Below are 140,352 nucleotides of genomic sequence, written 5' to 3'. Positions count from 1 at the left end.
ATAAACGCTGTGCACGAGGCACAGCTCATCAGGGAGAGAGCTATAATGCCATTCACCCTAATAGATCTCTGCTAGGGTGAATGGGACAAGGGATCAAAAGATCTCAGGTTCTAACCCCCTAAGGGGTCATTGTTTAAAAAAGAAAATATTAAAAGTTTATATTACCCCCCCTTTCACCAATTTAACATATAAAAATATATAAACAATAAAAAAAATATCAAGTAACGCTGCATCCAAAAAGTCTGAACTATTAAAATATTTGTAAAAATTTCCTGTGCTCTGAATTCTGTAACGGAAAAAAATAAAAAACACACAATTCGCTGTTTTTTAGTCACCTTTTACTACCCTAAAAAAATAACCATTATCAAAAGGTCATACGTGAAAATGATACCAATAAAAGTATAAGTGTAACACTGCGCGCTATCGATAGATCAGTTGAATGTATTAGAATGTACAAAATATAGTTAAAATAAACAAATAGCTGGCAATCTGCAGAGTCATTTATCGTTCAGACATGTAATACCACAGGCGCGCTACAAAATGTCCAGGTCCTACCTTAAACGCACGTGTACGTGTGGAGGTGCAATGTTCTGCAGCGATCCTCTTCTTGTATTTCTCTGTAATAGCGCAGAAGGGGAAGCGGATCCAAGGGGAGAGGATGGCCAGCATAGACTAGTATTATAGTTATGTTACAATAGGTATTGGGAATATAGCCCCGGCCGGTGGCAAAAAAGTATTCCCGTTACCTGTGGGTTAATGCTCACGTCTGAGCAAGTGACGTATTGAAAGAGGACAAGATTATAGGCAACCTTATACCAACAAGACCATCCTTCATATATAAAAGAGCAACCAATATAGGCAACAAGATTGCCTCAACTAGCAAAGGAGCAGGTATATTAGGCAAAAAGAGGAATATCCAGAGTAATCTCCCACAGGGCTTCTTCCCGTGTAAAAAATGTGCCCCATGTAAAAATACAGCAAAAAATACAGTGAAAACACAATACATAAATAACTATGAGGGTAGTTTTGAACAGGAGATAAGGGGACACAGCTCCTGCAACACAGAAGGGGTTATTTATGCGATCAAATGCCCCTGTAATAAGTTATACATTGGACGCACAAAAAGAAAATTAAAAAAACGGATAAGTGAACATATCAATAATATAAGAAAAAAATCAATAGAACACCCCCTTTCTAGACACTTCACTGAGTTGCATGGAGGAAAAATAGAAGGCATGTCTTTTTTGGGCATAGAGAAGATAGAAATGGATGCCCGGGGTGGAGACTATATTAAAAAGCAATCAAAGAAAGAAACAGAATGGATATTCAATTTAGATACAATGTTGCCGAAGGGCCTTAACTCAGAGATCGAGCTATTTGGTTTTGATTAGTAACAACTGTTATGAGGAGGAGGGGAAAAGGCACAGCATGCATTATAAATAATGAGAACATACGTAGAGGGTGTAACGTTCCCTGATGAAGAGTACCGCCCGTACTCGAAACGCGTAGGAAGTTTGACTCCCACTACTACCCGTAGCTCAGTTTGCGGGTACGTCACTTGCTCAGACGTGAGCATTAACCCACAGGTAACGGGAATACTTTTTTGCCACCGGCCGGGGCTATATTCCCAATACCTATTGTAACATAACTATAATACTAGTCTATGCTGGCCATCCTCTCCCCTTGGATCCGCTTCCCCTTCTGCGCTATTACAGAGAAATACAAGAAGAGGATCGCTGCAGAACATTGCACCTCCACACGTACACGTGCGTTTAAGGTAGGACCTGGACATTTTGTAGCGCGCCTGTGGTATTACATGTCTGAACGATAAATGACTCTGCAGATTGCCAGCTATTTGTTTATTTTAACTATATTTTGTACATTCTAATACATTCAACTGATCTATCGATAGCGCGCAGTGTTACACTTATACTTTTATATACACATTTGGGACCCGTGCAGCTAGCCTGCACAACATCCTCCATAGCAAGTACGGGACTGCTATTACACTGCTGCGCTCTTATATGGTGTAGCGCCAGTTGATTATTATTTCATGATACCAATAAAAACTACAGTTCGTCCGGCAATCATGGGTGAGAGAGTGCAGTACAAGTATCAGCCACCACCTGCTGGTTGAGGTTCTGCTGGATGTCCCACTGCAGGCGGCTGAAGGGGGTTGTCCAAGTTCAGAGCTGAACCCGGACATACCCTTATTTTCACTCAGGCAGCCCCCCTTAGGCTAGCATCGGAGCATCTCATGCTCCGATGCGCTCCCTTGCCCTGCGCTAAATCGCGCAGGGCACAGGCTCTTTTGTTTATCATAACACACTGCCGGGCGGAAACTTCCACCTGGCAGTGTGTTCGGTGACGTCACCAGCTCTGATAGGCGGCCTTTAGCGCTGCCCTAGCCGTTTTACTGCTGCTAAATCCGGCCCATCAGTGCCGGTGACGTCACCGGGCTTCCTGGCAGCCCCATGGAGAGCCCCGAAAAAATGCCTTTGCCCTGCACAATTTAGCGCAGGGCAAAGGAGAGCATTGGAGCATGAACTGGGGGGCTGCCGGGGTGAAAATGAAGGTATGTCCGGGTTCAGCTCTGAACCCGGACAACCCCTTTAACATGCTGCTTATGGAGCTTGTGCTGCTCCTGCTGCCCCCTCCCCTGTCATGTTAGTGGAGCATGAGTGCAGAGGGTCCTGAAGATGGGCAATGGTGCTCATAGGCGGCAACCAACCGACTACACAGCATGTCTCTATAGTAGTCCATTTTTGCATCGCTCTGAGAAGGTCTAAAAAAATGCCCCCTTTTTTTAATAGTAGCTAGGGTCTAACAATGCGGATAGCCAGTAGTGATCCCTCTGCCGGCTGTCACTACGCAAACATCACACCATGCATCTTGCCATTTGTATGAGGGACTTTCCGCCTCCATCTCCACTGCATAGTGCCGCGGTCTGTCTGCATCATCTGCGTCGTCTTCTCCTCTCCCTTGGGTACATAAACCACCAAGTTGTGTACAGAATTCCTGGGTGTTATGTCCTCCTCCTCTGCCAGTTCATCCTCAGGGCCCAGGTGGCCATGGGATGTAGGTGCCACGTCTTCTGTCCCCTCACCAGTCAGATTTGTCAGCATCCCCTCCAGGACGTGAAGGAGTGGAAGGACAATGTCCATCCTGTAGTTCTGCCGACTGACAAATTAAGTGGCCTCCTCAAAGGGCCTGAGGAAACGGCAGGTGTCACACATGAGCACACATTGTCAGGACATTGTCAGCACTTAAGCGCGCACTATGACCTGGCATCAGGAGGACAGTGCAACGCGGAGTAGAAGATGAAGGAGCTGTGGAGCGGCCCCCTACAAGAGAGGTAAGTATTTTATTTCACTGGCGCTGGGGACATGGCTAGGAGGGGCAGCTAGTGGCACTGGGGAGGCAAGCTGGTGGCACTGGGGGACAGCTGATGGCACTGGGGGACAGCCGATAACACTTGGGGGAAAGCTGGTGGCACGGGGGGGCAAGCCGGGGGCACTGTGGGGGCAGCTGGTGGAATGGAGGGGCAGCTGATGGCACGGGGGGGGGGGGGGGCTGATGAGTTTTTATAGAGAAAAACGTTCTTTTATTTAGTTTTTTGATATTCGAGTACTCTTTTAATCGTTGGATTAATCAATAGAATACTCGATTACAGAACTAGTGGATAGCTGATCCCTACAGCTGGCCTTATGCTCCTGGCCTTAATTAGTCAGCTGAAGGAGGGCCTGTTTTGCAGGGTAGGAGTGGTAAGTACACGCACAATTTCCTGGACATTTTTAACAGCTCTTCCAGTTTGGAAAACTTGAGGAACCGGGTGACGAGATTGAAGAGGTGCGCCGTTCGTGGCCCAGCCCTCAGTGACGTAGCACAGGCAAAATATTCTTCCCGTTATCAGAAACTATGGCTCCTATGTCCAGTTGGCGAGGAGACAGCCAGGATTGGATTTCTTGGTTGATGCAGAGCAGTTCCTCCCCGGTGTGGCTCCGTTCACCAAGGCTGACCAGGTGCAGAACAGCGTGACAACGCCTAGCTTTGCATAGGTGATATGCCAGAGGACCACTGTGAACTGTGCCTAGAGGGAGGGTGAAGGATGAGGCGGACATTGGAGCAGGACTCACAGATTGAGAACGTGGAGGAGGAAGTGGCATCACCTGGCCAAGTGGCTGGTGTGGCTGTGCAGGAACCACATTCACCCAGTGGGCAGTAAAGGACATGTATTGTCCATGACCGTAGTTACAGCTCCACACGTCAGCACTGCCGTGCACTTTGGCAGACACCGACAGGCTCAAGGACTGGCCACCCTTCTGTTCTACATGTGTGTGCAGGGCTGGTACTGCCTTTTTGGGGAAAGAAATGACGGCTTGGGACTCTCCACCTCGGCTCGGCACAAGCCATCAGTTCTCTGAAAGGTGCAGAGTCCACCACTTGGCAAGGAAGGGACTGCAGCACCAGCAACTTGGCCAGGAGCACGTTCAGCTTCTGCGGCCTTGGATGCGTGCACTCATACTACTGTCTCTTGGAAATCGCTTAGGTGATCGATTGTTGACGAAACGAGTGGCGAGGAGGAGTAGCATCAGGACCAGCAGAACATGGGAATGATGGACAGCACCCTTGAGCTGAGGTGGTGGAGCCTTGACTGCAGGAGAAGGGGTGCGGGCTGTTGGGTGATGCCTCAGGTTGTACCACTACATTAGCGCCACGTTTTTCCCAGGCCACTTTATGGTGACACTCCATGTGTTGACGCAGAGCTGTGGTTCCATGGCCACACTTCACCATCTGCCCACATATCCTGCATACCGCCACGCTACAGTCACTAGCTACTAGCGATTTGCCTCCATTCTCATTGAGATGGGAATAGCCCTTTAGGTGACCCAAAGGCCCCGTGCTGTTGTCCATAGGCTTGGGCCCTGCTCTTTCTGTACAGTCATCGCCAATGAATGCAACTCCCGAAACGTATCCATAGGCCTCCCCTGACCCGATGGAACCCAGTAGACTGACCTTGTGGCCTCCAGGATCCGGATGCAGGGGCACAGCGGGGTCTTGGGGTACGTTCACACTCAGTTTTTGAGGCAGATTTTCCTGCATGGTTTTTTTCAGCCAAAGTCAGAAGTGGATATGAAAGGAATCGGAAATATAAAGTAAGGAGTTATACTTCTGGCGTAAAAACCTGCAAATCTGCCTCCAGTCCACGCAGGTGGGGAAGGGGGGTCCTGCAGCTGCATGGCACAAATGGTCCAGGTACCTAAGCAAAGAAACACTATGGGGGCAGGGGTGCACCGAGCCTTTCTGCTGCCTGAGGCGAAAACTGAAACGGGGCCCCCCCACTTCCCCCAATGTCAATGTCTTAACCTAACCCCTTCCCTCCAGCTGTACTGGTAAAGACATACTGAGCTACAGAACATACAGGGTCCCACAGTGCCCCCTACCTCCCACATCCAGGGACATCTCCTCTGATGTAGACTCTTTCCTCATCTTCTCCATTCACACCAGACCGCCATGATTATTTCTGTCAGCCATCTCTTGTCTGTGCAGAGTTTGACAACTACTTTTCCATCCTCCTCCCCAGCTTCTAAACGCCCCATCCTGCTGCCACCTCTAATACTGTGCCCCCAGTACTATACTGCATAAACAGATAACCCCCCTGATAGTACACACAGTGCCCCAAAAATAACCGTGCCCAGAAAATAGCTTCCCTGAAACTTATAGTGCCGTAAACATAGTGTCCCCCAATTATAATTGTGCTAAGCTGGTACTGTGCCAGGTGCCCCCCCAATGTAACCGTCCTCCCAAAAGTCCCACCAATAGTAATAATTCTCTGCCAGAGTGCACTGTGTATTAACAGTGCACCCAGTAGTAATAATTCTCTGCCAGAGTGCAGTGTGTGGTAACAGTCCACCCAGTAGTAATACTTTCCCTCATTCTTCCCCCAGTAGTAATAATTCCCTTTATAATGTTTGCCAGTACAATAAATGCTCTCCTATGAGGTGTGCCAGTACAATGAATGCTCTCCTATGAGGTGTGCCAGTACAATAAATGCTCTCCTATGAGGTGTGCCAGTACAATAAATGCTCTCCTATGAGGTGTGCCAGTACAATAAATGCTCTCCTATGAGGTGTGCCAGTACAATGAATGCTCTCCTATGAGGTGTGCCAGTACAATAAATGCTCTCCTATGAGGTGTGCCAGTACAATAAATGCTCTCCTATGAGGTGTGCCAGTACAATAAATGCTCTCCTATGAGGTGTGCCAGTACAATAAATGCTCTCCTATGAGGTGTGCCAGTACAATAAATGCTCTCCTATGAGGTGTGCCAGTACAATAAATGCTCTCCTATGAGGTGTGCCAGTACAATAAATGCTCTCCTATGACGTGTGCCAGTACAATAAATGCTCTCCTATGACGTGTGCCAGTACAAAAAACCCTTTTGGTGCCATGTGTAGAAGAAATGTCCCCATAGTGGCCACCTTAGAATATGTGCCAGTACAAAAATGCTCCCTTATAACGTGTGTCAGTACAAAAAACTACCCCGTTTTAGTGCCCCAGTGCAACCAATGTCCCCATAGTGGCCCCATTATACTGCCCCTTTTTGCAGCCGCAATGTCCCCATAGTGCTTTCTCCAATTACACAATAATGCCCCCACCGCATTGTGGCCAAACCGAATGCTGCCCAAAAAAAATGATGACCTCACATACTTACCTCCATTCTGCTGCCAGCGCTGACCTCTTCTCGTCGGTGCGGCCCGGCAGTGTGATGACGATGACACCGGCCTCTGACAGGTTACAGGAACTAGGACTAGAGCCCGCTAGAGGAAAGGGTGGGCCAGGGAGACCTCGCTCCTGTGCCCCGCTGCATTTCCACAATGAAAGCTTCATTGCCCGAGGCCCGTCCGCTGCCCTCTCTAGGTTCTGCCTGAGGCGATCGCCTTCCCTGGCCTCATTGGTGGTGCGCCCCTGTATGGGGGTCATTCTCTGACTCCAAACGGGCCGAAAAAAGGCACGAGTCCCCTTTATGCGACTTTTTAACACGCAGCATTTTAATGCCATCTTTGTAGGACCCCGGCATATTCACTTACATTTATGCCCGCTTTAGGCAGACGGTCTGCGGTAGAGGCGGCGTATGTCATACATTATGCACATCCTCTGGCAGTGTACGTGACCCCCTATGGGGCGGCACACTACTCCACCTGTAAACACTGGAGGCACGGAGCTTTCTGAATCACAATCCCAGAGGGGGACGTGTGGCCTATAACCTCCTCACCGCGATGAGGGGCTTTACGTAAGGAGACCCCCGAATAGTACCGCCCATATTGACATGGTGGAGCTGAAGACGATCAGACTCTCCTGGGCCTACGGCATTTAGGGTCCGGCTGTACCACGCGCTAATTAACCACTTAGTGACCACACATGAGCTGGTGGGAGCGTGATTTCCTGGACTGGATGCTTCTCAGATGATAGAGCCACACAGCTCTATAAGGTTACGTTCAGACAGGATTTGAAGAAGCTGCTGCGCTGTGGGTTTTCAGGCTCCTCCTGCTGTGACCTGCACCTTCTCGGAGTGGGTGAAAAATTGGGCAAAAACTCTCCCTCGCATGAACTACGTTGTGGCCTCCCATCGAAAACAGTGGGAGGTGGTTTAAGACTTTAGGGAACAGATACTGGCTTTGTTCCGGCTTTATCCCATCAATGCTGAGCAGCAAATGGAGATCCTCTTAGCTCAGTTAGAAGGGGCCGCCCGCAGGGAAGTAATGTCATGGCCCCATTCTGAGAAAAATAGCCTGGAACAGATCTTTGAACGGTTGGGCACCACATTTGAAGCCAGAACGGTGTCATAAGTTAAAATGCGTTTCTTCAGCAGAAAGCAGCAGCCTGGAGAGTCGCTCCGTGATTTTTCCCTGTCCTTACAGGAGACGCTGAGAGCTGTAGTCCAAGTGGATCCTAAAGAAGCTGAGGACCAGGACCGGACTCTTAGAGAGCAATTCATTGCAGGCATAAGTACTGAACATTTAAAGGGCCAGCTACGGATGTTGTCAGCTCAACACCCTCACTGTACATTCTTGGATTTTAAAGAATTGTCCATCAGCATACTGGGCCAGAACCCTGCTCCAGGGCCAGCAACCTTCCCTGAACCCCAGGCTTATCAGCCAAAGACTGTTAATGTGGGGTCTGCAGGAGTCGGTCAAGCCACCCAAGCTCCAGTCACGGATGTAGTGGCAGCATTAATGGAGCAGGTGAACCATCTTACTCTAAGCTTAGAGAAGGTGTGCAAGAAAATAGAGGAGTGGGAGAGACCGTTATTACTAGAAGATAAGGATCCCCTTCCTCCCAGGCTCCCACCTGCATATGGAGATGTATATCCAAAAGAGCCTGATGGGCGACCGAAGTACCGGCCCAGAAGCAGGAAGCAGCCTGTCTGCCACCACTGCAAGAAATATGGACATACTGAATCAATGTGCTGGCAGTTACAACGGGCAACCCCTGAGGCGGAGGACCGCCCCTCGGGAGGTAGAACAGTAGGTCCAAAGGATCCAAGCTGGATGCCTAAGTATGTAGGATCCCGTCCGAAAATTAATATATGTATCAACGGGATACCCTTTGAAGCCCTGTTGGACACTGGGTCACAGGTCACCACCATTCAACGGCCTGCCTTTGACAAGTTCTGGGATCCAAGTCTCCTCACCCAGCCACCAGAGTCCTGGCTAGATATCATCGCTAGCAACGGTAAGCCCGTGAAAGTGCATGGGTATTGGGAACCTACTCTTCAGGTGGGAGAAGCCACCCTGCCACAGCAAGGCGTGATCGTGGTACAAGCCGGAGATAAAGGAGGACACCCTGTGATCTTAGGGACTAATGTTCTTAAAAATTGTTACTCCGAAGTGCTTGAAGCATTGAACCAAACCATATCATCCGCCTCACCTGCTTCCAGAAGAGTTATTCAGAAAACTATTAGCGTGCTGTGTGCTCAACAAAGGTTCGCCAACAAGAAAGGAGAAATTTGCACTGTCCGGATCCGGGATAACCGGCCGGTGATTTTGCCTCCAAATTCCCAGATCATACTGTGGTGCCGTGCTGTATTAGGGATCCAGGGCCAGGACTATCAAGCCCTAGTGGAACCTATTCCTATTAAGGATCATGCTTTCGTACGGACAGCCAAGAGCATGGTGACCGTGTCTCAAGGTAAAGTGCCTGTTCGTTTAATTAACTTTGGTGATCATCCCGTTACTCTCCTTAAGCATTGCCCCGTTGCTCAGCTTTTCCAAGTGTCTTTCCAGGATGTGATCCGTCTGCCTGCCACGGAGGCGTTCCAGACCACACAGAGCAGCAGCGCCCCAACGGCATCCTGGTGGGAAGAACTACATGTGGGGAACGAATCCACCCCAAAGGAGCAAATAGAGGGGGTCCTGAAGCTGGTGAAGGAGCATCACCAGGCTTTCAGCAAACACTCCACAGACTATGGAGAGGTCAGTGTGATCAAACATACCATACCCACTGGCTCTCACCCTCCTATTAAGGAGAGGCACAGACCCATACCACCTACTACCTATCAGTCTGTGAAAGAGATGATACAAGAGATGAAAGACTCTAATATAATCCGGGACAGCCATAGTCCCTGGGCTGCGCCCCTAGTACTTGTTCGAAAAAAGATGGCGGCATAAGGTTCTGCGTGGATTACAGGAAAATTAATCAAATCACCCACAAAGATGCATATCCATTGCCACGCATTGAGGAGTCCTTGACTGCCCTGGGGTCATCAGCCTATTTCTCCACCTTGGACTTAACCAGCGGGTACTGGCAGGTACCCATGGCCCCAGAAGATCGAGAAAAGACTGCTTTCACTACACCTATGGGCCTGTTTGAATTTAATTATATGCCATTTGGACTGTGTAATGCTCCAGAAACGTTCCAGAGGCTGATGGAACGTTGTTTAGGCCATAGGAATTTTGAGACGGTGTTATTATACCTGGATGACGTCATTATATACTCCAAGACGTATGAGGACCATCTAAAGCACCTGGGTGAGGTGTTTCAAGTTCTTTCTAAATATGGCCTCAAAATCAAGCCATCCAAGTGCCACCTGCTGAAACCAGCCGTCAGATATCTCGGGCACATTGTCAGTGCCGAAGGAGTACAGCCTGACCCTGACAAACTTGCTGCTGTCCGTAACTGGCCTACTCCTACGACCGTGAAGGAGGTGAGAAGCTTTCTCAGTTTTGCAGGGTACTATAGGCGATTCATCCCGCATTTTGCACAAATTGCGGATCCCATCCAGGAACTCTTGAGGGGGCATCCAAAAAAGAGCCCAAAGACTCCTATTCCTGTTGAATGGAGTGAAGAGCGGGAGATTGCCTTCCAACTCCTAAAGAAGAAGTTGACTGAACCCCCTGTTCTGGGTTACCCAGATTATCAGAAGCCATTCCACCTCTACACAGATGCCAGTAAAAGAGGCCTGGGGGCCGTGTTGGCTCAAGTGCAAGATAACAAAGAAAGAGTGATTGCCTACGCCAGCCGATCCCTGAAGGGAGCTGAGAAGAACGACCAGAATTACAGTTCTTTCAAGCTGGAGTTTCTTGCCTTAGTGTGGGCTGTGACTGAAAAGTTTAAGGACTATCTCGCTGCCACACCGTTTGTTGCCTTCACAGATAATAATCCCCTGGCGCATCTGAATACAGCCAAATTAGGGGCACTGGAGCAAAGATGGGCCTCCTGCCTGGCCAACTATGATTTTACTGTGAAGTACCGGGCAGGCCGCTCCAATGAGAACGCTGATGCTCTGTCACGACTCCCCACTACAGAAGCCCCAGATGAACCGAAAGATGCCTGGGAAGAGGTGGAGATGCCAGCGTTCTATAATAAATTTACCCAGCAGGATAATATACGTACTGAAGATTCCCCTGCTGCTGATCCTTCCTCATCAGATGGTCCTGAGTCCAGAGGCGATCAAGAAAGATGGATTAAACTCCAGTCCGAAAGTAGAGTCCTCGGTGAACTGCTCGACTTCCTTACTAGTGGAAAAGTCCCTGAGAGGATCTGCAGGAAGAGTGCAGACCCAGAGCTAGTGAGACTGTGGAGACATCGCCATCAATTATTCCTTCAAAAGGGCCTGTTGCTCAGAAGGAGTCTGGATCCAGTGTCCTATGATAGAGTGTATCAAATTCTCCTGCCACGTCGGGATGCCAGCCTGGTGCTGGATATGTACCACAACCAGTCCGGACACTTCGGTGTGCAAAAGACTGAGGCCACCATTCGCAGAAGATTCTATTGGATCGGGATGAGAGAAGATATCGAGAAATGGTGCCGAGAATGCACTGCCTGTGCTGTGGGGCGAACTGAACGCCATGACCAGAGGGCGCCTCTCCATCCCATCGTAAGTAAGGCTCCTTTAGAACTTGTTGCCATTGATCATGTAAAGTTAGAGCCGAGTCGCTCAGGGTATACATATGCCATGACTATAATTGATCACTTCACTAAGTTTGTCGTAGCAGTGCCTGTGAAAGACCTGACAGCAAAGACCACAGCGGAGGCGTTCTGGAAGCATTTCCTGCTGCCCTACGGTTGCCCAGAAAGGATCCTCACCGATCAAGGGTCCGCATTTGAGTCACAGCTGTTCCATGAGATGTGCCTGCTACACAACTGCCAGAAGGTCCGGACCACCGCCTATCATCCGCAAGGTAACGGACTCTGTGAGAAAATGAATAAGACTCTCATTGAAATGCTGAGAGCAGTACCCCCTGAGACGAGGGGTGATTGGCCTACTTTGTTGCCGCAGCTTATGTACACTTACAACAACACCATCCACTGTTCCACCGGTTACACCCCGTTCTATTTGATGTTCGGCCGACAAGGGAGATTGCCTGCGGACCACTCCCTAGGGGTACAAGTGCCGGATGAGATCAACCCACTGCCCAAGACTGACTGGGTAGTGGAGCACCAAAGGCGTCTTCTTAATGCTAAGGAGATTGTCCAGGAACGGATGGAGATTGTCCGAGAAAGGCAGCAGAAAGACTTTGACCAGACTGCCCATGCGGGACCCCTGGCTCTGGGAGACAAGGTATGGTTGAAAAACAACCATCGGACCAGCAAGTTGGACAGCAAATGGGAAAGGATTCCCTACCTTATCACTGCCATACCTAATGCTGCGGCCCACATTTACCAGATCTCCAGGGAAGGAAGGAGTCCCCAAGTTGTTCACAGGAACCGCCTCAAGCCCTGTATAGAAGGAGAACCAGCGGCGGAGGAGATGGAACCGGAACCTACTGAGGAGGAGTTGCCGGCTCCACCTATGGACCCTATGCAGGCTGTGGAGAACTTAATCCATGATAAAGAGCCGCTCCACTGGGCCCTCACGCCTTGGTTGAATTTATTGGTTCCTGCTCCTGTTCCTGTTAGCCCTCAGCCTCCTGAAGAAGCTCCAGAGGCAATGGGCTCCTCTGACATTCCTGAAGCCAGGCAGGAAGAATCCCTGCCAGTAAGGAGGTCTACCCGTTCTACCAGGGGGCATCGTCCTGTGAGGTTTGTGGACTACATTATGGGACCAGGTAGCTCCTCACGGGAAACCCCTGTTTAACCATTACAAGCCTGGGTACGGACTCATGTTGTTCTTTGAGCCTCCAAGGACTTATGTTTACCTACATTTTATATGGACTATCCTGGTTTATTGATACGCTGTGCCAGGTCAGCGCCCCTGTTCCCTCACATTATCCTGAGAGAAGAGAACGACGCCCCTTGTCACCACTCCTTCCAGTGATCCATATTGCCCACTGTTGTGTTGTTAAATGTGGTGAATATTGCATATGTATGTTCTCTGCTATCTTTCAGGTTGCCGCTTCCAGATGGGCGGACCCTCCATGTTGCGCCGAGGACGGGCAACGTTATAGCGTGGGGGTATGTAGTGTCCCACTAGGTAAAGGTGGGCACTGCACAGGTTAATGTGTTGCATTGCATTAAATGTCATGTGCTTGTTTTTCCCTGTATTATCTGGGTGTCAGGCCTGTCAGGGTGTAGTTTAGCCTCCCAGACGTTAGAGGGAGCTAGAGAGCCCTAGTTACATATAGGAAGGCCCAGACAGGGAAGTGTTAGTTCATTCCAGGGGACTAGAGGAGTCACCTCGTCCACCTGAAGCTCCTGAGGCTAGGATCAGCTCAGTAGAGATACCCCAGTGGCAGGAACCAACCTCCTGGGAGAAAGCTACAGTTATCCACCTGATAGGAGGAGGCGTCCCAGGGTAAGCGAAGTGACCCTGATGGGCAGAGAACCTTTAGGAATCATAGCAAGCAGTATATTACTTGAGGAAGAAAGTAACCAAGGATAAAAGCCACCCTTTTAGGCATCCGGGCCTTGGGAGATATAAAGCCAGAGCAGGAGTTCTATAAAGGACAGTGTACAGTGATTCTGGGAAAAGTACAACCTGCTGCTGAGTGCTTGTGGAATTTACCCTCAGTGTAACTTGCATGACTATTGCCTGCCATATTTGTGAATAAGCCCCTTTTGTGGAACTGTAATACAGAGACTATACTACTCCCTGCTGTACAAAGTTGGATTGTTCAGTAAAGTTGTGTTTTGGTTCACTATATACTTGTGTACCTTCATCATTCCAACCACCAACCGGCGTGCCACCGGCCAAAGGCACTGGCGTCACGAATTACCACAGGGACCTTGCCCCAGGCACACAAAATACCTGTAACATCCAGGGCACCTCAACTACCATCAGGCCTGGTCCCTATCTACAGAGCGTGCCCCAGAGGAACTGTGTCTACCTCTCCTTCACTGCCACGCGCCTGCCCAGGGTTCTGCAAATATAGTGAGTAACCTCGATTGCCCATAACTGTGACCTCACTTCGCCATACCCTGCAGGTCTGGCGTGTTGCATTACCAGTTTACCTTCGATGTTATTCTTTGCTCTAATCCTAGTGTTTGATGAAGGTCACATATGCGTTCAGTAAAATCTCATAAACACACGGAGTACCCCGTACCTACAGCACTGCTGCAGTGTTACTATTATAAAGGAGGAAACCCTCACATCAAAGATGGTCCACAATGCAGAGACCTCGGATATAACTTTGCAAAGGATGCATTCGGTGGATTACAAGAACATGGCGCCCAGGGGTCCCCCTGCACTTACTGGTATGTCTGGGCGCCACTCCGTTCGCCCGGTGTCTCAGCTCCGTCTGTTGTATTGAACTGATTTTTTGTATTAGGCGTGTCCCTTGCTGCAGCGCTGGCCAATCGCAGCGCACAGCTCATAGCCAGGCTATGAGCTGTGCGCTGCAATTGGCCAGCGCTTTTGCAAGGGACACGCCTAATACAAAAAATCAGTCCAGTGCATCAGATGGAGCTGAGACACCGGAGCCTATACCGGGCGAACGGAGCGGTGCCCAGACATACTAGTAAGTGCAGGGGGACCCCTGGGCGCCGCTCTGCCCATTGATATAGTTCGTTTTTAGTTTGTAAACTAGTGAAAGGTCCTCTTTAAGCTCTGAACTCCATGTTGGAAAACTAGTCTAAGACCGAATCCAGAGTTATTTGATTACTGGAATCTTGTACCATGAAAATAGTGTTTGAGGGGTCAGACAATGGGCCAGTGTCTCAGGCCTCCTCCTCTCCATGCAGATAACAACCAGGAGTGGACCCCAACCTGAAGCCTTCAGTGGGGTGCATCACTTTCTTCTCCACTGGAAGCTGCTGACCCTCACATGGTCTTCTGGCTGACATTAGATACCTGCAGTCTTCCAAAGACTTGTGTCCCGAGTAAAGGGGCCGAAGACTTGTGTCCCGAGTAAAGGGGCCAAAGACTTGTGTCCCGAGTAAAGGGGCCGAAGACTTGTGTCCCGAGTAAAGGGGCCGAAGACCTGTGTCCCGAGTAAAGGGGCCGAAGACCTGTGTCCCGAGTAAAGGGGCCGAAGACCTGTGTCCCGAGTAAAGGGGCCGAAGACCTGTGTCCCGAGTACAGGGGCCGAAGACCTGTGTCCCGAGTACAGGGGCCGAAGACCTGTGTCCCGATTACAGGGGCCAAAGACCTGTGTCCCGAGTACAGGGGCCGAAGACTTGTGTCCCGAGTAAAGGGGCCGAAGACTTGTGTCCCGAGTACAGGGGCCGAAGACTTGTGTCCCGAGTACAGGGGCCAAAGACTTGTGTCCCGAGTACAGGGGCCAAAGACTTGTGTCCCGAGTACAGGGGCCAAAGACTTGTGTCCCGAGTACAGGGGCCGAAGACTTGTGTCCCGAGTACAGGGGCCGAAGACTTGTGTCCCGATTACAGGGGCCGAAGACTTGTGTCCCGAGTACAGGGGCCGAAGACTTGTGTCCCGAGTACAGGGGCCGAAGACTTGTGTCCCGAGTAAAGGGGCCGAAGACCTGTGTCCCGAGTAAAGGGGCCGAAGACCTGTGTCCCGAGTAAAGGGGCCGAAGACCTGTGTCCCGAGTAAAGGGGCCGAAGACCTGTGTCCCGAGTACAGGGGCCGAAGACCTGTGTCCCGAGTACAGGGGCCGAAGACCTGTGTCCCGAGTACAGGGGCCGAAGACCTGTGTCCCGAGTACAGGGGCCGAAGACCTGTGTCCCGAGTACAGGGGCCGAAGACCTGTGTCCCGAGTACAGGGGCCGAAGACCTGTGTCCCGAGTACAGGGGCCGAAGACTTGTGTCCCGAGTACAGGGGCCAAAGACTTGTGTCCCGAGTACAGGGGCCGAAGACTTGTGTCCCGAGTACAGGGGCCGAAGACTTGTGTCCCGAGTACAGGGGCCGAAGACCTGTGTCCCAAGTAATGTGGGACTGAGGGCAGGATTTGTAGCACAAGGTGACAACATAAGAAATGAGAAAAACATGAAAGGGTCTGAAGACTTTCTGAATGCACTGTATATCCAGGGCCCAACACGTATCCACCCGCTGAGACAGGAGCAGCGACAAACCACACAAAGTACAGACGGCCTTTACTTATCGGTCGAATTCTCCTAATGAGTCGTCATAACCACAATGAAACACACAGCAAAGCAGGAAGACATTGAAGGTGCAATCAAGACATCAGCCTGAGCTAGTCCTTAGGAGTATGTTGTGTTTTGGGGGGTTTCTGTTTCCCATGTGAACAGGGTGAGAGCACTGGCAGGGCATAATAAGGAAATGAATGGTATGAATATCCTCATCTTAACCCATCATGGCCCCACTCTTGGTTCTATCCTCACAGTGTCATCACCATTAGACTATGAGAGGCTCTGTCCCAAACACAAGTCAGAAGGATCATCCACCCAAGTGTGATGTCTTACAGGAGTTGGTGTCTGGGTTTTCCCAAAAAGTTTTACTTCCATATTGATAGTGGTACAGATGCAATAAAGTGATGGAGAATTAGAACACACATCTAGATGAACCATGACAGCATCCATATTGTCTATCAGACACATGTCCAGATGAACCATGACAGCCTCCATATTGTCTATCAGACACATGTCCAGGTGAACCATGACAGCCTCCATATTGTCTATAAGACACATGTCCAGATGAACCAATTGCAGCCGACATATTGTCTATCAGACATACCTTCTCTGGATTGATAAATTAGTGGTGAAGGATTATAATTGCCCAGTGTCTAGTCCATGAGTTGGTGGCTCCTCCATCCCACTAGTCTTTAATCCTATATTCATAGGTTAGGATTGTAAAATTAGAAAACCTTCCAATCAGTGATGGAAAAATCTTGACATCTGTTTTCTGAAAACCCAATTTTTCATATAATTTTTGCGCAGGAACTTGTATCATTGACGTCTCCATAGTCAACACTTTGAAGCCACGCGTACAAGTGAAATCTATGACCTTCTGGCACAGAGCCTTGGCGATTCCTTGGTGCCTCTTGTCCTTAGCCACTGACAGCCACCTCAACACCATAACTTCAGTAGAGCGGGGCACTGGCTGGACGCCCACCATGCCGATGACCCTGCCGTTAGACTCTACCACCCAGAAACAAGAGTTGTTACTTGCCAGGTAGGACTCCTCAATGTCCAGTAAGTCTTCTCTCTGACACTTGTCCACATACTGATGATACTCGTTGTTCAACAGGCGCCGTCCTGCAGTGAACAGAATGGCCAGGCTGACTAGAGAAAGTAAGTAGGACCTAGATATTAAGAGCAGGGTGATGAAAGATATGAAAAGGATAAACTGGGCGCGGGGAAGCTTCAGCAGGTAGGCACAGGTAGCCGGGATGTGCTCCAGCGTGCCTTCTGCAAACAGCATACGGACAGCATTGTAGTCCCGGTTCTTGTAGACCCGTATGGTGTAGTCTGCCATGGTCTTTCAGCTCTGCACATGGAAGGACCTGCAAAGACAGGAGACTGGCATAAGTACATCATATATGCACATTTACTGATTAATGAAAACATGCACTACTTATGTATGAGGAGGAGAAGAATTCTGACCATGGACATAAAGAGGACAAACATGTAAAACCCTGACAGCGTTAAGATGCAGCAGAAATTACTACTCTGACCACCTTATGTACGGAAGGAGGGGGAGAAGAAGAAGAAAGGGAGAGAACAAAAAGAAGAAAACAAAATGAAAGAAGAAAGCAAAGGGAAAAGAAAGACGTTATAATGAGGAGAGATGTAGGAGCAAGAAGAACAAAAAGGCAACAAGAAGATAGGAAAGAGAGGAAGAAGAAAGAAAGCAGAAAGGAAAAAAAACAACAAAAAGGAATAAGAAAGAAGGAACAAATAAAAAGGAAGATAGAAAAATAAGAATAAAGAAGACAGGCATCTGACATTAATAGTAAGGTCTATAATAAAATAAATAAATAAATCCTACTCACCTCATCCGAAGAGCCGATCGTCGCCATCTTGATTGAAGATCCAGCGCAAAATCTCATAGCGTGTGATGATCTCATCATGTCGGCCGGCCTGGGGACATCAAACAAGATTTTGTGCTGGATCTTCAAGACAGCGGCGGGTGGCTCTTCGCACTCAGGCCTCATGCACACGACCGTTGTGTGCATCCGTGGCCGTTGTGCCGTTTTCCGTTTTTTTTCACGGACCCATTGACTTTCAATGGGTCCGTGGAAAAATCGGAAAATGCACCGTTTGGCAGCCGCATCCGTGAGCCGTGTTTCCTGGCCGTGAAAAAAATATGACCTGTCCTATTTTTTTCACGGCCAACGGTTCACGGGCCCATTCAAGTCAATGGGTCCGTGAAAGAACACGGATGCACACAAGATTGGCATCCGTGTCCGTGATCCGTGGCCGTAGGTTGCTTTCATACAGACGGATCCGAAGATCCGTCTGCATAAAAGCTTTTTCTGATCTAAGTTTTCACTTCGTGAAAACTCATTTCCGACAGTATATTCTAACACAGAAGCGTTCCCATGGTGATGGGGACGCTTCTAGTTAGAATACACTGCAAACTTTGTACAAGACTGCCCCCTGCTGCCTGGCAGCACCCGATCTCTTACAGGGGGATATGATAGTACAATTAACCCCATCATATCCCCCTGTAAGAGATCAGGGCTGCCAGGCAGCTGGGGGCAGACCCCCCCCCCCTCCCCAGTTTGAATATCATTGTGCGGCCCCCCCCCCCTGTTGTTAACTCGTTGGTGGCCAGTGTGCGCACCCCCCTCCCTCCCTCCCTCTATTGTTTTAATACATTGGGGCCAGTGTGCGCGCGCCCACCCAACCCCCCCTCCCTCCCTCTATTGTTTTAATACATTGGGGCCAGTGATGGTATAACAGAACTCCAGACTTTACATTGAAAGTCAATGGGGACGGATCCGTTTGAAATGGCACCATATTGTGTCAACATCAAACGGATCCGTCCCCATTGACTTGCATTGTAATTCAGGACGGATCCGTTTGGCTCCGCACGGCCAGGCGGACACCAAAATGACTTTTTTTTCATGTCCGTGGATCCTCCAAAAATCAAGGAAGACCCACGGACGGAAAAACGGTCACGGATCACGGACCAACGGAACCCCGTTTTGCGGACCGTGAAAAAAAACGTCCGTGTGCATGAGGCCTCAAGCGGATGAGGCGAGTATGTTTTTTTTTTTTTTTTTTACCCCATTTAGGCAAATTAGGATCGAAGTCCACTTCGGACACTTCGATTCGCTCAACCCTAGTCATAAGCAGAAGAAAGTTGAAGATGACAATAATTGAAAAAGAGGATGACAATTAAAGAAGAAGAAAGCAGTAGCGTAGGGGGGAGGGAGGGGGTTGCCAATTAATGGGGGCACCAGGCATTTCAAGAAGGGCCATGGGAGCCTATGGCTCCCGTCCCCTCCGTTCTGCCTCATAGGCTTCAGGCCCGAAGCCTATAAGGCAGTAGAATGGCGCAGGAGATCACGATTACCTCACCGTGACCTCGCAAGATAAAGTGATGACTTGGCACAGGAGGGCACGGTGATGTGTTCCTGACCGCCTGCACCGGGGCACCACAAGCGGTGAGGGAGAGAGGTGAGTAACTACCCTAAGGCAGGCCATACTGGGGGCACTGAGGAGGTGGGGGGCATTATCAGTATAAACAGTAGAAAAAACAAAGTAGGCAGTTATATTATATATTATGCAGAGGGGCCACATTATATATTATGCAGAGGGGCCACATTATATATTATGCAGAGGGGCCACATTATTCAGAGGTGGCCATTATATATTATAATTATACAGAGGGGCAATTAATAATTGCCCCTCTTTATAATTATAATATATAAAGGTCCCTCTATAATATTAGGATATATAATGGCCCCCAGCGCACGTGAGCGACAAAATGCGCCATCTGGTGTCTAGGTGGTCTTATGCCATAGAGCGTCTATTGTGAAACATGTGACAGACACACTGTTATCCAATAAGAAGACACGATACTAACATGTGGAGGTGAGCGAGGAATATGAGCGGCTAAAGAGGATGGATCACTCAGGAGTGCGGGTCACCATCTACAGCGGGGGGAGAAAGGCAGATGGGGGGAGAAGGGTAAGAGGAGGGTAAGAAAGGAAGATGGGCTAAGAAAGGACGAGGGGAGGGGGTAAGAATGGAATAAGGGGGATGGGGGTAAAAAAAAAAAAGGGGAGAAGAGAATGGGTAAGAAAGAAAAAGGGGGAGGAGGGTAAGAATAGAAGACGGGGCAGGGGAATAAGAAAGGGAGATGGGGGGAGATAAGAAAGCAAGATGGCGGGTACGAAAGGAAGATGGTGGGGAGAAGAGGTGTAAGAACTTAGGAAGGGGAGGTAAGAAAGGAAGAGGTAGGCAGGGGGTAAGAAAAGAAGAAGGGTGGAGGGGCTAAAAAAGGAAGACGGTGGGGAGTCGAGGGGTAAGAAAGGAAGAGGGGGAGTGTTGCCATTTCTTTACTTAAGAGACAGGATAGCCGGATTAAGTTGCTTCTGAACTTATCTTGTGGATTACAGCAGATCTCTGATGGAGGACAAAATTTACACAGACACCATGCTTTTGTTTCCTCAGGAACACACACTGCTTCTTACTGTGCAGCCTCTTTTCTCTTTTTTTTTTCTTTGTGTGTGCAACTTTATTTAAACACTTTCTGGTTAACAAACAGACAACATATTCATATGACTGTAGATCGATAGATAAGCTGTATAAGGGCATATAAACAAAATGTCATATATCTTAACACCCCCACTTGCTCTTATACTGCTTATGAGAAATAGTTTGGTACAGTTACATCATTTTACTATCTATATTCCAAAAATATAACTAACAAATCTATCAAGCTTAAACTTTGTTATTGGTTTAGTCATAACATCAGCTACCATTTTATCCGTAGAACAATACTCAAGATCTATCTTGCCTTCACTCAGAACAGATCTAAGGAAATGAAATTTAATGTCAATATGTTTGCATCTCTGATGGTAAACTGGGTTCTTTGCGAGAGCTATCGCACTCTGATTGTCTTCAAAGATCTTTACTGGCTCATACTGACATTCACTGTCCAATTCTCTTAGCAATTGTGCAAGATATAGACTCTCCTGTGTGGTTGCGGCTAATGCCATATATTCAGCTTCACAGGAAGATAGTGCTATTGTTGGTTGTTTCTTTGACTTCCAAGAAATCAGAGGTCCATTTTCAGTCAGGCTGAAACAATATCCTGTTGTGCTTCTCCTATCAATCTGGTCTGAGGCCCAACTGGCATCACTATACGCCTCTAGTTTTAATTTCTCTTTACATTTTCTGTAGCATAGTTCAAAATTGACAGTTCCTTTCAAGTATCTCAGTACGTGTTTGGCAGTGATCATGTGTTGTACACTTGGTTGTGAAAAATGTTGTGACAGTTTGCTTATAGTCCAACTCAAATCCGGTCTTGTACACGTAGCCACATAAATCAAACTGCCTACTATCTCCCGATAGCTTTTTACATCTGCAAGTTCGCTTTTGTCGTCGAAATCTAATTTTTGTTCACAGGGAGTGGATCTCGGTTTACAATCTGACATACCAAATCTTTCTATTATTTTCAAAATGTATCTCTTCTGATTCATCTTCACCGTTTCACTAGTCTGTCTAAAATCAATGCCCAAAAAATAGTTCAGTTTCCCAAGATCCTTCATTTTGAATTTTGTCGCAAGTGTTAACTTCACATCATTGAGTAGTTTTTCATTGCTTGCAGCAATGATCAGATCATCAACCCATATTAGTAATATTGCTTGTTCATTGCCTTTCTGTTTGACATATACACAATGGTCTACAGAATTTTGTATAAATGCATTTGAACATAGATAATCATGTAGCATCTTGTTCCAGTTTCTTCCCGATTGCTTAAGACCATACAGTGACTTTTTTAGTTTGAGAACTAGCTTTTTATTTGTGTCATCTTTGATCTCAAAACCTTCTGGTTGGTCTATATATATATCACAATCAATTGGGGCATGCAAGTAAGCTGTCTTCACATCCATTTGATGCAAAATTAAATCATATTGTGCTGCCATTTGCATCAAAATGCGTAATGAAGTAAAATTTGCAGTTGGAGAAAAAGTTTCCATGTAGTCAGTTCCCTTTACTTGACTATAACCTTTTGCCACAAACCTGGCTTTGTACGTTTCAGTTCCATTTGCATTGCTTTTTATCACATATACCCATCTAACCCCCACTGAATTTTTACCTTCTGGTAATGTGGTCAATGTGAAGGTATCATTCTCCTTTAGTGATTCCATCTCTTCTTTCATTGCATCTAACCAACTTTGTGACTGGGGTGTTTCCATGGCTTCTCTGAAGGTCTGGGGTACATCATGTGCTCTATAGCAGTAATCTATATTCATCAGTACCTGATCATCACGAACAGATTCTAGTACATAGTCATTTAAATACTGAGGAGTTTTTCTATTTCTTGTAGGGTATCTTGTACCCTGGTCATCATCTTTGTCCTCTGCAATCTCCACTAAAGAATCTGGGGTCTCTTTAGTCATTGGACTCGATACAGGAATTACACTCCTTTCCTCATAGTCATCATCATTATTGTCCAACAGCTCAGTCTGAGTTTGTTTCTCGATTACATCCTTTTCAATGAATTTGACTAGTCTGTGCCTGAAGACTTTGCCAGTTTCAGGGTAATACACCAGGTAAGAGGGACTATTTTTGTCATATCCTACAAAAATTCCTTTTGTGCATTTTGGATCCAGCTTTTTCTTATCATGTTTGTATGCAAAACATTCTGACCCAAAAATCTTCATTTTTGAAAAGTCTGGTTTCTTCCCTGTCAGTATGTTGTACGGCGTTTGCTTCAAACGACTGTTAAAGCATCGATTTCGAATCATAGCTGCTGTCATCACTGCATATGTCCATAACTCTTTTGGTACTTTGCTCTCTATTAGCATACATCTTGCCATCTCTATCAGTGTTCTCCAGTTTCTTTCAGCCGTTCCATTTTGATGCGGTGAGTAAGGTGCTGAAGTCTCATGTCTTATGCTCCTCTTTATGAGTAGTGACTGGAAGTCATTCGATGTGAATTCGGTACCATTGTCAGACCTCATTCTCTTGATTGTCCCATAGGGGGCAGTATCAGCGATAAACTTCTCTGTGGCTAGAACTGTGTCACTCTTGTTCTTCAGAAAGTATACAAACACTGCACCAGAATAATCATCAGTGAATGCTATGATGTATTTGAATCCGTCCTTTGCAACTGGCTGTATAGGACCTGTTAAATCTGTGTGTACTAGTTCAAGTGGGTATTTTGCACGGGTGTCAGACTCTCTGTTTCTACTCTGAGCAAATTTCCCTTGGGTACAAATCTCACACTTCAGGTTGGACTTATCAACCTTACCTTGGATCTTCATTCCATCTACTAGATTCTGTAGTTTCAAGATATCATCGTAATTACAATGACCAAGGAATTTTATGCCATATCTGAATATCATAACAACCGTAACAACTGTCTTCACATCCCTTATAGGTGTCCAAATAGAAAAGCCTGTTGTATTTCTTTTGAGCCAGAATACTGTCATCTTGTCGGAATTCAACAGACGCCCCATTCCTTGTTGCTGCTTCAACTGAGAAAATGTCTTGTGGATATGTGGGGATAAATAATGCGTTTTGTAGCAATGTTCTCATTTGTTTTCCCTTACTGTCCATTAGGTACACTTCTGCGTCGCCTCTCTTGAGTGCTACACCGGAAGTTCTTTTCCCATCTGCCAACTCCATGTAGTGTTTCTCTGGCTTAAATGAGGTGTCAAATCTTTTAAATTTCTTAATGTCTGTAATAATATGCGATGTTGCTCCTGTATCTACCATCAGGCTTTTTGTTACGGGATTGCTTAACTGGTCTTCGCTTATTTTAAAAGCAAATGTTTGTTCTGTATCATCAACTACATGCTTTACATTGTCTCGTGCTTTTCGTCTGCACAATGTCTCACTGTGAGTGGAGCTCTTGCAATAACTACACCATTGTGTCTTCCTTTTATTCACTCTGCTTGGACATGCATTGGCTTTGTGACCTTTCTGATTACAACTGTAGCAGATAATGATGTCTTTCCCCTTTGTTGGTATAACAGGGGTGCCGACCTTCATAACATTGTCAGTGCTTGTGCTGCTACGATATTTTTCAGTGTCCTCAAAAATCCTTAACTGGGTTTTAAAGTCAGTAAAAGTCATATCTTCTTTACCTTGTGTTATATGGATTGCAAATGGTTTGAATGATTCAGGCAGGCCTTTAAGAATCATAGCAACTAATAGTCCATCACTGAGGGTCTCTCCTGCATTTCTCAGTGCTGTAATAGCTGTTTCTGTGCGTATGATATAGTCTGTGACACTCTTCACATTCAGATTTCTGAAGAGATGTTAGTTCTGTGTATAAGTTTATGATACGTGGCTTACCTTGGCCAGCATAATGATCTCTCAGGATTTTCAGCGCTTTTCTTCCATTATCAGTTGCTTCTCTCATTATAAGAGATAGACTTTATCATCTAGGAATTGTATTAGTTCAGCATAAGCTTCTTCATTCTTACTCCTATCTTGCATAGGGTCTACTCCATCTGCTGGTTCACGCAGGATGGTTTCTTTAAGGTTCATCAAGCGTAGATGGCCTAGGAATTTTGTCTCCCACAGCTCATAATTCTTCTCATCTCCATCGAAAAGTAGCCTGCTTCCATCGGCTTGTTCCCTTCTCTCCTGGGCCCATAACCTGTTGCCATTTCTTTACTTAAGAGACAGGATAACCGGATTAAGTTGCTTCTGAACTTATCTTGTGGATTACAGCAGATCTCTGATGGAGGACAAATTTACACAGACACCATGCTTTTGTTTCCTCAGGAACACACACTGCTTCTTACTGTGCAGCCTCTTTTCTCTTTTTTTTTTCTTGTGTGTGCAACTTTATTTAAACACTTTCTGGTTAACAAACAGACAACATATTCATATGACTGTAGATCGATAGATAAGCTGTATAAGGGCATATAAACAAAATGTCATATATCTTAACAGGGAGTGTAAGAATGTAAGAAGGGGGGGGGGAGTAAGAAAGGGAGATGGGGAGGGGAGCAGGGGGTAAGAAAGAGGGAGGGGTAAAAAAGAAGAGGGGGTAAGAAGGTTATATGGGGGGTGAGGAGGGGTAAGAAAGAAAGAAGTGGTTGAGGGGGGTAAGGAAGGAAGAGGTAAGGAGAAGGACAAGAACAGAAGACGGGCAGGGGGTTAGAAAGGGAGATGGAGGGGAGAAAGGGTAAGAAAGGGAGAGGAGGGGTCAGTAAGGAAGAGATGGGGAGAGAATAAGAATAGAAGAAGAAGGGGAAGGGGGTTAGAAAGGGACATGGAGAGGAGGAGTAAGGAAGGAAGAGGGGGGAGGTAAGAATAAAAGAGGGGTAAAATGGGATACGGAGGGAGAGGAGGGTTAAGAAAAGATGAGGGGAGGGATAAGAAAGGGATATGGTGGAAAGGAGGGGTAAGAAAGGGAATATGGGGGAGAGGGGGGTAAGAAGGGGATATGGGGGGAGAGGAGGGGTAAGAAGAGATATGGAGGGAGGGGTAAGAAGGGGATATTGGGGAGACGAGGGGTAAGCAAGGGATATGGGGGGGAGAGGAGGGGTAAGAAGAGATATGGAGGAGGGGTAAGAAGGGGATATTGGGGAGACGAGGGGTAAGCAAGGGATATGTGGGGGAGAGGAGGGGTAAGAAGGGGATATGGAGGAGAGGAGGGGTAAGAAGGGGATGTGGAGGGGAGAGGCGGGGTAAGAAGGGGATGTGGAGGAGAGGAGGGGTAAGAAGGGGATGTGGAGGGGAGAGGAGGGGTAAGAAGGGGATATGGAGGGGGAGAGGAGGGGTAAGAAGGGGATATGGGGGAGAGGAGGGGTAAGAAGGGGATGTGGAGGGGAGAGGAGGGGTAAGAAGGGGATATGGAGGGGGAGAGGAGGGGTAAGAAGGGATATGGAGGGGGAGAGGAGGGGTAAGAAGGGGATATGGAGGGGGAGAGGAGGGGTAAGAAGGGGATATGGGGGGAGAGGAGGGGTAAGAAGGGGATATGGAGGGGAGAGGAGGGGTAAGAAGGGGATATGGGGAAAGAGGAGGGGTAAGAAGGGGATATGGAGGGGAGAGGAGGGGTAAGAAGGGGATATGGAGGGGGAGAGGGATAATAAAAGGAAGAAGGTGGGAGGAGGGTAAGTAAAGAAGACGGGGTGTGGAGGGTGTCGGGTAAGAAGCAGGCGAGGAGGAGGCATTACTGTTGGAGAGCTGCAGTCAGATAGAACGTCCTTAGATAACTGCTGAAGAACTGGAATATCAGGAATGTCCGCTCTGAGAGTCAGATGTCACAGTACATAATGAGAGTAGTCCTCCTGTACATACTGACATTACATACAGCACATCATTAGCAGGACTACTACCATCATCTGCAGATGATCAAGTACACTGCACATCACCGAGGAGATCATTTGCATATGATGGGAGTATTCCTGCTACACATGGAGAAACTGATGATGTCATACACAGCACATCTCATGTGAGATCATCTGCAGAGAGGAAAGATACATTGTATAATAATAAGAGTAACGATGTAACCGACCTGAGCTCCCTGTCCGCCATGATGGGCTCTACCCAGGATGCTGTGTGCCCTCCACCCACAATGCACTGCTCCATCAGCCGCCCCCTCCCCTCACCCAACAGCTGCTGTACGACCGAGGGAGGGGAGAAATCCACATCTATATATGTACACGAGCCCCTCATACACTACACATCTATATATGTACATGAGCCCCTCATACACTACACATCTATATATATACACGAGCCCCTCATACACTACACATCTATATATGTACACGAGCCCCTCATACACGACACATCTATATATGTACACGAGCCCCTCATACACTACACATCTAATATGTACACGAGCCCCTCATACACTACACATCTATATATGTACATGAGCCCCTCATACACTACACATCTATATATGTACACGAGCCCCTCATACACTACACATCTATATATGTACACGAGCCCCTCATACACTACACATCTATATATGTACACGAGCCCCTCATACACTACACATCTATATATGTACATGAGCCCCTCATACACTACACATCTATATATGTACATGAGCCCCTCATACACTACACATCTATATATATACATGAGCCCCTCATACACTACACATCTATATATGTACATGAGCCCCTCATACACTACACATCTATATATATACATGAGCCCCTCATACACTACACATCTATATATGTACACGAGCCCCTCATACACTACACATCTATATATGTACACGAGCCCCTCATATACTACACATCTATATATGTACATGAGCCCCTCATACACTACACATCTATATATGTACATGAGCCCCTCATACACTACACATCTATATATGTACACGAGCCCCTCATACACGACACATCTATATATGTACATGAGCCCCTCATACACTACACATCTATATATGTACATGAGCCCCTCATACACTACACATCTATATATGTACATGAGCCCCTCATACACTCCACATCTATATATGTACATGAGCCCCTCATACACTACACATCTATATATGTACATGAGCCCCTCATACACTACACATCTATATATGTACACGAGCCCCTCATACACGACACATCTATATATGTACATGAGCCCCTCATACACTACACATCTATATATGTACATGAGCCCCTCATACACTACACATCTATATATGTACATGAGCCCCTCATACACTACACATCTATATATGTACATGAGCCCCTCATACACTACACATCTATATATATACACGAGCCCCTCATACACGACACATCTATATATGTACATGAGCCCCTCATACACTACACATCTATATATGTACATGAGCCCCTCATACACTACACATCTATATATGTACATGAGCCCCTCATACACTCCACATCTATATATGTACATGAGCTCCTCATACACTACACATCTATATATGCACATGAGCCCCTCATACACTACACATCTATATATGTACATGAGCCCCTCATACACTACACATCTATATATGTACACGAGCCCCTCATACACTACACATCTATATATGTACATGAGCCCCTCATACACTACACATCTATATATGTACACGAGCCTCTCATACACTACACATCTATATATGTACATGAGCCCCTCATACACTACACATCTATATATGTACATGAGCCTCTCATACACTACACATCTATATATGTACATGAGCCTCTCATACACTACACATCTATATATGTACACGAGCCTCTCATACACTACACATCTATATATGTACACGAGCCTCTCATACACTACACATCTATATATGTACATGAGCCCCTCATACACTACACATCTATATATGTACATGAGCCCCTCATACACTACACATCTATATATGTACACGAGCCCCTCATACACTACACATCTATATATGTACATGAGCCCCTCATACACGACACATCTATATATGTACACGAGCCCCTCATACACTACACATCTATATATGTACATGAGCCCCTCATACACTACACATCTATATATATACACGAGCCCCTCATACACTACACATCTATATATGTACACGAGCCCCTCATACACGACACATCTATATATGTACATGAGCCCCTCATACACTACACATCTATATATGTACATGAGCCCCTCATACACTACACATCTATATATGTACATGAGCCCCTCATACACTCCACATCTATATATGTACATGAGCTCCTCATACACTACACATCTATATATGTACATGAGCCCCTCATACACTACACATCTATATATGTACACGAGCCCCCATACACTACACATCTATATATGTACATGAGCTCCTCATACACTCCACATCTATATATGTACACGAGCCCCTCATACACTACACATCTATATATGTACACGAGCCCCTCATACACTACACATCTATATATGTACACGAGCCCCTCATACACTACACATCTATATATGTACATGAGCCCCTCATACACTACACATCTATATATGTACACGAGCCCCTCATACACTACACATCTATATATGTACACGAGCCCCTCATACACTACACATCTATATATATACATGAGCCCCTCATACACTACACATCTATATATGTACATGAGCCCCTCATACACTACACATCTATATATGTACATGAGCCCCTCATACACTACACATCTATATATGTACATGAGCCCCTCATACACTACACATCTATATATGTACACGAGCCCCTCATACACTACACATCTATATATGTACATGAGCCCCTCATACACTACACATCTATATATGTACATGAGCCCCTCATACACTACACATCTATATATACACTGTGGGGTTTCGCTCCGGTAGATAAGATTAGCGGATGCAGTACAGAGGCAACAACAAGTTCTTTGGATCAAACAGTTCAGTGTTTTATTCACACTTTAGGAAAGGGACAAAACAAGCAGCCATAATCAAACATAAAGTCACCTTGCGGTGTTGGTGGTAATTCACACCATGCGGCAATTCTGCCTCAAGGAGTCCTTGCTGTTAGCAGCACCAACCTGTTTTTACGCCAAACAGGTAGCAAGCCTTCATCCAGACACAAGGACCCAGATCCCAGCACAGAGACATGGCTTCTGAGCCCAGCTGCCTATTTAAGGACAGCCAGGTGCTGTCAAAACCCGGACCAGCCCTTAAAATCTGATCCGTTATTCAACCTCACCTGGCTGTAAATCAGCCCAGCAGCACATGCTGGGAGGAAAATACCTGTTTTCCCAGACGAAACCTCTCACTGTGTAACTATATATATATATATATATATATATATATATATATATACTACATCCAGGAGTACAGAGAATGACCCCCTCATATACTACATTCAAGTGTGTATGTGCAGCATTCTTGTGCACTTTTGCCTCGCCTATCCCACAGGCGATCATGATTAGGAGGTACATATAGCTATGCGTGCTCCCACAGGAGACCTTGATTAGGTGGTACATATAGCTGTGCAGGCTCCCACAGGCGACCTTGATTAGGTGGTACATATAGCTGTGCAGGCTCCCACAGGTGACCATGATTAGGTGGTACATATAGCTGTGCAGGCTCCCACAGGCGACCTTGATTAGGTGGTACATATAGCTGTGCAGGCTCCCACAGGCGACCATGATTAGGTGGTACATATAGCTGTGCCGGCTCCCACAGGCAACCTTGATTAGGTGGTACATATAGCTGTGCCGGCTCCCACAGGCGACCTTGATTAGGTGGTACATATAGCTGTGCGGGCTCCCACAGGAGACCTTGATTAGGTGGTACATATAGCTGTGCAGGCTCCCACAGGAGACCTTGATTAGGTGGTACATATAGCTGTGCAGGCTCCCACAGGAGACCTTGATTAGGTGGTACATATAGCTGTGCAGGCTCCCACAGGCGACCTTGATTAGGTGGTACATATAGCTGTGCGGGCTCCCACAGGAGACCTTGATTAGGTGGTACATATAGCTGTGCAGGCTCCCACAGGCGACCTTGATTAGGTGGTACATATAGCTGTGCAGGCTCCCACAGGCGACCTTGATAAGGTGGTACATATAGCTGTGCGAGCTCCCACAGGTGACCATGATTAGGTGGTACATATATCTGTGCGTGCTCCCACAGGTGACCATGATTAGGTGGTACATATAGCTGTGCGTGCTCCCACAGGCGACCATGATTAGGTGGTACATATATCTGTGCGTGCTCCCACAGGTGACCATGATTAGGTGGTACATATAGCTGTGCGGGCTCCCACAGGCGACCATGATTTAGTGGTACTGTGACACATTAAAGGGAGTTGTATGGGGAGGCAGATATTCTCCTCCCAGTATGTGCTGATGGACTGATTAGCGGCCAGGTGGAGTCAAACACCGAACTGGACTCATGTGCCGGTCAGGGTTTTGACAACACCTAGCTGCCTTTAAAAGACAGCTGTGCTCAGCAGCAGGGGATCTCTGTGTTGGGATCTGAGGCTTGTGCCAGGTTGGAGGGCTAAGACCCGTGTGAGGTGAAACAGGCTGCCTAAAGCCTGATCATGGACTCTTTGAGGAAGAACCACCAGCAGGGTGTGAACTAACATCAAAACCACAAGGTGACTTTTTGTTTATGAACTTGCCACAAGTGTGAAAAAACACTGAAGTGTTTGATTTAAGAACTGGTTGGTGCCTCTATACTGCGTCCGCTTATCCTGTCTACCAGAGCGAATCCCCACAGTTGGTGGAGGATGCGGTCATACGCAGTGAGGCTGGTGTAAAAGCCAAAATATTCTTTATTTCTTTTCCCCTCTGGGCATGGATGAATGTCCTGGATTAAACCAGCTAAATTTCAACCCATGTTACTCAGCAAAATGGAAGCTGTAATGAAGTCCCTCTCGGAGGCTAACCTGCAACAGTGGGAGGCTAATAAGCAGCAGCAAGAAACAAACCAGCTGCTGCTGAAACACGTGACGGCTCTACAAACGGCAAGAGCATCCCCGAGCATTCACGATGCCCAGAAAGCGATTCGTACGGCAATCCCCAAGATGGCACCCACGAATGACATTGAAACCTACCTGGCGGTATTCGAGAAAGTGACCGTGAGGGAGAATCTACCCCGGGACCAGTGGGCTGAGGTTGTCGCTCCGTTCCTGGCATCCGAGTCCAAGAAGGTGTATTTCGACTTACCGGACGAGCAAGCGACCAATTTACCAGAAAGTCAAGGGTGAGATCCTGGCGAGGCTGGGGGTGAATGTGTTGGTCTAGGCCTAGCGGGTACATCAGTGGGAGTTTAACCCGGCTGAGCCCGCGAGATCCCAGTATTATGCTTTATTTCACCTTTTGCAAAAAGGGTCTACAACCGGACGTACTGAGTCCACTGCTATGCTGGACCGTATTGTAGCTGATATGTTCTGGAGGGCGATGCCATGCCCTCTCCAGCATTGGATTTGCCAGGCGTCTCCTGTTAATTCCCTTGAGATGGTGGACCTGGTTGAACGATATGAGACTACCAGGAAACTAAAGGGGGGCTCTTTTGGCAAGGGGGCAGTTAAACCCCCGACAATCCCTACCCCAGACCCGGAGACTGGAGCTGAAAAATCCAGCCCGGGAGGTAGCCACTGCGGACCTGGCTACGGTGATCTGTTGGCGTTGTCATGAGCCTGGTGACGTAATGGCCGACTGTCCCCATATGGTTGAGCCCATGGTCACTAACTATGGCTAACGTTGGTCGCTATATGCCAGGAAGCTGTGTGCAACAGGTACCAGTGAGTCTCTAGATAATAATCACCTGTGCATGGAAGGGTAGAGGGATAGTTGGAAGTGGGAGACATTCCAGCGGTGGCTCTGATGGACTCGAGGAGTCTGGTGACCCTGGTAAGGGCTACCCTGGGGCAACATGCTGAGTTTACCGGCTGGAAAGTCGAGGTAATGTGCATACATGGTGACTTAAAAGACTACCTGACTGTTCTGGTGTCTTTAACCATGGTTTCCGGCAGGAGAATTCATAAAGTGGCAGTCGCCACAAAACTACACTATGAACTAATAATAGGAAGAGACTTCCTGGGCTTCCTGGAACTGTGGTCACCTATGAGACTTACCGGTCCCCAAGAGTCAGGGATATCCCCAGTGGATTGGCCTTGCCCAGGTGGAAGGCCAGAACCCTGGGAACCAGAGGCCAAAGGGCCAGCGGTAGGGGTGACTGCCACTTTGGTGGATGATGGGGGAACAACACCGCTGAATGTGATGGTAGGGTAGGTGGAGGACTTGCCGCCAGGCCCTCGATTGGCAGACTTGAATGTCTCCGGTGGTAATTTGGGTACAGCACAACACCGGGACCCGACATTATCCCGAGCCTGGTAAAATGTGTTAATGATTGATGGAGAACCACAACAACCAGGGGCCGAATCGATATTTCCACGTTTTGTGGTTCTCCATAATTTGTTGTATCGGGTCAACCCACTACGGGGTGAGAATGTTGAACAGTTGGTGGTGCCCAAGGCTTATCGCAAACTGGTACTAGATCTAGCCCACCAACATGTTCTCGGGGGTCATCTGGGATTGCAGAAAACACAGGACCGTATACTACAGTGGTTTTACTGTTTACAGAGGTGGTAGAGTTTTGTAAGTCTTGCCCGACCTGCCAGATAACTAGGCCCCAGCCACATTTTCGTAGTCCCTTAGTACCTCTCCTGATGATCGAGGTCCCTTTTGAAAGAATCGCTATGGATCTCATATGACCAGTACCAAAGTCCGCTAGAGGGCACCAACACATTTTAGTCATTCTAGACTACGCCACCCGGTACCCGGAAGCGGTGCCACTACAGCATACATCAGCCAAACTCGTAGCTAAAGAGTTAATGAAGATGTTTTCCCACGTAGGACTACCCAAAGAGGTTTTGACGGACCAAAGGACATGTTCATGTCCACTCCAAAGGTCATGAGGTAACTGTGCAAATTGCTGCACATAAAACAGTTACGGACGTCCGTTTACCATTCACAAGTGGATGGCCTGGTAGAAAGGTTTAACCAAACTTAACTAACCAAAAATACGTTAAAAAGAGTGGTGTCCAAAGATGAAAGGGGCTGGGGCCTCCTTCTGCCCTATCTCATGTTCGCAGTGCGAGAGGTACCCCAGGCCTCTACTGGGTTCTCTCCCTTCAAACTGCTATATGGCAGACACCCTCGAGGTCTCTTGGACGTGGCCAAAAAGGCGTGGGAACAACAGCCCACTCTGTATAAAAGTGTTATTGAATACGTCACCCAGATGCAGAAATGGATAGAGACAGTATTGCCTCTGGTTCGGGAACATATGGAGGCGGCGCAGCAAAACCAGAGTCGAATCTATAACCGGCAGGCTCGAGTCCGGAGCTTTAACCCAGGTGATCGGGTCTTGTTTCTGGTACCGACAGTGGACAGTAAGTTCCTGGCTAGGTGGCAGAGGCCCTAAGAGCTGGAGATGTAAATTACAATGTACACCCTGCCAGGGCGGCGAAAGCCGGAGCAGGTCTACCATGTTAATCTACTAAAACCTTGGAAGGATAGGGAGACCTGCGCTGAGGACAGTCCGTGATCGGTTAGTCTAGGGGAAGATGTTTTGGCCCCGCAGGGGAAGCCGTTGCCACAATAAGGATTGCTGACAGCCTCTCCTCTAAACAGACTCAGGAAGCCAGGGAGTTCGTTATGTGGTACATATAGCTGTGCGGGCTCCCACAGACGACCATGATTAGGTGGTACATATAGCTGTGCAGGCTCCCACAGACGACCATGATTAGGTGGTACATATAGCTTTGCATGCTCCCACAAGCGACCATGATTAGGTGGTACATATAGCTGTGCGTGCTCCCACAGGCGACCATGATTAGGTGGTACATATAGCTGTGCCGGCTCCCACCGGTGACCATGATTAGGTGGTACATATAGCTGTGCTTGCTCCCACAGGTGACCATGATTAGGTGGTACATATAGTTGTGCGTGCTCCTACAGGCGACCATGATTAGGTGGTACATATAGCTGTGCATGTTGCTCCCACAGGCAACCATGATTATGTGGTACATATAGCTGTGCAGGCTCCCACAAGCGACCATGATTAGGTGGTACATATAGCTGTACCGGCTCCCACCGGCAACCATGATTATGTGGTACATATAGCTGTGCGGGCTCCCACAGGTGACCATGATTAGGTGGTACATACAGCTGTGCGGGCTCCCACCGGTGATCATGATTAGGTGGTACATATAGCTGTGCGGGCTCCCACAGGCGACCATGATTAGGTGGTACATATAGCTGTGCCGGCTCTCACCGGTGACCATGATTAGGTGGTACATATAGCTGTGCCGGCTCCCACCGGTGACCATGATTAGGTGGTACATATAGCTGTGCCGGCTCCCACCGGTGACCTTGATTAGGTGGTACATATAGCTGTGCCGGCTCCCACAGGTGATCATGATTAGGTGGTACATATAGCTGTGCCGGCTCTCACCGGTGACCATGATTAGGTGGTACATATAGCTGTGCCGGCTCCCACCGGTGACCATGATTAGGTGGTACATATAGCTGTGCGTGCTCTCACCGGTGACCATGATTAGGTGGTACATATAGCTGTGCCGGCTCTCACCGGTGACCATGATTAGGTGGTACATATAGCTGTGCCGGCTCTCACCGGTGACCATGATTAGGTGGTACATATAGCTGTGCCGGCTCCCACCGGTGACCATGATTAGGTGGTACATATAGCTGTGTGGCTCCTCCTCCATCAGTTGCTTGGTGCACACAGAGGTGTCCAGGAGCAGCACACTATATGTGAAGGGTCTGCTCTCCTAAATGTAGATGCCCAATGGCATAGATAGATAGGTTTAGAGTAGGACCTGCCTTGGCGCTGGTAGGTGGGCACAGATGTGTTTTGATCAGACTATATTGGCTGAGAGTCTCGGATTTTATCATATCAGTGTGTTAGTGCATTATTATCTGTGTTTTTTTTATCTCAACCACGACAATACATTCACAAGCTGCCAAGCCGTGTTTGATTTCTTAAGACACGTTACCCTGCAAGTCGTAACATGACTCCATTCACTTCCACTGTGTTGGGAGGTGATTTTGGGTCAAAGAACAGGAGTCACAGCCAAGATCTTTGTGTATTTCCAACGTGAACAAGGAGGCACATGTAGAAGACCAGATGTGATAGCTGCTCCACTGCGTTCTCAAGGTCCTGGGTTAGGAGATCCCTCTAGAAATAAGTTGCAGCTGGGTTCTTCTGCCTTCACTGTTAGAAATTTCTACTGACAAACTGTATATAGAGAGATCTATTGTCCCTTCAACCACAAAGGCTCAAGGTGGACTTGTATCTCAATAGAGAAAAATGCAGACATCTCAGACATCTTTTGTCCAGGAAAGAAAGGAACTAGCTGATGTTTTCTCTGCTCGTCTGCACCCAGGGCCGGCTCCAGGTTCCTGTGGGACCTTGGGCGATAAATCTCAATGGCCCCCACACACAGTATAATGACCCCCAGTGGCCCCCACATTGGCTGTTATACTGTATGGAGGGGGCACTGGGGGTCATTTTACTGTGTAAGGGGGCCTCACTAGCTAGAACTGACTGGGCCCCACATCAAATTTTTGTACAACACCCCCCCCCCCCCCCCCCAGTGGGTTCACATCACGTTTTTCTCTCCGTTTGATGTCTCCTAGGGGCACACAACTTTTTCTGGTTAGGGGCCACATTGTCAGCCTGAACCAATTCCAAGGGCCAAAAATAAAACTTAAAGGGTTATTACCAACCGAAACACTATATTTATGGAATATTGCACATACAGTATATATACTAAATGTCTAGTTACACTTCTAGTACTCCCATCTAATGTGAGAGTACATGTAAGTTACATGTGAGCAGCCACAAGACATATATGTCTGTTACCAGAAGGTTGGGGCTGCACAGAATGGTACCGAGGGCCGCATGTGGCCCCTGGGCGGCAGGTTGTGCACCCCTGATGTATACAAATGTTTAGCACACCACGTTTTTGTATCCTGCAGATTCCAGTAAAAAAACACATACGTTAACATATGTTTTTTTACTGTGGGACTGTATGGCCAACGTCCACTGTATAGCATCAGTCTGAGGCATCTGTTAATGTATACATTTTTTGTATGCAAAAATGTGATGTGAACCCGGCCTTAGGGCTCTTTCACACGAGCGGGTGCCGTGCGTGGAATCCGCTGCATGAAAAACAGCCACAAAATCACGGTAACAACTTTATCTCACTGTGATTTTGTAGTAAAAAGGTCACAGAGAGGTACAGAGCATTATCAGTCATGTTACCGCTCCGTGTCCCTGCTGTCCGGAGTGGGGCTTGGCTGTCTTTCACGCAGTGGATTCCACGCCCTTAGTATCAGAATAAGCACTAGTACACAGCGGGACAGAAGGAAGGACCGCCATGTACTGACAGAGCGCAGCCTGGTCCTGGTGGTCGGCAATCTGCAACTTTTCCCCGCTTATGGCCATACAGTGACCAGATAAAACCGCCATACAGTGACAGGATAACACCACCATACAGTGACTGGATAACACCACCATACAGTGACTGGATAACACCACCATACAGTGACTGGATAACACCGCCATACAGTGACTGGATAACACCGCCATACAGTGACTGGATAACACCGCCATACAGTGACTGGATAACACCACCATACAGTGACTGGATAACACCACCATACAGTGACCAGATAACACCACCATACAGTGACTGGATAACACCACTATACAGTGACTGGATAACACCTCCATACAGTGACTGGATAACACCTCCATACAGTGACCAGATAAAACTGCCATACAGTGACCGGATAACACCTCCATACAGTGACTGGATAATACCACCATACAGTGACTGGATAACACCGCCATACAGTGACTGGATAACACCGCCATACAGTGACTGGATAACACCACCATACAGTGACTGGATAACACCACCATACAGTGACCAGATAACACCACCATACAGTGACTGGATAACACCACTATACAGTGACTGGATAACACCTCCATACAGTGACTGGATAACACCGCCATACAGTGACCAGATAAAACTGCCATACAGTGACCGGATAACACCTCCATACAGTGACTGGATAATACCACCATACAGTGACTGGATAACACCGCCATACAGTGACTGGATAACACCGCCATACAGTGACTGGATAACACCGCCATACAGTGACTGGATAACACCGCCATACAGTGACCGGATAACACCGCCATACAGTGACCGGATAAAACTGCCATACAGTGACCGGATAACACCTCCATGCAGTGACCGGATAATACCACCATACAGTGACCAGATAACACCACCATACAGTGACTGGATAACACCACTATACAGTGACTGGATAACACCTCCATACAGTGACTGGATAACACCGCCATACAGTGACCAGATAAAACTGCCATACAGTGACCGGATAACACCTCCATACAGTGACTGGATAACACCACCATACAGTGACTGGATAATACCACCATACAGTGACCGGATAAAACTGCCATACAGTGACTGGATAACCCCACCATACAGTGACTGGATAATACCACCATACAGTGACTGGATAACCCCACCATACAGTGACTGGATAATACCACCATACAGTGACTGGATAACACCACCATACAGTGACTGGATAACACCACCATACAGTGACTGGATAACACCTCCATACAGTGACAGGATAACACCGCCATACAGTGACCAGATAAAACTGCCATACAGTGACCGGATAACACCTCCATACAGTGACTGGATAATACCACCATACAGTGACTCGATAATACCACCATACAGTGACTGGCTAATACCACCATACAGTGACTGGATAACACCACCATACAGTGACTGGATAACACCACCATACAGTGACTGGATAACACCACCATAAAGTGACCGGATAACACCACCATACAGTGACAGGATAGCACCTCCATACAGTGACCGGATAACACCTCCATACAGTGACTGGATAATACCACCATACAGTGACTGGATAACACAACCATACAGTGACTGGATAACACCACCATACAGTGTCTGGATAACACCACCATAAAGTGACCGGATAACACCACCATACAGTGACCGGATAACACCTCCATACAGTGACCAGAAAACACCTCCATACAGTGACCAGATAATACCACCATACAGTGACTGGATAACACAACCATACAGTGACTGGATAACACCTCCATACAGTGACTGGATAACACCGCCATACAGTGACCAGATAAAACTGCCATACAGTGACCGGATAACACCTCCATACAGTGACTGGATAATACCACCATACAGTGACTGGATAATACCACCATACAGTGACTGGATAATACCACCATACAGTGACTGGATAACACCACCATACAGTGACTGGATAACACCTCCATACAGTGACCGGATAACACCTCCATACAGTGACCGGATAACACCTCCATACAGTGACCGGATAATACCACCATACAGTGACTGGATAACACAACCATACAGTGACTGGATAACACCACCATACAGTGTCTGGATAACACCACCATAAAGTGACCGGATAACACCACCATACAGTGACCGGATAACACCTCCATACAGTGACCGGATAACACCTCCATACAGTGACCGGATAACACCTCCATACAGTGACCGGATAACACCTCCATACAGTGACTGGATAACACCTCCATACAGTGACCGGATAACACCTCCATACAGTGACCGGATAACACCTCCATACAGTGACCGGATAACACCTCCATACAGTGACTGGATAATACCACCATACAGTGACTGGATAACACCACCATAAAGTGACCGGATAACACCACCATACAGTGACTGGATAACACCTCCATACAGTGACCAGATAAAACTGCCATACAGTGACCGGATAACACCTCCATACAGTGGCCGGATAACACCTCCATACAGTGGCCGGATAACACCTCCATACAGTGAATGGATAACACCTCCATTCAGTGACTGAATAACACCGCCATACAGTGACTGGAGAACACCTCCATACAGTGACCGGATAACACCTCCATACAGTGACTGGATAATACCACCATACAGTGACTGGATAACACCTCCATACAGTGGCCGGATAACGCCGCCATACAGTGGCCGGATAACACCTCCATACAGTGGCCGGATAACACCTCCATACAGTGGCCGGATAACACCTCCATACAGTGAATGGATAACACTGCCATACAGTGACTGAATAACACCGCCATACAGTGACTGGAGAACACCTCCATACAGTGGCCGGATAACACCTCCATACAGTGAATGGATAACACCTCCATACAGTGACTGGAGAACACCTCCATATAGTGACTGGATAACAGTATGGTGTGAGGGGCACAGTGTGGGGGGCACACTCACATGACCCTGGGACGTTAGAAGGTCTTTATAGTGAATGTGGTTCAGATGCCACCTTAATGAGAGACAGAGGAGTGAGACAGGGGCCCGGGGCCCAGGATGGACAGGAGGGGTGGTCACAGCAAGTAGGTGGAAGGGGCTCTGAGGGGGATTCATACAAAAAGTAGTGTCAGGAGGTCTGTGCAGGGCAGCAATAGGAGATAGGAGGGTAGGACAGGAGCTCTGGACACATGAGGGAGGAAAGGAGACAGCAGGGGCCCCATGAGGATGAGATAGGACAGGATATGGAGGGGGGGCAGGTGTCATTAGGGTGACCACTGGCTTCACCCAAGAAAGCCACACACCCACAAACTGATACACCACGCCCACTTCTGTGAAGGCAAGCCCCCGCCTCCATGAAGCCACAACCCCCCCCCCCCCCCCATCACTATCGGGGAAAAAACTGAGAGCCATGCCTGTGAGCTCTAGTGACTGACTGGGGGTGAGAGAAGCCTCAGTCAGTTGCTGCAGCTCACACTCAGACATCGCAGTGCTGCGGTCTGAGCCTGAGCTACTGAATGGGTGGACATCCCTGTGTCCGTCCAGGCTCTGCGCTGGACGGAGGACAGGGAGCCAAAAAAAGGACTGTCCAGCCTGAAACCGGACGTCTGGCAACCCTAGGTGTCATGGAGGCAAACTGCTTAATGAGGCAGTAAAACAACTAAATAGCATGAAGCTGCTGGTCTACTACAGCATCCGGCAGCAGCTCCATGAGTTCCCTGACATCCCCCTCCTGTCCCACAGGGAAGAGACAGTCACAGTGCAGACTGACTCACAGTCCTCACACTGCTGCTCCAGCCCTGCGGTCTCTCTCCTCCTCAGGCAGCACTTCCTGTGTAGAGGGGGCGTGTCTTCTCTGCTGGAGTGAAGAGGGGGCGTGTCTGAAGCTGGTAAGGTAAGGTGCTGCTCTGATGGAGTGTAGAGGGGGCGTGTCTTTTCTGCTGGAGTGAATAGGGGCGTGTCTTCTCTGCTGGAGTGAAGAGGGGGCATGTCTTCTCTGCTGGAGTGAAGAGGGGGTGTGTCTTCTCTGCTGGAGTAAAGAGGGGGTGAGTCTTCTCTGCTGGAGTGAAGAGGGGGCGTGTCTTCTCTGCTGGAGTGAATAAGGGGCGTGTCTGAAGCTGGTAAGGTAAGGTGCTGCTCTTATGGAGTGTAGAGGGGGCGTGTCTTTTCTGCTGGAGTGAATATGGGGCGTGTCTTCTCTGCTGGAGTGAAGAGGGGGCATGTCTTCTCTGCTGGAGTGAAGAGGGGGTGTGTCTTCTCTGCTGGAGTAAAGAGGGTGTGTGTCTTCTCTGCTGGAGTGAAGAGGGGGCGTGTCTTCTCTGCTGGAGTGAAGAGGGGGTGTGTCTTCTCTGCTGGAGTGAAGAGGGGGCGTGTCTTCTCTGCTGGAGTAAAGAGGGGGCATGTCTTCTCTGCTGGGCTGAAGAAGGGGCGTGTCTTCTCTGCTGGGCTGAAGAGGGGCGTGTCTTCTCTGCTGGAGTGAAGAGGGGGCATCTTCTCTGCTGGAGTGAAGAGGGGGCGTGTCTTCTCTACTGGAGTGAAGAGGGGCGTGTCTTCTCTGCTGGGCTGAAGAAGGGGCGTGTCTCAAGCTCCACAGCACGGAAGTTTGTAAGGGGGACAGCAGGAGCCGGACTCTGCATGCTGCTAAAAAAGGCTTTCATGTGAATTAGGTCACTTGGTGAATGTTATCAGAAGTACACTTTACAATGGATGATTTATGGATTGGGGAACATTGCATATTGCGTTTGGCACAGCTCATGATTTACTAGACACACTTCTCCGCATTACCAAACGCTGGAACCTAGTCTATAATAAGCTGTTAAGGGGCATTTATACAGTATCTTGCAATGAGCAGCATATTGTCAGGAAGGAAGCGTTCCTTCCCGACAGTCTGCTGCTCGTTCAGTGGAGGAGAACACTCCATTTACATGCAGCGATCTCCTCCACTGTATGAGGACGAGGGATTGCTAATGTAATCGTTAGTTCTCATGGAGCAGCGTTGTTTCCGGGCAGCAGATCATGCGGTCTAAACAGAAATGATGATTGATGCACGAACTACAGGATAACCCGATGAATGAGGGTTTCTCTCGTTCATCGGGTGATCAACAGCACCTTTGCACGGGCAGATTGTTGGGAACAAGCGTTCCCGTATAAATCCACTTTTAGGTAAAGCCATTTGTTGCATTTTTTTCTCCAGAATATTATCTGCAACAGGAAAGGTGTGGAGAATTATGGATCATGGAAAGGAGTTGGAAGCAAACAAGCACCAAGTTCTCCTGTCCCAAGTGGTGAGAGGAGTGATAGAGTCAACTAACACCAGCATGGGGCTTCATGTTATGGAGGAACTTCATCTCTAAGTTTGACCCTGTTCCAACCAAAGCCTAAATTCTTAGTGCATTTTTGGAGATAGTCTTTAATAGTAAAACCACTTAATTGGAGAAGATCTGAGCTTTACCAGAACTGTAGTCCAAACATGTAGAAACTATTGGGCCCCAAGTACTGAATGTCTACGAGAGACCACTGGGTAAGTAGAACTTTCTCCAACGCTATATACATTAAGGCCTCTGTTGATCATCTATAATGGGGTCATCCAGGATTTTAATGTTGATGGCCTATGTATTCATATCAGCATCATTAATGAGGTGGTGATTAGCTGAGGTGGTAATTATTGACATGACATCATCACTGCAGCACAGAACATGGTGGCAAAGGATTTAACAGGCCAGTAATGGTTCCTTTATTGATTTATACAATTACATTTCCTTAGTAACCCTTTATGTTGACCCTGGGCAACACCTTTGAGGACCTCGAGTTACATAAGAAGATTAGTCTATTAATATCTTGAGATCATGTAAACAGTCCCCTTGTGGACATTCTCTTTCCTGAACCCTACTGATTATATAACTATGATGCCTACAGATCAAGGGTGGACATACCAAAAATGAAGGACAACTCAAAACTCCATTGCATGACTCACATAGGAAACCAGAAACAATGCCAAAAGTGACATAATCAAAGAGGATCATCTACTGGAGGGGATATCATATCTGTAACCAACCCAAGGCATGCCGACGAGGTTTAGTACTGGGTTGTATGGAGCTAGGTCTGCACTCTTGAAGCCCATCTTCTCATAGAGTCGCCTGCCATCAACCTGTATGGCCGTGGTGGTTAGGATCACCGCATGACGCCCACTCTTCTGTGCAAAGTCAATCACTGTACTGCATAATAATTTGGCGAGCCCTTTGCCTCTGTGGGCACGAGATACGTTCATCCTCTTTAGCTCCACGCTCCTCTCCTGAGGGGTAATGTATGGGATAGCGGCCACCATGCCCACAACTTCTCCTTCTAGCTCCACCACCCAGAAGCAATAACCTTCCCTCTCTAGATAATATTTACTAATGTTCTTCAAATCTCCGGCCAGACCATGCCTAAGATGATAAAGGAAAAACTCTCTACCGGGGAGCCATAACATGAGCAACAGAATGAACCCAACCAAGATGGAGAACAGGATGGATCCATTAGTGACCAGTGGAAGAACGAGTCCCACCAAGAGTAGAAGTGAGTTGTGAGGTTGCCTTAAGGCGTTGTAGAAAGCTGGAGAGATGTGTTCATGACAACCGGATGTGAAGATCTCATGGACCGTACGATGGTCAGATTCCTTGTACAAACGCACTTTGTAGGAGGACATATTGACTCCCTGAAGAAGCAAAAATGAAACGAGGCAAAATATATTAAGACACATGCAAAAATTCTAGGTTCTTATAGTAATATGCCAAAAATATTATGTTTAAAAAAAAAAAAAAAATTATATTTTTAGTACATGATTATGGGGACGGCCATGTTTGCTGAGATTATATTGATAGCATTCAGAGACTTGCTTTACAGGAGCCGCATGGATCATAGAAATGTTTGGTGACTCATTGACTTCTATAGGGGAGTGTTGTGGGCATGCTCTGTGATCTGTGCAGTTGACATTGTGCAGGGAAGAGGAGGAGATAAGTTGTAACTATTACCTGTAGACTTCTATGGGACAGTGTTGTAGGTATACTCTGTGATCTTTACAGAGGTAATTCTGTAGGGAAGGGGAGTAGATAGACTTTGACATCAGCTATAGTAAATGGTATACCTTTGCTATACAGAGGGGATATTTATTATTGTAATCCCACCTGTGATGATAATGAGATGACTGCTGAGAAGAGATCTCTACAGAACAGGTAGTGTCAGCCTATTATTAGGCATAGTGGTCGTTGTGCAGAGAAGAAGAGGATGTAACATAAATTATATCGAATGGTTGATCGTGTGTTATCTATAAAGAGGTATTACCTGTCATTGTAGTTGTTCCTGAGATGATAATGAGATGACTGCTGAGAAGTGATTGCTACAGAATAGGGAATGTCAGCTTATTATAAGACTCAGTGTAAAATTGTAAGATCTCAGAATTTTATTTATTAATAAATCACAATTTCATCATTTCAAAATTCATAAAAAGTACGGCTATATTTAAAGGGGTGTTTTGGGATCAGACTATTGATAGCCTATCCTCCGTACCCTGCACTACCACTAGAAATGAGATGATACAGAGGTGTAGATGGACCCGTGCAAACAATGAAAAGGCCTCAACACTTGCACTAACCCTGCACCACCTTCAAGCAGCTGGGGAGCCCGAAGTCGGACCCCCAACGACCTGATATTGATGGTACATTCTGATCCCGGAGAACCCCTTTAACATAAAACTGTAACTTTTTCCATGTGAATAGAATTGGGTTGATACTCTAAGTTGATACAACTTAACCCTTTTAGGACTGGGGGTCTTTTAATCATATCCAGAACACTGGTCCGGGGGCTGTCATCAGATCCGATGTAGTAACCGGACCGCAGGCTATTAATTACAACTAGAAGGAATAACCCCACCATCCCTGGCAGCTCTGTAGATTGGTGCATGCCTTCAGTCTTGCATTACCCTCCTGTCCTTCCCAAACACCCCGGAGCCTCCAGTGTCAGTGTAGTTGGCCCCTCAGCTTCTGGACCCACCACTATACCTACCCTGGACCTTCTCCTACCAACATCCTAGGGGCCACATACTGTGTACTCAGCCCAGAGACCCTCTTACCCCAACTTCAAGATCACAACGAGGTCTGGTCCGCTCAGCCACCGGGGTACATATGGTGTATAGACATGACAGACCTGCTACTGCTGGTGTTCAGCTCTCGTCTGTAGACTCGGGGAGAGGACGACAAATCATACTGCCATGAGTGATATAATCATTAACCACGAAGGGTCCTGTCCTGTATTAAGTAATAATAAGGTCACATACCAGCCGAGTCCTATGGCTGCACACTAATGGTTAATGCTGATGGATGCAGGAGAGGCGTTAAAAATTGTGAGGGATACCACCCCTCGTGCCCGCTTGACGTCAACTACATTGAGCTCACGAGATACGGTATGGTCACTGGTAACCAAGGCGTGACGTTACACCCACCTGGAGGAGCAGGTAAGGTCAGCTTGGTACAGTGTTCACAGACTCCTCCTGTCCACACGGGCACAGAGAGGCAACAAGCTGAGGGAGCATTTTCACTGCCGCAGTGAAACGGCGCGTCCTCAGCCCAGGAAGACTGCCACCAGTTCATTGTTTGATATAAGTCTGGTCCGCTAACGGGATTATATAAGTTAGGAAACCGACCCTCAGTAGCTTATAACTAGGCCAAAACACGGACATGGGGATTCGTGATCGAGATACCAGACAGCAGAAGACTAAATTATATATTTAATCGCCATTAGGGCACACTAGAAATAACACTATACACACAAGGAATATATCCAATGGTGTGGGGTTTCAAATATCGGTGGTATGGTACAAACAGGATTACACAGAGTACAAGTCAGTTTACCAGATGGATAAGTGCTTTTGGGTTGTGATGAGTTCTTAGCTATATTCACATGGAGGGCAGTGATGTCAGCAGGTTGCAGGTCCCTCTAAACACATGGCACGATGTGACCCTCCTTCAAAGAAAAACACGCCCGCTTGCTGGCACAAGCCTTTTAAACTGTAGCCGGCCCCTCCTCTTCCTGCCTCTAGGAAGGGTCCACCCCCCTCTTTTGGGCTGGCAGCAAATGACCCACAAAACCCTTTAGTGTTCATAGCTCCTGACCAGAAGGCCACAAGGAGATGGTTCTGGGACCAACGGACCCAACTGGGTTCCGGCTACAAGTGAAGTCCAAGCATTGTACCGTTATTTGGTTTCTGTGGGAAGATGTGTATATATCCCTTCCCTGGCATCCCACCACCAAACTATGACCATCGTGGCCACAGGGACACAAATATGTATCCGGTTTGTGGCTGTGATGGCCGGGCAATTCATAATTCCTTATGAACCGCCGGCTCCAATATCGCTGAAAATTTTAAATAAACTGGGGACTGGCCTAGACCCCCTGCAGAGAGGTCTTTCCTGTTCCATTAGCTGGGTTCCTGGCTGGCTGAACAGAGGTGAGAAATTGTAAACAAAGGTGGCCTGCAAAAAGTTATTTGCCAGGTGGCTGGGCTTTGAAACAGGGCCCTCCCTGTGGAGCTCACTACCTCTGCTACCTCTCAGCAGATGGTTGGTGTGGGAACATGGCTGACAGTAAATAATAATCCATATTGCTCACAACAATTATAATTAAATTGGTTTTCCAGGAGCCATCTTACTACACGTAACATGCCAGTAGAAGAAGGTTTGTAATATGCTTACTGTTCTGCGCTTCATGGAGCAGCCACTCAGGAACCCAGTCTTTCATTAGTACATGCGCAGATGAGGTGGAGTCGCGAGTTTCAAAAATATTTAAAAACAATACATAAAGTTATGGATCTGAGCATATGGCAACACAGAAATAAATAAAAAAAGATGTATTCTGGAGCAGCCTGCTCAGAGCTCTGGCTGTATTCAGGAGCAGCCTGCTCAGAGCTCTGGATGTATTCAAGAGCAGCCTGCTCAGACCTCTGGCTGTATTCAGGAGCACTCCGCCTAGAGCTCCGGCTGTATTCAGTAGTGGCCCACCTACAGCTCTGGCTGTATTCAGAAGCGGCTCACCCAGAGCTCTGGCTGTATTTAGGAATGACTCTTCTGGACCTCTGGCTGTATTCAGGAGTGGTCTGTGTGAAGCTCGGGCTGTATTCAGGAGCGGCCTACCCAGAGCTCCGGCTGTATTCTGAAGTGGTCTGCCCAGAGTTCTGGCTGTATTCAGGAGCGGCCCACCCGGAGCTCTGGCTGTATTCAGGAGTGGCTCACCCGGAGCTCTGGCTATATTCAGGAGTGGGCCACCAGGCTGTATTCAGGAGTTGCCCACCTGGAGCTCCCTCTGTGTTCAGGAGTGGCCCACCCAGAGCTCTGGCTGCATTCAGGAGTTGCCCACCCAGAGCTCTGGCTGCATTCAGGAGTTGCCCACCCAGAGCTCTGGCTGCATTCAGGAGTTGCCCACCCAGAGCTTTGGCTGTATTCAGGAGTGTCCCACCCAGAGCTCTGGCTGTATTCAGGAGCAGTCTGCTCAAAGCTCTGGCTGTATTCAGGAGTGTCCCACCCAGAGCTCTGGCTGTATTCAGGAGCAGTCTTCTTGGAGCTCTGGCTGTATTCAGGAGCGGCCTAATCAGAGCTCTGGATGTATTCAGGAGCAGCCTGCTCAGAGCTCTGGCTGTATTCAGGAGCAGCCTGCTCAGAGCTCTGGATGTATTCAGGAGCAGCCTGCTCTGAGCTCTGGCTGTATTCAGGAGCAGCCTGCTTGGAGCTCTGGCTGTAATCAGTAGTGTCCCTCCCGGAGCTCTGGCTGTATTCAGGAGCAGCCTGCTCAGAGCTCTAGATGTATTCAGGAGCAGCCCACCCAGGGCTCTGGCTGTATTTAGGAGTGTCCCACCCAGAGCTCTGGCTGTATTCAGGAGTGTCCCACCCAGAGCTCTGGCTGTATTCAGGAGCAGCCTGCTCAGAGCTCTGACTGTATTCTGGAGCAGCCTGCTCAGAGCTTTGGCTGTATTCAGGAGCAGCCTGCTCAGAGCTTTGGCTGTATTCAGGAGCAGCTTGCTCAGAGCTCTGGCTGTACTCAGGAGCAGCCTGCTCAGAGCTCTGGCTGTATTCAGGAGCAGCCTGCTCAGAGCTCTGGCTGTACTCAGGAGCAGCCTGCTCAGAGCTCTGGCTGTATTCAGGAGCGGCCTGCTCAGAGCTCTGGCTGTATTCAGGAGGAGCCTGCTTAGACCTCTGGCTGTACTCAGGAGCAGCCTGCTCAGAGCTCTGGCTGTATTCAGGAGCAGCCTGCTCAGAGCTCTGGCTGTACTCAGGAGCAGCCTGCTCAGAGCTCTGGCTGTATTCAGGAGCAGCCTGCTCAGGGCTCTGGCTGTATTCAGGAGCAGCCTGCTCAGAGCTCTAGATGTATTCAGGAGCAGCCCCCCCAGGGCTCTGGCTGTATTCAGGAGTGTCCCACCCAGAGCTCTGGCTGTATTCAGGAGTGTCCCACCCAGAGCTCTGGCTGTATTCAGGAGCAGCCTGCTCAGAGCTCTGGCTGTACTCAGGAGCAGCCTGCTCAGAGCTCTGGCTGTATTCAGGAGCAGCCTGCTCAGAGCTCTGGCTGTATTCAGGAGCGGCCTGCTCAGAGCTCTGGCTGTATTCAGGAGCGGCCTGCTCAGACCTCTGGCTGTACTCAGGAGCAGCCTGCTCAGAGCTCTGGCTGTATTCAGCAGCAGTCTGCTCAGGACTCTGGCTGTATTCAGGAGCAGCCTGCTCAGAGCTCTGGATGTACTCAGGAGCAGCCTGCTCAGAGCTCTGGATGTACACAGGAGCGGCCTGCTCAGGGCTCTGGCTGTATTCAGGAGCAGCCTGCTCAGAGCTCTGGCTGTATTCAGGAGCAGCCTGCTCAGAGCTCTGGCTGTATTCAGGAGCAGCCTGCTCAGAGCTCTGGCTGTATTCAGGAGCAGCCTGCTCAGAGCTCTGGCTGTATTCAGGAGCAGCCTGCTCAGAGCTCTGGCTGTATTCAGGAGCAGCCTGCTCAGAGCTCTGGCTGTATTCAGCAGCAGTCTGCTCAGGGCTCTGGCTGTATTCAGGAGCAGCCTGCTCAGACCTCTGGCTGTGCTCAGGAGCAGCCTGCTCAGAGCTCTGGCTGTATTCAGCAGCAGTCTGCTCAGGGCTCTGCCTGTATTCAGGAGCAGCCTGCTCAGAGCTCTGGATGTACTCAGGAGCAGCCTGCTCAGAGCTCTGGATGTATTCAGGAGCGGCCTGCTCAGGGCTCTGGCTGTATTCAGGAGCAGCCTGCTCAGACCTCTGGCTGTATTCAGGAGCAGCCTGCTCAGAGCTCTGGCTGCATTCAGGAGCAGCCTGCTCAGAGCTCTGGCTGTACTCAGGAGCGGCTGTCCAGATGTCACGGAAGGTGTTACAGAAAACTAGAAGACACAAATGAAGATCCGACTGACTTGATCCAAAACTAAGGAACCAAAGGATAAGCCCTGTAACAGCCCTAGCTCTCTCCCTTACTGCTCAGCCTATGCAAAAATCTCTATGATAGAAAATTGCATACCCTCGTTCCTCGACAGTATGACACCTGAACACCCTATAATAGTGAGGGGACACGACCACCGGCTCCCTACACTTAATAGGAGGGAGTCAGGGTCACCTAGGATCAAGCAAACCGGAAAACACAAATAAATGAACAGACTTATCTGTAGAAGCATCAGTTGTAGCATCCAGCATGCACACACTCCAGGAAGTTGTATAAACCTCAAAGTGAAGCCGTATGGGAGGGCATTTAAAGGGATGCAATCAGTGCAACTAGATGACAGCTGAAAGAGGGAAACGAGATGACAAAATGAAAGCAAAACAAAAGAACCTCATGCATGAAGCATGAGGTTCTGAAGAACGTCTGTCAGAGCTTCTCAGATGTCTGGCGGTGACACCAGAGCCCTGTTTGACTGGCAGAATGCCAGCATTTATGCACATCCCTGTAGTGAATAGGGCCCTGTGGTGCCCACCTGTGCTGGATACTTTAAAACGTTTAGACTGCTGGGTAATAATGAAAGGTTAGAAGACCAATCAGTGATGTAATGATAATGAAATGTAATAAATGTATCTGATCAGCTAGTAAGTCTGTGTGTAATAGACAAGAACTTTCAAACAAAATAGATCAGAATGAACTAATGATCTAGATTTCCCATCACTGCTCTGCGGAGGTTCTGTTATGGTAGGTCGGGCTTGCTCCTAGCGTTGCAGTTGTGGGTCTAGCAGCAGCTTTAGATATCACAGGAACAGCCTATCATTGCCTGTTTGTGTTGATAATGTATAATTCCAGCATGCCCCTGAGGAGCCGGACCAGAGGATGGTAGTGGTAGTGGCTCTGGCTGCAGAAAGTCAACCATGGTGGCTTTCCTCACACCATGGGGGCCAGTTTCGCCTAGGGAGGTGGCCCATTTGCTTTCCTCTGGGCCACCTCTGGTGTTAGGGCTCATGTCTGATGGTAGTTGAAATGTGCTTGGTGTCAACGTTTGTATGGGTGCAAGGCAGGCTATGTATGTTATGCAATGGTAGGCGTAACCAGGCCAGAGTTAACAGAATAAACGTCTCTCTCTCTGTAAGATGAGGGTTGTAGTAATTCGAACAGCCTCAGAAGACAGTTCTGCAAATAATATGGTACAGATCTACCACCGATGGTTTTGTATGGATGTAAACAAGCATGGGAGTTAAAGTAGTCTTTACATTCTATCTTCTCAAAGACTCGTTCAGCAGAATCTATAGCTGGTAATAGTACTTTTGCAATAATGCTTGGTAATTGCTACTGCGGTATCCAGGTTTTAAGATAGGACTATAGGACTGTCCAAGTGTGAAGGGTGCCTTAGCAGTATTCCCCTCACTGCAGTAAAGTCTGTTAGCCTTAGACAACAAAATACCTTACTGACTCCTGAGCTCATTCCTGTGGCTCCTTTGACCTTCTTATCCTTTCTCTCTTTCCTTCTTGAGTATTGTAGACATGGTGAGGTCTTTCTGTTAGTAGATAATCTTCAGAGAAGGTGATTCTCTGTAACTTTACGCTGGGTTCAGACTTGAGCGTTCTGAAACGAGCGCTCTGTATGCGCGATTGTACGGGCGTTTACAATCGCGCATACAGAGACTGGCGTTCACACATTGACGCGCGTTCCCGAATTTCTATGTGCGGGAACGCGCGACAAACGCCCAAAAAAAAGCTCAAGCACTTGTTTGAGCGTCGGGCGTTTTATAGCGCGATCGTACGCGCTGTAAAACGCCCAGGTGAGAACCATTCCCATAGGGAATCATTGGTTCTTGCCTGTTGTGCGTTTTACAGCGCGTAGGAACGCGCTGTAAAACGCTCAGGTGTGAACCCAGCGTTAGTCTGATCCTGTGAGGATTGAAGGACATGAAGTTGCTCCCTCACTCAGCTAACTCTAAACTAGAACCATCTAGGATCCAGGATACACACCCAAGCTTACCGTAGGGGCTGTGCCAGAGTTGATTAACTCGGTCACTTCCATATGTTACCATACTGGGTATACAAGCATAAAATTACATTAAATAACATAACAAGCATTAAACAGCAAACACCCCCCCTTCATCACCATCACCGTCTCTGGGGTACTGCAGAATGCCTGGCGCCCCTGTGCTTTGTTGTTAGATGTGCAGGACAGCTACTAAATTCAGGGATGAAATGTAGTGGAGTGATGGGCCCCAGGCAGTGGCCCAGATTGCCCTCATTATAATCTGCCCCTGGCTCCAATATTTGAAAGTGTGAGAGGACCAGAGTAAAGTGACAACAACTGGTCAGATGGATCCACAACGAGGTGAGCGTGCACCCCATTATGGTGCAATCACAGCAGAACCAAAAGACCAAAGCCAGGAGTGCTCATAGCAGGTACCCCAAAAACCATGAACTTACAATCTTGTTGCAGAACGTGGGGTGGTCGTATGGAGAACGTGGAGTGGGCGTATGGAGAACGTGTGGAGGTCCTGTGGCTCAGTGCGTTTCAGCATTTAAGGAGTTGCAAGACATGAACGCTCTCATAAACTCCGGAGGGACCCAGTCGTGCTGTACTTGTGGCCGGCCGTGCTGTACCTGGGGCCCAGTCGTGCTGTACTTGTGGCCGGCCGTGCTGTACCTGGGGCCCAGTCGTGCTGTACTTGTGGCCGGCCGTGCTGTACCTGGGGCCCAGTCGTGCTGTACTTGTGGCCAGCCGTGCTGTACCTGGGGCCTGGCCGTGCTGTACCTGGGGCCCTGCCATGCTGTACCTGGGGCCCTGCCATGCTGTACCTGGGGCCCGGCTGTGCTGTACCTGGGGCCCCAGGTACATGGTGTACTCACTCATATCCCCCTAAGGGGACGTGCACACAATAGATGAAAAAAATTTTTTTTTTACATGTGTTTTTGGGGTGTATACTTCAATGCACAATTGCATTTGTGTTATTTTTTGCCGCACAGACGCACACGGAGTGGACAGTGCATTTCTATGCCGCTTCCCATGCATTACCATGAGATTCGGTGAGACCGGGCATGCTACTTCTCATTACTGGTGCTGTACGAACCAGGCCGGGAAAAAAACAAGTGCTGCTTAAGTCGGTATTCACACGACCATATGTGTTTTAACTTCTTCAAAATGCAGGTCCACAAAAAATACGGATAACATCTGTCCGTGTTGGCGTATCCATTGTATCAATACCTATCCGCAAAACAAGAACAAATATAGGACATGTTCTATCTTTTTTCCGGGGCTCTAAAACGGACATATGGAGGCGGACAAACAGAGCTGTTCAATAGATTTCAGCTCTGAAGTAATAGAAAAGTGAGTGCAGCTCTAAAGTAAAATGCAGGATGTAATTCAGGATCAGTAGAGGATTAGTGTTGGGCGCGAACATTCGAATCGCGAATATTGCCACTTCGAGAATTCACGAAGATTTAGAATATAGTGCTATATATTCGTATTCTTGAATATTCTAGATTTTTTTTTCATCAGTACCCGCCCTTCTTGCTTGTGGGCCAATGAGAAGACTGCAATGTCTTTGCCTGAGCTTAGCACCATCCCCAGCAACCAATAGGAAAGCTGCCCCTCCCCTTATATATAAGAACCTCCCCAGCCGCCCTTGCCTGCAGTATCTGAGATAGAGCAGTGACATTGCTGAGCTCTCTGCTTTCCTGGGTCATTACATTAGATAGTTAGTTATAAGGGTCCATTCACACGTCCGTAATGTATTGCGGATCTGCAAATTACGGATCCGCAATACACCCGGCTGGCAACCCCCATAGAACTGCCTATTCTTGTCTGCGGACAAGAGTTCGGCTCCTCGCTCCGGAAATGCGGATGCAGAGAGCACATTCATAGAGAATAAATGGGTCCGCACCCATTCCCGATATTGCGGAACGGATGCGGACCTATTTGTGGACGCGTGAATGGACCCTTAAGCTATTGTAATGTTCTGCCGTGCCAACCATTTTCTCCAGTCTCAGGAAACTTCTAGCAGCCTGAAAAATGCAGCAAAAGTGACCCACGCCTGTTTTGCGCGCTCAATACACGCATAATACTTGCTGATTTTCGCAATTAAGAAAATAATCTTCTCGAATTCGCAAATTTATTATTAATATTTGCCCAAATATTAGCGAAATATCGCAAATTCGAATATTGCCCCTGCCGCTCATTACTATACAGCAGGGGTGGCCAACCTTACAGACACAAAGACCCCCCAAAAAAACAAATGATTACCAGGAGCCACAAGCTATACATTTACACACGAGTCACCGTATTTTTCGCCCTATAAGATGCACCTAGGTTTTAACAAAGAAAAATAAGAGATAAAAAGATTTTTTTTATCTGATCTGAGGTCTGATAAAAATATATTTTTTATCAGAGCTCAGATCAGACTCCAAAATCAGATCCCCAATCCTCATCTGAACTAAAGTAAGATCCCCAAACCTCATCAGACCTCCAAATCAGAGCCCCAATGCTCGGATCAGACCACACAAATCAGACTCCCAGTATCAGACCCTCAGTGCTCAGATCCCCCCCCCCCCAATGCTCAGATCTCCCCACTAATGCTCAGATCCCCCCCATGCTCAGATCTGCCCCACATGCTCAAATCAGGACACCCCCCCATGCTCAGGTCAGAACCTCCCATGCTTAGATCAGACCCCCATGCTCAGATCAGACCCCCATGCTCGGATCAGAACCCCCATGCTCAGATCAGACCCCCCATGCTCAGATCAGGACCACCCCCTGTGCTCAGATCAGGACCACCCCCTGTGCTCAGATCAGGACACCCCCCCATGCTCAGGTCAGAACCTCCCATGCTTAGATCAGACCCCCATGCTCAGATCAGAACCCCCATGCTCAGATCAGAACCCCCATGCTCAGATCAGGACCACCCCCTGTGCTCAGATCAGACCCCCATTGCCCAGCTCAGGACACCCCCCTCCCCCCCCCATGCTCAGATCAGAACCTCCCATGCTTAGATCAAACCCTTGTTAGCATATCAAAGGCAGGAAGGGCACATTGTAAAAGCAGTTGGACAACATTATCTTGGCCAAAAGATTGGGGAGATATTTGGGTGGTCCCAGGGTGTAGTCCATGATGGGGGCTGGGACACAGGGACATATAGGTGACACTTGGGAGTCGGGCTCTCTCTCTTCCTGCCAGCCCCTTGGACCAACAACACTTCAGGAACAATCTAAGTATATGTCTGGTTATACAGTATGTATATAAGTATAATATCCCAGGAGACTTTATATGTGTGCATATAGATAGTTGCAGTCGGCGATTGTATTACCAGTAGATTATATATATGCTATTTGTGCATGAGTCTCTATATGTACATGTACTAATGGTCCGGTACTGGATGTGAGTTGGCTAGTAGATCCAGTAGACGGTACAATGGTGGACTCTGAATATACAGTATACACATACACATTATTAGCCTCATTGCTTCGCATCCAGGGAGGGCAGGAACGGAGGCGGCTGTGTGTGGGGGTCTCCTCTGTGTTATTTGTAGTGTCTGTATCTTTATGTATAATGTCCATTGCTTTGTCATCTCTATGTTATCAGTAGACTATTTTTATATATAAGTATCTGCGAGGGTAGTATGTTACTCCTGTGGTATATGAAGGACTGGAAGAGGTGTAATAATACACGGAACAAGCGGGTTATATAGGAAGCAAAGACAACAGTCTAGTAATAGAATAGAAGGGGCGGGATACGGAGATCGACATAAATCTCCAATCTCCGATAAGCAAAACCTCCCTTCATCACATCTCCTACTCCCACTCTTCTCCATTCACCCCGTTCAACATTGGACATTCTTTTGTTCTTCTGAAAGTCAATTGAGTGGGTGAGGATCATCTCTAGGGGTTGGCCTACTGCAGACAGAGCAATAGAGGAAGGTTCTCGCTGCAGCATCTGCATCTCATTCAGGACTGGTTACTTTGGCAAAATACTGAATATTACTTTCAGAGTAATTTCACTGTAACCATGCACTGATCAAATATGGTTCCTATATAACTGCAGTGCCTCCACTACAGTGCTAAATATTATGACCACAATAGAGCTATATGGTCCTAAATAGTATAGGTGCTGGCAGAAATATGCAAAATTCTGATGAGCTATCATTGGGGAACTATAGATCTGCATGTGGTAGGAGGTACAGGATGGGGAAAGCTACTAGGACATTCTTGGCCAACATTTTTGGATGAAGCCTACCTATTCTTCTTCAATCAAGAAGCAGATGTTTCCCTTCAGTCCAGATTATTGTCCCTATCTCCCACACGCATCCTTGAATCCCTTTAAAAATAACATACTTCATGGACAACACAAAGTCTGAAGGTTTCAGATTTATTTTAATGCTGGGTGAATAGGATTAGTGATATCGGAGCCTCGTTGAATTTGAGACTTCTTAAAAATATATATTTTCACCTGGGAACAGGCAGGTCGTACCGGTAGAGCAGGACCCTGAAGCAGAGGAGTCTTCCTAAAAGTGTTGGGGTAAAGAAGCTTCTCGTTCTTTTGAAACCCATCTTCTCATACATCTTCCAGGCATCAACTTGAGGATATGAGGTCTCCAAGACCACCGCCTCACAGCCTCTCTTCCGGGCATAGTCAATAACTGTCCTGCACAAGACCTTAGCAATTCCCTTGCCTCGGTATTTTCTAGGAACTGACAACCTCTTGAGTTCCACTTGTCTCTCTCCTCCAGGATTTGGTGAGGGCATAGCAGCTACCATCCCTGCTATCTCTCCTGATGACTCTACTACCCAGAAGCAGTAACCGTCTCGCTGGAGATAATATTTTTGTATATCCAACAAGTCGTCTTTTAGACAGTAGCTGGCATAGACCGTGTAGATGAGCTTATGGATGCAAAATAAGAGCCCTATATCAATGATCACAGCTAGAACGGACATCAGGAATGACCCAGTGATCCAGAAGAGAAGAAGGAACATTAGTAGCAAAAAGATCCAGATACGTGGGAGACGGAGCGAAATTTGGAAAGCTTTGGTGGAATGTTCTTTCATGCCATTAGCAAAGATCTCTCGAACCCTCTCATAGTCCGAGTCCTTGTAAAGCCTGATCTGGTAGTCAGACATGTTTGCCTGCAAAAGGAAGGGAACCATGAGTTAGGACGCTGGTTTTGGATGATACGGAGGACAGAAATTATGTTCTTGTAAATGTCTACAGTGAAATCTCCTTTAGGACGGAGAATATTTTGGTTACACCCCATGAATTCCCAGTTCATTATATACAGAGTACTAGGGACTTGGCTTTAACTTAAAGGGGTATTCCAATCTCAGACAATGGGGGCATATCATAAGGATATGCCCCCATTGTGTGATAGGTGCGAGTTCCACTGCTGGGGCCATCACCTACGCAGAGAACGGAGCCTCAAAAGTTCTGGAGGGAGCACTGCGCATGGGCAGCCATCCTCCCTTCATTTCTATGGGGCCGCCAAAAATAGCCCAGCACTGGCCCTGCTATTTCCGTATGCCCCATACAAATGAATGGGAGCGGTGGCCACGCAAACAGGACCACCACCTTCCCAGCTCCGTTCTCGGTGGGACCCGCACCTATCAGACAATGGGGACATATCCTAGCGATGTGCCCCCACTGTATCAGATGGGAACACCCCTTTAATTGTGGTCGCTCTTCATTTGCATTCAGGGATCGATCATACTTTTAGGATATATCTGTGGAGCAAAATTTTTCAACACAACATATAATTTTGAGAACATTAACCCTTAGAAGACCTTGTGATTTTCTGTTTTGGCGTTTTTGTTTTTCCCTCCCCTCCTTTCCAGAAGCCCTAACTTTTTTTATTTTTCCATTCACATAGCCTTAATGAGGGCTTATTTTTTGTGCGACAAGTTGTATTTTCTAAATGGTACCATTTAATATTGCAAATGATGTGGTGGGGAGCTGGAAAAAAAAAATCCAAATGGGTTGGAATTGGGAACAAAAAAACTGAATTCTGCCCCAGTTTCATCGGTTTTTAATTTAAGGCTTTCCCTATGCAGTAAAATTGACCTGTTACCAGTTAATCTCCAGGTCAATACGGTTACAGCGATACCACGTGTTTAGTTTTTCTTGCATTTTAATACTGAAAAAAATAAAATAAATCAGATTTATTTATTTCCATCGCAATATTTTGACCTCTATAACTTTTTTGTGGTTCTATGTACTGAGATGTACGAGGGCTCCTTCTCTGTGGGGCAACTTGTACTTTTCAGTGATACCATTTTTAAATGTTAGTGACTTTTTGATCACTTTTTCTCAGATTTTTGGGAATTGGCCATTTTGGGAATTGGCCATTTTTTTTTCTATTGCGCCATTTGCTGTAGGGAATAAATATTGTTATATTTTAATAGTACAGGCATTTTTGCACGCAGCATGCCCATGATGAGTATTTTTTTTTTTTATTGATTACGTATTTTGATTTTGGGGAAAGAGGGGTGATTTGAACTCTAATAAATTTATATACATACAGTACAGACCAAAAGTTTGGACACACCTTCTCAATTAAATAGTTTTCTTTATTTTCATGACTATGAAGGCATCAAACCTTTGAACTAACACATGTGGAATTATATACATAACAAAAAAGTGTGAAACAACTGAAAATATGTCATATTCTAGGTTCTTCAAAGTAGCCACCTTTTGCTTTGATTACTGCTTTGCACACTCTTGGCATTCTCTTGATGAGCTTCAAGAGGTAGTCACCTGAAATGGTCTTCCAACAGTCTTGAAGGAGTTCCCAGAGATGCTTAGCACTTGTCGGCCCTTTTGCCTTCACTCTGCAGTCCAGCTCACCCCAAACCATCTCGATTGGGTTCAGGTCCGGTGACTGTGGAGGCCAGGTCATCTGGCGCAGCACCCCATCACTGTCCTTCATGGTCAAATAGCCCTTACTTTCAAAGTTTTCCCAATTTTTCGTACTGACTGACCTTTATTTCTTAAAGTAATGATGGCCACTTGTTTTTATTTACTTAGCTGCTTTTTTCTTGCCATAATACAAATTCTAACAGTCTATTCAGTAGGACTATCAGCTGTGTATCCACCTGACTTCTCCACAACGCAACTGATGGTCCCAACCCCATTTATAAGGCAAGAAATCCCACTTATTAAACCTGACAGGGCACACCTGTGAAGTGAAAACAATTTCAGGCGACTACCTCTTGAAGCTCATCAAGAGAATGCCAAGAGTGTGCAAAGCAGTAATCAAAGCAAAAGGTGGCTACTTTGAAGAACCTAGAATATGACATATTTTCAGTTGTTTCACACTTGTTTGTTATGTATATAATTCCACATGTGTTAATTCATAGTTTTGATGCCTTCAGTGTGAATCTACAATTTTCATAGTCGTGAAAATAAAGAAAACTCTTTGAATGAGAAGGTGTGTCCAAACTTTTGGTCTGTACTAATATATTTACTAGCAGAAGGACGCGGCTTCGCTCGGGTATATTTCATCTATTTCATTTCTGTGTTTCTGTGTTGTTAAAAGATATCGACAGTATCCCCTATAACAATTACTTCTACAGCACCCTGCCCATTTACAGTGACCCCCCCAAGGTGCCCCACCTCCTTAAAATGGGACCTCCACTGAGGCCACCCCCCTAACTTTGAACTTGACTGCTGATTGCCCCTTTAAAAGTGGGTTCCACAGTATCCCGATCCCTTAAAGGGGTTGTCCGAGTTATGAAAAAAAAAATAATATATAGCACTGAAAATCTGATGGGCAGCAATATATAACTAAGCTAAGCAAGTTTTATGCAAAAAAAATATCAATTTCCTAATTTCCCTGGTTCTTTTCTGGCCCTTTGTGTACATGCAATAAAAACAATCTGTGCCCTCCCCCTGCACTGCTAAGGGAGTGAATACAAGAGCTGCCCTGAGTGACATGTCTGCCTGCTGGGAGTATCTGCAGCATGTTGTATGTGTAGGACTACAAGTCCCAGCTGTACAATGACACTGGTAAGGGAGTGGATACAAGAGCTTCCCTGAGTGACCTGTCTGCCTGCTGGGAGACTCTGCAGCATGTTGTATGTGTAGGACTACAAGTCCCAGCTGTATAATGACACTGCTAAGGGAGTGGATACAGGAGCTGCCCTGAGTGACATGTCTGCCTGCTGGGAGACTCTGCAGCATGTTGTATGTGTAGGACTACAAGTCCCAGCTGTATAATGACACTGCTAAGGGAGTGGATACAAGAGCTGCCCTGAGTGACATGTCAGCCTGCTGGGAGACTCAGCAGCATGGTGTATGTGTAGGACTACAAGTCCCAGCTGTATAATGAACACTGCTAAGGGAGTGGATACAAGGGCTGCCCTGAGTGACATGTCTGCCTGCTGGGAGACTCTGCAGCATGTTGTATGTGTAGGACTACAAGTCCCAGCTGTATAATGACACTGCTAAGGGAGTGGATACAAGAGCTGCCCTGAGTGACATGTCATGCCTGCTGGGAGACTCTGCAGCATGTTGTATGTGTAGGACTACAAGTCCCAGCTGTATAATGACACTGCTAAGGGAGTGGATACAAGAGCTGCCCTGAGTGACATGTCTGCCTGCTGGGAGACTCTGCAGCATGTTGTATGTGTAGGACTACAAGTCCCAGCTGTATAATGACACTGCTAAGGGAGTGGATACAAGAGCTGCCCTGAGTGACATGTCTGCCTGCTGGGAGACTCTGCAGCATGTTGTATGTGTAGGACTACAAGTCCCAGCTGTATAATGACACTGCTAAGGGAGTGAATACAAGATGCTGCCCTGAGTGACATGTCTGCCTGCTGGGAGACTCTGCAGCATGTTGTATGTGTAGGACTACAAGTCCCAGCTGTATAATGACACTGCTAAGGGAGTGGATACAAGAGCTGCCCTGAGTGACATGTCTGCCTGCTAGGAGACTCTGCAGCATGTTGTATGTGTAGGACTACAAGTCCCAGCTGTATAATGACACTGCTAAGGGAGTGGATACAAGAGCTGCCCTGAGTGACATGTCTGCCTGCTGGGAGACTCTGCAGCATGTTGTATGTGTAGGACTACAAGTCCCAGCTGTATAATGACACTGCTAAGGGAGTGATACAAGAGCTGCCCTGAGTGACATGTCTGCCTGCTAGGAGACTCTGCAGCATGTTGTATGTGTAGGACTACAAGTCCCAGCTGTATAATGACACTGCTAAGGGAGTGGATACAAGAGCTGCCCTGAGTGACATGTCTGCCTGCTGGGAGACTCTGCAGCATGTTGTATGTGTAGGACTACAAGTCCCAGCTGTATAATGACACTGCTAAGGGAGTGGATACAAGAGCTGCCCTGAGTGACATGTCTGCCTGCTGGGAGACTCTGCAGCATGTTGTATGTGTAGGACTACAAGTCCCAGCTGTATAATGACACTGCTAAGGGAGTGGATACAAGAGCTGCCCTGAGTGACATGTCTGCCTGCTGGGAGACTCTGCAGCATGTTGTATGTGTAGGACTACAAGTCCCAGCTGTATAATGACACTGCTAAGGGAGTGGATACAAGAGCTGCCCTGAGTGACATGTCTGCCTGCTGGGAGACTCTGCAGCATGTTGTATGTGTAGGACTACAAGTCCCAGCTGTATAATGACACTGCTAAGGGAGTGATACAAGAGCTGCCCTGAGTGACATGTCTGCCTGCTGGGAGACTCTGCAGCATGTTGTATGTGTAGGACTACAAGTCCCAGCTGTATAATGACACTGCTAAGGGAGTGGATACAAGAGCTGCCCTGAGTGACATGTCTGCCTGCTGGGAGACTCTGCAGCATGTTGTATGTGTAGGACTACAAGTCCCAGCTGTATAATGACACTGCTAAGGGAGTGGATACAAGAGCTGCCCTGAGTGACATGTCTGCCTGCTGGGAGACTCTGCAGCATGTTGTATGTGTAGGACTACAAGTCCCAGCTGTATAATGACACTGCTAAGGGAGTGGATACAAGAGCTGCCCTGAGTGACATGTCTGCCTGCTGGGAGACTCTGCAGCATGTTGTATGTGTAGGACTACAAGTCCCAGCTGTATAATGACACTGCTAAGGGAGTGGATACAAGAGCTGCCCTGAGTGACATGTCTGCCTGCTGGGAGACTCTGCAGCATGTTGTATGTGTAGGACTACAAGTCCCAGCTGTATAATGACACTGCTAAGGGAGTGGATACAAGAGCTGCCCTGAGTGACATGTCTGCCTGCTGGGAGACTCTGCAGCATGTTGTATGTGTAGGACTACAAGTCCCAGCTGTATAATGACACTGCTAAGGGAGTGGATACAAGAGCTGCCCTGAGTGACATGTCTGCCTGCTGGGAGACTCTGCAGCATGTTGTATGTGTAGGACTACAAGTCCCAGCTGTATAATGACACTGCTAAGGGAGTGGATACAAGAGCTGCCCTGAGTGACATGTCTGCCTGCTGGGAGACTCTGCAGCATGTTGTATGTGTAGGACTACAAGTCCCAGCTGTATAATGACACTGCTAAGGGAGTGGATACAAGAGCTGCCCTGAGTGACATGTCTGCCTGCTGGGAGACTCTGCAGCATGTTGTATGTGTAGGACTACAAGTCCCAGCTGTATAATGACACTGCTAAGGGAGTGGATACAAGAGCTGCCCTGAGTGACATGTCTGCCTGCTGGGAGACTCTGCAGCATGTTGTATGTGTAGGACTACAAGTCCCAGCTGTATAATGACACTGCTAAGGGAGTGGATACAAGAGCTGCCCTGAGTGACATGTCTGCCTGCTGGGAGACTCTGCAGCATGTTGTATGTGTAGGACTACAAGTCCCAGCTGTATAATGACACTGCTAAGGGAGTGGATACAAGAGCTGCCCTGAGTGACATGTCTGCCTGCTGGGAGACTCTGCAGCATGTTGTATGTGTAGGACTACAAGTCCCAGCTGTATAATGACACTGCTAAGGGAGTGGATACAAGAGCTGCCCTGAGTGACATGTCTGCCTGCTGGGAGACTCTGCAGCATGTTGTATGTGTAGGACTACAAGTCCCAGCTGTATAATGACACTGCTAAGGGAGTGGATACAAGAGCTGCCCTGAGTGACATGTCTGCCTGCTGGGAGACTCTGCAGCATGTTGTATGTGTAGGACTACAAGTCCCAGCTGTATAATGACACTGCTAAGGGAGTGAATACAAGAGCTGCCCTGAGTGACATGTCTGCCTGCTGGGAGACTCTGCAGCGTGTTGTATGTGTAGGACTACAAGTCCCAGCTGTATAATGACACTGCTAAGGGAGTGGATACAAGAGCTGCCCTGAGTGACATGTCTGCCTGCTGGGAGACTCTGCAGCATGTTGTATGTGTAGGACTACAAGTCCCAGCTGTATAATGACACTGCTAAGGGAGTGGATACAAGAGCTGCCCTGAGTGACATGTCTGCCTGCTGGGAGACTCTGCAGCATGTTGTATGTGTAGGACTACAAGTCCCAGCTGTATAATGACACTGCTAAGGGAGTGGATACAAGAGCTGCCCTGAGTGACATGTCTGCCTGCTGGGAGACTCTGCAGCATGTTGTATGTGTAGGACTACAAGTCCCAGCTGTATAATGACACTGCTAAGGGAGTGATACAAGAGCTGCCCTGAGTGACATGTCTGCCTGCTGGGAGACTCTGCAGCATGTTGTATGTGTAGGACTACAAGTCCCAGCTGTATAATGACACTGCTAAGGGAGTGGATACAAGAGCTGCCCTGAGTGACATGTCTGCCTGCTGGGAGACTCTGCAGCATGTTGTATGTGTAGGACTACAAGTCCCAGCTGTATAATGACACTGCTAAGGGAGTGGATACAAGAGCTGCCCTGAGTGACATGTCTGCCTGCTGGGAGACTCTGCAGCATGTTGTATGTGTAGGACTACAAGTCCCAGCTGTATAATGACACTGCTAAGGGAGTGAATACAAGAGCTGCCCTGAGTGACATGTCTGCCTGCTGGGAGACTCTGCAGCATGTTGTATGTGTAGGACTACAAGTCCCAGCTGTATAATGACACTGCTAAGGGAGTGAATACAAGAGCTGCCCTGAGTGACATGTCTGCCTGCTGGGAGACTCTGCAGCGTGTTGTATGTGTAGGACTACAAGTCCCAGCTGTATAATGACACTGCTAAGGGAGTGAATACAAGAGCTGCCCTGAGTGACATGTCTGCCTGCTGGGAGACTCTGCAGCAGTGTTGTATGTGTAGGACTACAAGTCCCAGCTGTATAATGACACTGCTAAGGGAGTGGATACAAGAGCTGCCCTGAGTGACATGTCTGCCTGCTGGGAGACTCTGCAGCATGTTGTATGTGTAGGACTACAAGTCCCAGCTGTATAATGACACTGCTAAGGGAGTGGATACAAGAGCTGCCCTGAGTGACATGTCTGCCTGCTGGGAGACTCTGCAGCATGTTGTATGTGTAGGACTACAAGTCCCAGCTGTACAATGACACTGCTAAGGGAGTGGATACAAGAGCTGCCCTGAGTGACATGTCTGCCTGCTGGGAGACTCTGCAGCATGTTGTATGTGTAGGACTACAAGTCCCAGCTGTATAATGACACTGCTAAGGGAGTGGATACAAGAGCTGCCCTGAGTGACATGTCCTGCCTGCTGGGAGACTCTGCAGCATGTTGTATGTGTAGGACTACAAGTCCCAGCTGTATAATGACACTGCTAAGGGAGTGGATACAAGAGCTACCCTGAGTGACATGTCTGCCTGCTGGGAGACTCTGCAGCGTGTTGTATGTGTAGGACTACAAGTCCCAGCTGTATAATGACACTCCTAAGGGAGTGGATACAAGTGCTGCCCTGAGTGACATGTCTGCCTGCTGGGAGACTCTGCAGCATGTTGTATGTGTAGGACTACAAGTCCCAGCTGTATAATGACACTGCTAATACACACCACTCTTTAAGTTTAACCCCCATTGGTTTTCAATGATCTCAGATAAAGACAGTATAATTGAAGAATTAAAAATCTATTTTAGGGAGAATAATCACTCCGCGAGTAGGTTAATCGTTTGGGACACTGCTAAAGCATACTTGAGAGGATTGCTTTTTAACAAGGTGAACTATTGGTAAAAAAAACATTAGGGAAAGGGGGGCCGTACCGGAAAAAAAAGCTCAAGAAGCAGCAATGACATGTGTAAAACATCCTACTGAACATAATAGGAAAATATGGGAGGAAGAACAGGAAAAGTTAAAGCTTTATCAAATGGAGAGAAGCAGGAAAGAACTACTTTTCCAAGGGATTCGGTTAGCCTCAGAGGGAGAAAAAGTTGGTAAAGTTCTGGCAAGTATAGTGAGAAATCAAAGAGGGAAATCCTGAATAGGGGCGATTAAAGATAAAATGGGCACAATAATTAATACACCAGAAGGAATTAAAGAAGTGTTTCTGGAATATTTCCAGGAGTTTTATAAGTCCAAGGCACAATACTCAATACAAGAACTAGAGGTATACTTAGACCAGATTCCCCTTAGGGAGATATCCCAGGCCCAAAAAGAATTTTTAGAAAAAGAAATATCGATGGTGGAAATAAATGAGGTTTTGGGGCAGGTAAAATCTGAAAAAGCACCAGGATGCGATCGGCTTCCCTTTGAAATATACAAAACTTTTTCCCAGGTGCTAGTACCCGAACTAAAAACAACATTGGACGAGGCTAAAAAAATAGGGGATCTACCAGACTCTATGAAAGAGGCAATTATTACATTAATTCCAAAAAAGGGTAAAGAACAATTAGACCCCGGGTCATACAGGCCAATATCTCTCTTAAACACGGATGTTAAAGTTTTGGCCGATAGGTTATTAAAAGTGGTTAAAGGTGTAATAAATGAAGATCAAACTGGTTTTATACCCGGTAGAACGATATATTCAAATATAAGAAGGTTGTTTCTAAATATTGAAGCCAACAGATTAGATGCGGGGGAGAAAGCGGTACTTTCACTGGACGCCCAAAAGGCATTTGACTGTATTGAATGGGAATATTTATGGATAGTACTAAAAAGGGTTGGTATAGGGGAGGGATTTATAAGGTGGCTACAGTTAATATATCATAACCCTAGGGCCAGAGTGATGGTGGACGGGAGCTTGTCCCTGCCCCTTGCCCTATATCGGGGCACTAGGCAGGGATGCCCTCTCTCTCCACTATTATTCGCTATTGCGATTGAACCATTGGCATGTATAATAAGGAGTAATAGGGAGATTAAAGGTTTTCACTATGAGGGTGGGGAGGAAAAATTATTAATGTACGCGGATGACATTCTGTTATTTATGCACAATACTGGGGATCAGTTCAATAGAGTTATAGATATAATAGATAAGTTTGGCTTTTTTTCAGGATTAAATATTAATTGGGGGAAATCATATATGTTGATGTTGGGAGATGCACAACCACAGGGGGGTCTAAAGGTGCAGGTGCTTGGTAAACAGGAGAACTTTAAATATTTAGGGATACAAATTTCTGGAAATGTTGAAGAATATGAAAAATTGAATGTACTCCCCCTTTTAAAAGAACTTAGGGCCAAAGTACATATCTGGCGAAGACTACCGATGTCAATTAGTGATGAGCGGCAGGTGCCATATTCGATTTCGACGAAATTCGCGAATATTTGATAGAATATTCGTTTTATATTCGTCGAAATCGAATATTCGTCATTATTCTTGTTATCGCGATTAATATGCGATTTAAATAATCGAATTGCGATTTTAACTTAGCACTGCTATATTCTATATTCGTTACTTCTAGCCTAATATGGAATATAGCAGTGCTAAGTTAAAATCGAAATTCGATTATTATAACTTGAATTAATCGAATTGCGATTTCAACTTGGACCTGGTTTACTATGGTTGGCTTGGTAGAATTAGCGAATATGACGAATGTATTCGTCATATTCCACAAAACGAAGACAACAAAGTATTCTCCATCTTCGTTTTAGCTACCTATTTATCAACTTCGCTAATTCTAGCAATCATATAGGAAAGTTTACTATAGAGACAGCTAAGTTTAATTCGCTATGCGATTATATGACTGCTTTTAAAAAAATAAAAAATAGAATAATTATAATACCTGATAATTATTATAATTATTCTATTTATAAAAAAAAAGCAAAGTAATATAATCGCATAGCGAATTAAACTTAGCTGTCTCTATAGTAAACTTTCCTATATGATTGCTAGAATTCGCAAAGTTGACGAATAGGTAGCTAAAACGAAGATGGAGAATACTTTGTTGTCTTCGTTTTGTGGAATATGACGAATACATTCGTCATATTCGCTAATTCTACCAAGCCAACCATAGTAAACCAGGTCCAAGTTGAAATCGCAATTCGATTAATTCAAGTTATAATAATCGAATTTCGATTTCAGCTTAGCACTGCTATATTCCATATTAGGCTAGAAGTAACGAATATGGAATATAGCAGTGCTAAGTTAAAATCGAAATTCTATTATTATAACTTGAAAAAAATCGAATTGCGATTTCAACGTAATTCTCAAATCCGACAGTACATTCTAGTATATGGAGACGTTCCCATGGTGATGGGGACGCTCCATGAGCACGGAAGTCGGCAGAAGCGGCAACGGACACTGACTGGAGCAGCCAGGAAGCCAGGAATCCAAAGGACAGGTAAGAACAACTTTAGGGAAGTGGGAAAGAAAAAAATATAACAATAAAAAAATAAATAAAAAAAAATATCGAATTTATATCACTATATTCGAAATATTCACGAATTAGCGAAGTGCCTATATTCGCGAAAAAAATTTGATATTCGAATATTCGCGCTCAACACTAATGTCAATACAGGGTCGTGTAAATTTAATAAAAATGGTTTTCCTCCCTAAAATTCTTTATGTCCTTCAAAATGCCCCAGTTAGGTTGCCGCAGGGTACTTTTAGATTACTTGATAGCTTAATGGGAGATTTCCTTTGGAAAGGTATGACCCCCAGAATAAAGAGAGAGACACTCCAGCTCCCAGTGAGAGAAGGCGGATTAGCAGTTTTTATTATTTAATTACACAATATGGCCATATAAAAGGTAGTTTAGATGGTTTAGTGGGTAGGCAGGTACTGAATAGATTTGGGTGGAAAGAAGAATGGAATCACTTAGAGGTGTTGGAATCAGGTACACTTGGTAGAAATAATACTGGAAATAGAGTGTTAAATCAATTGGAATACGTATGGGTGGAAATAAAAAAAATATTAGAGATTAAAGGGTTTTTATTTTACACCTATTTGGAAAAATACCTATCTTAAGGAGTTGCAAGGGATTAAGGCGTATATAGATTGGGGTGAAATACTTAAACCAGATATTTGAACAGGGTAAATTAAAAGATTTCAACACAATGGTTAGAGAGTTTGGAATACCGCAAAAGGATATGTATAAATATTTTCAGCTTAGGAATGCATTGCGTACAGTTAGGCAAGAGGATAAATATAAGTTGGAAACATCTGATACTAACGTGGGTGAAAGAGGAGGAGCAACGGCTAAAAGATATAGGGTACTGATGAAGGGAAAAAAGAAACGGGTTATAATACCTGCTAGGAAAAAATGGGAAAATGAACTCCAATTTTTTACAGAAGAAAAATGGAACGATGCCTTAAAAAGCTACGCGGGAGTCTCTGATAGGGGTTTACATAAGATCTCACAATTTTTCGTAGTTCAAAGGCTCCATCGATCACCACGGATATCGAAAAGAATGGGTGTTAGAGTTTCGGATAATTGTACAAAATGCGGGGGAGAGAATGCTGATTTAATACACTGTTTTTGGAGATGCCCAAGACTGTTCAGGTACTGGACAGAAATAACGGACACTGTATACTCAATTTTGAAGGTTCAAATATCAGAAGATCCCGTGACTTGTATCTTGGGGGCAACCAAACATCTGAGGCTATATAGAGACATATGAATGGTTTTGAGTAAGGTACTATTTCAAGCTAGACTCCTTATACTTAAAGGGTTTCTACCACTTAGGCGTCACATATTTAGCTGTCAGACACTAGCGATCCGCTAGTGTCTGCTCTGGCCAACCATCCTAATATAATTGCTTTTGGGGCGGTGGTTTGGCTAAAAAAACTACTTTTATTAATATGCTAATGAGCCTCTAGGTGCTATGGGGGCGTCATTAGCACCTAGAGGCTCCGTCTACCTTCAGAAACTGCCGCCGCCCAGCGTGTCCCTCCAGCCCGCCCATCTCCTCCTGAATGCGATCCTCCTTGTGAGCGCCTGTATTCTGCGCATGCGCAGTGAATGTCTGACAGCTTCCCTGCTCAGACATCTCCACTGCGCCTGTTCCTCGGAGCACTATGGCGTCATCGCGCAGGCACAGTGGAGATGTCTGAGCAAGGAAGCGGTCAGACATTCACTGCGCATGCGCAGAATACAGGCGCTCACAAGGAGGATCGCATTCAGGAGGAGATGGGCTTGCTGGAGGGACGCGCTGGGCGGCGGCAGTTTCTGAAGGTAGACGGAGCCTCTAGGTGCTAATGACGCCCCCATAGCACCTAGAGGCTCATTAGCATATTAATAAAAGTAGTTTTTTTAGCCAAACCACCGCCCCAAAAGCAATTATATTAGGATGGTTGGCCAGAGCAGACACTAGCGGATCGCTAGTGTCTGACAGCCAAATATGTGATACCTACCGTAAGTGGTAGAAACCCTTTAAGAAATGGGTAGGGGCGGACCCTCCAACAGCGGGACAGTGGAGAAAAGCAGTGGACAACCTGATTAAAGAAGAACGAACGATGGACGGCCATGGTAGAAAAGTAAAAAGTGTCGATGAAATATGGAAGAACTGGTTACTTTAGGGCTGGATAGATAGATAAAAATTTTATTTATTTTTTACTACGCACTTCCCCCCCCCCCCCCCCTCTCCCCATAAGGGTGGTAGGTGGGTGGGTAAATGGGGAATAAAGATATCTGTTTATGTATAAGAAAAACTGGTATGTTTTGGATATACTAAAAATGTAATTTTTTAATATGGAAATTTTTTCTATTCTGTTGAGATGATGGAAATAAAGAGATATTCAATAAAAAAAAAAAAAAAAAAAAAAACAATTTTCTGCTAAGTTATTGTTACAAAAAAAAAAAAACTGGTAAAAACTGTTAAAGTTTTTGCAACATCCCTAGTATGAAATATCACAAAAGAGTATTCGGTATTCCTGTAATCATAATTCGCTGTGCAATATAGTGAACATATTATTTATGATGATTTTTTTCCTTTCACTTCAGTAATATACTATTTACGTCGTTTTTGTCTGTGAAGAACATAGCCCCTCCAGCAGAGCAGGTCTGTAGTGGATTGGTAACTCTTCTGGAGTTCAAACCCTGATGCAGACCTGGTAAATCATTTCTTTAGTAAAGGTCCTAGTGCTGGTTGAGGGTCACAGCATCATTAGTATCTACTGCATTGAAGTGAATACCGAGGCTGCAGGCCCTGCTTGGATCTGTGATGTTCCAGCTAGGAGGGGAAGAAGAGGCAGAGAGAAAACCTCACTGAACAGAGGGCAGTTTAGCACTTATCACCACTTTCTAACGTCTAGTGAATGGTCATAGTCCTCAGTGGTGCATATGGTTGACTTTTTTCCACACTTGAGCGGCCAGACACACTGAACTTCAGCGACACAGTACCTCAGTGTATCAGATTGATTTCTGAGCCAGTCTCTTGTTTGTGGCTAGTCCTCCATCAACCGATTGCATAGCGAGTTAGGTAGTTGTTCTTCCTGTTATTTTAATAATATACTTAATAAAGGTGATTTTATTTTTCCTACAACGTTCCTTCATCAAGTGATTAAAAAGAAGAGGCAGAGACCTGGTGTTAAAGACACTCCCCATGAGCCTTGGGTTGGGATGTATACACGGAGTGCATGTCAAAATGTGCAATTATGCTTGAGTTGTCAAATGCAGTAGGGTTGACTGGTAATGTTATTTATTGTCATGCCCTGCTCTGACTATGTGCGGAGGTCAGCCAGAATAGCAGCACGATTTTTTTCTTTTCTTTTCTTAATATTATTTTTTTTAAAGAATTAAAAAAATATATATATATACACAGGAGCTTCCCCCTACCTTCTTGTGCAATGCTCTCTCTAGTCTGTCAGCTCCTGGGCCCAGAATTGTCACTGCTGAGGCTAGCCAGTCTGTGCAGCTGAAGGGGTTAAGAATCCTAGGAGAGAGCAGACAGCCCAGCAGTGAAGGGGGGCGTGGCCAGCACAGTGACGTCTCGTTTACAGGCTTGTAAACAAACTTTATCAGAGCAGGGAGAGAAGCTGACAGTTAAGAGGTGAACGGACTCTACATACCTGGTTCCCACCGTGAAGTATGGAGGAGGAGGTGTGATGGTGTGGGGGTGCTTTGCTGGTGACACTGTTGGGGATTTATTCAAAATTGAATGCATACTGAACCAGCATGGCTACCACAGCATCTGCCAGCGGCATGCTATTCCATCCGGTTTGCGTTTAGTTGGACCATCATTTATTTTTCAACAGGACAATGACCCCAAACACACCTCCAGGCTGTGTAAGGGCTATTTGACCATGAAGGAGAGTGATGGGGTGCTGCACCAGATGACCTGGCCTCCACAGTCACCGGACCTGAACCCGATCGAGATGGTTTGGGGTGAGCTGGACCGCAGAGTGAAGGCAAAAGGGCCAACAAGTGCTAAGCATCTCTGGGAACTCCTTCAAGACTGTTGGAAGACCATTTCAGGTGACTACCTCTTGAAGCTCATCAAGAGAATGCCAAGAGTGTGCAAAGCAGCAATCAAAGCAAAAGGTGGCTACTTTGAAGAACCTAGAATATGACATATTTTCAGTTGTTTCACACTTTTTTGTTATGTATATAATTCCACATGTGTTAGTTCATAGTTTTGATGCCTTCAGTGTGAATCTACAATTGTCATAGTCATGAAAATAAAGAAAACTCTTTGAATGAGAAGGTGTGTCCAAACTTTTGGTCTGTACTGTATATACATATATACACACACATACATACATACACATATACATACACATATACACACATACATACACACATACATACACATATACATACACATACACATATACATACACATATACACACATACATACACATATACACACATACATACATACACATATACACACACATATACACACATACATACACACATACATACACATATACACACATACATACACATATACATACATACACACATACATACACACATACATACATACATACACACATATACATACACATATACATACATACATATATACATACATACACACACATATACATACATACACACATACATACATACACACATACATACACACATATACATACATACATACACATATACATACATACACACATACATACAGATATACATACACATATACACATACATACATACACACATACATACACACATACATACACACATACACACATACATACACACATACACATATACACACATACATACATACACACATACACACACAGATACATACACATACATACATACATACACACATATACATACATACACACATACATACACACATACATACACATACATACATACATACACACATACATACATACACACATACATACATACACACATACTTACATACACACATACACATATACATACACACATACATACATACACACATAGATACATTCAGCTTTATATATTAGATGTAGTAGAGATAACACTCATGCTTTATGAGACGTGTTATCTAAACTAAATGCGTTAAGCAAACACCTTCATTTTCTTTTCTTTTCAATGGCTTTTGTTTCAAGATAACGCGATGAGTTAAGAAATTTGAGTTAAGAGTTTGAGTGTTAGCCCTGCTACATCTGTATGTATGTATATATGTATATATATATATATATATCCACTATATTCTGTACTGGCTATATAGTATATACCAATAGAGTGCTGCAAGGTGTTATACTGTAGGGTACTATATACTGTTAGGTGTTATACTGTACCACCAGGGACATTACAGGTACCACTATACCACCAGGGACATTACAGGTACCACTATACCACCAGGGACATTATAATTACCACTTTACCACCATTATAAATACCACCGTACCACTAGGGGCATTATAAATACCACTGCACCACCAGGGACATTATAGATACCATTGCACAATCAGGGACATTATAAATACCACTGCACCACCAATGACATTATAGATACCATTGCACAATCAGGGACATTATAGACCCACTGAACCACCGGAGGCATAATAAATATCACTGCACTAAAAGAGATATTATAGATACCACTGCACAACCAGGGGCATTATAGGTACCGCTCTTCCACCAGGGACATCATAGATTACACTGCACTATCAGGCATATTATAGATACCACTGTACTACCAGGGGCATCATAGATACCACTGTAACCCAAGGGGCATTATAGATACCACTGCACCACCAGGAACATTATAGATACAATTGCACCACCAGGGACATTATAGATACCACTGCACCACCAGGGACATTATATATACCACTGTAATACCAGGGACATTATAAATACCACTGTAACACCAGGGACATTATAGATACCACTTTAACACCAGGGACATTATAGATACCACTGCACCACCACAGACATTATAGATCCCACTGCACCACTAGGGGCATTATAGATACCACTTTTACACCAGGGACATTATAGATACCACTGCACCACCAGGGACATTATAGATACCACTTTAACACCAGGGACATTATAGATACTACTGCACCACCAGGGACATTATAGTGGGTCACTGGAAAGGCAGCCTAACATGAAGTCAGCCATGTGTGCCAGAGTCCCAACAGGCAAGACTTTGCTGTCGTCATCAGGAGGATGACTCCCAATCTCCTCTTCCTCCTCTTATGCCCATCCACTCAGAACAGATGGAATTAATCTTCCATGGGTACTACCCTCTGTAGCGGAGGCAACAGTCTCCTCCTCCTCTTCATCATCCAGTTCGCGCTGAGAAGACGAGCTGAGGGTGGTCTGGCTATCACCCTCTGTAATGTCTTCCCCCATTCCCACCTCTTCCACATGTAAAGCGTCGCCTTCATTGTGAGCAGCGAGCGTTTGAGTAGACACAGAGGGGGGATGGTTACGCTGATAATTGCGTTATCGCCGATCACCGTCTGTGTTGATTCCTCAAAGTTTCTTAAAACCTCACAGAGGTCAGACATCCATGCCCACTCCTCGATTGTGAAGAGCGGAAGCTGACTGGAATGGCGACGACCATGTTGCATCTGGTATTCCACTACTCCCCTCTGCTCCTCACAAAGCCTGGCCAACATGTGGAACGTGGAGTTCCAGCGCTCACGTCACACAACAGTCGGTGAGATGGCAATTGTAAGCGCTGCTGCAGCGTTGCCAGACCGGCTGAAGTTGATGATGACTTGCGGAAATGTGCACACACGCGGCGCACCTTCACCAGTAGCTCAGGCAAATTGGGGTAGGTTTTTAGAAACCGCTGAACCACAAGGTTAAATAGATGGGCTAGGCATGGGATGTGTCTGAGCTTGCCGAGCTCCAAAGCCTCCACCAAGTTACGGCCATTATTAGACACAACTATGCCAGGTTCTAGGTTGAGTGGCGAGAGCCACAGATCAGTCTGGTCCCTTATCCCTTGCCACAGCTCTGCGGCGGTGTGCTGTCTGTCACCTAAGCATATCAGCTTCGGCATGGCCTGTTGCCGCTTCCCCTCTGCAGTGCTACACTGTTTCCAGCTACCGGCTGATGGCTGACTGGTGCTACACGCGGAAAATTCGAAGAAGGCAGAGGAGGAGAAGTGGGGGTTGGAGGCACTAACGTAGGTGCTGGCGGAAACCCTGATGGAATTGGGGCCCACAATCCTTGGCGTCAGTAGCACCTGTGCCTTCCCAGGGTACGACTCTCTCCCAGCCTCCACAACGTTCACCCAGTGAGCAGTCAGGGAAACGTAGCGTACCTGGCCGAATGCACTTGTCCATGTGTCCGTGGTAAGGTGGACCTTCCCAGTAACTGCGTTGGTCAGGGCACGTGTAATGTTACAGGACACATGTTGGTGTAAGGCAGGGACGGCACACTGTGAGAAATATTGGCGGCTGGGAATGCGTAACGAGGGACGGCTACTGACATCAGGCTGCGGAAGGCCTCAGTGTCCACAAGCCTAAATGGCAACATTTCCAGGACCAGTAACTTGGAAAGCTGCGCATTTAGTGCCATGGCCTGTGGGTGGGTGGCTGGGTATTTGCACTTGCATTCAAATGCCTGGGGTAATGACATTTGGACGCTGCGCTGGGACACAGAAGTGGATGTGGTCGCTGATGGTGCTTGTGAAGGTCCAGGTGCAGGGCGGGAGGCATCCGGGCCTGCGTCTTGGACAGGGGATTGGCCAGCACGTAACATCGGGGAAGAGGAGGCAGTGGTGTGACCCTCAGACACTGATTGTGGACCCAGGCGTTCGGCCCACCTATTAGGGTGCTTAGGCTACTTTCACACTAGCGTTCGGGGCTCCGCTTGTGAGTTCCGTTTGAAGGTTCTCACAAGCGGCCCGAACGCATCCGTCCAGCACTAATGCATTCTGAGTAGATGCGGATCCGCTCAGAATGCATCAGTCTGGCTCCGTTTGGCCTCCGCTCCGCTCAGCAGGCGGACACCCGAAAGCTGCTTGCAGCGTTCGGGTGTCCGTCTGGCCGTGCGGAGCCAAACGGATCCGTCCAGACTTTCAATGTAAGTCAATAGGGACGGATCCGTTTGAAGTTGACACAATATGGTGCAATTGCAAACGGATCGGTCCCCCATTGACTTTCAATGTAAAGTCTGGACGGATCCGTCTGACTAACTTTCAGACTTAGAATTTTTTCTGTAATATAATGCAGACGGATCCGTTCTGAACGGATCCCATCGTCTGCATTATAGGAGCGGATCCGTCTGTGCAGATACCAGACGGATCCGCTCTGAACGCAAGTGTGAAAGTAGCCTTAGATGACATGTGGCGGATCATGCTGGTGGTGGTGAGGTTGCTAGTGTTCATGCTCCGGCTCATTTTGGTGTGGCACAGGTTGCAAACTACAAATTTTTTGTTGTTCGCACTTTCCTCAAAAAAGCACCATACTGCCGAACACCTACCCCTTGGCAATGGAGATTTACGCAAGGGGGTGCTCCATGGAACAGTTGCGGGCCTGTTTGGTGTGGCCCACCTTCTCCCTTTTGCCACCCCACTGCCTCTTCCAGCCTGTTGCGGTGCTGCAGATCACTCCCCCTATGTACTGCAGTCCTCGCTCGGCTTGCCACCTTCCCAGGTTGGGTCAGTGACCTCAACGTCCAGCACTTCCTCACTCTGATCATTCTCCTGATTTGTTGACCTAACCACAACCTCAGTGATTGACAACGATAAGACCACCTCTTGACACAGTAATTGTGGTTGACTCATTGGCAACTGTGTCTCATCATCATGCACCTCATTAAACAGTAATTGCAGTTCCCCACCATCATCTTCTTGTGACTCTGGATGCTGAAGAGGTTGGGAATCAGGGCACAAGTTCTCATGTCCCTCTTGGTGAGAGAGCCAAATCAAATAATGGCGATGAAAAGAGCTCTTTGGAATATCTCAGTGTGGGATCACTTGTTTGCCAAGACTCTCCATGGTGGGAGGAAGGAGGATCAGGGTGAGGATTGTGTTGAGCAGACTCTTGGCTACTGAGACTGGACTTTGTGGAAGACAGGGTGGTGCTTAACCGACTGGAAGCATTATCTGCTGCAATCTGACCGACCACCTGCTCGCACTGGTCTCACTTCGAGAGTGGTGTCCTGCGCCGCCCTGCAAACTGGGACATGAAGCTAGGTATCGTGGATGAGTGTGTTTCTTGTGCTCTGGCAGCAGCCACAGTTTCACCGCGCCCAGGGCCACGGCCTTTGCATGCACCATCAGCATCACAGCCACGTCCCCGTCCCTTACTGCTCGCCTTCTTCATATTAAATGTTATGTTATAAGGGACCGTTTATAGGAAAAGTGTGGATAAATCAGGGTGGATAAAAATCAATGATTTAAAAAAAAAAAAATTTTATTGGATTTTATTTTATTTAAATCAGATTTTTTTTTTATATAAAAATGCTTTTTGAGGAGAATATATTACCATCCAAAGGTTATTCTATCATGAAATAAAGATTCGTTTTTTAATTATGTAGAATAAGGCTGTGCGTGGACTCCCATATTGTTGAATGGATTAGGCAGTGGTTGAGGGACAGACAACAGAGGGTTGTAGTGTCATGGTCTTACCTCCTTGCTGTTCCCTTCGTTTGACATGTGCTGGCGGCCATCTTGGTTTCTGGGTTTTCTTGTAGCCTCCCACCCTGCGGCTCCTCCTTCCCACTGGGAGGAGCTGGATGCCTAGCTCATATATATAGGAGGTCTGTGGCTTCAGTTCCTTGCTTGGTCCTCCTGTGTTCACATGCTTCTAAGACTGCTGCTGCTTCTGGTTCCTGATCCTGGGCTCGTCTGACTACCCCGTTGGTTCCTGATTCCGGCTTCGTCTGACTACCCCGTTGGTTCCTGATTCCGGCTTCGTCTGACTACCCCGTTGGTTCCTGTTCCTGGCTTCGTCTGACTACCCTTCTGGTTCCTGACCTCTGTCTCCGCAAGACCCTGCTTCGGTTTAGCCATCCGTTCGGACTTTGCTACGGCTTACTCTTCAATAAAACCTTCTTATTTTCCACTTATCTCTTGTTGTACGTCTGGTTCATGGTTCCATGACATTAGGACCAAGCCATGAATTCTGACGGTACAGGGCCACCCTCGCTACCTACGCTGGTTGCCAGACTTGATCAGCAGGATCACCTGTTGGGTCGGTTCGCTGTGGCGTTGCAAACCCTGCTTGAACGCACGGCTCATTTAGCTTCCGTTGCCGATGGGTCGGTTGTCGCTCCTGGGCCCGCTCCCACTGCCGCTCCGGTTGTTGCGCCAGAGTCTACCCTGACACCTGTTGCTGCGCCTGTGGTGTTTCAGGGTATGACCGGTTCTGCCCCCCTTCCACAGCGCTTTGGGGGAGAGCCAACTCAGTGCCGAGGTTTCCTTAACCAGGTGGGCATTTACTTCGAGTTGCTGCCACATGCCTTTCCTACTGAGAGATCAAGGGTGGGCTTCTTGATCTCGCTGCTCTCGGACAAGGCCTTGGCCTGGGCCAGCCCTTTATGGGAGAACAACAATCCGGTGGTTGCCGAGTTTTCCGGTTTTGTTGCTTCTCTTCGGAAGGTATTCGATGTGCCGGCTCGTGCTGCCTCTGCTGCGAAGCTCCTTATGTCCATCAGACAGGGTTCACGATCCGTAGCTGAATACGCCATTGAGTTTCGTACCCTGGCAGCAGAGGTGGGCTGGAATAATGAGGCTCTGGTCGCTGCTTTCTCTCATGGTCTCTCGGATGCCTTGAAGGATGAGGTTGCAGCTAAGGACCTACCAGTGGAGCTCGAGTCTCTTATTTCTTTCCTGATTTTGATTGACACCAGACTCAGGGAGAGACCTTCCTTTAAGGAGAGCCTGCGGAGGTCTCCTAACAGATTGGCGCCTACGTTTGCTGTCCCACCCGTGCCTCCCTCTCCTCCCACGCCTCCTGGGGATGACTTGTCTGGGGGTGAACCCATGCAGCGGGGGTTTGCTCGCCTGTCTGAGGGGGAGAGGGTACTCCGGAGACGCGAGGGCCGATGCATGTACTGTGGTCTCGGTGGGCATTTTCGGTTGGCATGTCCGAACCGTCCGGGAGAACGCTCGCACCTGAGGTCCTGTCGGGGGCAGATCTTGGGTGGAGTCTCCTCGTCCCCGGTTTCCCGTGTTGACAAACCACTGATCACGGTTGTCCTCTCCTGGGTCGGGGGCTCGGTGACGACCCAGGCGTTGGTGGACTCTGGTGCTGGTGGTTTGTTCATTGATAGAGTGTTCGTTGCCGCCAATTCCATTCCTCTGCAGCCTCGAGGTTCCCCACTGGCTCTTGAGGCGATAGACGGCAGACCCCTTCTGCCGCCACACGTGACTCATGAGACCCTTCCAGTGGGGATGGCCATTGGTGCCGTTCACAGAGAGTCGGTCTGTCTCCAGGTTATTTCGTCTCCACACTACTCGGTGGTCTTGGGGTACCCCTGGCTCCAGAAGCATAATCCGACTTTCGATTGGAGATCGGTCGAGATCCTCTCGTGGTCACCGCAGTGTGGGGCTAGTTGCATCCATGGGCCTGTCAAGTTGCTGTGTACTTCCTCGGACTCTCTGTTGCCTCCTGAATACGAAGAGTACCGGGATGTATTCGATAAGGTGCGCGCGGTTGCCCTACCTCCGCACCGCCCATACGATTGTGCCATAGAGTTACAATCCGGTGCCGTTCCTCCTCGTGGCAAAGTCTATCCACTGTCGGTAGCGGAGAATGAGGCCATGGAGGAGTACGTGAGGGAGGCGCTTTCACGCGGACACATTCGCAAATCCTCGTCCCCGGCAGGCGCTGGATTTTTCTTTGTGAAAAAGAAGGGCGGCGAGTTGAGGCCTTGCATCGATTACAGGGGTCTCAATCGCATCACGATCAAGAACGCTTACCCGATACCCTTGATTTCCGAGCTGTTCGATCGCCTCAAAGGGGCCACGGTCTTTACCAAACTCGACCTGAGGGCGGCATATAACCTGGTAAGGATCAAGGCGGGCGATGAGTGGAAGACCGCGTTTAATACCAGGACCGGTCATTATGAATCCTTGGTTATGCCCTTTGGGTTGTGCAATGCGCCCGCAGTCTTCCAGGAATTCATCAACGATGTTTTCCGTGACCTGTTGCAGCAGTGTGTGGTGGTCTATTTGGATGACATCTTGGTATATTCTGCATCCATGGAGGCCCACATTCTGGATGTCAGACGAGTGTTGCAACGCTTACGAGAGAACAAGCTGTTCGGTAAGCTTGAGAAATGCGAATTTCACCGATCCCAGGTAACCTTCTTAGGTTACATAATTTCCGCTGAGGGGTTCTCCATGGATCCTGAGAAGGTTTCGGCTGTCTTACAGTGGCCCCAGCCCAGTGGGCTTCGTGCCCTGCAGCGCTTTTTGGGCTTCGCCAATTATTATCGGAAGTTCATCAGGGACTTTTCCATGCTAGCCAAGCCTCTCACGGATCTGACCAGGAAGGGCAGTAATCCTCAGGTCTGGCCGCTCGAGGCCATCCGAGCTTTTGAGGCTCTAAAGTCCGCCTTTGTGTCGGCTCCGATTCTGTCGCATCCCAACCCTGGGTTGCCTTTTGTCCTCGAGGTGGACGCGTCTGAGACGGGAGTAGGCGCCCTCCTGTCTCAGCGTAGAACACCAGAGGGTCCCCTGCTTCCTTGTGGGTTTTACTCCCGGAAACTGTCTTCCGCGGAGTGCAACTATCAGATTGGTGACAGGGAGTTATTGGCCATCGTGCAGGCCCTTAAAGAATGGAGGCACTTGCTCGAGGGCTCGGTGGTTCCGGTTCTCATCCTGACGGACCACAAGAATCTGACCTACCTCTCTGAGGCCAAGAGATTGACACCACGTCAGGCCAGATGGGCTCTGTTCTTGTCACGTTTTAATTACGTGGTCTCCTACCTACCCGGCTCCAAGAACATCAGAGCGGATGCCTTATCACGGCAGTACTCCGAGCTGTCCGGGGAGGAGTCGATTCCGACTACGGTCATACCCCCGAATCAGATCCTGGCCGCTATTCGCACCAGCCTGACTTCTCCTCTGGGTGAGCAGATTTTGGCGGCTCAATCTGGTGCTCCCTCTGGGAGACCCAACGGCAGATGTTTTGTGCCTGAGGAGTTGCGCACTCGGTTGTTGCGAACCTACCATAACTCCAAGGCCGCGGGGCACCCTGGAAAGAATCAGCTGTCCTGGGCGGTTTCACGTCTGTTCTGGTGGCCTTCTCTACGTTCCGACATCGCCGCATATGTAGCGGCATGCTCCGTTTGTGCCCAGAGTAAGTCCCCTCGGCACCTTCCGTTGGGCCTTTTGCAACCCATAGCCACCGGGGAGCGTCCATGGTCACACCTGGGGATGGATTTCATTGTGGACCTCCCTGCATCCCGAGGCCATACGGTCATTCTCATGATTGTGGATCGGTTTTCCAAAATGTGCCACTGTGTTCCTCTCAAGAAGTTACCCTCTGCACAAGAGTTGGCCTCGATTTTTGCCAGGGAGGTCTTCCGGTTGCATGGTTTGCCCAAGGAGATTGTGTCGGATCGGGGGAGTCAGTTTGTGTCCAGGTTCTGGCGCGCCTTTTGCTCCCAGTTGGGGATTCATCTCTCTTTCTCCTCGGCCTACCACCCTCAGTCCAATGGGGCCGCAGAACGATCCAATCAGGCCTTGGAGCAATTCCTTCGTTGCTATGTCTCCGATCACCAAGACAATTGGGTTGACCTCCTGCCTTGGGCTGAGTTTGCCAGGAACACGGCGGTGAACTCTTCCTCTGGGACGTCTCCCTTCATGGCCAATTATGGGTTCCAACCTGCCGTGTTACCGGAGGTATTCTCTCCCCAGGATATTCCGGCTGTGGAGGATCACCTTTCCGTCCTACGTGCTTCTTGGGTACAGATCCAGAGGTCCCTTGAGGTCTCTGCGCAGCGCCAGAAACTCCAGGCTGATCGCAGACGAGCGCCCGCTCCTTCCTACCAGGTCGGAGACCGCGTATGGTTGTCAACCCGCAACCTCAACCTTCGAGTGCCCACTCCCAAGCTGGCGCCTCGCTTTGTTGGTCCCTTCCGAGTGCTTCGCAGGGTAAACCCGGTAGCCTATGCCCTTGCGCTTCCTCCTGGCATGCGGATCTCCAACGTGTTTCATGTCTCCCTGTTGAAGCCACTGGTGTGTAATCGTTTCACTTCCTCGATTCCTCGGCCTCGTCCGGTCCAAGTGGGCAATCGTGAGGAGTATGAGGTGAGCAATATCCTGGACTCACGCCTGGTCCGCGGCCGGGTGCAGTTTTTGGTCCATTGGCGTGGTTATGGTCCAGAGGAGCGTTCCTGGGTTCCCTCCGCAGATGTCCATGCTCCTGTCTTGCTCCGAGCCTTCCACGCACGCTTCCCTCAGAAACCGTTCCTTACTCCGCGGAGGAGGGGCCCTTGAGGGGGAGGTACTGTCATGGTCTTACCTCCTTGCTGTTCCCTTCGTTTGACATGTGCTGGCGGCCATCTTGGTTTCTGGGTTTTCTTGTAGCCTCCCACCCTGCGGCTCCTCCTTCCCACTGGGAGGAGCTGGATGCCTAGCTCATATATATAGGAGGTCTGTGGCTTCAGTTCCTTGCTTGGTCCTCCTGTGTTCACATGCTTCCAAGACTGCTGCTGCTTCTGGTTCCTGATCCTGGCCTCGTCTGACTACCCCGTTGGTTCCTGATTCCGGCTTCGTCTGACTACCCCGTTGGTTCCTGATTCCGGCTTCGTCTGACTACCCCGTTGGTTCCTGTTCCTGGCTTCGTCTGACTACCCTTCTGGTTCCTGACCTCTGTCTCCGCAAGACCCTGCTTCGGTTTAGCCATCCGTTCGGACTTTGCTACGGCTTACTCTTCAATAAAACCTTCTTATTTTCCACTTATCTCTTGTTGTACGTCTGGTTCATGGTTCCATGACATGTAGTCAATGGAGTATATTCAGACCATGGTCTTGTTACCAGTGGGGGACCTCAGGGATCTGTTCTGGGACCCATATTGTTTAATATCTTTATCAGCGAAATTGCAGAAGGCCTCGATGGTAAGGTGTGTCTTTTTGCTGATGACACAAAGATTTGTAACAGGGTTGATGTTCCTGGAGGGATACACCAAATGGAAAAGGATTTAGGAAAACTAGAGGAACGGTCAAAAATCTGGCAACTAAAATGTAATGTTGATAAGTGCAAGATAATGCACCTGGGGCGTAAAAACCCAAGGGCAGAATATACAATCAGTGATACAGTCCTAACCTCAGTATCTGAGGAAAGGGATTTAGGGATCATTATTTCAGAAGACTTGAAGGTAGGCAGACCATGTCATAGAGCAGCAGGAGATGCTAGCAGAATGCTGGGGTGTATAGGGAGAGGCATTACCAGTAGACAGAGGGGGGCGCTCATGCCGCTCTACAGAGCACTAGTGAGACCTCATCTGGAGTATTGTGCTCAGTACTGGAGACCATATCTCCAGAAGGATACTGATACTTTGGAGAGAGTTCAGAGAAGAGCTACTAAACTAGTCCATGGATTGCAGGATAAAACTTACCAGGAAAGGTTAAAGGACCCTAACATGTAGAGCTTGGAAGAAAGACGAGACAGAGGGGAGATGAGAGGAACTGCTAAATACATAAAGGGAATCAACAAGGTAAAAGAGGAGAGAAGATTTACAAGAAGAAAAACTGCTACAAGAGGACATAGTATTAAATTAGAGGGGCAAAGGTTTAAAAGTAATATCAGGAAGTATTACTTTACTGAGAGAGTAGTGGATGCATGGAATAGCCTTCCTGCAGAAGTGGTAGCTGCAAATACAGTGGAGGAGGTTAAGCATGCATGGGATAGGCATAAGGCCATCCTTCATATAAGATAGGGCCGGGGGCTATCCATAGTATTCAGTATATTGGGCAGACTAGATGGGCCAAATGGTTCTTATCTGCCGACACATTCTAGGTTTCTATATGTGTAATTTTTTTAGTAAATACATTCCATGAATCCATTCACAATGTCCGGCTCTTCCAGAGGTTTATGTAAGATTATTGGGCAGTTTCTCTGCCTACAAGATATTATCACAGATGCTTGGTTTACTTTTGCAGTTCTCAAAACTGAATTTGACTCAGCAGAGATCACAGGCCTCTTCTTCACAGCAAAAATGTCTACAAACCTATGAATGCAGAATCAACCTAATCAAACTAATATGAAAAGTTGCTATTCTAAGAATCTCCATCTACTTGCATATTATAATTAGTCTTTATGTAGAAAACTATGATTTAAATCAAGCCTTATTGACTAGTGATTTAAATCAAATCCGCCCTGGGATAAATGATAGAAAAAATATATTTGTTGTCAGTAATATTCTTCATATCTCTGCCCCGACACACAGAAGGTATTGGACAGATGTAACAAGTCACTGCAGACACCCTCTATAGAAAGAGTATTGTAAAGTGTTGAAAAAAAATATATAAAAATCGCTGGATATATTATATTGCTGCCACCACACACAATAGTCCTTAAAAGTACTTTAAGGTCTTTGAAACGTTATTCAGTGGAATATATTGCGATCCCAATCTCCCTACACTCTCTGTCCCTTCCTAACAGCAGCTCTCCCTGACTCGCAATGAGCCGAACCCGTGTCATCGGGTGCTATATAGCATCCGATTATACTTTCCGGCCAGCCAATCACTGTAATGCCAGTAGTCAACATGGCTACAGGCATTACAGTGAGGGCAGTACTTACCTACACGTTTATTGGCTGCATAGCAGCCAAGAGATGTGCGGCGAGGAGACTTGAGAATGGCACTCGAGCACATGCGGTTCTCGGCCGAGTATCGCCATGTGCCGAGCATAGCAATGCCCAAGCCGAACCGGTATTCGGCCGAGCATGCTCGTTTAACACTACACTGCACCACCACCGACATTATAGATACCATTGTAACACCAGGGACATTATAGATACCATTGTAACACCAGGGACATTATAGATACCATTGTAACACCAGGGGAATTATAGATACAACTGAACCACCAGGGACATTATAGATACCACTGAACCACCAGGGACATTATAGATAGCACTGAACCACCAGGGACATTATAGTTACCACTGAACCACCAGGGACATTTTAGATACCACAGAACCACCAGGGACATTATAGATACCACTGAACCACCAGGGACATTTTAGATACCACAGAACCACCAGGGACATTTTAGATACCACTGTACCACCAGGGGCATTATAGATACCACTGTACCACCAGAGACATTATAGATACCACTGTACCACCAGGGACATTATGGATATCACTGGATTCCAGGGTACCAAGAATATTAAGGAGACCTCAGGGTCACCATATTCAGTGTACTCTGGCTTCAGTGCCATCCTCATGACATCTACACAATGGGACAAATATTCCTGGATGAAGAATTCTATGAAACCCTCCAAGGACACCCATCAGTTGACATCATTTTATTAACATAATATCAATCATGAGATACAGGCTGAGGTGACAGAGGAACCGACCAATGTGAGGCAGAGAATACAGACCGGGGGCTTCCTACTCCTGGACCACCATTATGCTGGGATGTCATATTGATAGACAAGGAACCTGAAGTCAAGGAATCTACCGAGGACACCTTGAGGGTGAAAGCTGTGCGTCTGCCTGAAGCCGAGCTTCTCGTACATTATGGTGGCGTTCCTCTGTGGTAACGTGGTGCTCAGGACCACGGCCTCGCAGCCTCTCTTCCGGGCAAAGTCAATGAGCGTCCTGCATAGCACTTTGCCGATCCCTTTGCCTCGGTGATGTTTGGCCACCGAGAGTCGTTTTAGTTCCAGATGTTTTTCTCCTCCGGGGTCAGAAGAAGGGAGAGCAGCCACCGTCCCTATGACCTCACCCCCCGTGGACTCTGCCACCCAGAAGCAGTAACCGTCCCGCTGCAGGTAATATTTATTAATGTCCAACATGTCGTCAGAGAGGACGTAATCTATGTAGGACGTGTACATGTTTCGGGAACAGAACCATAACGCCACCACGGCTGTGGTAACCAGAAGGACGGACATAGTAACTGACACAAGGTTTAGCGCAGGAAGGGTTAACACAACCAATACCGGAAGCCAGAATTGTGGCTGGCACATTGCATGGCGAAAAGCTATGTTGGCGTGCTCTACAAGTCCCTGGGCAAACATGTCCCTCGCCACATCGCAGTCGGAGTCCTTATAGAGTCGGAGAACGTAGTCAGACATGTCTCTGCAAGAAAGAGGAAAGTGTAACCAAGCAAAGGAAATGCATCGTTAACGGGAAGGTTCAGGTCTATGTGGGTAAAGCTTCGCCAGAAACATTCCGTAGTAGATGTCTCAATGGCTTGTGTCTATCCAGAACCCATCCTGACCTCATATTCTTCACAGCTGAGGGTCTGTTACAAGTGTATCTAGTCTAAGCCATTACCTGTGAGGACACCAGCCCAGATTAGCACCGCTGCTTTCTTTCCAATGTTCCCAAAGTCACAATGATCGTTGGTTCTTTGCTGATTGGGGGGGCGCTGTCCACAGCGTGAGGGGTATGAACACTGCTGAACCTCCTCGATAAAATGCAGACTGGTGACAATACGTAGCTAATTATTCACAAGAATATGGCAGGAGATTAATATTTCACCTACTAAGTACAAAAGCCAAAGTAATAAAAAACAGCTCCTGACTTTTTCACAGATTCACACCTATTTGGAAAATAAAAAAAACAGCTGCTCATATTAAGAGCTCTGACAGTAAAGATTCAACTCCTGAGATAACTATTTCATGGATACCCAGTAAAGAACCAGTTCCTGAGGTGACCATTCCACACACTCACAGCTCTTACAGTAAAGAACCAGCTCCTGAGATGCCTATGCAAAAGACTCACAGCTCTTACAGGAATGAACCAGCTCCGGAGGTGACTGCTCCACACACTCACAGCTCTTACAGTAAAGAACCAGCTCCTGAGTTGACTATTCCATAAACTTACAGCTCTTACAGTAAAGAACCAGCTCCTGAGATGACTGCTCCACAGACTTACAGCTCTTACAGTAAAGAACCAGCTCCTGAGGTGACTGTTCCACAGACACACAGCTCTTACAGTAAAGAACCAGCTCCTGAGGTGACTATGCCACAGACTCACAGCTCTTACAGTAAAGAACTGGCTCCGGAGGTCACAATTCCACAGATACACAGCTCTTACAGTAAAGAACAAGCTCCTGAGCTGGCTATTCCACAGACTCACAGCTCTTACAGTAAAGAACAAGCTCCTGAGCTGGCTATTCCACAGATACACAGCTCTTACAGTAAAGAACCAACTCCTAAAGGTGACTATTCCACAGACTCACAGCTCTTACAGTAAAGAACCAGCTCCTAAAGGTGACTATTCCACAGACATACAGCTCTTACAGTAAAGAACCTGCTCCTGAGGTGACTGCTCCACAGACTCACAGCTCTTACAGTAAAGAACCAGTTCCTGAGGTGACTGTTCCACAGACTCACAGCTCTTACAGTAAAGAACTGGCTCCGGAGGTCACAATTCTGACAATTCCACAGATACACAGCTCTTACAGTAAAGAACAAGCTCCTGAGCTGGCTATTCCACAGATACACAGCTCTTACAGTAAAGAACCAGCTCCTAAAGGTGACTATTCCACAGACTCATAGCTCTTACAGTAAAGAACCAGCTCCAGAGGTGACTATTTCACAGACTCACAGCTCTTACAGTAAAGAACCAGCTCCGGAGGTGACAATTCCACAGATACACAGCTCTTACAGTAAAGAACAAGCTCCTGAGCTGGCTATTCCACAGATACACAGCTCTTACAGTAAAGAACCAACTCCTAAAGGTGACTATTCCACAGACATACAGCTCTTACAGTAAAGAACCTGCTCCTGAGGTGACTGCTCCACAGACTCACAGCTCTTACAGTAAAGAACCAGTTCCTGAGGTGACTGTTCCACAGACTCACAGCTCTTACAGTAAAGAACCAGCTCCTGAGGTGACTATTTCACAGACTCACAGCTTTTACAGTAAAGAACTGGCGCCGGAGGTGACAATTCCACAGATACACAGCTCTTACAGTAAAGAACAAGCTCCTGAGCTGGCTATTCCACAGATACACAGCTCTTACAGTAAAGAACCAGCTCCTAAAGGTGACTATTCCACAGACTCACAGCTCTTACAGTAAATAACCAGCTCCTGAGGTGACTGCTCCACAGACTCAAAGCTCTTACAGTAAAGAACTAGTTCCTGAGGTCACTATTCAACAGACTCACAGCTCTTACAGTAAAGAACCAGTTCCAGAGGTGACCATGCCACAGACTCACAGCTCTTACAGTAAAGAACCAGCTCCTGAGTTGACTATTCAACAGAATCACAGCTCTTACAGTAAATAACCAGCTCCTGAGTTGACTATTCAACAGAATCACAGCTCTTACAGTAAATAACCAGCTCCTGAGTTGACTATTCCATAGACTCACAGCTCTTACAGTAAAGAACCAGCTCCTGAGTTGACTATTCCATAGACTCACAGCTCTTACAGTAAAGAACCAGCTCCTGAGTTGACTATTTCACAGACTCACAGCTCTTACAGTAAAGAACCAGCTCCTGAGGTGACAATTCCACAGATACACAGCTCTTACAGTAAAGAACCAGCTCCTGAGGTGACTATTTCACAGACTCACAGCTCTTACAGTAAAGAACCAGCTCCTGAGGTGACAATTCCACAGATACACAGCTCTTACAGTAAAGAACCAGCTCCTAAAGGTGACTATTCCACAGACCGCTGCTTTCTTTCCAATGTTCCCGAAGTCACAATGATCGTTGGTTCTTTGCTGATTGGGGGGGCGCTGTCCACAGCGTGAGGGGTATGAACACTGCTGAACCTCCTCGATAAAATGCAGACTGGTGACAATACGTAGCTAATTATTCACAAGAATATGGCAGGAGATTAATATTTCACCTACTAAGTACAAAAGCCAAAGTAATAAAAAACAGCTCCTGACTTTTTCACAGATTCACACCTATTTGGAAAATAAAAAAAACAGCTGCTCATATTAAGAGCTCTGACAGTAAAGATTCAACTCCTGAGATAACTATTTCATGGATACCCAGTAAAGAACCAGTTCCTGAGGTGACCATTCCACACACTCACAGCTCTTACAGTAAAGAACCAGCTCCTGAGATGCCTATGCAAAAGACTCACAGCTCTTACAGGAATGAACCAGCTCCGGAGGTGACTGCTCCACACACTCACAGCTCTTACAGTAAAGAACCAGCTCCTGAGTTGACTATTCCATAAACTTACAGCTCTTACAGTAAAGAACCAGCTCCTGAGCTGGCTATTCCACAGATACACAGCTCTTACAGTAAAGAACAAGCTCCTGAGCTGGCTATTCCACAGATACACAGCTCTTACAGTAAAGAACCAGCTCCTGAGGTGACTATTTCACAGACACACAGCTCTTACAGTAAAGAACCAGCTGCTGAGTTGACTATGCCACAGACTCACAGCTCTTACAGTAAAGAACCAGCTCCTGAGATGACTGCTCCACAGACTTACAGCTCTTACAGTAAAGAACCAGCTCCTGAGGTGACTGTTCCACAGACACACAGCTCTTACAGTAAAGAACCAGCTCCTGAGGTGACTATGCCACAGACTCACAGCTCTTACAGTAAAGAACTGGCTCCGGAGGTCACAATTCCACAGATACACAGCTCTTACAGTAAAGAACAAGCTCCTGAGCTGGCTATTCCACAGACTCACAGCTCTTACAGTAAAGAACAAGCTCCTGAGCTGGCTATTCCACAGATACACAGCTCTTACAGTAAAGAACCAACTCCTAAAGGTGACTATTCCACAGACTCACAGCTCTTACAGTAAAGAACCAGCTCCTAAAGGTGACTATTCCACAGACATACAGCTCTTACAGTAAAGAACCTGCTCCTGAGGTGACTGCTCCACAGACTCACAGCTCTTACAGTAAAGAACCAGTTCCTGAGGTGACTGTTCCACAGACTCACAGCTCTTACAGTAAAGAACTGGCTCCGGAGGTCACAATTCTGACAATTCCACAGATACACAGCTCTTACAGTAAAGAACAAGCTCCTGAGCTGGCTATTCCACAGATACACAGCTCTTACAGTAAAGAACCAGCTCCTAAAGGTGACTATTCCACAGACTCATAGCTCTTACAGTAAAGAACCAGCTCCAGAGGTGACTATTTCACAGACTCACAGCTCTTACAGTAAAGAACCAGCTCCGGAGGTGACAATTCCACAGATACACAGCTCTTACAGTAAAGAACAAGCTCCTGAGCTGGCTATTCCACAGATACACAGCTCTTACAGTAAAGAACCAACTCCTAAAGGTGACTATTCCACAGACATACAGCTCTTACAGTAAAGAACCTGCTCCTGAGGTGACTGCTCCACAGACTCACAGCTCTTACAGTAAAGAACCAGTTCCTGAGGTGACTGTTCCACAGACTCACAGCTCTTACAGTAAAGAACCAGCTCCTGAGGTGACTATTTCACAGACTCACAGCTTTTACAGTAAAGAACTGGCGCCGGAGGTGACAATTCCACAGATACACAGCTCTTACAGTAAAGAACAAGCTCCTGAGCTGGCTATTCCACAGATACACAGCTCTTACAGTAAAGAACCAGCTCCTAAAGGTGACTATTCCACAGACTCACAGCTCTTACAGTAAATAACCAGCTCCTGAGGTGACTGCTCCACAGACTCAAAGCTCTTACAGTAAAGAACTAGTTCCTGAGGTCACTATTCAACAGACTCACAGCTCTTACAGTAAAGAACCAGTTCCAGAGGTGACCATGCCACAGACTCACAGCTCTTACAGTAAAGAACCAGCTCCTGAGTTGACTATTCAACAGAATCACAGCTCTTACAGTAAATAACCAGCTCCTGAGTTGACTATTCAACAGAATCACAGCTCTTACAGTAAATAACCAGCTCCTGAGTTGACTATTCCATAGACTCACAGCTCTTACAGTAAAGAACCAGCTCCTGAGTTGACTATTCCATAGACTCACAGCTCTTACAGTAAAGAACCAGCTCCTGAGTTGACTATTTCACAGACTCACAGCTCTTACAGTAAAGAACCAGCTCCTGAGGTGACAATTCCACAGATACACAGCTCTTACAGTAAAGAACCAGCTCCTGAGGTGACTATTTCACAGACTCACAGCTCTTACAGTAAAGAACCAGCTCCTGAGGTGACAATTCCACAGATACACAGCTCTTACAGTAAAGAACCAGCTCCTAAAGGTGACTATTCCACAGACCGCTGCTTTCTTTCCAATGTTCCCGAAGTCACAATGATCGTTGGTTCTTTGCTGATTGGGGGGGCGCTGTCCACAGCGTGAGGGGTATGAACACTGCTGAACCTCCTCGATAAAATGCAGACTGGTGACAATACGTAGCTAATTATTCACAAGAATATGGCAGGAGATTAATATTTCACCTACTAAGTACAAAAGCCAAAGTAATAAAAAACAGCTCCTGACTTTTTCACAGATTCACACCTATTTGGAAAATAAAAAAAACAGCTGCTCATATTAAGAGCTCTGACAGTAAAGATTCAACTCCTGAGATAACTATTTCATGGATACCCAGTAAAGAACCAGTTCCTGAGGTGACCATTCCACACACTCACAGCTCTTACAGTAAAGAACCAGCTCCTGAGATGCCTATGCAAAAGACTCACAGCTCTTACAGGAATGAACCAGCTCCGGAGGTGACTGCTCCACACACTCACAGCTCTTACAGTAAAGAACCAGCTCCTGAGTTGACTATTCCATAAACTTACAGCTCTTACAGTAAAGAACCAGCTCCTGAGCTGGCTATTCCACAGATACACAGCTCTTACAGTAAAGAACAAGCTCCTGAGCTGGCTATTCCACAGATACACAGCTCTTACAGTAAAGAACCAGCTCCTGAGGTGACTATTTCACAGACACACAGCTCTTACAGTAAAGAACTGGCTCCGGAGGTCACAATTCCACAGATACACAGCTCTTACAGTAAAGATCAAGCTCCTGAGCTGGCTATAACACAGACTCACAGCTCTTACAGTAAAGAACCAGCTCCTGAGGTGACTATTTCACAGACTCACAGCTCTTACAGTAAAGAACTGGCGCCGGAGGTGACAATTCCACAGATACACAGCTCTTACAGTAAAGAACAAGCTCCTGAGCTGGCTATTCCACAGATACACAGCTCTTACAGTAAAGAACCAGCTCCTAAAGGTGACTATTCCACAGACACACAGCTCTTACAGTAAATAACCAGCTCCTGAGGTGACTGCTCCACAGACTCAAAGCTCTTACAGTAAAGAACTAGTTCCTGAGGTCACTATTCAACAGACTCACAGCTCTTACAGTAAAGAACCAGTTCCTGAGGTGACCATGCCACAGACTCACAGCTCTTACAGTAAAGAACCAGCTGCTGAGTTGACTATGCCAAAGACTCACAGCTCTTACAGTAAAGAACCAGTTCCTGAGGTGACCATGCCACAGACTTACAGCTCTTACAGTAAAGAACCAGCTCCTGAGTTGACTATTCAACAGAATCACAGCTCTTACAGTAAATAACCAGCTCCTGAGTTGACTATTCCACAGAATCACAGCTCTTACAGTAAATAACCAGCTACTGAGTTGACTATTCCATAGACTCACAGCTCTTACAGTAAAGAACCAGCTCCGGAGGTGACTGCTCCACACACTCACTGCTCTTACAGTAAAGAACCAGCTCCAAAGGTGACTATTTCACAGACTCACAGCTCTTACGGTAAAGAACCAGTTCCTAAGTTGACTATTTCACAGACTCACAGCTCTTACAGTAAAGAACCAGCTCCTGAGGTGACTATTCCACAGACTCACAGCTCTTACAGTAAAGAACCAGCTCCGGAGGTGACAATTCCACAGATACACAGCTCTTACAGTAAAGAACAAGCTCCTGAGCTGGCTATTCCACAGATACACAGCTCTTACAGTAAAGAAACCAGCTCCTGAGGTGACTATTTCACAGACTCACAGCTCTTACAGTAAAGAACCAGCTCCGGAGGTGACAATTCCACAGATACACAGCTCTTACAGTAAAGAACCAGCTCCTGAGCTGGCTATTCCACAGATACACAGCTCTTACAGTAAAGAACCAACTCCTAAAGGTGACTATTCCACAGACATACAGCTCTTACCGTAAAGAACCAGCTCCTGAGGTGACTGCTCCACAGACTCACAGCTCTTACAGTAAAGAACCAGTTCCTGAGGTGACTGTTCCACAGACTCACAGCTCTTACAGTAAAGAACCAGCTCCTGAGGTGACTATTTCACAGACTCACAGCTCTTACAGTAAAGAACTGGCGCCGGAGGTGACAATTCCACAGATACACAGCTCTTACAGTAAAGAACCAGCTCCTGAGTTGACTATGCCAAAGACACACAGCTCTTACAGTAAAGAACCAGCTCCTGAGTTGACTATTCCACAGAATCACAGCTCTTACAGTAAATAACCAGCTCCTGAGTTGACTATTCCACAGACTCACAGCTCTTACAGTAAAGAACCAGCTCCTGAGGTGACTATTTCACAGACTCACAGCTCTTACAGTAAAGAACTGGCGCCGGAGGTGACAATTCCACAGATACACAGCTCTTACAGTAAAGAACAAGCTCCTGAGCTGGCTATTCCACAGATACACAGCTCTTACAGTAAAGAACCAGCTCCTAAAGGTGACTATTCCACAGACACACAGCTCTTACAGTAAATAACCAGCTCCTGAGGTGACTGCTCCACAGACTCAAAGCTCTTACAGTAAAGAACTAGTTCCTGAGGTCACTATTCAACAGATTCACAGCTCTTACAGTAAAGAACCAGCTCCTGAGTTGACTATTCAACAGAATCACAGCTCTTACAGTAAATAACCAGCTCCTGAGCTGGCTATTCCACAGATACACAGCTCTTACAGTAAAGAACCAACTCCTAAAGGTGACTATTTCACAGACATACAGCTCTTACAGTAAAGAACCAGCTCCTGAGGTGACTGTTCCACAGACTCACAGCTCTTACAGTAAAGAACCAGCTCCTGAGGTGACTATTCAACAGAATCACAGCTCTTACAGTAAATAACCAGCTCCTGAGTTGACTATTCCACAGAATCACAGCTCTTACAGTAAATAACCAGCTCCTGAGTTGACTATTCCATAGACTCACAGCTCTTACAGTAAAGAACCAGCTCCGGAGGTGACTGCTCCACACACTCACAGCTCTTACAGTAAAGAACCAGCTCCAAAGGTGACTATTTCACAGACTCAAAGCTCTTACGGTAAAGAACCAGTTCCTAAGTTGACTATTTCACAGACTCACAGCTCTTACAGTAAAGAACCAGCTCCCGAGGTGACAATTCCACAGATACACAGCTCTTACAGTAAAGAACAAGCTCCTGAGCTGGCTATTCCACAGATACACAGCTCTTACAGTAAAGAACCAGCTCCTGAGTTGACTATGCCAAAGACACACCGCTCTTACAGTAAAGAACCAGCTCCGGAGTTGACTATTCCACAGACTCACAGCTCTTACAGTAAAGAACCAGCTTCAAAGGTGACTATTTCACAGACTCACAGCTCTTACAGTAAAGAACCAGTTCCTAAGTTGACTATTTCACAGACTCACAGCTCTTACAGTAAAGAACCAGCTCCTGAGGTGACTATTCCACAGACTCACAGCTCTTACAGTAAAGAACCAGCTCCGGAGGTGACAATTCTACAGATACACAGCTCTTATAGTAAAAAGAAGCTCCTGAGCTGGCTATTCCACAGATACACAGCTCTTACAGTAAAGAACCAGCTCCTGAGGTGACTATTCCACAGACTCACAGCTCTTACAGTAAAGAACCAGTTCCTGAGGTGACTGTTCCACAGACTTACAGCTCTTACAGTAAAGAATTAGCTCCTGAGGTGACTATTCTACAGATTCACAGCTCTTACAGTAAAGAATTAGCTCCTGAGGTGACTATTCTACAGATTCACAGCTCTTACAGTAAAGAATTAGCTCCTAAGGTGACTACTCCACAGACACACAGCTCTTACAGTAAAGAACCAGCTCCTGAGATGACTGCTCCACAGACTCACAGCTCTTACTGTAAAGAATCAGTTCCTGAGGTGACTATTCCACAGACTCACAGCTCTTACAGTAAAGACCCAGCTCCTGAGATGACTATTCCACAGACTCACAGCTCTTACAGTAAAGAACCAGCTCCTGGGTTGACTATTCCACAGACTTACAGCTCTTACAGTAAAGAACCAGCTCTTGAGATGACTATGCCACAGACTCACAGCTCTTACAGTAAAGAACCAGCTCTTGAGATGACTATGCCACAGACTCACAGCTCTTACAGTAGAGAACCAGCTCTTGAGATGACTATGCCACAGACTCACAGCTCTTACAGTAAAGAACCAGCTCCTGAGGTGACTGCTCCACAGACTCACAGCTCTTACAGTAGAGAACCAGCTCCTGAGGTGACTGCTCCACAGACTCACAGCTCTTACAGTAAAGAACCAGCTCCTGAGGTGACTGCTCCACAGACTCACAGCTCTTACAGTAGAGAACCAGCTCTTGAGATGACTATGCCACAGATTCACAGCTCTTACAGTAGAGAACCAGCTCCTGAGGTGACTGCTCCACAGATTCTCAGCTTTTACAGTAAAGAACCAGCTCCTGAGTTTACTGTTCCAGAATCATGGGAGATTTCTGGTCCTGCCTTTACTGCCCCCTGCTGGGCGGTACTGACTACTGCACAATGAAGACTATAGCAGTCACTCGATGGTTAACCATTGCTCCTCTGTGCAGCTCCTTCTCAGGCTGATAGTTAACCCCTTGTGGGCTCGGCTGTAAGCCTTGAGGTCTGGGGGTCTGTCTATAGGGGGGTCCCTGTCCTGTATCCTCCTAGAAGTAGTACGTACCCTGGGAGTTGTACTAGTCAGTGAGGCTCTTCCTCTTCCTCTGTGCATGGACTGCAGGCGGGGACTCTGCTTGCCTGGAAGTAATCTGCAGCATTAACCCTTAGTCACCCGAGTCCACAGTCCGCCAATAGTCCTGGCAGAGGGACCTCCCGACACGCGCCAAAGTCCCACCACCCGGGTGTCCTGGTGAAGCAGCCACTCCTGCAGGGGCCACAAGGCTGACGCCCCTCAATCACGGTGGCGGGTGAGCTGACATGGGGTGCCGATGCAGCAGTGGCAGGGATACAGCTGGACTGTAGATGTAGCAGAGCTGAGATGTGACTGAAAGGTGCTGTGCACCTGCAATGATAGAGAGTTCAACACACTTGGTATAGCAGAGCTGAGTTAGTGCTGCATACATCAGTGCTGTGGATGTTCAGTGATGAAGCAGAGTCGGACAAATCTGTTGTAGTAAAGTTGAGGTAGTGCTGCACAATGCAGAGCTGTGGGTGTTCAGTGATGAAGCAGGCTCGGACACAATTGGTGTAGTAGAGTTGAGGTAGTTCTGCACAATGCAGAGCTGTGGGTGTTCAGTGATGAAGCAGGCTCGGACACACTTGGTGTAGTAGAGTTGAGGTAGTGCTGCACAATGCAGAGCTGTGGATGTGCTGTGCTGAAGCAGGCTCGGACACACTTGTGTAGTAGAGCGTTAGGTGGTGTTGCACAATGTGCAGCCATGAACCGACACACTTGGTGTAGCTGAGAGGTAGCAGTGGATGGTCAATGTAGCTGGATTGGATGTAGCAGAGCAGTAATAGCAGCAAGTTCAATGAATTAAAGTGCTAACAGTGATAAGGTCCAATATAGCAGAGGTAGGGTGGTGTCCAATGTAGCAGAGTGGTAATAGTGACAGAACCAACAATCTGATGGTTTGATGTCCCAGTGGAGCATCTGGTTGCCATGTAAACCTAATTTAAGTAGAAGGCGTCTCCAGAATGAGTGGTGAGCGGGGCAGGTGGGTCCAGGACAGGTAAGTAGCATCACATAGCAATGACCTGCAGGGTGTGAGCACAGCTGGGTGACAACCAGGAATGATTCTGTAATAGTGACCTCTAGTGGTTGTCAGCACACACTGCAGAGAGTATTCGGATTTAGGATCATGTCAGGGGCTCAGTCCTTCCCAGTATCAGGTGGACACAATGTTACACTGGATTATGTACTGGTCTCACCCGAGGCAAGAAGCTGGATCACAATGTGAAAGTTCTCAGCCTCTGAGGTGCCCAGCTCCATCTTATCCAGGTCCTAAGGTGGGGCATCTTCATGCCAAGTTCCACTCACCTCCACTTCTAGCTGGCCACATGCAGGAATCCACAGCATCTCCCGGCTCACACCAGCACTGTGTCTCTCAGCAGAGGCTCTGCCTGCACTGATGTGAGCTTGAGTGAGGAAGCTGGTGGTCTGATCCCTGCGCTGACCATGGACTCCGCCCAACATGTGCCATGTGCTCAGGCAGTTATTCTGGTGCTATAGACGCATCAGCTCGGGTCAGTCTGCCCAGGACGGTCGGCACTGGATTGTTCCATTAAGTTTGGCCCCAAGGGTAAAGACGGGCACAAGATTAGTAGAATGAGACCCAAACTGTAGAGACTGCATCACAATGACACGGTGGTCTCCCCCGCACATGTCCGCGCCACATACGCCCATCACGTACGTTAAGACATGGTGCTATTTTTAACACATCTGAGGCATTTTCCGACTCTTCTGTGGTAGGTGCATTGATCAGTGGTGGCACCACTACTGGGACGCCCACGCCCGCCCACCCACACACACACACACACACACGCCATGCTTCTGGGCTGTGATACCATGTTACATCACTCTCCGGTGCTGAGAAGAGTCCTCGTACAGATTAACCTGGGGGGTGAGCCCCATAAAATGGTTACCTATAAGCAGATGATGGGAATCCACTGATTGTTCAAGAGAGTGTCCTGAAGTAAAGTGTCAGAGAGTGAGTCCATATATACAGTGCCTTGAAAAAGTATTCACACCCCTTGAATTTTTCCACATTTTTCACGTTACACCCACAAACCTAAATGTATTTTATTGGGATTTTATGTGATCGACCGACACAAAGTCCAAGTCTGTGTGAGAAGAAAATGATACATGGTATTCAAAATGTGTAATAAATAGAAATCTGTACAGTGTGGCGTGCATTTGTATTCAGCCCCCTGTACTCTGACCCCCTAAATAAAATCCAGTGACCAATCACCTTCAGCAGTCACCTCGTTAGTAAATTGAGTCCACCCATGTGTAATGTCTTCTCAGTATAACTGCTGTCCTGTGAAGGCCTCAGATGTTTGTAAGAGAACATTAGTGATCAAACAGCATCAGGAAAACCAAGGAACACACCAGACAGGTCAGGGATAAAGTTGTGGAGAAGTGTAAATCAGGGTTAGGTTATAAAAAAAAATCCCAAATTTTGAACATCACTTGGAGCACTGTTCAATCCATCATCTGAAAACGGAAGTAGTATAGCACAACTGCAAACCTACCAAGACATGGCCGTCCACCTAAACTGAGCAGTGATTAGAGAAGCAGCCAAGAGGCCCATGGTCACTCTGGAGGAGCTGCAGAGATCCACAGCTCAGGTGGGAGAATCTGTCCACAGGACAACTAGTCGTGGACTCCTCAAATCTGGACTTAATGGAAGAGTAGCAAGAAGAAAGCCATTTCTGATAGCAAGAAGATTACATTGTTGTGTATAGATGGAGGGCAGACAATATCTGGGGCAATGTGGACTGAAGAATAAATATTTATTAATATATATAAAACCTCTTTATACATAGATACAAAGTCAGCAATCCATACCATAAGGGATACATATCAGAACCAGAGTCCTAGATACTTCCATAGTTGGTCAATGTCAGATAATTGCACTTGGTTCTAAGTGAACAGATCGTTCATAGGAAGCAGCGTGGGTGTTGAGGTTGCATCGGATCTTTCAGCGTGGAGTCACGTTCTACTCTCACTACGTGGCGTCCCACGTGTGTTAAAGTGAATCACCTGACTCAGTCCATCAGCTGTGTGATGATACTAGTACTAGTAGTCTCTGAAAAAGCTGCTGCCGGAGGAGAAGAAGACGGCCAAAAAGTAACTTGTAAACGATGAATCCTTATAGCTGTTATAGCTCTGATAAAGTGGCTCCTTGTTGGTCCTTGCTGTGTACACAACGCGTTTCGGAACAACACTGTTCCTTCTTCAGTGGTCAACAGCAAATGACTGATCTGGAGGTCTTTTTATAGGGTGTCTCCCCAATTGATTGTATTTCAGCTGTGTCTGAATCAAAACCTGGGTCGGATCTGAATCCTCCAATATATGACTCATAATAGACCCTATGTATCAAATGTGGTCAGTACCAAGACTCTGCATTAAAAACATGAAATAAAATTACATCCAAACGTTTATATACTATTAATATGTTTAAATAAAAAAATAAAAACGCATCTGTTAGTAAAAAACACATGTGGTTTTTCTAAAATCATGTGTAAAAGAAGAATTCAACATATTTGGATATACTGTATATATATATATGTTTTCCAAAAGCATTTTATAAGATAAAAATATATAAATATATATATCATACATAATATAAAATAATGATAACTAAATTAGTGGAATTGACCATAATGTTCAGAAAGTCCACGATCTGGAGGTTTTGGCTTGTCGCGGTCCGGGCGGAGGCAGGGCTCGGAGGAGGAGACGGACATATAAAAGTCACCCCCGTCTACCCCATCACGGGTCCGCGTCCGCCCAATCCTACAAGAAACCAAATAACTCCAATTCTGCGTTGAGTCCTCTTGGAAGGGCGGAGGCAGGGCTGGGAGGGGGAGACGGACATATAAAAGACACCTCCGTCTACCCCATCACGGGCCCGCGTCCGCCCAATCCCCCTGACCACATTTGATACATAGGGTCTATTATGAGTCATATATTGGAAGATTCAGATCTGACCCAGGTTTTGATTCAGACACAGCTGAAATGCAATCAGTCATTTGCTGTTGACCACTGAAGAAGGAACAGTGTTGTTCCGAAACGCGTTGTGTTCACAGCAAGGACCAACAAGGAGCCACTTTATCAGAGCTATACAATAAGGATTCATCGTTTACAAGTTACTTTTTGGCCGTCTTCTTCTCCTCCGGCACCAGCTTTTTCAGAGACTACTAGTACTAGTATCATCACACAGCTGATGGACCGAGTCAGGTGATTCACTTTAACACACGTGGGATGCCACGTAGTGAGAGTAGAACGTGACTCCACGCTGAAAGATCCGACGCTGACTCCTCAGTCTCGCAGTGAAACTCCAATTGCGCAGCCACAACACCCACCGGACCGGTAATGTACACAGAAGATTCCCGTGTGTATGTGTCCGCATTATAGCAAGTTTGGGTGTAAAGTGAACCACGGATTGTGAGGAAAGCAGGGGCTTTTATGTGAGATGTTGAGGAGGTGTGGATCTGCTGAGCAGGACATTTTCTTACAGATACGCTGCTTCCTATGAACGATCTGTTCACTTAGAACCAAGTGCAATTATCTGACATTGACCAACTATGGAAGTATCTAGGACTCTGGTTCTGATGAGTATCCCTTATGGTATGGATTGCTGACTTTGTATCTATGTATAAAGAGGTTTTATATATATTAATAATATTTATTCTTCAGTCCACATTGCCCCAGATATTTTGTCTGCCCTCCATCTATACACAACATCTTCTTGCTACAACCTGGGGTGGGTTGCGGAGTGGGCACCTATACATATCCACTCACCAAGTGAAGCCACTACTACTTTTACTAGATACATTTCTGAAAGCGGCCATAAGAAGTCCCATCTGTAGTTTGCCACAAGCCATGTAGAGGACACAGCAACATGTGGAAGACGGTGCTCTGGTCAGAGGAGACCAAAGGAGAACTTTTTGGCCTAAATGCAAAACCTTATGTGCAGCAGAGACCTAACCCCGCACATCACCCTGAACGTCCCATCCACACCGTGAGACACGGAGGTGGCAGCACCATGCTGGGGGGAGGGTTGTCTTCAGAAGGGACAGGGAAGCCGGTCAGAAGTGATGGGCAGATGGATGGAGCTAAATACAGGACAATCCTGGAGGAAAACCTGGGAGAGGCTGCAAAAGACTTGAGACTGGGGCAAAGTTCACCTTCCAGCAGGACAACAACCCTCAACATCCAGCCAGAGCTGCAATGGAAGGGTTTAGATCAAAGCACATTCATGTGTTAGAACGGCCCAGTCACAGTCCAGACCTTAATCCCATTGAGAATCTGGGGCAAGACTTGGAAATTGCTGTTCACAGACGCTCTCCATCCAATCTGACTGAGCGCAAGCTCTTCTGCCAAGAAGAACGGGCAAAAGTGTCATCCTCTAAATGTGTAAAGCTGGTGGAGACAGACCTGTAACTGCAGCGAGAGATGGGCCTACAAAGTACTGTCTCAGGGGGGTGAATACTAATGCAGGACACACTGTCCAGGTGTTCTATTTATTACACATTTTGAGAACCTTCTATCTTCTTCTTCTCACCCAGACTTGGACTTTGTGTCGGTCGATCACATAAAATCCCAATAAATCACATTCAGGTTTCTGGGTGTAACGTGAAAAAATGTGGAAAAGTTCACGGGGTGTGAATACTTTTTCGAGGCACTGTAGGGAAAGCCAGTGAGTGCCCCCGTATATAGTGACAGCCAGTGAGTGCCCCCGTATATAGTGACAGCCAGTGAGTGCCCCCGTATATAGTGACAGCCAGTGAGTGTCCCCATATATAGTGACAGCCAGTGAGTGCCCCCGTATATAGTGACAGCCAGTGAGTGTCCCCGTATATAGTGACAGCCAGTGAGTGCCCCCGTATATAGTGACAGCCAGTGAGTGCCCCCGTATATAGTGGGAGCCAGTAAGTGCCCCCGTATATAGTGGGAGCCAGTAAGTGCCCCCGTATATAGTGGGAGCCAGTGAGTGCCCCCGTATATAGTGACAGCCAGTGAGTGTCCCCGTATATAGTGACAGCCAGTGAGTGCCCCCGTATATAGTGACAGCCAGTGAGTGCCCCCGTATATAGTGGGAGCCAGTAAGTGCCCCCGTATATAGTGGGAGCCAGTGAGTGCCCCCGTATATAGTGACAGCCAGTGAGTGCCCCAGTATATAGTGACAGCCAGTGAGTGCCCCAGTATATAGTGACAGCCAGTGAGTGCCCCAGTATATAGTGACAGTCAGTGAGTGCCCCAGTATATAGTGACAGCCAGTGAGTGCCCCCGTATATAGTGACAGCCAGTGAGTGCCCCCGTATATAGTGACAGCCAGTGAGTGTCCCCGTATATAGTGACAGCCAGTGAGTGCCCCCATATATAGTGACAGCCAATGAGTGCCCCCGTATCAAGTGACAGCCAGTGAGTGCCCCCGTCACAAGTGACAGCCAGTGAGTCTCCCCGTATATAGTGACAGCCAGTGAGTGCCCCAGTATATAGTGACAGCCACTGAGCCTCCCCGTATATAGTGACAGCCAGTGGGTGCCCCCGTATATAGTGACAGCCAGTGAGTGCCCCCGTATATAGTGACAGCCAGTGAGTGCCCCCGTATATAGTGACAGCCAGTGAGTCTCCCCGTATATAGTGACAGCCAGTGAGTGCCCCAGTATATAGTGACAGCCAGTGAGCCTCCCCGTATATAGTGACAGCCAGTGAGTGCCCCCGTATATAGTGACAGCCAGTGAGCCTCCCCGTATATAGTGACAGCCAGTGAGTGCCCCCGTATATAGTGACAGCCAGTGAGTCTCCCCGTATATAGTGACAGCCAGTGAGTGCCCCAGTATATAGTGACAGCCAGTGAGTGCCCCAGTATATAGTGACAGCCAGTGAGTGTATATAGTGACAGCCAGTGAGTGTATATAGGGACAGCCAGTGAGTGCTCCCGTATATAGTGACAGCCAGTGAGTGTATATAGTGACAGCCAGTGAGTGTATATAGGGACAGCCAGTGAGTGCTCCCGTATATAGTGACAGCCAGTGAGTGTCCCCGTATATAGTGACAGCCAGTGAGTGCCCCTGTATATAGTGACAGCCAGTGAGTGCCCCCGTATATAGTGACAGCCAGTGAGTGCCCCCATATATAGTGACAGCCAGTGAGTGCCCCGTATATATTGACAGCCAGTGAGTGCCCCCGTATATAGTGACAGCCAGTTAGTGTCCCCGTATATAGTGACAGCCAGTGAGTGCCCCCATATATAGTGACAGCCAATGAGTGCCCCCGTATCAAGTGACAGCCAGTGAGTGCCCCCGTATCAAGTGACAGCCAGTGAGTCTCCCCGTATATAGTGACAGCCAGTGAGTGCCCCAGTATATAGTGACAGCCACTGAGCCTCCCCGTATATAGTGACAGCCAGTGGGTGCCCCCGTATATAGTGACAGCCAGTGAGTGCCCCCGTATATAGTGACAGCCAGTGAGTGCCCCCGTATATAGTGACAGCCAGTGAGTGCCCCTGTATATAGTGACAGCCAGTGAGTCTCCCCGTATATAGTGACAGCCAGTGAGTCTCCCCGTATATAGTGACAGCCAGTGAGTGCCCCAGTATATAGTGACAGCCAGTGAGCCTCCCCGTATATAGTGACAGCCAGTGAGTGCCCCCGTATATAGTGACAGCCAGTGAGTCTCCCCGTATATAGTGACAGCCAGTGAGTGCCCCCGTATATAGTGACAGCCAGTGAGTGCCCCCGTATATAGTGACAGCCAGTGAGTCTCCCCGTATATAGTGACAGCTAGTGAGTGCTACAGTATATAGTGACAGCCAGTGAGTGCCCCAGTAGTTAGTGACAGCCAGTGAGCCTCCCCGTATATAGTGACAGCCAGTGAGTGCCCCCGTATATAGTGACAGCCAGTGAGTGCCCCCGTATATAGTGACAGCCAGTGAGTGTCCCCGTATATAGTGACAGCCAGTGAGTGCCCCCGTATATAGTGACAGCCAGTGAGTGTCCCCGTATATAGTGACAGCCAGTGAGTGCCCCCGTATATAGTGACAGCCAGTGAGTGTCCCCGTATATAGTGACAGCCAGTGAGTGCCCCAGTATATAGTGACAGCCAGTGAGCCTCCCCGTATATAGTGACAGCCAGTGAGTGCCCCCGTATATAGTGACAGCCAGTGAGTGTCCCCGTATATAGTGACAGCCAGTGAGTGCCCCCGTATATAGTGACAGCCAGTGAGTATCCCCGTATATAGTGACAGCCAGTGAGTTTCCCCGTATATAGTGACAGCCAGTTAGTGCCCCCGTATATAGTGACAGCCAGTGAGTGCCCCCGTATATAGTGACAGCCAGTAAGTGCCCCCGTATATAGTGACAGCCAGTGATTGACCCCATATATAGTGAGAGAGTGTCACCATTTAGACAGTGCAGTGAAGACTGGAGTCCTATGTACAAACCTGATCTGCAATGTCCAACGCATTTCACAAACCGCTCCACCAGAAACACAAGAACCTCCACCATACAGTGTACAGGCCCGGGCCCCTCTGGATAATAACCTCAGGTCCCCGACCTAGACTTGGGCCCCTCTGTATAATAACCTCAGGTTCCCGCCCTAGACTCGGGCCCCTCTGTATAATAACCTCAGGTCCCCGCCCAAGACTCGGGCACCTCTGTATAATAATCTCCGGTCCCCACCCTAGACCCGGGCCCCTCTGTATAATAACCTCAGGTCCCCACCCTAGACCCGGGCCCCTCTGTATAATAATCTCTGGTCCCCACTCTAGCCCCGGGCCCCTCTGTATAATAATCTCTGGTCCCCACCCTAGACCCGGGCCCCTCTGTATAATAATCTCTGGTCCCCACCCTAGACCCGGGCCCCTCTGTATAATAATCTCCGGTCCCCACCCTAGACCCGGGCCCCTCTGTATAATAATCTCCGGTCCCCACCCTAGACCCGGGCCCCTCTGTATAATAATCTCCGGTCCCCACCCTAGACCCGGGCCCCTCTGTATAATAATCTCTGGTCCCCACTCTAGCCCCGGGCCCCTCTGTATAATAATCTCCGGTCTCCACACTAGACCCGGGCCCCTATGTATAATAATCTCTGGTCCCCACCCTAGACCCGGGCCCCTCTGTATAATAATCTCTGGTCCCCACCCTAGACCTGGGCCCCTCTGTATAATAATCTCTGGTCCCCACCCTAGACCCGGGCCCCTCTGTATAATAATCTCCGGTCCCCACCCTAGACCCGGGCCCCTCTGTATAATAATCTCCGGTCCCCACCCTAGACCCGGGCCCTCTGTATAATAATCTCCGGTCTCCACACTAGTAACGGGACCCTCTGTATAATAATCTCCGGTCCCCACCCTAGACCCGGGCCCCTCTGTATAATAATCTCCGGTCCCCACCCTAGACCCGGGCCCCTCTGTATAATAATCTCTGGTCCCCACTCTAGCCCCGGGCCCCTCTGTATAATAATCTCCGGTCTCCACACTAGACCCGGGCCCCTATGTATAATAATCTCTGGTCCCCACCCTAGACCCGGGCCCCTCTGTATAATAATCTCTGGTCCCCACCCTAGACCTGGGCCCCTCTGTATAATAATCTCTGGTCCCCACCCTAGACCCGGGCCCCTCTGTATAATAATCTCCGGTCCCCACCCTAGACCCGGGCCCCTCTGTATAATAATCTCCGGTCCCCACCCTAGACCCGGGCCCTCTGTATAATAATCTCCGGTCTCCACACTAGTAACGGGACCCTCTGTATAATAATCTCCGGTCTCCACACTAGACCCGGGCCCCTCTGTATAATAATCTCTCTCTCTCTCTATTCTTATGGCTCTATGTTGTACCATTTCTCTGCACCGCACTGTATGCACTCTACATACCGCATTATATCAACCTGGAATACAAGTAAAAATACCATCCTACCATATCAGTGCCCGGGCCCCGCAGGATATCTGTGAGCATCTGCCGCCTTCCGCACTCTGGACTAAGTTCATGTTATATAATAAAAGATTATAATATTGTAGATAGCAAATTATTAACCATCCAGACCCTGGAATCTGGAGAACAGGCTCATCATAAACAGTGCAGAATAGTGAGTGCAGCTCTGGAGTATAATACAGGATGTAACTCAGGATCAGTACAGGAAAAGTAATGTATGTACACAGTGACTGCACCAGCAGAATAGTGAGTGCAGCTCTGGAGTATAATACAGGATGTAACTGAGGATCAGTACAGGATAAGTAATGTATGTACACGGTGACTGCACCAGCAGAATAGTGAGTGCAGCTCTGGAGTATAATACAGGATGTAACTCAGGATCAGTACAGGATGAGTAATGTAATGTATGTACACAGTGACTGCACCAGCAGAATAGTGAGTGCAGCTCTGGAATATAATACAGGATGTAACTCAGGATCAGTACAGGATAAGTAATGTATGTACGCAGTGACTGCACCAGCAGAATAGTGAGTGCAGCTCTGGAGTATAATACAGGATGTAACTCAGGATCAGTACAGGATAAGTAATGTATGTACACAGTGACTGCACCAGCAGAATAGTGAGTGCAGCTCTGGAGTATAATACAGGATGTAACTCAGGATCAGTGCAGGATAAGTAATGTATGTACACAGTGACTGCACCAGCAGAATAGTGAGTGCAGCTCTGGAGTATAATACAGGATGTAACTCAGGATCAGTACAGGATAAGTAATGTATGTACACAGTGACTGCACCAGCAGAACAGTGAGTGCAGCTCTGGAGTATAATACAGGATGTAACTCAGGATCAGTACAGGATAAGTAATGTATGCACACAGTGACTGCACCAGCAGAATAGTGAGTGCAGCTCTGGAGTATAATACAGGATGTAACTCAGGATCAGTACAGGATAAGTAATGTATGCACACAGTGACTGCACCAGCAGAATAGTGAGTGCAGCTCTGGAGTATAATACAGGATGTAACTCAGGATCAGTACAGGATAAGTAATGTATGTACACAGTGACTGCACCAGCAGTATAGTGAGTGCAGCTCTGGAGTATAATACAGGATGTAACTCAGGATCAGTACAGGATAAGTAATGTATGTACACAGTGACTGCACCAGCAGAATAGTGAGTGCAGCTCTGGGGTATAATACAGGATGTAACTCAGGATCAGTACAGGATAAGTAATGTATGTACACAGTGACTGCACCAGCAGAATAGTGAGTGCAGCTCTGGAGCATAATACAGGATGTAACTCAGGTTCAGTACAGGATAAGTAATGTATGTACACGGTGACTGCACCAGCAGAATAGTGAGTGCAGCTCTGGAGTATAATACAGGATGTAACTCAGGATCAGTACAGGATAAGTAATGTATGTACACAGTGACTACACCAGCAGAATAGTGAGTGCAGCTCTGGAGTATAATACAGGATGTAACTCAGGATCAGTACAGGATAAGTAATGTATGTACACAGTGACTGCACCAGCAGAATAGTGAGTGCAGCTCTGGAGTATAATACAGGATGTAACTCAGGATCAGTACAGGATAAGTAATGTATGCACACAGTGACTGCACCAGCAGAATAGTGAGTGCAGCTCTGGAGTATAATACAGGATGTAACTCAGGATCAGTACAGGATAAGTAATGTATGTACACAGTGACTGCACCAGCAGAATAGTGAGTGCAGCTCTGGAGTATAATACAGGATGTAACTCAGGATCAGTACAGGATAAGTAATGTATGTACACAGTGACTGCACCAGCAGTATAGTGAGTGCAGCTCTGGAGTATAATACAGGATGTAACTCAGGATCAGTACAGGATAAGTAATGTATGTACACAGTGACTGCACCAGCAGAATAGTGAGTGCAGCTCTGGAGTATAATACAGGATGTAACTCAGGATCAGTGCAGGATAAGTAATGTATGTACACAGTGACTGCACCAGCAGAATAGTGAGTGCAGCTCTGGAGTATAACACAGGATGTAACTCAGGATCAGTACAGGATAAGTAATGTATGTACACAGTGACTGCACCAGCAGAATAGTGAGTGCAGCTCTGGAGTATAATACAGGATGTAACTCAGGACCAGTACAGGATAAGTAATGTATGTACACAGCGACTGCACCAGCAGAATAGTGAGTGCAGCTCTGGAGTATAATACAGGATGTAACTCAGGATCAGTACAGGATAAGTGAGTGACCAGAGTGCAGGCACAAGAACATCAGAAAACCTGGTTTCCCTGCACTTATCTTTGTGGGTTAACGTCTAACAAGCAGAGGCACCACTACTTAACGGTTACACATCTGTAAGACCATGGTGGTAGGATCTTCTCTCTCCGAGTCCCTCCCTGTTCACATGAGGAGTGTGTCCGGGCTCTCTCTGTCTTTCTCTAAACCATTAGAGCTGCAGTTTTGTCTTAGGGCCATCTCCCTTCTGCTGCAGAGTCTCATCACCCTCAGTGTCCCGCTGGCGGACAGCGGTCTCTCCGAACCCTACACCTACAACCTCTCTGTGGACAGATGGAGTCCTGACACCGGTTATCTCCAGCAGCCGTTCTCAGGCCTCCGAACGAATGTTTTCTGCATGGTGGCCCAGAGCCATGTCCATAAGGTCCAGAGTACCCCAGCTTCAGGATGGGATTGGTGTTGATATTGGCTCATGATATTTGAGAGTGTCAGGGAAAAAACTAACATCTCACTATCATCAAATGAGCCCCAAACTGATGGATCATCCATGGTGGTGCTACCCGCTTGGGTTAAACCTTATCACATCTCCACAACCCAAAAACTACACTTAATGAAGAATTACGGAGCGATAGACTCCAAGGACGAAAGATGAAATATTTATTTATGTAATACCGTTATTCCTGAGATAAGTCTGTGGTGAGAAACCATCGAGGCTGAAGTCAATCAGATTCCTACTCCAGGTTTGGACCACCATTATGCTGGGATGTCATACTTATAGGCCAGGACCCTGAAGTGCGTGTGCCTGAACCCGAGCTTCTCGTACATTATGGTGGCGTTCCTCTGTGGTAACGTGGTGTTCAGGACCACGGCCTCTCTTCCGGGCAAAGTCAATGAGCGTCCTGCATAGCACTTTGCCGTTCCCTTTGCCTCGGTGTATCCAGCCTGGCAGAACATTCCTCAGACGACCATTGATAACCTCACTGATCACATGCCAAGGTAAGTAGGGGGGAGTTCACATCACTGTAAATTTTCCGTTCTTCTTATCCGTCAGAAGAACAAAGAAGAAAAAAAAAACAGATACAGTGCTGGTTTTTTTTTTTACAGTTTTTTTTATGTTCTTCTCACGGATCAGAAGAACGGAAAATGAAGCGGTGACGTGAACGCGGCCTTAGTGCGTGGATTTCTACATGTGGCGCTCACACTCCATTCTGAATAAATCAAGATGTTTTGAATATTTTGTTTCCATTTTCTATCATTTGCATATGATTAACCTGTCAGTTGATTTACGTAATCACACGCCTTTTCCCTCTTGGTGTTGCAGTTTTTATGTTGAGGAGACACATTGTAACAAGCTGCCTAGTGGTTGTCACACTGTACATACCGCAGCGGCAGCATGAAGTGGGGGCAAAAACGGCAGACTGGTGCGGATCTGACCCCTCCCAGCCAAATGTCCAGCCCCATGATGGCGTGCCACCGTTCACGTCTGTTTGCGATTGTCGCCTTCTCGATTATCGACAATCAGAAGTGAATATGAACCGCACACAGGTGCTGCGCAGCGTGAAGTCATCCAGGTCTCTCCCCATACTACAGGATGCCCCCTGCTGCACTTTCTGCTCCAGAGGACGACCCTGCAGCTGTCACTCGATAAGAGGCCTCCCCGGGGGCCCCTGTCCCATACCCTACAAGTAGTACATACCCTGGGAGTAGTCATCGTGCGGGGCTCAGCTTCCTCTCTGTGCATTCAGTGTATGGCAGGGGGCACAGTTCAGGCAGCGGATTATAAAGCTCCATCATTAACCCCAGAGTGGATGGAGTCCTCACTATATGTACACAACGTGTTACAATGATTAACCCCTCTGTGACAGTATATGACCTCCATCTTACTCTACTGGCGTCATGTATCTACAGACATTCGTGGGGGGGGGGGGGGGGGCTGTAAACCTTTGGGTGTGTTACTGGGGGCCTCAACAAATATTGGACAGAGGGTCCAGGGAGCCTTGGAGGAGGAGGCCTGGGCTCTTCTATAAGGTGGTGGACCGGTCAGCAGAGAGCAGGTTGGGGGCTGGTAATTTTTCATGCCCCTTGCCAGGCCAGGGGGAATTATAAAAGCAGAGAGGAGGTTGGGGTTGTTGTAGTGTACAGGGAGCTTTGGGTGGACCTTATGCCACAAGAAGAGAGTAGAGACGGGGGATCTTCTACCGTCCACCCTTGGCCGAGGGAAGCCGTCCATCAAAGTACCCAGGACGATTGAATTGATGGGGTCGGAGTACCGGGGAGGGCCCCGGATTTATTCGTTGTCTTTGTGGGGTGGTGCTCAGGACGGTTCCGTGGAGTCATCTCTCTGTGATACAAAAAATGAACAGAACTTGTGGGTAACCTCAAAAGAGACTTACAACATTAAAAATACCCAAAAGGAGGCGAAAAGGTCGCTCGCCACAGTAAAAGACACTTACTACAAATCACTCAATGGTGAAAAAGTTCAAAATAACTATATGTAGTGCCAACATACCTGAACGGGAGGAATGGAGGGGGAGGGGGACTGGGCCTCCTATTGATCCCTCCCTATATGTCCACACCTCCTAAGTTGTCCCTACGCTGCGCCATGTGACTGCCCAGTATCGTCAGAGAAGGGAGCAAGCGAGGGATCTATGTTGGCACTACATATAGCAATTTTGAACTATTTCACAAGTGTCTTGTACTGGGGCAAGCGACCTTTTCGCCTACTTTTGGGTATTTTTAATGTTGTATTAAAAGTTAAAGAGGACCTTTCACTACTGTACAAACTAAAAACTAACTAGATCAATGGGCAGAGCGGCGCCCAGGGGTCCCCCTGCACTTACTAGTATCCCTGGGCGCCGCTCCGTTCGCCCGGTATAGGCTCCGGTGTCTGCGCTCCCTCTGACTGATAGCCTGGCTATGAGCTGTGCGCTGCGATTGGCCAGCGCTGCAGCAAGGGACACGCCTCCTACAAAAAATCAGTCAGAGGGAGCGCAGACACCGGAGCCTATACCGGGCGAACGGAGCGGCGCCCAGACTTACTAGTAAGTGCAGGGGGACCCCTGGGCGCCGCTCTGCCCACTGATCTAGTTAGTTTTTAGTTTGTACAGTAGTGAAAGGTCCTCTTTAAGTCTTATTTGAGGTTACCCACCAGTTCTGTTCATTTTTTGTATTTACAATTGGGTACCTATTTTTTTTGCGTTATCATTAGTGACTATTATTCTCCTGTGGTTAATTTAATATAGCTCCCTGTGATACAATAAAGTCCTCTGGATCCAGGTCCCAGTGACACCCTCCATGACCTACGCCCTCGATTACAGCAGCCATTGCTTCCATGTACAGCAGGGTGACAACCATAATGTGTCTGCAGCCACCTACAGGAGCCAGATGATGGGGCTGCCAAAGCAAACATGGAAGTACACACTGAATACCTCTTCCCACCCCGCTCCATAACAGTGCATCATGGGAAGGACATACTGCCCACCAACAGTCGTACTGCAGGTTCAGTGTCATCCTGAGAGCGCCCCGTACACAGTGTCATCCCGAGAGCGCCCCGTACACAGTGTCATCCCGAGAGCGCCCCCATACAGTGTCATCCCGAGAGCGCCCCGTACACAGTGTCATCCCGAGAGCGCCCCGTACACAGTGTCATCCCGAGAGCGCCCCGTACACAGTGTCATCCCGAGAGCGCCCCGTACACAGTGTCATCCCGAGAGCGCCCCGTACACAGTGTCATCCCGAGAGCGCCCCGTACACAGTGTCATCCCGAGAGCGCCCCGTACACAGTGTCATCCCGAGAGCGCCCCGTACACAGTGTCATCCCGAGAGCGCCCCGTACACAGTGTCATCCCGGGGGCGCCCCGTACACAGTGTCATCCTGAGAGCGCCCCGTACACAGTGTCACCCCGAGAGCGCCCCATACACAATATCACCCCGAGAGCGCCCCGTACACAGTGTCACCCCGAGAGCGCCCCATACACAGTGTCACCCCGAGAGCGCCCCATACAGTGTCACCCCGAGAGCGCCCCATACACAGTGTCACCCCGAGAGCGCCCCATACACAGTGTCACCCCGAGAGCGTCCCATATACAGTGTCATCCTGAGTGTGTCCCCCATAGTGTCATCCCGAGAGTGCCCCATACACAGTGTCATGCCCAGTGTGCCCCATACAGTGTCATCCTGAGTGTGTATCCCATAGTGTCATCTTGAGTGCGCCCCCCATACAGTATCCTCCTGAGAGTGCCCCATATACAGTGTCATCCAGAGAGTGCACCATACACAGTATCATCCTGAAAGTGCCCCATATACAGTGTCATCCAGAGAGCCTGGTGGAGCAATCAGCAGCTTCATGGCCATGATGAGGGGGCTGCAGGGGAGGGGGGGGGGGTAATGGAGCTTCACACATTGATAAAGTTCGTCAGACAATAGGAACCCCCCCATAGACTGTCATAGAGAGTGCTGCGTACATGCTGAAAATGACCCGATTTTTCCTACCCCCACACGCTGGGTACTTAAAGTAGTGACCAATGTTCTCCCACTGATGGGACCCCAAGCTATCATATCTACTGCGTGCCTCCATGCCAGCTGTAGAGAGCAGTGGGTTTCTTTGTAGGAGTCATACTGGATGTGGGGTGGGTGCCAAATCGAGCCTAGGACCAGTCACCTGAAGCTTCAGAGCCCTGATAAGAGAGGTAAGATATGATAAGCACTGGTCTTACAACCAGTCACCCACCACAGAGGCCCATCTGTATCTGCTGCCTGAGCCACCCTGAATGGCCATAGGGTAAACTGCAACCGGACAAAATGAATCCACCTGGAGTGTAAACAACCAGAAAAAGACTCTGATAAAGCAGGGAATGTCAGAAAAATTTTGCTCTGAAACCTACACAACAGTGAGTGTACCAGCAGAATAGTGAGTGCAGCTCTGGAGTATAATACAGGATGTAACTCAGGGTCAGTACAGGATAAGTAATGTATGTACACAGTGACTCCACCAGCAGAATAGTGAGTGCAGCTCTGGAGTATAATACAGGATGTAACTGAGGATCAGTACAGGATAAGTAATGTATGTACACAGTGACTGCACCAGCAGAATAGTGAGTGCAGCTCTGTGGTATAATACAGGATGTAACTCAGGATCAGTACAGGATCAGTAATGTATGTACACAGTGGCTGCACCAGCAGAATAGTGAGTGCAGCTCTGGAGTATAATACAGGATGTAACTCAGGATCAGTACAGGATAAGTAATGTATGTACACAGTGACTCCACCAGCAGAATAGTGAGTGCAGCTCTGGAGTATAATACAGGATGTAACTCAGGATCAGTACAGGATAAGTAATGTATGTACACAGTGACTGCACCAGCAGAATAGTGAGTGCAGCTCTGGAGTATAATACAGGCTGTAACTCAGGATCAGTACAGGATAAGTAATGTATGTACACAGTGACTGCACCAGCAGAATAGTGAGTGCAGCTCTGGAGTATAATACAGGATGTAACTCAGGATCAGTACAGGATAAGTAATGTATGTACACAGTGACTGCACCAGCAGAATAGTGAGTGCAGCTCTGGAGTATAATACAGGATGTAACTCAGGATCAGTACAGGATAAGTAATGTATGTACACAGTGACTGCACCAGCAGAATAGTGAGTGCAGCTCTGGAGTATAATACAGGATGTAAGGGTACTTTCACACTTGCGTTTTTCTTTTCCGGCATAGAGTTCCGTCACAGGGGCTCTATACCGGAAAATAACTGATTAGGCATATCCCCATGCATTCTGAATGGAGAGTAATCCGTTCAGTTTGCATCAGGATGTCTTCAGTTCAGTCGTTTTGACTGATCAGGCAAAAGAGAAAACCGTAGCATGCTACGGTTTTATCTCCGGCAAAAAAAAAGGGAGGACTTGCCTGAATGCCGGATCCGGCATTTTTTTCCATAGGAATGTATTAGTGCCGGATCCGTCATTCCGGTCTGCGCATGCGCAGACCTTTAAAAATGAAAAAAAAAAAAAAAACTGATCCGTTTTGCCTGATCACACCGGAAAAACGGATCCGGTATTGCAATGCATTTTTCTGACTGATCAGGATCCTGACCAGTCAGAAAAATGCCTGATCAGTCAGAAAAAATGACATCCGTTTGCATACAGTTTGCCTGATCAGGCAGTCAGTTCAGGCAACGGAACTGCCTGCCGGAATCAAGCAACGCAAGTGTGAAAGTACCCTAACACAGGGTCAGTACAGGATAAGTAATGTATGTACACAGTGACTGCACCAGTGGAATAGTGAGTGCAGCTCTGGAGTATAATACAGGATGTAACTCAGGATCAGTACAGGATAAGTAATGTATGTACACAGTGACTGCACCAGCAGAATAGTGAGTGCAGCTCTGGAGTATAATGCAGGATGTAACTCAGGATCAGTACAGGATAAGTAATGTATGTACACAGTGACTCCACCAGCAGAACAGTGAGTGCAGCTCTGGAGTATAATACAGGATGTAACTCAGGATCAGTACAGGATAAGTAATGTATGTACACAGTGACTGCACCAGCAGAATAGTGAGTGCAGCTCTGGTGTATAATACAGGATGTAACTCAGGATCAGTACAGGATAAGTAATGTATGTACACAGTGACTGCACCAGCAGAATAGTGAGTGCAGCTCTGGAGTATAATGCAGGATGTAACTCAGGATCAGTACAGGATAAGTAATGCATGTACACAGTGACTGCACCAGCAGAATAGTGAGTGCAGCTCTGGAGTATAATGCAGGATGTAACTCAGGGTCAGTACAGGATAAGTAATGTATGTACACAGTGACTGCACCAGCAGAATAGTGAGTGCAGCTCTGGAGTATAATACAGGATGTAACTCAGGATCAGTACAGGATAAGTAATGTATGTACACAGTGACTGCACCAGCAGAATAGTGAGTGCAGCTCTGGGGTACAATACAGGGTGTAACTCAGGATCAGTACAGGATAAGTAATGTATGTACACAGTGACTGCACCAGCAGAATAGTGAGTGCAGCTCTGGAGTATAATACAGGATGTAACTCAGGATCAGTACAGGATAAGTAATGTATGTACACAGTGACTGCACCAGCAGAATAGTGAGTGCAGCTCTGGAGTATAATACAGGATGTAACTCAGGATCAGTACAGGATAAGTAATGTATGTACACAGTGACTGCACCAGCAGAATAGTGAGTGCAGCTCTGGAGTATAATACAGGATGTAACGCAGGATCAGTACAGGATAAGTAATGTATGTACACAGTGACTGCACCAGCAGAATAGTGAGTGCAGCTCTGGAGTATAATACAGGATGTAACTCAGGATCAGTACAGGATAAGTAATGTATGTACACAGTGACTGTACCAGCAGAATAGTGAGTGCAGCTCTGGAGTATAATACAGGATGTAACTCAGGATCAGTACAGGATAAGTAATGTATGTACACAGTGACTGCACCAGCAGAATAGTGAGTGCAGCTCTGGAGTATAATACAGGATGTAACTCAGGATCAGTACAGGATAAGTAATGTAAGTACACAGTGACTGCACCAGCAGAATAGTGAGTGCAGCTCTGGAGGATAATACAGGATGTAACTCAGGATCAGTACAGGGTAAGTAATGTATGTACACAGTGACTGCACCAGCAGAATAGTGAGTGCAGCTCTGGGGTATAATACAGGATGTAACTCGGGATCAGTACAGGATAAGTAATGTATGTACACAGTGACTGCACCAGTCTGCTCCTGAGCGTTTGGAGGAAAATCTATCCACCTGAGGCCGGCTCTCTCCTCCCCAGGGGGAGAGTGGGTTCTCAGGCATGAGCGAGGGAAGCAAGCCCCAGGCTCCTGTTCCCAGCGGCAGGCCTTCAGGGGACAGGAGAAGCCAGCGTTTGGCCTGCATGGAGGACTCAGGGGTAAGAAGATCTGGCAGGAGTCGCAGTAATGTGGCTTCTGTCTCCCCTGAGTCTGAGGGTAGTAGGAAGAGCCGCAAGGCTGGATCCGCTAAGGAGGACCCGAATGCCAGCATGGGTGAGAGTGGCCCTTCCGGGGCCCAGCAAAAGCCGAGTGTTCACGGAGGTAAAGCAGATCTTGAGGAGGAAGGCTGGGGCGTACTGAGGGCCCGGGAGTCCATTTCCACCTACGGATCCCGGGTCATGAGCCACCTCCGTGAGTACGAAGACGCGACTAAGACCCTGAGGAGGCTCCGGGAGGAGCTGCGCGGCTTGAGGTCTTGTGTTGGAGTGGCCCCAAAGAGGAAGAAGCAGGGGCTGGAGAGCCAAATAAAGCAGCTACAAGCTGACATTGGCGAGATTGAGCAAAGGCGGACTGTACTCCGAGATAAAAGCGGCCCGTTTAAGGAAAAACTCCTAAACGAGGAACGTTTTTCGGAAGATGGCGGAGGAGAAGGGGCAGATGGGGCAGCAGCCTGACAGCCAGGTGGAGAAGGAACCAGTCGTGCAGGAGGAGGATGATGATGATGACCAGCAAGATCCACCTGGCAGCCTGCAGGAGCAGATTCCGTACAGTGGGCCCCCTGCACGCCAAATAGCAAGGTCACCCAGCTGCGGCTCGGGGGATGAGTATGAGACCTGCGGCCCGGGGGGGGCCCTAGTGGAGGAGATCCAGCTCCTGGAGTCCCCAGTGCGTTTCCAGGACTTATGCTTTGGTGATGAGTTGCCACCGGAGACGCCTGGGGAAGGAAAGAAAAAGGCTAAGAAGACCAAGCTCCAGGAGCAGGTAAGATATGTATACACCCCCCTCCCTGGGACCCCCGGGTCGACCGCAGGGCCGGCTCACTGTATTAGCCCCTCTTCTCAGCCCAGCCCGTGTCCTGCAGTGGACTCGGTGCAGGAGAGAGGGGAGAGCGAGGTATCCGATATGGTGGTGAGCTCCGTCTCTGTTTGCAGTAACGGGGATGGAGCTGGTGCGACACCGGCTGAAAAGCCGGACAGGAAGGTTACTGCGGAGGATGAGAGAAAAATCTCTGGCGCTGGAGTTTGCTCCCTGATGGGAGGAGGGGGTGGCTCCACGCCACAGATGGCTGCAGGAGCTCCGATGGCTCCAACCGCTGATGACGCTGTTCCCTCGGGCCAGCAGAGGCATGAAGGAGCTGTCGGAGCTATGACGGTTACGCCTCCCAATGAAGGTCAAGAACTGAGGCCAAAGCCTTTGTTTTGTATTGGCGCTGCTGGTCCAGATGAGCGGCGCCATGAAAGAACAGATCAGCAGCGTTTGGATCAGCGGCGCCCGGTAATGGATCAGCGGCGTCCAAAAGTTGTAAATGGTAGTACTGAGGAAGCGGAGGGCAATGATAAAAGTGGGGTTGGGGCTGTGGTCTGTCTTTTGGGGGCAGCTCCGACCCCAGGGCCCAGTGATGCTGAGGTACCAATAATTACACCAAAACACACCGGTTCAGCCAGTATGAGTGAGGGAGCAGGTGGGGGGCAGAATTTTTTTTTTAATAAAAATATGTCTGGGGGTTTGGATGGTGGAGTGAATGGTGTTAGGAGGGAAGGAAGGGAGGTCGCAGAATCTGTTGTAAGTAAGGCTGGTTTGGGGATGGAAGATATGGAAGTGGGTGGTGGAGGGTCTTTGGTAAGCGGGGAGGGTGTGGAACCTGGTCCGGTTGCCCCCCCGGCTGTGGCAGCCCCTGTGCGCAGTTTTGCTACTGTCACGGCCGGGGTGAGTAGGGGACCCTCCTTGTCCTCTGGCTCTGGGGACGGCGTTTTGCAGCGGCGTCTTCTGGAGGCTCTAAAGAGAGGGGAGAGCACAATCAATGTAGAGGGGAGGGAGGTTGATCTATCCTTTTGGATAGATAGGCATGGCCTCTCAGCCTTCCGAGAGCAAAGGAGCGGGGAGACCACGTGGTCCCTCCCGACAGCTGGGCAGGGTGCTCTCCGTAGGAATGTGGTCCGTCTGAGGTGGAGGGGCAGTGATACATGTCCTTCAAGATCAGAAGTTGTTGAGCTCCTTCTAAAGATGGGCTTCAAGGCGACAGACATCTACGCCTTGATACATCCCTATGGGACCCCTGAGTTCGATGTCAGCTTTGTTCGGCCGGAGGGACTTGAGCTCTTCTGGTCGACCTATGAGATGGCAAAGGACGAGCCCAGCTGGCGAGATTTTGCCGTCCAGGCAGTGTCTCGTCAGAACAATGTGAAGAGGGTGACCGTTCTAACCCGTAACGAGTCACTCTCGTGTATTGACATCATGACGTGGCTCGGCCGATATGGGGAGGTGGTGGAGGTTCCCAAGAAGAACAGGGATGAACATGGCATCTGGTCTGGGGCCTGGACGTTCATGGTAAAACTTAGGCTTTTAGGAAACACAGTTACTCACATACCATCTGCCACCTTCCTTGGAAGGGATCGCATCCAGATTTTCTACCAGGGTCAGCCGAAGCTCTGTCACAGATGCGGCAGCCCCACACACTTCAGTGCTAGCTGCACTGTACAGAAGTGCGCGCTGTGTGGGGAGATTGGCCACCTCGCTGCATCATGTGCAGAGATTAGGTGTCACCTGTGTGGTGACTTAGGTCACCCATTCAGTCGCTGCCCTCATTCCTTTGCCAATGCGGTCAATGCCCCGGCAGGAGGAAGCCGTGAGGCCAATTCTACTGGGGCAGGGGCTGGCAGAAGTGAAGGAACAGAGGGGCCAGGGAAGAAAAGTAAGCAAAAGACGCCTGCCCAACTGAGGCGTCAGGAAAATCGCCGAAGGGAGAGGGAGAAGGGAGAGGGAGATGGGTGAATCCCGGGAACCTCAGGCAACTGGGGAAGCTGGGATGACCCCTGATCTCACCCCTGAGACTGCTGCTACTGCTGAGGCCCAAAGGGACAGTGAGCTGGATGAGGAAATTAGGAGGATCCAGGAAGAGGAAGGTGCCATCTCCTCATTATCCCCCCATGACGGGGGAAGTGGGGGATGGCAAAAGCAGGGTAATAAACGTACAGGGAAAAAGGGAGATTTAAGATCTTCTCCCACAGATGCCAAAGGAAGGTACAACCAACCCCCCTCTGATTAGTCTCTCAAACCGGTTCCAAGCCATTGGTGACACCTCCCCCTCCTCAGGGGAGGGAGCCGGTGGGGAGGTTTCGGGAGTCGCGGTGACACCTGGGCCTGCGGGGGACGCCGAGCCTCCTTCTACTGGGGAAAACATGTCCTCAGGGGTGGGGGCTGGCTTGGAGTCAGAGCACAAGGGCAGAGGTGAAATGGACACATCTGTTTGTTTGAAGAGGGGTAAGCCATCATCTGATGAAAAAGTTGGTGGGGGCAGTGGGAAAAGAAAGCCATCTAATTCAATCACCCATGATGGCGGCACTCACTCCGTTGACGCTGGCGTCCATTAATGTCGCCAGCATTAAGTCAGATACGGCTAGATTTGCGGCCTTTGATTTTTTCAGCCGGGTTGAAGCTGACATTTTGTTTTTGCAGGAGACCAGGCTGCCAGATTTGGCATCTGTATTTAAAGCTAAAAGGGAGTGGCGACGCGGATCCTCCTACTGGTCTCTTGCGGCCGAGCCGTATAGCGGGGTGGCAGTCCTTTTTACTGCACCGGTAGAATGCCGACGGGTTATTGAATTAGAAATGGGGAGGTGCCTGATCCTGGATGTCCTCATGAGGGGACAAGAACTTCGTCTAATTAACATCTATGGTCCCCAGTCCAAGTGGGACCGTAAGTGTCTCTTCATGAGGATCAAGCCCTATCTTTTTACAAGTCGGCAGGTGGTCTTTGGAGGGGACTTCAATACTGTCACGAGGCCCCAGGATAGGGGAGGTTCCAGGGACAAGCTGACTTACGACAGCATTGCGCTTAATAAAATAGCTAGTGAGGCTCGTCTGGTGGATGTCCACATCCGGCACACCCCAGGCCACCCGGGGTTCACCTATCATAGGGCTAGTTGTAGGTCTAGAATAGACAGGTTTTATTTAAAGGAGGAAGCCGTCTCTTCAGCCGTGTCCGCTGTGGAGGTGGAGTTCTCCGACCACTGTATGATTTTGTTTTCTCTGAATGTTGCAGAGACCCCCCCGAATGGGAAGGGGCTACTGGAGGCTCAATTCGTCTCTCTTGGAAGAAGCGGAGATAAGACAGTCCTTTGAGGATTTCGTTCAGAGCCAGGTACCATTGCTGGATCTCTGCGGCAGTAAGTCTGAGTGGTGGGAGATCTTCAAGGAAAGGGTGGGGAGATTCTTCCGCCAGCTCTCGAGCCTCAGGAGTCTGAGTAAGTATCGCCTGTATCAGGGCCTGAGGAGGAAACTCGAACGTCTTGTCTCGACTGGGGGTAGCCGTGAGGAGATCTCCAGAGTGAAGTCTTTGCTTATGAGGTGTCAGTACGATAGGCACGCATCTTTGGTTTTTGAGAGGGATTACGGGAAATACCGCTCGCCCGACCCTTACAAAAACTGCAGGATGTCAGTGAGTAGTAAGATTGTGTCAGGACTGATTGATAGTACGGGTTCTCTGAGAAGGTCCAGATCAGGGATCCTGGAGGTTGTCAGATCCTTTTACTCACATCTCATGGCAAGGAGGGATCTTGATCGTGATAAGATATCGGCTTTCCTGACTGAAACTGTCCCTGAACCAGGGGTAGACCCCTCTCTTGACGGTTTGACGGAAATGATCAGTGAAGAGGAAGTCAGTCTGGTGATTGAGGGGCTTGCTCCCAAAAAATCACCTGGTCCGGATGGCTTAACATCTGAGTTTTACAAGACCTTTAAGGACACCTTAGTTCCCCTCTTGACTGAGGTATTAAATGAGTGTCTCTCCTCGGGTACTCTACCAAAGTCAATGAGGAGGTCGGCCCTGATCATCCTGTCAAAGGGTAAAGATCCTTTCCACATTGAGAATTGGCGTCCCATAGCGCTCCTCGGTGTGGACAGAAAGATTTTGGCAAAGGTGCTATTTAATCGGCTGGTGAAGTTTGCACCCCAGCTCCTTTCTGGGGCCCAGCATTGCTCTGTTCCCGGCCACAGTACTTTTAGTGCTGTGCTCAGTGTCCGGGAGGCCGTGGAGCAGGGCAGGGCAGGTCACTGGAAGGGGTACATGCTGTCCTTGGATCAGGCAAAAGCATTTGATCGTGTTAACCACGAGTACCTCTGGTCTGTCCTTCTGAGATATGGCCTGCCCGGGGGGTTTGTTGATTGGCTTAAGACCTTGTATGCAGGGGCAGAGAGTTTCCCGCTTGTGAATGGTTGGATTGGGCGTCCTTTTGGGGTGGGATCTGGGGTTCGCCAGGGTTGTCCTCTGAGCCCGCTTTTGTACGTGTTCGCGATCGATCCCTTCCTTAGAGGGGTTGATCGTGGGCCGTTGGCGGGCATCGGGATGGACCGGGCGGCTCCGGAGACTACACTGAGGGTGGTGGCGTATGCTGATGACGTAACTATCTTTGTGTCTTCGAGAGGGGAGGCAGAGTGGGTACTGTCTGAGGTAGAGCGCTACTCAGAGTCATCTGGGTCCAAGATCAACCGAGATAAGTGTGAGAGTCTCTGGCTGGGAGGTGGAGATCCTGGTTTTGATCTCCCGGACACCCTTCCAGAGCCCCAGGAATCTACAAAAGTCCTCGGCATTGAATTTGGCCAGGGGGATTACCCCCATCAAAACTGGGATAGCAGGCTTAAGATTGCCGCTCAGAAGGTGGACCAGTGGAAGGGTTGGTCTTTAACCCTCAGGGAAAGGGTGAACATTATCAAAACCTACCTGATCCCTTTGCTGTTATATCTGGGCAGTGTGTGCGTCTTGCCGGAACCTTTCTGGACTCGGGTCTACAGTCTGTTCTTCCAGATGTTATGGGGAAACAGACTGAACCTTGTCAAGAGGGAGGTTACTTACCGTACGAGGAGACTAGGAGGGTTGGGTATGGTCAACCCTGTGGTGTTCCTGGTGAACACCTTTATTAAGATTAATCTCTCGAACCTCTGGCAAGAGAGGGCTCCTCTGTGGGTAGCCTCCTGTCGGGGATGGTTTCGGCCTTTCTTCCAGGAATGGGAGACAGGGGGGCAAGTGAAGGATCTCCGCACACCACATGGGCATCTCCCGGCTTATGCTGCCCTGGTTCTGAAGGTATTACGTCGGTGGGGTCTGGGGATGTGGGAAATCAGGACTCAGTCAAGGAGACTCCTTGACCAGAGGGTTCTGTTGACCCATTTCCAGAAACCTCTGGCCCTCAGGGACTGCCCAGGTCGGGATCTGAGGGTTGGGTTACGGCTTTTAAATTCCAATAGGACCCCCTTGAAGTTCTTTGACTTGACTTGGCGCTGCTTCCATGGGAAACTGTGTGTGAGGGACAATCTGAAGTGTAGGAGCTCTGAGGACAGGGGGTGTCCCCGTGAGGAGTGCGGTGGTGTGCTGGAAAGCATGGACCACTTCCTGCTTCATTGTCCCTTTAACACAGAGGTTTACACCAGGGTGGGGACCTCCATTGGCTGGCCTAGGCTGGTCACTCTCTCCTATGCGGAATGGGCCTATGGAGCATTCAGACACCTGGGTGGTAGGGACCTTTGCACTTTATTCCTAGTCAGCTCAGTGGTCAGGTACTACACGTGGCATGCACGGTGTTTAGTTTCGACGCAACGCAAAATCCTCCCCGAGGATGAGGTGGTTAGGAACATTCTCGGAGACCTGGTGAAGGTGCGCTCTCTGGAGTACGAGAGGTTGGGGGCGGGTAGAGCCTCTCTCCTCTGGAGGGGTTTTGCCTTTAGGGTACCCTAGCCTGTTGTCTCCCCTCCCGGTGGTGGGCTGAAGCTGACACTGTAGATTTTTGTTTTGTTTTGGTGGCTGTATGAGGACATAGGGCTTGCAGGCGCCAAACTTGGGCTTTAATGGGTTGTGTGTGGCTGAAAAGCCTCACGGTGGGTGGTGAGGTTAAGGTCTACTATGTAATGTACTATGTAATGTAGTTTATATGTCTTTATGTCTATATATATTTGTATATTTGTATAGGTTGAGTTGTCGGGTGTAGTGTTAGGTTGGGTGGTGGGTAAATGGGGGGAGGGTTCCATGGAACATTGGGGACTTTGGGACATATAAGAAAATCCTGGGCTGGTTCATGGACGTCTATTATCATGTACTGGGGGCATGGGATGCGGGACCAGCTCAGGGACCCAAAAAAAAATATATATATATATATATAATATAAAAAAAAAAAAAAAATTGTGTGTTGCATTGGGGTGGTGGGTGGGCTTTTTGTAAGTTTAACTTCTGTATTTGTTAAGTGTAGGTAGGTGCAACCGGATCAGGAAGGTTAGTACATGTACATAGATATTGTAAATATTGTACATAGCTGGTGTTCTGTGGCGAGTGGGCTGGACCGGTGCTGTCTGTGCCGCGCTGAGGAGCATCATGTCCTGTATGGTTGGTTTGGTCTCTGTTTTATATATTTATTTATTTATTTATCTGTTTGTTTTAAAATTTTAATAAAAGAAATACAGGATGTAACTCAGGATCAGTACAGGATAAGTAATGTACACAGTGACATCACCAGCAGAATAGTGAGTGCAGCTCTGGAGTATAATATAGAATAAGTAAAGTATATATGTCAGCTGTGTTATATTTAGTTTCCCCTTCCCCAGTATACAACCATCCTCTTCTGTAAAACAATTTTTCTATTCAGTCATGTATATTTTATTTTTCTAGGAAGGTGTCCTGGCAGCCATATTTCTTATCACTGTATAGAATATTTGACTGAAGTCTTAACAATCTCCGCTTCTGAAGCCACCAGATGTAAAGCAGCTATCCTATAAGTCAATATTCAACCTTTTAAGAGGACTTTAGATATGACTCAGATAATAAATAAGCCAGCATCTCATCTGCAGACAGCTGTTTCGGGGCAAGAACTGGCTTAACTGGGTGAGAGGCCTAGGTCAGGATTCAGGAGATACTATTCCTCCTTAATGCTCTGTACTGCTGAGGGGCCATCTGCAGATGAGGTGCTGGCTTAATTATTATCCGAGCCATGTCTCCAGGCCTGTCTAAAAGGTTGAACATTGACTTATAGGATAACTATCTTACATATGGTGGCATCAGAGTCAGAGCTTGCCAAGAGTTAATTTGCAAACCCTCTGCCCAGAATTCAAGAGGAGCGTTGCCTGGCCTATAAGCCTCCTCACGCTGTTTAGGTGCTCTCTATAAGGAGGCATTCCTAGAATATTTGACAAAAGAGGACGTCTCCAGGACTTTAGCCGTTCTCCCAACGGAGTATTTACTTCTGAATCAGAGTCTGTATTCAGGGTCCACAATGAGTTCTGTGCATTTAATCACCGCTATAGATAATTAAAAAAAAACATGAATCCATATAATAACCGGTACACAGCGCACTGCGGTCACGCTAGGTTGACAATTAATGGCGGCATTCTCCACCGGTCCCCTGAGTTCTGGTTCTGCAGCAGCATCCTGATGACACATCATTTTGCCGGTAATACATCGTAACGGTACTTGGAGATGGTGAAGTCAACCAGTTGCCCGTACACGGTGGGCAGCACAAACTCTGTGTACTTCTTGAAGCCCACGCTCTCGTACATCCTCTGTGCCTCACGCTGAACCATCAATGTGTTTAAGACAACTGACTGGTAACCTCGCTGCCGCGCAAAACTGATCACCTCCCGGGACAAGGCCTTGGCAATACCGAGACCACGAAAGTCATTCCTCACAGACATTCGTTTCAGCTGCAGCTCGTCTGGGTTCTCATCTGAAGGCTTCGCTGCAACTGTCCCGACCACACTGTCCTCAACCTCAGCCACCCAGAAATGTGAGCCCTTGTCCTCCATGTAGGTCTTCTGAATGTCCTGCAGGTCTTCCTTCAAACAATGGTTGATGTATAAGCTCCAACAGTAGCCAAGGAGATGGCGGCCCAAGGCCAACGAGAGGGTGACGGCCAAGACCGGGAGGATCACTGACTTAGAGCTGAAGAGCAAAGATAGGAACATGCAGGTAATGACAAACAGGACCCATGGCCGCTTCACCACATGGATACAGACGCTGGGAATGTATTCACTCATCCCGTGGGAGAACAGATCCCGGACCACCTCATAGTCAGAGTCCTCGTAACTGCGGATCTTGTACTCCACCATCACTGCCTGGAGAGAGAGAATGGAGGAGGACAGAGTCAGGTAATATATGGAGATCTACATACTACACATATACCGTCACGAGAAGAACAAAGTCCATCTGCTTTCAATATTATGTATCAGGACACAAGAAAAACAAAAACACCTGGTCCTTAGAAGGTCTTAAAATTAGGTGAATCCAACCTCATATGAAGCATAACCCAACAGATTCCACTGTGTCAATATCTATTCAACAAAAATGAAGCCGTGCATGAAAAACTAAGTCCACCCCATGAATCAAGACCTGATAAAACCACCTTTAGCAGCAATAACATCAAGTCGTTGTCTTTTGGATGAATATCAGTCTCTCACATGGTTTTGGAGTGAATTTGGCTCACTTCCATTCATTGAGGTTTGTGGGTATTCATCCATGCACAGCTCCCTGGACTTTGGGCCATTGCAGCACCTTGATTCTTGTCCTTCTCAGCCATTCTGTGTTTGGGATCACTGTCCTGGGGCATGACCCAGTTTGGGTGGCCTCACATTTAACTCTAGAATACTTGGATATAAGGAAGCGTTCATAGTTGACTCAATAACTGCAAGGTCCCATGGCTGCAATACAAGCCCCAGTCATCACCCCTCCACCACCGTGCTTGACAGGTGGTATGAGGTGTTGGTGCCGAGATGCTGGGTTTTGTGCAGTGCATTATGGTCAACCATCTCCATTATGGTTTGTCTCAGTTCTCCTGAGAAAGAAGATGCGTTCTCCTGGCAGCCCTTCCACACAAGCCATACCTGTTCAGTCGTTTTCTGATGGCACTGGCGGCCTGTAGAGTCTTCGATGTAGCTCTTGGGTTTTTGCAGGTTATCTGAGCATTGCACGATATGCCTATGTGGTGGATTTGCTGGGAAGACCGACCACCATCTTGAATGTTTTCCATAATCTTTCTAACTGTAGAATGATGGACTTCAGATTGTTTAGAAATGGCCCTATAACCCTTCCCAGATTCATGGCAGCAACAATTGCTCCTCTAAACTCATCGGCAGCTGAAGAGGCCCCATGTTGGTCCCATGTGCATATCTGCCCGCATTGCTGAAGAAAAGGATGTTTTAATATATGCAAATGAGCCTCAAGGAGCAACGGGGGCGTTACCATTACACCTAGAGGCTCTGCTCGCTCTACAACTTCTGTGCCCTCTGTACTTTGATTGACAGCACCAGGCAGGGAAAAAGTCATCCCACCTGGCCTTGTCAATCAAAGTGTAGGGGGTGAGGCAGTTGTAGAGAGAGCAGAGCCTTTAGGTGTAATGGCAACGCCCCCGTTGCTCCTAAAGGCTCTTTTGCATATATTAAAACATCACTTTTCTCAGCAATGCGGGCACATAGGACCAACACAGATGCCTTCATCTTCCAAGTGCACATGTAACAGGTCAGCCAGTGTCACAGGTACAAAACTGCTGACAGATGCCCTTTAATTCCTATGGGAGCAGTAAGGGTGGACTTAGGGTGACACACAGCTCTTCCATGTTGTCACATTTATCACATCTGAGGCTGCATTCACCTAATTGTAAGACCTTATTAGGACCAGATGTTTTTTTTCTCATTACGACCCTCATAGAGTTCAAAGAAGGTGGACGTTCCGCTTACCACGACTGTCCAATGCCCTTTTCTGACCCATCGGAAGTTGAAACAAGACTGAAAATACGAGGCCTCAGACTGAGATCCAACCAATCTGGATTCGGCTACTCTCACATCTGCGTTTTCCTTTCCGGTTTTAGGTCCGGCGCAGGAGGAAAACGCTTCAGTTTTGTCCCCATTCGTTGTTAACGAGGACAAAACTGAGCAAACCAGAAGTGATGTATTCTCCTGCGGTTTTCACATCCTCTGCTGGATCTCAAAATCGGAAAGGAAAACGCAGAGGTGTACGTACCCTTAGTCGCCACTTAGCAGCTATGCCCGACTGTCACATGGAAGGACCCGATTTATCGGACTTCCTTATCTGCTTATTTTCCCTCATCTTGGATGACATTTTGAGGCTTTAGAACTAATTACTCAACATTGTAACTCGAGGGACCAGTGTATACTACACATACTGTATATACCACCGCTATATACTATACTGACAGGGCACAGAGCAGGCGGTAGTATATGGAGATCCATATACTATACAGACAGCATAAGGAGGAAACGCTGCATGATGTATAGTCACTGTCCATACTATAGACAGGAGGCCATATATACTGTATGTGCTGATGTAGAAGGCCCAGTATATACAGTACTAGCAGGAGGTCCCGGCTTCACACAGGTCTATTTCATTTAATGTTTCTGTGTGTCGTTAAAAGATATAGAAAGTATTCCCCATAACTGTGACCTCCACAGCAGCCTGCCCCTAGGGTGGTCAGAGGTCCAGTTTTAGGCCGGACAGTCCGGCTTTCAGACTCCCAGTCCTCCATCCGATGCAGGACCTGGATGGACACAAGGATGTCCTTTTGAACAGCTCACTCTCGGACAGCAGCACTGTGCAGTCTGAGCGTGAGCTGCAGGGAGAAAGTCTCCCTCCCTCCCACCCCTGCAGCTGACAGAAGCTGATTTTTACCTTAATTTTTTCAATACCAGTTGGCTGTGGAGTGGGAGGGGCGTGGTCTAATTGGGTAAGGGCGTGGATTAGTGGGACCTGGGGGTGGTATTTTTAAGTCCGTCTTTTGAGGGTGGCCTGAATGGCAGCCTACCTGCCCCCTGAACTGTGACTTCCACAGCATTCTGATCCCTTAACAGTGTCATCCAGAGTGTCCTGCCCCTTTAAAGCTGACCTACAGCAGTGAAGAAAAATGGCAGGGTTGTTATGGAAACCTGGAGTAAAACTGTGAATGTGGAGACTTTTTTTTTATTTATTTATTTATTTTGTTTCCTGCAAGGTGGGGGGGGGGGGGGGGGGGAAATGGAGGGGTGGGCGGGGAATGATTTATTAGTAATGTATTATGTAAATGAATTTTTTGTATATCAATAAAAATTTAAAAAAAATAAATAAATGTGGAGACTAAGGGCCTGCGAGCTTCTATTGGCTGATAAGGGTCATGTGACTGTGTATGGCAGTTGGGATGTGAAGAGAACGACTTTCAGGCTTCTATTGGCTAATGCAGGTCATTTATTGGGAAGATCTCGGGAACGGTGCGTCCTAGAGAGCCGAGACCTGGACCAAATTTGGTGATTGTAAATGCGATGTTGCTGATTCCTTTAGCGGACATACACACAGTAAGAGATAGATATATATAAAGAAGGACGTATACATGTATGTATTTATGTATGTTCTGCGATCACTCAAAAATGCAACCATCGATTTCAACGAAACTTGCTATACACATCTCTTGCTACCTGGAAATAAATCTTGTGGGGTCTCAGCTCTCTAGGACGTACCGTTCCCGAGATAGTCCCAAAAAATGTATTAGCCAATAGAAGCCTGCAGGTCTTTCACTTATATCCCAACTGCCATACACACGGTCACATGTCCCTTATCAGCCAATAGAAGCTCACAGGCCCTTAGTCTCCACATACACACAGTTTTACTCCAGGTTTCCATAACAACCCAGATAACAACCCAGCCATTTTTCTTCGCTGCTGTAGGTCAGCTTTAGGCTAGGGCTACAGGACAAATATAAGTCTCACGACACTTAGGGCACAACTACACTGCTACATTGTTGTGGCAAGACAATCTTTACAATGATAGGCTACGGTGTCGCACTGCGACACTGTGGAGGTCACTGTTAAGGGGGCGGACCAGGGCTGTGGAGGTCACTGTTAAGGGGGCGGACCAGGGCTGTGGAGGTCACTGTTAAGGGGGCGGACCAGGGCTGTGGAGGTCACTGTTAAGGGGGCGGACCAGGGCTGTGGAGGTCACTGTTAAGGGGGCGGACCAGGGCTGTGGAGGTCACTGTTAAGGGGGCGGACCAGGGCTGTGGAGGTCACTGTTAAGGGGGCGGACCAGGGCTGTGGAGGTCACTGTTAAGGGGGCGGACCAGGGCTGTGGAGGTCACTGTTAAGGGGGCGGACCAGGGCTGCGGAGGTCACTGTTAAGGGGGCGGACCAGGGCTGCGGAGGTCACTGTTAAGGGGGCGGACCAGGGCTGCGGAGGTCACTGTTAAGGGGGCGGACCAGGGCTGCGGAGGTCACTGTTAAGGGGGCGGACCAGGGCTGCGGAGGTCACTGTTAAGGGGGCGGACCAGGGCTGCGGAGGTCACTGTTAAGGGGGCGGACCAGGGCTGCGGAGGTCACTGTTAAGGGGGCGGACCAGGGCTGCGGAGGTCACTGTTAAGGGGGCGGACCAGGGCTGCGGAGGTCACTGTTAAGGGGGCGGACCAGGGCTGCGGAGGTCACTGTTAAGGGGGCGGACCAGGGCTGCGGAGGTCACTGTTAAGGGGGCGGACCAGGGCTGCGGAGGTCACTGTTAAGGGGGCGGACCAGGGCTGTGGAGGTCACTGTTAAGGGGGCGGACCAGGGCTGTGGAGGTCACTGTTAAGGGGGCGGACCAGGGCTGTGGAGGTCACTGTTAAGGGGGCGGACCAGGGCTGTGGAGGTCACTGTTAAGGGGGCGGACCAGGGCTGTGGAGGTCACTGTTAAGGGGGCGGACCAGGGCTGCGGAGGTCACTGTTAAGGGGGCGGACCAGGGCTGCGGAGGTCACTGTTAAGGGGGCGGACCAGGGCTGCGGAGGTCACTGTTAAGGGGGCGGACCAGGGCTGCGGAGGTCACTGTTAAGGGGGCGGACCAGGGCTGTGGAGGTCACTGTTAAGGGGGCGGACCAGGGCTGTGGAGTCGGAGGCAATTTTGGGTACCTGGAGTTGGAGTCGGCAAAAAATGAACCGACTCCGACTAAATTTAAATTGGAATAAAAAATTTAAAAAAGCAAGTTTAAATGTCCCAATTCACAAAAAGTAATAATTAATTACTTCTTTACAGTAAGAATAAAGGCCAGTGTGTTGTGTTCCGCTGTTACAGGGAACGCAGCGCCCATGGTTAGCCTAGCCTCTCACTGATAACTGATTAAAGGGCTTCTGTCGCCCCCCATTGTGCAATTTTCATTAGCCGACATTAGTGCTATCAGACCTGTCCTACCTTTGTCTGTGGCTTATTTCTTGTAAAAATCATACTTTTATCATATGCAAATTTCTTCACTACCAGCCAGTTACTTTCTGGTGGCCGCCGCTTCTAGACACGCCCCTCTTGATAGACAGGGCCAGCGAGCGCTCTCCTTCTCCCGCTGGCCCCATCTGCTGCTGAATTCCCGCGCCTGCGTCGTAACGCTCCTCGATCTGCGCAGGCGTACTGAGTGAAGGAGGCGCGCTTGCCAGCTCCTTCCTCCTCATTCATCCTACGCTATAAACACTTGTAAACTCAGATTGTTAGCTTAAACTTTAAACATGACTAAGGGATTCTACTGGGGAAATCATGTTTTACAATAAATGCTTCGTCCCCGATCCCCCCACTGCCCGATCATCAGCAGAAGATCAGCGCACAGCGGAGAAGGCAGCGGCTTCCTGGCCAGTACTTCTGTGGTAAGGACATGTATGTCGCCTTTCTTTCCTTCAAGGAATTTATAAAATACATTGCCATATTAAATACAGAGGAGTCGGAGCATTTATCTACCGACTCCACAGCCCTGGGGCGGACACTGTGGAGGTCACCGCTAAGGAAGCGGGATACTGTGGAGGTCACCGCTAAGGAAGCGGGATACTGTGGAGGTCACCGCTAAGGAAGCGGGATACTGTGGAGGTCACCGCTAAGGAAGCGGGATACTGTGGAGGTCACCGCTAAGGAAGCGGGATACTGTGGAGGTCACCGCTAAGGAAGCGGGATACTGTGGAGGTCACCGCTAAGGAAGCGGGATACTGTGGAGGTCACCGCTAAGGAAGCGGGATACTGTGGAGGTCACCGTTAAGGAAGCGGAATACTGTGGAGGTCACTGTTAAGGAAACGGGATACTGTGGAGGTCACTGTCAAGGGAGTAGGATGCTGTGAAACTCACTGTTAAAGGGGATGGGCTGCTGTGAAGGTCCCATTTTAAAGTGGTGGGAGGGGGGGCAGGGTACTGTGGAGGTCACTGTTATAGTGGATACTATCGATATCTTTTAACGACACACAAACATTAAATAAAATAGATTAAATATACCCGAGCGAAGCCGCGTCCTTCTGCTACTATATATATATATATATATATATATATATATATACAGTACAGACCTATAGTTTGGACACACCTTCTCATTCAAAGAGTTTTCTTTATTTTCATGACTATGACAATTGTAGATTCACACTGAAGGCATCAAAACTATGAATTATCACATGTGGAATTATATACAGAACAAACAAGTGTGAAACAACTGAAAATATGTCATATTCTAGGTTCTTCAAAGTAGCCACCTTTTGCTTTGATTACTGCTTTGCACACTCTTGGCATTCTCTTGATGAGCTTCACGAGGTAGTCACCTGAAATGGTCTTCCAACAGTCTTGAAGGAGTTCCCAGAGATGCTTAGCACTTGTTGGCCCTTTTGCCTTCACTCTGCGGCCCAGCTCACCCCAAACCATCTCGATTGGGTTCAGGTCCGGTGACTGTGGAGGCCAGGTCATCTGGCGCAGCACCCCATCACTCTCCTTCATGGTCAAATAGCCCTTACACAGCCTGGAGGTGTGTTTGGGGTCATTGTCCTGTTGAAAAATAAATGATGGTCCAACTAAACGCAAACCGGATGGAATAGCATGCCGCTGCAAGATGCTGTGGTAGCCATGCTGGCTCAGTATGCCTTCAATTCTGAATAAATCCCCAACAGTGTCACCAGCAAAGCACCCCCACACCATCACACCTCCTCCTCCATGCTTCACGGTGGGAACCAGGCCTGTAGAGTCCATCTGTTCACCTTTTCTGCGTCGCACAATGACATGGTGGTTGGAACCAAAGATCTCAAATTTGGACTCATCAGACCAAAGCACAGATTTCCACTGGTCTAATGTCCATTCCTTGTGTTCTTTAGCCCAAACAAGTCTCTTCTGCTTGTTGCCTGTCCTTAGCAGTGGTTTCCTAGCAGATATTCTACCATGAAGGCCTGATTCACACAGTCTCCTCTAACAGTTGACTAGAGATGTGTCTGCTGCTAGAACTCTGGGTGGCATTGACCTGGTCTCTAATCTGAGCTGCTGTTAACCTGCGATTTCTGAGGCTGGTGACTCGGATGAACTTATCCTCCGCAGCAGAGGTGACTCTTGGTCTTCCTTTCCTGGGGCGGTCCGCATGTGAGCCAGTTTCTTTGTAGCGCTTGATGGTTTTTGTGACTGCACTTGGGGACACTTTCAAAGTTTTCCCAATTTTTCAGACTGACTGACCTTCATTTCTTAAAGTAATGATGGCCACCCGTTTTTCTTTACTTAGCTGCTTTTTTCTTGCCATAATACAAATTCTAACAGTCTATTCAGTAGGACTATCAGCTGTGGATCCACCTGACTTCTCCACAACACAACTGATGGTCCCAACCCCATTTATAAGGCAAGAAATCCCACTTATTACACCTGACAGGGCACACCTGTGAAGTGAAGACCATTTCAGGTGACTACCTCCTGGAGCTCATCAAGAGAATGCCAAGAGTGTGCAAAGCAGTAATCAAAGCAAAAGGTGGCTACTTTGAAGAACCTAGAATATGACATATTTTCAGTTGTTTCACACTTTTTTGTTATGTATATAATTCCATGTGTTAATTCATAGTTTTGATGCCTTCAGTGTGAATCTACAATTGTCATAGTCATGAAAATAAAGAAAACTCTTTGAATGAGAAGAAGTGTCCAAACTTTTGGTCTGTACTGTATATATACACACACACACGGGAGGAGCGGTACAGACTATATATATATATATATATATACGGGAGGAGCGGTACAGACTATATATATACGGGAGGAGCGGTACAGACTATATATATATATATATATATATACGGGAGGAGCGGTACAGACTATATATATATATATATACGGGAGGAGCGGTACAGACTATATATATATATATACGGGAGGAGCGGCACAGACTATATATATATATATACGGGAGGAGCGGCACAGGCTACCTATATACGGGAGGAGCGGCACAGGCTACCTATATACGGGAGGAGCGGCACAGGCTACCTATATACGGGAGGAGCGGCACAGGCTACCTATATACGGGAGGAGCGGCACAGGCTACCTATATACGGGAGGAGCGGCACAGGCTACCTATATACGGGAGGAGCGGCACAGGCTACCTATATACGGGAGGAGCGGCACAGGCTACCTATATACGGGAGGAGCGGCACAGGCTACCTATATACGGGAGGAGCGGCACAGGCTACCTATATACGGGAGGAGCGGCACAGGCTACCTATATACGGGAGGAGCGGCACAGGCTACCTATATACGGGAGGAGCGGCACAGGCTACCTATATACGGGAGGAGCGGCACAGGCTACCTATATACACAGGGGAGGTACAGACTATATACACACACAGGAGGAGAGGTACAGACTATATACACACACACAGGAGGAGAGGTACAGACTATATACACACACACACAGGAGGAGAGGTACAGACTATATACACACACACACACAGGAGGAGAGGTACAGACTATATACACACACAGGAGGAGAGGTACAGACTATATACACACACAGGAGGAGAGGTACAGACTATATACACACACAGGAGGAGAGGTACAGACTATATACACACACAGGAGGAGAGGTACAGACTATATACACACACAGGAGGAGAGGTACAGACTATATACACACACAGGAGGAGAGGTACAGACTATATACACACACAGGAGGAGAGGTACAGACTATATACACACACAGGAGGAGAGGTACAGACTATATACACACACAGGAGGAGAGGTACAGACTATATACACACACAGGAGGAGAGGAACAGACTATATACACACACAGGAGGAGAGGAACAGACTATATATACACAGGAGGAGAGGTACAGACTATATATACACAGGAGGAGAGGTACAGACTATATATACACAGGAGGAGAGGTACAGACTATATATACACAGGAGGAGAGGTACAGACTATATATACACAGGAGGAGAGGTACAGACTATATATACACAGGAGGAGAGGTACAGACTATATATACACAGGAGGAGAGGTACAGACTATATATACACAGGAGGAGAGGTACAGACTATATACACACACAGGAGGAGAGGTACAGACTATATACACACACAGGAGGAGAGGTACAGACTATATACACACACAGGAGGAGAGGTACAGACTATATACACACACAGGAGGAGAGGTACAGACTATATACACACACACAGGAGGAGAGGTACAGACTATATACACACACACAGGAGGAGAGGTACAGACTATATACACACACAGGAGGAGAGGTACAGACTATATACACACACAGGAGGAGAGGTACAGACTATATACACACACAGGAGGAGAGGTACAGACTATATACACACACAGGAGGAGAGGTACAGACTATATACACACACAGGAGGAGAGGTACAGACTATATACACACACAGGAGGAGAGGTACAGACTATATATACACAGGAGGAGAGGTACAGACTATACATACACAGGAGGAGAGGTACAGACTATACATACACAGGAGGAGAGGTACAGACTATACATATATACAGGAGGAGAGGTACAGACTATACATATATACAGGAGGAGAGGTACAGACTATACATATATACAGGAGGAGAGGTACAGACTATACATATATACAGGAGGAGAGGTACAGACTATATATACACAGGAGGAGAGGTACAGACTATATATACACAGGAGGAGAGGTACAGACTATATACACACAGGAGGAGAGGTACAGACTATACATATATACAGGAGGAGAGGTACAGACTATACATATATACAGGAGGAGAGGTACAGACTATATACACACACAGGAGGAGAGGTACAGACTATACATATATACAGGAGGAGAGGTACAGCCTATATACACACAGGGGGCACACACAGACACGGGTACATATGGCATGACTCGGGGGCACAGCCGCCCCCGCACGTACAGCTCGGGGGTCCACAGATGACCGCACACAGTACACGGGGCCCCGCCCTCTCTCACCTGTGCTCCTAGTGTCCTCGCTGCTTCCGGCGCGGACTGCTGACGTTTGGCATCACGTGGTGTAGAAGGTGTCGCCATGTTGTTGAAGCCTGCGTTTCTCTTGTTGACCGGCAGCGGGCGCACCCTGTCGGGGAGTTATAGGGCCTATCCGGTCTGTCCTCAGGGCCTTGGTCCCCCCCGGGAGATTACCGGTAGTCTCTGGTGTATCCGCTCATGGAGGAGACATCCCGGGTGTAACAGGCGGAGGTATAGCTGTGTGGCTGCAGCAGGCCTCCGTCCAGCAGGCGGCGCTGTGTCACATCCTCTGACTTCTGCTGAAAAGTTACAGTGTGTAGTAACCCCCAGTTATGTCCATAGCAACCAATCACATGGAAGCTTTTATTCCTTAACCTGCTGTGGAAAAAATGAAAGCTGCGCTGTGATTGGTTGTGGTGAACTGAGGGCCACATGTACATACAGGGCACTGGAGACGAGCCAATGGGGTCTAATCGGATTGGGCACGAAACTCTATCTGCCAAGCAATTCATTTTTCCACAGAAAAGGAACCCCCGCCATTTTACTATATTAGGGAAAGAGGATTAAAACGGAGGCTCGTGGCCCTGGGAGGGGCTTCGGCTGGCGGCCTTGTCCTCAGTGCTTTCCAGGCAGCCAATCAGAAGGCAGAATATTGGTCGGTTCATCACCCGCTGTGAAGCACAGACATCAGTCAGAAGGATCCGCCACTAACCACGCACTTCTCTGCACGAGCAGTCGGCCTTCCGCGGTCTATACGTGTTTTATAGGCCGATTCCCGACCCTCCGGCAGCAGACATTGTGCAGTTCCATCTTTCTTATTGTAAAAACCAGTTACAATTCTGCTACTGTTTGTTCCCATGAGTTCCAAAAGATTTTTCATTTTTGCAGTTTTTTTCACTCCTGCCCTTCTCAGGGCCATAACTGTTTTATTTTTGTGGTGCACACCTGTATGAGGACGTTTGTGGGATGAGCTGCACTTTGTAATGGGGCCCGGTCATATTTCATGTAATGTAGTGGGAAGCAGGGACGTTCCAAATGGGGTGGAATTAGAAAGAAAAGCCATTCTGCCCCAGGCTTATGGGTTCTGTCTCCGGTAAAGCTCGCCCATGACCTTCATGCTCCGTGTCGGTACCATTACAGCGATATCACATTTAGGCCTCGTGCACACGACCGTATGTATTTTGTGGTCCGCAAAGAAAGGACCCCCAAATATACGGATGAGGTCCGACTCCGTGTGCATGCTGTAGTGTGCAGAACGGAGCAGCCGGCCCCTAATAGAACAGCGCTGTCCTTGTAGGTAATGCCGACATTAATAGGACATGGTCTGTTTGTTTGTGGAAGGGAAATACGGACACAAAATGCACATGGAGTAACTTCCGTTTTTTTTGCGGACCCGTTAAAATGAATGGATCCGAATACGATCCAGAAAAAAACGGACACAGAAAGAAAATACGTTTGTTTTGTTTTTACAGCGTTCCCTATGAGATAAAACTGATCTGTTCTCTTCATTCTCCGGATCAGTACGATTACAGAGATACCACATGTATATACAGGGAGTGCAGAATTATTAGGCAAGTTGTATTTTTGAGGATTAATTTTATTATTGAATAACAACCATGTTCTCAATGAACCCAAAAAACTCATTAATATCAAAGCTGAATATTTTTGGAAGTAGTTTTTAGTTTGTTTTTAGTTTTAGCTATTTTAGGGGGATATCTGTGTGTGCAGGTGACTATTACTGTGCATAATTATTAGGCAACTTAACAAAAAACAAATATATACCCATTTCAATTATTTATTTTTACCAGTGAAACCAATATAACATCTCAACATTCACAAATATACATTTCTGACATTCAAAAACAAAACAAAAACAAATCAGTGACCAATATAGCCACCTTTCTTTGCAAGGACACTCAGAAGCCGCCATCCATGGATTCTGTCAGTGTTTTGATCTGTTCACCATCCACATTGCGTGCAGCAGCAACCACAGCCTCCCAGACACTGTTCAGAGAGGTGGACTGTTTTCCCTCCTTGTAAATCTCACATTTGATGATGGACCACAGGTTCTCAATGGGGTTCAGATCAGGTGAACAAGGAGGCCATGTCATTAGATTTTCTTCTTTTATACCCTTTCTTGCCAGCCACGCTGTGGAGTACTTGGACGCGTGTGATGGAGCATTGTCCTGCATGAAAATCATGTTTTTCTTGAAGGATGCAGACTTCTTCCTGTACCACTGCTTGAAGAAGGTGTCTTCCAGAAACTGGCAGTAGGACTGGGAGTTGAGCTTGACTCCATCCTCAACCCGAAAAGGCCCCACAAGCTCATCTTTGATGATACCAGCCCAAACCAGTACTCCACCTCCACCTTGCTGGCGTCTGAGTCGGACTGGAGCTCTCTGCCCTTTACCAATCCAGCCACGGGCCCATCAAGACTCACTCTCATTTCATCAGTCCATAAAACCTTAGAAAAATCAGTCTTGAGATATTTCTTGGCCCAGTCTTGACGTTTCAGCTTGTGTGTCTTGTTCAGTGGTGGTCGTCTTTCAGCCTTTCTTACCTTGGCCATGTCTCTGAGTATTGCACACCTTGTGCTTTTGGGCACTCCAGTGATGTTGCAGCTCTGAAATATGGCCAAACTGGTGGCAAGTGGCATCTTGGCAGCTGCACGCTTGACTTTTCTCAGTTCATGGGCAGTTATTTTGCGCCTTGGTTTTTCCACACGCTTCTTGCGACCCTGTTGACTATTTTGAATGAAACGCTTGATTGTTCGATGATCACGCTTCAGAAGCTTTGCAATTTTAAGAGTGCTGCATCCCTCTGCAAGATATCTCACTATTTTTGACTTTTCTGAGCCTGTCAAGTCCTTCTTTTGACCCATTTTGCCAAAGGAAAGGAAGTTGCCTAATAATTATGCACACCTGATATAGGGTGTTGATGTCATTAGACCACACCCCTTCTCATTACAGAGATGCACATCACCTAATATGCTTAATTGGTAGTAGGCTTTCGAGCCTATACAGCTTTGAGTAAGACAACATGCATAAAGAGGATGATGTGGTCAAAATACTCATTTGCCTAATAATTCTGCACTCCCTGTACAGTATCTGACAGAAGTCAGTGCACCCCTCACATATACAGTATCTGACAGAAGTCAGCGCACCCCTCACATATACAGTATCTGACAGAAGTCAGTGCACCCCTCACATATACAGTATCTCACAGAAGTCAGCGCACCCCTCACATATACAGTATCTGACAGAAGTCAGTGCACCCCTCACATATACAGTATCTGACAGAAGTCAGTGCGCCCCTCACATATACAGTATCTGACAGAAGTCAGTGCACCCCTCACATATACAGTATCTGACAGAAGTCAGTGCGCCCCTCACATATACAGTATCTGACAGAAGTCAGTGCACCCCTCACATATACAGTATCTGACAGAAGTCAGTGCACCCCTCACATATACAGTATCTCATAGAAGTCAGCGCACCCCTCACATATACAGTATCTGACAGAAGTCAGCGCGCCCCTCACATATACAGTATCTGACAGAAGTCAGTGCACCCCTCACATATACAGTATCTGACAGAAGTCAGTGCACCCCTCACATATACAGTATCTGACAGAAGTCAGTGCACCCCTCACATATACAGTATCTGACAGAAGTCAGCGCACCCCTCACATATACAGTATCTGACAGAAGTCAGTGCATCCCTCACATATACAGTATCTGACAGAAGTCAGCGCACCCCTCACATATACAGTATCTGACAGAAGTCAGTGCACCCCTCACATATACAGTATCTGACAGAAGTCAGCGCACCCCTCACATATACAGTATCTGACAGAAGTCAGTGCACCCCTCACATATACAGTATCTGACAGAAGTCAGTGCGCCCCTCACATATACAGTATCTGACAGAAGTCAGTGCGCCCCTCACATATACAGTATCTCACAGAAGTCAGTGCACCCCTCACATATACAGTATCTCACAGAAGTCAGCGCACCCCTCACATATACAGTATCTGACAGAAGTCAGTGCGCCCCTCACATATACAGTATCTCACAGAAGTCAGTGCACCCCTCACATATACAGTATCTGACAGAAGTCAGTGCGCCCCTCACATACAGTATCTGACAGAAGTCAGTGCGCCCCTCACATATACAGTATCTGACAGAAGTCAGCGCACCCCTCACATATACAGTATCTGACAGAAGTCAGTGCGCCCCTCACATATACAGTATCTGACAGAAGTCAGCGCACCCCTCACATATACAGTATCTGACAGAAGTCAGTGCGCCCCTCACATATACAGTATCTGACAGAAGTCAGCGCACCCCTCACATATACAGTATCTCACAGAAGTCAGCGCACCCCTCACATATACAGTATCTGACAGAAGTCAGTGCGCCCCTCACATATACAGTATCTGACAGAAGTCAGTGCGCCCCTCACATATACAGTATCTGACAGAAGTCAGTGCGCCCCTCACATATACAGTATCTGACAGAAGTCAGTGCACCCCTCACATATACAGTATCTCATAGAAGTCAGCGCACCCCTCACATATACAGTGTCTCACAGATGTCAGTGCACCCCTCACATATACAGTATCTGACAGAAGTCAGTGCGCCCCTCACATATACAGTATCTGACAGAAGTCAGCGCACCCCTCACATATACAGTATCTCACAGAAGTCAGTGCACCCCTCACATATACAGTGTCTCACAGAAGTCAGTGCACCCCTCACATATACAGTATCTGACAGAAGTCAGCGCATCCCTCACATATACAGTATCTGACAGAAGTCAGCGCACCCCTCACATATACAGTGTCTCACAGATGTCAGCGCACCCCTCACATATACAGTGTCTGACAGAAGTCAGCGCACCCCTCACATATACAGTATCTGACAGAAGTCAGTGCGCCCCTCACATATACAGTGTCTCACAGAAGTCAGCGCACCCCTCACATATACAGTATCTGACAGAAGTCAGTGCATCCCTCACATATACAGTATCTGACAGAAGTCAGTGCACCCCTCACATATACAGTATCTCACAGAAGTCAGTGCACCCCTCACATATACAGTATCTCACAGAAGTCAGTGCACCCCTCACATATACAGTATCTCACAAATGTCAGCGCACCCCTCACATATACAGTGTCTCACAGAAGTCAGCGCACCCCTCACATATACAGTGTCTGACAGAAGTCAGTGCACCCCTCACATATACAGTATCTGACAGAAGTCAGTGCACCCCTCACATATATAGTATCTGACAGAAGTCAGCGCACCCCTCACATATATAGTATCTCACAGAAGTCAGCGCACCTCTCACATATACAGTATCTGACAGAAGTCAACGCACCCCTCACATATACAGTATCTCACAGAAGTCAGCGCACCCCTCACATATACAGTGTCTCACAGAAGTCAGCGCACCCCTCACATATACAGTATCTGACAGAAGTCAGCGCACCCCTCACATATACAGTATCTGACAGAAGTCAGTGACCCCTCACATATACAGTATCTGACAGAAGTCAGCGCACCCCTCACATATACAGTGTCTCACAGAAGTCAGCACACCCCTCACATATACAGTATCTCACAGAAGTCAGTGCACCCCTCACATATACAGTATCTCACAGAAGTCAGCGCACCCCTCACATATACAGTATCTGACAGAAGTCAGCGCACCCCTCACATATACAGTATCTGACAGAAGTCAGTGCCCCCTCACATATACAGTATCTGACAGAAGTCAGTGCACCCCTCACATATACAGTATCTGACAGAAGTCAGCGCCCTCACATATACAGTATCTGACAGAAGTCAGTGCACCCTCACATATACAGTATCTGACAGAAGTCAGTGCACCCCTCACATATACAGTATCTGACAGAAGTCAGTGCACCCCTCACATATACAGTATCTGACAGAAGTCAGTGCACCCCTCACATATA

General features: G+C 47.6%; 5 protein-coding genes across 13 annotated transcripts; all 5 read right to left on the bottom strand.

Annotated features, from left to right (window-relative positions):
* Positions 1–15,947: 15,947 nt before the first annotated feature.
* LOC122934054 (probable N-acetyltransferase camello) lies at positions 15,948–26,587 on the bottom strand. 2 transcript variants are annotated; one of them, XM_044289205.1, is made up of 2 exons: positions 26,462–26,587; positions 15,948–17,306 (listed from the first exon to the last, which is right to left on the bottom strand). In XM_044289205.1, the coding sequence occupies exon 2, from the start codon at positions 17,276–17,278 to the stop codon at positions 16,619–16,621; it is 660 nt and encodes a 219-aa protein (XP_044145140.1). In that variant the 5' UTR covers positions 17,279–17,306; positions 26,462–26,587; the 3' UTR covers positions 15,948–16,618. The 2 variants fall into 2 exon arrangements, with proteins under 2 accessions (XP_044145140.1, XP_044145147.1); XM_044289212.1 differs by lacking the exon at positions 26,462–26,587 and adding an exon at positions 17,796–17,816.
* Positions 26,588–42,572: 15,985 nt separating this feature from the next.
* On the bottom strand, positions 42,573–45,190 carry LOC122934036 (probable N-acetyltransferase CML1). 3 transcript variants are annotated; one of them, XM_044289180.1, is made up of 3 exons: positions 45,174–45,190; positions 44,970–45,070; positions 42,573–43,556 (listed from the first exon to the last, which is right to left on the bottom strand). In XM_044289180.1, exon 3 carries the CDS (start codon positions 43,545–43,547, stop codon positions 42,882–42,884), a length of 666 nt encoding a protein of 221 aa, XP_044145115.1. In that variant the 5' UTR covers positions 43,548–43,556; positions 44,970–45,070; positions 45,174–45,190; the 3' UTR covers positions 42,573–42,881. The 3 variants fall into 3 exon arrangements, with proteins under 3 accessions (XP_044145115.1, XP_044145120.1, XP_044145128.1); XM_044289185.1 differs by lacking the exon at positions 45,174–45,190 and adding an exon at positions 44,183–44,237 and having other exon boundaries at positions 44,970–45,068; XM_044289193.1 differs by lacking the exons at positions 44,970–45,070; positions 45,174–45,190 and adding an exon at positions 43,873–43,885.
* Positions 45,191–55,674: 10,484 nt separating this feature from the next.
* Positions 55,675–104,944, bottom strand: LOC122934015 (probable N-acetyltransferase CML1). Of its 2 annotated transcripts, none has more exons than XM_044289143.1 (2): positions 104,917–104,944; positions 55,675–56,443 (listed from the first exon to the last, which is right to left on the bottom strand). In XM_044289143.1, exons 1-2 carry the CDS (start codon positions 104,917–104,919, stop codon positions 55,766–55,768), a joined length of 681 nt encoding a protein of 226 aa, XP_044145078.1. In that variant the 5' UTR covers positions 104,920–104,944; the 3' UTR covers positions 55,675–55,765. The 2 variants fall into 2 exon arrangements, with proteins under 2 accessions (XP_044145078.1, XP_044145088.1); XM_044289153.1 differs by lacking the exon at positions 104,917–104,944 and adding an exon at positions 85,449–85,823.
* On the bottom strand, positions 84,485–95,040 carry LOC122934025 (N-acetyltransferase 8-like). Of its 2 annotated transcripts, none has more exons than XM_044289165.1 (2): positions 94,995–95,040; positions 84,485–85,250 (listed from the first exon to the last, which is right to left on the bottom strand). In XM_044289165.1, the coding sequence occupies exon 2, from the start codon at positions 85,244–85,246 to the stop codon at positions 84,578–84,580; it is 669 nt and encodes a 222-aa protein (XP_044145100.1). In that variant the 5' UTR covers positions 85,247–85,250; positions 94,995–95,040; the 3' UTR covers positions 84,485–84,577. The 2 variants fall into 2 exon arrangements, 1 of the variants encoding a protein (XP_044145100.1); XR_006388624.1 differs by lacking the exon at positions 84,485–85,250 and adding an exon at positions 90,319–90,441.
* Positions 104,945–123,343: 18,399 nt separating the features above from the next.
* On the bottom strand, positions 123,344–134,482 carry LOC122933993 (probable N-acetyltransferase camello). 4 transcript variants are annotated; one of them, XM_044289108.1, is made up of 2 exons: positions 134,359–134,482; positions 123,344–124,242 (listed from the first exon to the last, which is right to left on the bottom strand). In XM_044289108.1, the coding sequence occupies exons 1-2, from the start codon at positions 134,434–134,436 to the stop codon at positions 123,571–123,573; spliced, it is 750 nt and encodes a 249-aa protein (XP_044145043.1). In that variant the 5' UTR covers positions 134,437–134,482; the 3' UTR covers positions 123,344–123,570. The 4 variants fall into 4 exon arrangements, with proteins under 4 accessions (XP_044145043.1, XP_044145058.1, XP_044145068.1 ...); XM_044289123.1 differs by lacking the exon at positions 134,359–134,482 and adding an exon at positions 134,303–134,343; XM_044289133.1 differs by lacking the exon at positions 134,359–134,482 and adding an exon at positions 125,860–125,884.
* Positions 134,483–140,352: the final 5,870 nt, after the last annotated feature.

Source organism: Bufo gargarizans, chromosome 1 (genome assembly GCF_014858855.1).
Source record: "Bufo gargarizans isolate SCDJY-AF-19 chromosome 1, ASM1485885v1, whole genome shotgun sequence".
Classification (NCBI taxonomy): Eukaryota; Metazoa; Chordata; class Amphibia; order Anura; family Bufonidae; genus Bufo; species Bufo gargarizans.
Note: the sequence above shows the minus strand (reverse complement) of the source record. Positions and strands in the feature narration are given on the sequence as shown.

Bases quoted from the DNA above. Each gene is read 5' to 3' on its own strand.
- LOC122934054 (XM_044289205.1), bottom strand. From the start codon at position 17,278: ATGGCAGACTACACCATACGGGTCTACAAGAACCGGGACTACAATGCT.
- LOC122934036 (XM_044289180.1), bottom strand. From the start codon at position 43,547: ATGTCCTCCTACAAAGTGCGTTTGTACAAGGAATCTGACCATCGTACG.
- LOC122934025 (XM_044289165.1), bottom strand. From the start codon at position 85,246: ATGTCTGACTACGTTCTCCGACTCTATAAGGACTCCGACTGCGATGTG.
- LOC122933993 (XM_044289108.1), bottom strand. From the start codon at position 134,436: ATGGCGACACCTTCTACACCACGTGATGCCAAACGTCAGCAGTCCGCG. The intron at 124,243-134,358 runs GTGAGAGAGGGC...CTCTCTCTCCAG, and splicing joins CGAGGACACTAGGAGCACAG to GCAGTGATGGTGGAGTACAA.